This window comes from Cavia porcellus, unplaced genomic scaffold (assembly GCF_034190915.1).
Source record: "Cavia porcellus strain 051 isolate PalLab524CR breed Dunkin Hartley unplaced genomic scaffold, mCavPor4.1 scaffold_29, whole genome shotgun sequence".
Lineage (NCBI taxonomy): Eukaryota > Metazoa > Chordata > Mammalia > Rodentia > Caviidae > Cavia > Cavia porcellus.
In genome coordinates, this window is record NW_026947512.1 from 24369210 (window position 1) to 24513388 (window position 144179).

The following is a 144179-nucleotide window of genomic DNA, read 5'->3' on the forward strand; positions in this document are numbered from 1 at the left end:
CACACACATATATCACATTGTATATACTAATGAGGAGTGAAAGAAAATGGTTAGGAGATAAAATTGTGTTGAATATTGCTTAAATATTCTATCACTCTAAAGTCCTTAGAGATACTTTATAGAATAACATGCAGTTGTTATATGAAAAAGTTCAATAAGGCAATAGCTTCCTAACTGGTTCCCTTAACACATCTCTTCCCTCATTATTATCCTGAAACACTGATACTACTGTGTGGCTTACTTGCTCAGAGTCCTCTGAGGGCTCTCTGGTGCCCAGAGGAGGAAGGCTATGTCCCGAGCTCGGCCCCTGCCTGCTCCTCCAGCTGCATTTCTGGGAAAAACCCTCACACACCTTCACCTCTGCCCCCTGACTGCAGAAAAGGGTATGGTGGGGCGACGAGGACAGAGCTGCAGATGATCGTGGACACTACATAGACAGTGCCCTACCCTTGAGGAGACTCCCTTCTTTTATACCCAGGAAGATGTGTAGCTGCATTGACCACTGGTTTTATCTTCATGTTTTCATTTTGCCCATTCTCTATGCTCCAGCAGAGATATTACAAAGCAATAACTGTCAAGCATTCTCACAATGTGACACAAAATGTAAAGGAGAAGTACATTTGCTCATCCCTTTGTCATTACTTCAATATAAGTAATAAGTTCACAGAGGAAGGATATCTTGCTACAAAGAAGAAGGTCAGAGGCCCCCTTGATCTTCTGAGCATCTCCAGGCTCTTATTTCTAGCTCCTTGAGGTGAGTTTGGCACATCAGTGCTCAATGTATGCTTGTTAGAAAAAGGAATTAGATTGATTGATAAATCATAGTAAGTTGAAGGAAGCAGAATTATTTAAATGATGCTATATATACACACACATTTGTTATGAATAGTAGTTTTTCCTTTTTAACCAATTTGTAAGGAGTTATATATTTGACTTACAATAAAAACAATATAGATCTTTAAGATATACTTGTAACAGTTAAAAATGATTAAGAGCTTAAATGTCTGTTTGGTTTATTAACTTTTCTCTTTAAACCTTCAGTCTTGCAGTTGGTATTATGAACCTCGTCTTGGAAACTAATGGATAAAATAACACCCTTGAAGCACACAGATATTCTATGTGGTGGAGTGGGGATTCGAGCTCCTGTTTATCTGAATCAAAGGAAATGTTCCTATTATGCCACAGGCTATTTACCATAGACAAAAAGCTTTACAAATTTTTTCTCTTAAGCTCCGAAAATCATTGATCTGAGGCCTCAAACCAAGACTGATTTTTCTCAGTTACTTGAAATTGAACATTAGGGACCAGTATTTGTGCTGTTATGAAGTGGGTAAAAGGAAAGATAAGATGATTTCTTAAGTAATGGGAGCTATTTCTCTGAAAATTTATGATTTCCACTACAAATTCAAAAGCTGGAATCATATTCTTAATACTGTAAAGTACTTAAATTTCTTGCATTAGGAAGAAATATTGTGAAAATGTATTTGATATTGAATGGTATATAGAGAGATACTAGTAGGAATCAATTTCCCATGTAACTGTCATTGTTTATGTAAGGAATATCATTTCACAAAGTGTTAAACCAAAACTATGGCAGAGCATAAAAGAACTCATACATCAAGCACTTAGCAGAAAGTTATTTTATGCTAACAAGCTGAAGAGCTTGTCAACATCTTCAGGGTGAAGTGTGCCTCCCCTTTGATCATTCAGGAAGGTTTCCAACACTGTAGGTGGTCCTAATTAACAGGGAACTGTGATCTTCCTTTACTACTAGATTTCACAAGTCAGGCAATAGACCACACTCTGTTAATGCTTACTAATATTGTGCTATTCAAATCCCAATGTCTCCCCAGATACACAACTGATTATAAATGTGTGTCTTGTTTTAATAATGTCTTTCAAGACAAAGTTTGATGCTTCTTATCTAAATATCCTCAAGGTTCCTGTAGTCAATTATATTTTCTCAGCGTGAATGAAGAGTGCCCCTTATACATGGTGCTCCTTATCTGAATAATCTACATCTGAATTCTACCATTGATTGAATTTACATGACCTGTGGGGTATTGGAGGAGTATATGTGAGCATGTGAATGTGTGTGTGTGTGTGTGTGTGTGTGTGTGTGTGTGTGTAGATAGCAGGATTTTATCTGCATATATAAATCTCTTTCAATAGTCATACCAACCCCATAAGATAGCTCAATGTTTCATTTTAAAGGCTAAGAGACCAAAACTCCTTCTGTGGAAATATAGCAAATTGAATATATGCACTTAATTTAATTTATTTTGAAATTTCAGTGAAAATACATGAAAGGACTTAAAAACATACATATATATATATGTATGTATATGTATATATATAATGTGTATATAACTACCAAGATAGAGAGAACAGAGTTGATATAACCTATGAGAGCTGGAAGGCAGATAGCTGAGTGAAAACTGTCTTAACTGGCTCAAGAAAGCCTGGCTGTACTCAAATCATGCAGTGGTCAGGCCCAACCAGAGATAGGATCCTCTGAGAAATTACCAAAATCAAGAAGGTCTATCAATGAAAGAAAAACCGTACTGAACCTAAGTAAGACTCTATGGCACACTGCTGTAATGGTTAATACACAGTGTCACTTGAGAAGTTTAGAAGTTTAACTAAGTGACTCAGCAGGAAGCCAGGGTCTTTACTTAGTACACATCCTGAGCCTGTATAAGAGGAGGGTGCAGAGATGATGTCATTGCCCCCTGGGAAGGGGCAGTGGTAGCCTACATACAATGTAAGGGATGAAAAGAGGTTTGCTTACCCCTCCTTTGACCTTGCTGCTTTTGCTATCCTCTGTCACTTTGCAGTGTTGTCCCTGTGCCATGCCACCCTGCCTTGGAGCCAGCTGATTACAGCTGATTACCTTTTCAAACTGTGAGCTATATAAACTTTTCCTTCCTTAATTTTGGGTGTTGCATACTTTGTTTCAGTAATGAGAGAAAAGTACCTAGACAGACTTTGGTACCAGGAGTGAGGTCATTGTTGTGACTACCTGATCATGTGGCATAAGAGTCTTTGGAAATGATTTGTGGGAAGAGTTTGGAAAGGTTTGGAGATGTCACCTAAAAGAGCAACACTAGGACACTTGTGTAGGCTATTGTGTATGGGAGATTCTAGTCAGAGCTCAGAAGACAAGAAGGCTGATAGAAATCCTGTTGGTAAAGACCAGGCTTGGCAGGTTTCTGCTAGGAAGAAGGACTGCATTGGTTGTTGGAGTCCAGATGATGTGTGATATGGCTTGGTAGAAAGTTTGTCTGCATTTTTCTTATGTCCAGAGACTTTGCATGATATTGAATTTAAGGATGGCAGACTCATTAACCTGGCAGAAGAAATTTCAAGGAAGTCAAATGTTGAGGTGGTGGCATGGATATTGTTGGCGGATTTTGGCCAGATTTTGTTTCAAATCAAGAGCAAAGAGCCCAGCAGAATGATTTAAAGGAGTTGAAAATGGACAAACAGCGAACAACAAAGTAAAAAACACATTGGAAGGTCCATCTTCTAAGCAATTGTCTGAGGGTGTTGAGTACTTTGTCTCAGCCATGAGAGAAAAGTAAACCAAGACAATCCCATTTTCAACTCCCTCAAATGTTTTGTGTTTATCCTGTGGTCAGTTATCACGCCTCATCACAGACCAAGTATACCTGACCTTTGGAATTAACTCCATGTGTGAGAGGGTACCCATCCAAATCCTGCCTTTGATGAAATTTACATGTTCGTCCTGGAGGAAACAGGGAAGGTTCTGAACCATGGGTGAGACTAGTGTCGGCACAGGAAGATGCTAGGCACAGTGGAGAAAGTGGCTATTCCAACATCACCTGAGGTCCAGCAAATCCCTGTGCTCTGAATGCTGTCCGCTTTAGTTCTCCTTGGGTGGCTTGAGATTCCAGAACTTTTGGCAGCTCAGATGTTCCTCCAAGAGAAGAGGTTGGAAGAATCTTGTTGGGGAGCCAGAGGAAATCAAGAGGAGACCTCAGTATGTCAGGGAATGCATGCAAGATGGACCAGAAAATCATTCAGGGCAAAGCTCACAGATGATGAGGGATATTTCCTGAACATGACACACCTGTTACCTTAGTTTTAAAAATCTGAGTTTACTGTAGAAGTCAACATACATTCAGTACAGTGTGTAAAACACATAAACATCTGAGATAGGTACAAGACAAGCACCTCATAAAACAATTCTAGAACTCTAAAGCTCCATCTTTGTCCTTTGCTCCCCATCTCCAACGTTTATGGCACTTTATTTGCTTTTCTCTACTAAATAAATAAATATACGTAAGCACTAAGTTTTAGTGTTCCCTGTTTTTAAACTTCATACAAATGGAATCATGAAATGTATCTCACCTTTATATAAATGGACTCATAGAGTACTTTATTCTTGGGTTAATTGTGTGATTTATGCATATTGGTAATAACTGAATATTGATCACTACTGCTGAATAGTATTCCAATGTATGTATATAGAACACAGTTTACTTCTTCTTCATATTGTTGATGGATGCTGGGGTTGTTTCTCACTTGGACTATTGTGAGTAATATTTCTATGGTACTCAAAGATAATCTTCTGCTGCCGAGGGACAGGTATTTCTTTAAGACAGTATTGGAAACTTTTTTAAACTGAAGTGTTCAATAGTAAATATTTTAGGCTTTGCAGCTCATCTTGTCTTTGTGCAATTTCCCAAATATGTGAGGAAAACACTCATATGTGAGGAAACACTCATAGACGATACTTAAGATAATATGTATGGCTATCTTTCAATAAAACTTTATTTGCAACAACAGGCTATAGGCTGGATATGGCTGCTGGTTGGGATGACACTTATTCTGAGTATATATAATGGGTCATAAGATAAGTTTATCTTCATCTTTCATAAAACCAAACTGATCAAAATACTTTTGCCAGTTTATATCTCACAAAAATTATTAAAATGATCATTAGTTGACATCTTCTACTTAACTCTGGTGTTGTCAGTTATTTTCATTTAAGTCAACCTGGTGAGCTTATATTGACATCATATTGTGATTTCAAATCCTAGGTCCTAGGTCTGTTAGGAAATTTTCATGTCAATTGCTCAATTTAATTTTTTTCTTTTGAGATGTACCAGACCTGGGATTTTGTTGTTATTCATATTTCTCTCAGGATTTCTGTTATTTTCTTACTGACTTGTAAAATTTATTTAAATATTCTGGATAGGATTTTATTTTTCCTTGAGACAATATTTCACTACATAGTCCACACTGGCCTTAAACTTACTTTTTATCCCAGGCTGGCCTTCAAATCCCAATGATTCTTCTGCCTCAGCCTCCTGAATGCTAAAATTATATGTATGCACTACCCAATGATCCTTCTGCCTCAGCCTCCTGAATGCTAAAATTATACGTATGCACTACCTTGCCAAGTTACGAATATTTTAAAGTTATCTGTATTATAAATTTTTTCCAACTTCATGATATGGTTTTAGCAGTTTCTAAAAATGAATACATGCTTTTTAACTTGTATCATCTATCAAATTTCTTTTCATCTTTTATTTCTTCAATTCTTTTTTTTTTTTTTTTTGTACTGGGGATTGAACTCACGACCGCCTGCTTGCAAGGCAGGTGCTTATGCTACTGAGCTAAATCTCCAGCCCCAAATTCTTTGTTTTGAGACAAGGTCTCTTCAAGACTGGCCTTGAAGTCATTATGTACCCTAGGCTGGCTTAACACTTGCTGTGGTTCCTGTTGACCCCTTTTTTCATCTATTCTTGCCCCACTACCACGCTGCTCTCATACCGTATCTTTTTAAAAAATAATATATATTTTTAAATTGGCACATAGACGTTGTCAACTTGATATAAAATACTGTGCAATTATTTTTGCAATTTTTAAAATTTTATTTTAAAGAGGATAAAACCAAAGAAAATAAAACAAAATAAAACCAATCAAGATAAACTAGTATAAGTGATACAAGACTTCAAAATCTTACAAAACCAGCAATAGTTATCACCGTAATGTCTTTTGTTGTCTTCAAAATAGCTGCAGATATCTTCAGACATAGTAAAAATTGAACAGAACAGAATAGAGCCGAAACAATAAAAACAAAACAATGAATGCAATAAAGGACTTCAAAATAACCTAAAAGTAAAGCCAAAATGACTACCATACTATGTTTTGCTATCTTAAATCGCAGCTCATGTCATCAGATTTAACATAATCAAACAAACAAAAGAGAATAAAACCCAAGCCAAGAAAACAATGAAAATGGTATGGTTTCCAGGTGGGTTCTCCTTCTCGACTAGCCTGGTTCTCTCCTCCGAAAGTCCACGAATTGGCGCTGACTCACAGAGAGAGGTTTGGGTGTGGTTTGTGCAATATAGTTTGAAATGTGTGTACGTTGTGGGCCAGTATTTCTAACCAACATATGTATTACCTCACATACACCTCTGTGGTAATAACATGCAAAATTTACTATTTTAGCAATTTTCCATAGTATGTCTATTGTTAGTATGGACAAAAATCATGCTGTCTTGATACCTGGTCAATAGCTCCTGTTCTGTGTTTCTTCTCTACTTGCTGTATCTTTTATGGACATTCATTCCCTTGCCCATTTTGTTATACCTGTCCTTGTCCTGAGATGCAAAGTTGGGCCACAGTGAATTTAGAAGCAAATCATCCATAGCACTGTCTCCTACACGTAATCTTGTTGGTTGGCTGGGCTTTGCCTGTCAATATTGCATCCTTGCTGGATACCCTGAGGGCAATGAGTTCTTTTTCCAGAGGACTTCCTTTCCTCTACTGCCTCTCAGGTCCACGTCTGTGTATTTTCAGGAGAACTAAGACAGGCCATGAGCTAAAACCTTCCAAGTTAAGCTCTCCTGAGAACCCTTGATGGTGTCAATAGTGCTCTTTTATTGTGTAGCAGGGCTTATGCTTGCTATTCAATTCTGATTATAATCCCTTCTCAATTTAATTAATATAGAAATATTAATCATCACAAAAATAAAATACATTATTAATAATTAATAGCAATCCCCTGCTCCTTCTAGCTGACTTGTCGATGAGCAGAGACTGAGGGCAGTGCCCTCAGGCATGGCGATATGACAGGTCCTAGCCTGGGAGTCAGTTGGGGCTCTCTGAAAGGCTCACGGGGTGGGGGATATATGGGGAGACAGGATCTGCTTCACTGTACCTGCTTTACAAACCATGCAGTACAGTTATTTTTGTTACTGAAATAATTCTGGGTCCTCAATAATAATTTTTTTTTCTGAGCATCAGAATGTCTTGAGTTTTTTTCCTTGTCTTTGTATTTGCCTTATTCTTTATTGATGCCACCAGTTATGTTTAAATTATATCTTCTAGCTTTTATATCTATTATTTCTGTCTTCATTTTGTCTACTCTCATTTTCTTTTACTGGCTTTTTTTCCTGTGCTGGAGATGGGACCTAGAACCTCAACAATGCTAACATGTGCTCCCCTCCTGAGCTGTAAGCTAAGCTCTTATTTTACTCTCTTTAAACACAGCCTGACCTCTGTGCACCCTGCCATGTCTTACGCACAGAATATTCTGTGTTTTGTGTCTATCGTGACTTTCATTTATCTGATGTGCTTTCCCTTTCCAGTTTTTCCTGGACTCTAATTGCTCATCTTTCATCTTCTTGCTGTGTCTGTCTGAATTCTGTTTTAGTTATTATTTTAAAGAATTTTTGCTTAATTTTGGTTTTAGTTTATAGAAATAGATTGTGTCTCAATTTTCATCTGTGACATGGCAGTATTTTTCTGGTGAATTATCTTTCTCCACCATTTATTTTTCTTGTCTCCTTTTTCTTCCTTTTTATTCTTCTAGTGTATTTTCTGTGCACATATTCCATATCTGTCCCATTCTTACCATTACTCATTTTGAAATGATATGAGCACCTTCTGGACCAGCTCTTTCCTGCCCTTTGGTGGGCAGTCAGGGTAGCACCACTCACTTGGTTGTTAGGAAACTTCCTCATGGCTGAAAGGTAGGAGGACCTGGGGGAGCTCTGTTTCTCTTCTGTGAAGGAAGGTTGCAGTCATGTGATCTCTAGCTAGACCTCTCTCCTAGTCCCCTGCTACAATACTGTTAGCAAAGACTGACCATCTGAGTGTTCCTGTTCTCCGCATTGTCAAATGTGATTACAGGAAGTTGCCTCTATGAGTTCCTCCATGTTCTCATCCAGAGACAGCTGTTGTTGGAGTCACTCTTCAGCTTTGATCACCTACTTTGAAAACTAGGCTTTGTGAACCTCCTTCAAAATCAGCAGCCACGGGGACTGAGAGAACATGGCGGACAGACAACAGCAACTACTGAACGCTCTCTAAAGACTCGGCTCAGAGGCCAGGAATGATGCGGACTAAGGAGATACGAACCAGTAGAGATATGCTCTGCTGACTCAGGAACAAACTGGGCTGAGAGAATCCAACTTGGAATACAGTCCTGGCGCTAAAATAGGAACAGAAAAATCTCGGTGTGGAGGCTCGACTTCGCGCCATTGGAAACCGCGGTTTGGATCTCCCGCCGCCCGGCGGCCGGCGCCTCCACAGCGGCTCAGCAAGGAGAGACGCGACCGCCGAGCTCTGGGAACGGGAGTAGTTCCCGCGCCATCGGAAACCGCGGTCTGGATTTCCCGCCGCCCGGCGGCCAGCGGCTCGGCAAGGAGAGACGCGACCGCCGAGCTCTGGGAACGGGAGTCTCCGAACGGAGTCGGAAACGCGACGGACAGGGAGGAAGGCTGACTGGTGGCGAGGTGAGCGAGGAACTGACTCCCTACCGCAGTTTGACTCCAGCGGAGGTTTTTCTGGGCGCGGGCAGTCCTGTAAGAGCAGGGCGCGGTGGCAACTGCAGCCGCACACTTCCCTCTCGGACGGGATTGGTGAAAGGTGCCTGGCCGGAGGGACGCTGCTCGCGGACTCCCTAGGCTGGCCTAACCCAGATCCCAGAGCCTGACGGTGGCCCGGAGGAGCGACCGACTCCTGCGTAGGCTGCCTCCTCCGCAACTCCCTGGGGCGCAGCGGTGAGCGGGAACAACTAACCAGCGCAATTTGATCAAGCTGTGGCTGACAGGCAGGGAAGCCGGGCCTCCTGTGTAAGATTACATTTTATAAGGAACAGAAAATATGGGGAAGGGAAGCAACAAAAAAGGTTCCTCGACCCCCAATCCTGAGAATCAGGCAATTGTGGACACTGCACCAATATACATTAAGCGCCATTTAGAGAGCCTCATAGACCAATTCAGGAATGAAGTTATCAATGACCTGAAGCTAGAAGTATGCAGAATAGTTAGAGAAATGCTAAGCACCACCCAGGAAAAAGCAGATGGTGGAATGGAAGAACAGAAAAAGAGGGGAGAATTGCTTGATGGAGGAAACAGAGAAAGCATTGAGTATGTGAAGCAGGTGCAAAGAGACTATCAAGAAATTAAGAAGTCTATCCAAGACTGGCATAACAGCTTGAAAGAAACTAAGGACAGACTATCTGAATTGGAGGGCAGACTTGAAACATGGGAGAATGAAATGAAAAACTTCTTAAAAATAACAAAGAAACACACAGCAATAATACAAAGACAAGAAGATGATAAGAGGAGCCATAACTTAAGGATCAAGAACATAAAAGAAGAAGTAGGGACACAAACAAGTGAACTACAAAAGCTACTCACAGAAATAATACAGGAGAATTTTCCTAATTTAGCAAAAGGTAAAGATACTCAAATGTATGAGGCATACAGGACCCCAGCTACCTACAACCCTAACAGAGAAACACCCAGGCATATAATAATAAAAATTCCAGAAATTCAATACAAGAACAGAATATTAAAAGCTGTAAGAGACAAGAAACAGATCACTTACAAGGGAAGACCCATCAGAATTACAGCAGATTTCTCTTCACAAACCATCAAATCACGAAGAGCATGGGGAGAAATAATTCAAGCTTTGAAAGATAATAATCTACAGCCAAGATTGAGATATCCTGCACAACTGTCCCTGGAAATTGATGGAAAAACGAGGTGCTTCCAGGATAAAGAGGAACTGGGGGAATTTGCAACCACCAATTCAACCCTACAGAAAGTATTGCAGGATATTCTAAAAAAAGAAAAATACAAAGAACCCAGAAATAGGGGCGGGGAGGCCACAACGAATGGAGCAGAGAACAAAATGAAGAAGACAAACTGACAGCTACTGACAGAAAAAGAGCTCAACAGAAATGAGACAGAAGATTGGATGATAGGAACAGCTTTTTTTGGAGAAAATGACATCTTAATAGGTAATGCTGATTTAGTACCATCTTGTTTTGAAGTCTCATCTAGCTTTTGTTCTTCTGTCTCCAAGGGTCTAAACAGGTTGTATCTTATTGGATTTTGTTATGTACGATAGTATAAGAAAAAACCTTTTAAAGACAAGGAGATTATACAGAGACCATTGTTCATTTTCTGTTAGTCGATTCTAAATACTCTATAATGCTGTCATTCTCTTAAATGGATTTACATTGTTTTGATATACTTAATGCTACAGTATATGAAGTTGTACTCAAGGACTTCAGGGAGGGAGTCAATATGGTAACTATTTTTGGGTCAGGATTAGCTGGTGGTGAAACACTATTCTGCTTAAATGGTTATGTTTTGATCTGCCCTGTTTCGCTGTTATGCCCTCCTTTTTCTCAATCTCCACTCCATTATTTACTTTTTTATTTTTATCCATTTAATTAAAGGGAAAAATATAGCAGGATATAATATAGTAACCCACTTTGACTTTCTATTATCTCGATTTGAAGCCCTGCATTACTCTCACCATCTTGTTTTTGACTGAGGTTCCTATATTCTGTTTTGCTGGATAGTATCAGGTTCGAAAGTTTAGGCATCAGCTGAGAAGATAATGAGATTCATTATAACGCCCATTCTCGTTGACTTTTATCTACTTTTGAAGACCTACAATATCTCCAATGTTTTGGTTTTTGTCGGTTTTATTCTTTACGGTTTTGTTCAATTGTATTACAACTAATGATATAGGCAATTCTATTAGAAATAGTGGGAGGCATTATGGTAACCATTGTTGATCACTTTGTATTATGTTTTTATATTATCTATTATGTCCACCCTTTTGACTTGACCGATTCTGTTCTGTTATGTCACATTTGATTTTACTCTCTTCCCAAAAAAAGCAACAAGAACCGTGGGAGCAATGAAACCCAAAATGTGTAATAGTCACTGTACAAAAGAGAGGAAAAGAAAGTGCTCTAAACTAAATAACTGCATGTATATTTAAATGTATAAGATAGAAAATGATAGCACAGAGTTTTATTGGATCATTGAACAGAACTGTTTGCAGTATCATTGTTGGAATGTCCACTCTACAAGCTTTAATTTTGTGACTTAAACAATTATTTCTAAGATGGCAATATGTAATTCATTAACTAGTGATTTCCTACTGCACATTTTATTATTCTGTAAATCTGTATAACTTGTACCCCTTCACTGTTTTTTTTTCTTTCTTTTCTTTTCTCCTTAAATAAAAATTAAAAAAAAAAAATCAGCAGCTACAGAAGATTCTACGTGGTATATTTTAGATTCTTGCTGACTTTTCTCATTTATTGTGGTTTGGGGTTACTATGTCTCATACTTCATCAGTAATGGAATTTGCCTATCAATTTCTCATTTTTGCTGCTATTTTAAGGAGATTTCTGAGGGAAAAAGAGAACATATATTTCTTTTTTCTCCTGTCTCAAAGAGAGAAGTTGATCATGTTCTTGTCTCTCCGCTTTGCCTGTACTCAGCCTAAGGCCATCCAGTATAGCTTATGTGACTATGAACGTGCTCTGTACACATGCTGTCCAATACAAATAGCTGGAAGCTATGTGTGACCACCAAACATTTGGTATGACACTAGTGTGGCTGAGGCACTGACTTTCAATTTTATTTTTTATATAAATGATTCAATTTTCTAAACTGTTCTTTCAATCTTCTTAGAGATACATGTATTTAGAAGCTGGAGCCTTAGATTTTGTTTGTTTTTCTCCTGCCTATCACATCTCTTCCCTGAGGCAAAGAACATTGCCCCAGCTGCTTGGAGGAAAAAGGGAAAGTATGAGGGAGAATAGAGAACAGGAGCTAACACCTTGAAATCTTATCTCCCACTGCTTCCTGTTCAATTTTCTTCCTTAGATGGGCTGGAGGACAAGGCTCAATGGGAAGCCTCGGACAGCCTCTGTGGGTACCAATGTCCAACCCCCTGAGCCTCAGCCAACACCTTTGATGCTAAAGGCAAATACTAGTGCCAGTCTTTAGAATGTCTAATCATTGAGAAAGGCACCAGCTCAAAGCTGAGATGCTAAGTGTAAAGGGGCACCATCACAAGAGGGAGACAAGATGGGAAGTCAAGTATGACTTTATTCCCAGGCATTATTCCCACGTCCTTTCTTGCTTTTCACTTTGACTGCTGCTTATTCCTCTGGTCATGAAAATCACTCTTTCAGGGAAGCCTTCGTTGGTGACTCTTTTTTGATTTAGGTCAGTTGCATTTAGAAAGTGGGTTACATATTCACCCCAAGAAGTTCCTAATATTTTAGAGTTAGAGCCCAGATGGAAGCACTTCTGGGTCTCCTCTAGGAACTCAGGATAGGCCTGAAAGTGGTGCCCCCACTCCTTATCCTTAAAACATGTGTGTGGATGTTGTGTGTCATTTTAGGGGCCTTAAGTGAGAGATTCTGGTTTCAAAGTGATCGTCTAAAAGCGTAACATGAAACTTCCTATTTCTGCCCCATGCTATACGCTATTTCTTACCTTTAAATATGAAAATCTTGCTGTCATGTATCAGTAAAACACTAAGCATTCTAGGTGATTGGAAACTGGACTCTCTAGTCCTAATTTGGCAAATAGATAAATATTTTTAGCAAAATATTTGATTAGTAGAGAACAAGGAACATTTCTTTATGGACCACCAAACTGAAAAATAACCCTATTCATTTGTTAAGACACTACCTTTTCTCCTTTGGTAAAAAATGTGGGTGGTTCTTTATTATGCCATCTTGTATTTCTAGAAAACACCTACATGTTTAAAAGGCATCCTATCTCTGTGAGTTCTATGAATAAAAATAGTTATCTATTTGCTAAATTAGGACTAGAGAGTCTGAGTCCAGTTTTCCAATCACCTATTTTGCTATTACGTGGAGCTAGGGCTGAGTAAGGATAGACAGAACCAGAAGCAAGGTAGGGGAGAAAGGAGCAAATGAGAGAGTAAGGTAGATTTAGAGCAGAGTGAAAGAAAGTCACTAAGGCCAATTTTCTCAGTGCAAGAGAGTTTATAAAAGCAATTTGTCCTTTTAAAAAATTGCTTGGTTATGCTACATCAGATAAGTAGTAGGGTAATGTCTAAGGCATTCCGTCTTGTTGCTTACAATGATCATAGAATTGTTCATTGACAAAAATGACTCACTGAACAGATAATATGACTTCTTGGAGTTTCTTCACATATCTGAAATAGTTATTCATTAGCAACTATGTGAAAGGTCAAACGTTACACCCTAGTTGGAGTTAACGCAGGGTTTATCAGGAGGAAAAACACTGTTAGAAAAGATAGCAGGGATAATAGGCCATTTTCAAATGACCTGTGTCAAAATAAGCTTATTTTTTCTCCCTAGACTCAATTTAATTTTGAATATATATATGCACCAAAATGTCTTAGACTTTGGTATGAATGATTCATATTAACTTACTCGTAACAGATCCATAATATTATCCCAAAGGTCAATATGATCAACCTAAAATGGCAACATTTTCAGCTACTTCCAGTGGACCGTGACACAGAGGAAAGCACGACCAGCAGGGGCACCTGTTTACCGATGGATCTTGGTCTGAGATGTCTCGCAGATGACTAATGTGAATTAGTCATGTAATTCTTCTGAAGTAGTCTGAGCAAAATGAAATTTAGGTGAAGTTATTATGCAGGCTTAAAACCTTCTGAGGATTTAGGCCTGAGGCTAAGAAAAAAAAGTGGACCTTATTTGTATTTAACCAACAAACGAAATTAATTAATTCCTTAAAAAGCTTCAAAACTGTCATGCTCAACTATTCTTGCTCAGAAGTGTGGAGGCTATTTTATTCGTGAATCACAGTATTCGGTGAACATGGAACTCTCTAAGCATGTACTTGTATATTTCTTGAATCCTAAATTGTGGACAATGCTGTCTTACTGACATGTTAATGATATTATGTCCACAACAATGGTAAGTTTCTATTTTTGTTCCCAGAAAGGATTTAGGGAGACTCATAAAGTGGGATTGAAAAATATGGTGAATGTTTAGGTTTTTTGTCTTTTATTATTACTAATAAAAGACATGTTACCATTAATCTCCTTCAAAATACTGCACCTCCTTTTGAACACACTTTCTTTTCTTCAAAGTCACTTTCTTGTCACTTTCTGAAACACTTCTTGAAATCCTCTTTAATGTCATTAGTTGTGTTGTTGTGGCTGCTTCATTGTCCTGAACTGATTTAAAATGTTTACTTACATGTTCATTTTGGTTTTGGTAAGAGCTAGAAATCATTAAGTGTTCGATCTAGTGTACTACACACCACAATGTTTTTATGTGCCTGATTTTTCATCGAATGGCATTCAGCAGCAGCATTCACCATAATTTTGATCACACCTTGTAAAGACACAAAAGACTTGCAGAAGTGCTTCAGAAAGTGCCAAGACGGATGGAAGAAATGTGTCAGCAGGGGAGATTTTTAAAGAGAATTTATAGCAATGTGCCTTTTACTGTAATACATATAAAAATTCCAATATTTTGATCATCCTGTGTATCTTTTGCATTTTGAATTCAGAAAGAGTGTCTTATTTCCCAGCAGACTGTTTTCTGTTTGCTTGTTTGTTTTTCTCTCTAAATATCAGATTTCTTTCAAAAGAAAATAAAGCTTTTTGTTTGGCAGAGGTAATTCTTCACACTGGAGAGCTCACACCGTGCTACAAAGGGACCTGGGCAGGATAGCAAAGGTGGGTATTTAGGTCAGGCCTAGATCCTCAAGATAAGGTCATCCCTGGATTTGGGAGAGGCAGAGCTCTCTGAAGACAAAATAGCATATGACTGAATGCAGGGCAGAAGATGCCTTTGTGGCAAAACTGCGGCAGAAAGGATAAGACAGGGGGACAACGCCTTCCTTGTTTAATGATTTACTTGGGGGTGTCCTACTTACCCTCATCTAAAGTCAGACAAATAAAGCCATGTGCAAAGAGCTTCTCGTTGACTTTTATCTACTTTTGAAGACCTACAATGTCTCCAATGTTTTGGTTTTGTCGGTTTTGTTCTTTACTGTTTTGTTCAATTTTATTATAACTGATGATATAGGCAATTCTATTAGAGATAGCAGGAGGCATTATAGTAACCATTGTTGATCACCTTGTATTATGTTTTTACATTATCTATTATGTCCACCCTTTTGATTTGACCAGCTCTGTTCTGTTATGTCACATTTGGTTTTACTCTCTTCCAAAAAAGTAATAAGAACCGTGGGAGCAATAAAACCCAAAATGTGTAATAGTCATTGTACAAAAGAGAGGAAAAGAAAGTGCTCTAAACTATATAACTGCATGTATATTTAAGTGTATAAGATAGAAAATGATATCACTGAGTTTTATTGGATCATTGAACAGAACTGCTTGCAGTATCATTGTCGGAATGTCCACTTTACAAGCTTTAATTTTGTGACTTGAACAATTATTTCTAAGATGACAATATGTAATCCATTAACTAGTGATTTCCTACTGTTTACTTTTTTCTGTAAATCTGTATAACTTGTACCCTTTCTCTGCTTTTTTTTTCTCCTTAAATAAAATTTAAAAAAAAAGCTTACAGCTCTTTTCTTTGCCAAATATCCACACCTAGGGGAGAATCATGAAGCATTTTGTAACATTTTGCTGTTTTTTTCAAAAGCAGCTTTGCACTTTTTAACTTTCCTATCTCAAAATATAATCTTCTCCAGTTCTCACTGCAAGTTTAAGGATGGCACCGGTGACTAGAAGGATTGTTCACCTTTGCTGAGGTTTCATTTAGAAAACTTCCTTCATGCTTTGTTTTCCTAGAGTGACTATTAGCCAGCTTAATCCGTCACAAGACAGAAATCTGCAGCATCACTTGTGTTAAAGTAGCAAAGTTATGGACGCATAGTTCAAGAGGAATTTCTCTTTTTCCCCAATTTTTATTCTGTATAAGTACCTGGTTACAGTACATAAGATTGCATTCTTCATTAGGACTTGGCATGTGTATTTATTTCTCTAGTTAACAGATTATCTCTTACTGTTCTACATAAATTTCAGCATTAGCAGAGTTGCTAGCTATTAGGATCAGACACTGATCTGTCAGGTTTAGATGGGTGTAATGTAAGCTATGCGGAGCTATAAACCAACTCTCCTGCCTTGGAAAGCAGAGTTGAGGGGAAAAGATAGGTTCACAGGTTTCTCACATGCCACACCACTGACTTACTTTCTTTTAGAGTATGCAAAACACACACACACACACACACACACACACACACACACGTTTTATGTGACAAAAGGATGTTCAAAATTCTAGCTGTTGAGTGTTTAATTGTCAGAATGGCATGATAGTTAGGTAATTTGACTATATTTCTTAAGCCAAGAGAAGAACGATGTCCTGGTTCTTTGAATGAATTTTCTAGACAGAAATGGCAGGATGGAAAGCACAGAAGCAGAGGACAGAAGCAGAGCAAGATATTACTTACATTTTTTGGATGGACTCCTTGTATTTTCTATCTTCCTGAAAATGGCATTTTGAATCTCTCAAGGGTTTTCACACCCATGAGGTATTTTATGTGCAGATGTGCAGGGCGTGCAAATCTCAACATGGCTCCTCATTGCATGCTCAGCCACTCAGAGGTGGCAGCTTCCCCGCTTGCAACACGAGTATCTTCCCTTTCCTGTGACTTCTGATCACTGTACCTAAACCTAGTACAATAATCAGTATCAGGAATTCATATTGACTTAATTCAATTACTCTTCTTTAGATCTCATTTAAATTTGCTCTAGGTCTCAGTAGTATCTTCTTTTAGGATGGAGTCCAGCATGACACTTTACAAGTAGTTTTTGAATGTGACTTTTGAAAAGAACCACCTACCTTTTTAAAGCCAAAATGGAACTTAAGAGTTTAATGATGTCATGGTTACAATATGAACTCAACAAAAGTCTTCAGTCCTGCTGACTGACAATTCAAATAACTATTTTGATGTACTTATTTTGGCCAGAATAGAAAGCAAAAGGTCAGAATTTCTCCAGGCACATTTGCTTCTCACTCATTTTGAATGAGAAGTATTGTTATAGGCACAGAAGCATTTTATGAGGCTAGCACTTCCTTGGTCTGCAGGGTGAAGTTCACCATTCCATCTTGCTCAAATCTAAGAAAATCACTGCTGCTAGGTGACTGATGGAGCACAGGAAGAGAATAAAAGGCAGGAGCCCCACATCCTAATTAGAACCATGTGTTTATCAATTAGCATATACCAGAGGAAGTGCAAAAACTTTAGCCCGAATTAGTCAGCACAATAATCTTGTCAAACATCCCAAATCTCTGCAGAGTAAAATCTAAACTCTTTTGCACGGCATACTGCTGTTTTTGTGTAGACTTTGTTAAAGTTCCTCTCTGTCCAATAGAACAACCAACAGAAGCCTTTACTTTTGCATTTATTTGTCATCCCATGCACAGGCTGACTGTGCCTATAATTCTATTTCTTTGCTAGCGTGCAACCTCCTAATTTCTTTCCTTGAAAGTTATTCACCTTTCAAAATTCAGACTAGACAGCACTTTTTCTGGGATAACTTTTCTCTATCCTTCGAGTTATGCTGTTTGCAAATGAGGTCTCTTGCCTCATTTGCTGGGTTGGTGGATGACCAGAAAAGTGGGCTAAGCTTTTCAAGTATTCAGATCCTAGTGTTAGGTAAAGTCGATTTGGTCTGCATTAGTATTCTACTGAGTAAATAATTTTGGTTAGTATTATCTCACTACTTTTCAGTTAAGTGCTTTAGTAAGTTGAATGTTTAAGCCATTTTGTCCCCAAAATTTTTTTCTGATGTCTAGAAATCATCTTTCTTTTTGCTATAAATCTTCTCTTTTTAGCATCATTCCAAGTGTTATCTGAAATAACCAAATTACCAACAAAATAGCTCCCATACTGCCACCTCCTTTTCAACCTGGATACATTCTTCTGTCCTACTTCTTCTACCCTTTGGTGAGTGTTGAGAATGAGAGTTCATTACTATTTCAATTCTTTTATCCAAGGAAGAGCTTATATTAAAACCTCTAAATTACTTCTTATTAAGAGGTGATAATTTTGCAAATATGACATCAAAACAAAATTGTGCAAACCTTTCCATAGCAATAATTGTCATCAATGAAGTTCTTAGTGTGGACTGAGTGATTTCCTTTACATTTCTTTTTCAAGTACATATTAAGCATATTCTAGATGCTAAGCAATGTTTTAAGTGCTAGAGACTTTAAATGTCACACATTAACTCATACAATTAGTATCATATGATTCTTACAATAGTCCTTCACGACAGATCTATTTTTATTATTTTATAAGACACAGAAGCATAGAGATGAATTCTCTCATTTATGGTCTTATGGTTGATATGTTTTAAACTGAGCAGACTGTCCAAGACTGTCTTACTCTATAGTTACTGTGCTGTTTTCTAGTCTATGTGCCTCCTTAGCATGACTTTGTGGAGAAACTCTGGATTCATGATCAGAAAACCTTGGGGGAAAATCCTTGCTCCATAACTGGCTACAGGGATGACTTGATGTATTACTGTACTGCACCAGACCTTGGCTTCCTTTCTGGGTAATAACAAGAATGATTGATAGTGTTACTGGGAAGATAAAATAGAATATTATAGAGAAAAAACCTTAGCACAGTTCCTGATAAAAAATAAGTGTCCAGTACCTACTGACTTCATCTGAATGACAAGTCCAGAAAACTACCATTGTTTTGTTCTATGCTTAAAAATCCTTTTAAGAATTTAATAAAGACAATAGTTCCCAGTATTTGTGTGAAGAATCAAATTTCTCAGGTTGACCTCTCCTCTGATAATTTATTTCCTGAGTAAGCCTGGATGTTCTACAGGAAGAATGAGTAAGGGAATTCAGAAGAAGAGCAGAAGGAGGCAAAATGATTAGCAGAGACCAGTACAATGTCCGGGTGTCTTCTAAATACGAACTACATATCTTTAAAATGGTTTAAGGGTGACCTAGAGTTGCTGGGAGCCAAGTGGATGCCCACCCTACTTCCCCGCTGAGAAGCCTTCCTCCATTATGAGATGGTGATTGGGGCTCCAATGTGGTGGTCTCCATGCCACAGAGTCTGTGCCTTGGACCACCCACCACAGATGTGTGTGTGTTATTTCGTTGCCACTATTGCTGCCCTCACTGTTGCTGGCAACCCCAGAAGCCTTGTACAAGAGTGAAACATTGTTCTGAGGGTCAGGGTGGTAATGTGAGTAACAGGTTGTTACTACGTGGATCCAGGTTCTTATTTTCTGAGAAATGAAAGGATTAGAGGAGAGGAACTCACAGATGTCTTCTGGTTCTCCAGTTCCGGGCACCTTCTCTCATCTCATCTTCCTGCCTCTTTTGCATCCATTCTCCAAAAGCATTGGTAGTTTGGCATTCCACTGAAAGCAGTATTTTCCTAAGAACTGATACTGAATGTTGGAGGCAGCTCATTCTGCTACCCTTGGATCAAGGGGACCGAACAGCTTGTCAGAGACAGATGCCCTCACCTCTGGGTCACAGAGGGTACTTTTAAAAATGTTATCTACTTTTCAATTTATTTTTTCAGTATAGGAGATTAACTCCAGAATTTTGTATACGGTGAGTAAGTGCTCTACCATCTTGCTAAGTTACCTGTAGTTTGTTAGCTTCTGCCTCAGCTTCCTGTGTAGCTCAGGATAGGTAATTTTTTTCTTCCAAAAGATGTTTATCTGTTGGTGGATTTTCAGGATTTAATTAGTCACAAAGAGTTCTTTTTTAGGGGAAAATTCTAAAGTATCATTGGACACTGGGTGTCTATTAAGCTCTAAATAGATAAATGATTATTTAACTTAATGACAATGGGCTATTTTTCTATAACATTTAATTATTCCATTTCATTTTTAAAAATGAAGAGTCATTTGCAGGGAAAAAAAGAAGGATGAACATGGTAGGCTTTAGATAAAGCTATAAACAGTATTTCTCTCAAACTTTTCTAAAGGAACTTAAATCTGGTAGTGTGATATTACTTCCTGAAGTTATTTGCTCAGTCCATAAACTGGACTCAGTTGGATCAATACAAATTTTAAAAAATTTACTACATATAACATTTTAAGGTATGACCTGATTTATAGCTTACTATTATACTATTACTATATATTATTATGTTATTTCTCTGTATAGCTATATAGTATAGAAATTTATTACCATATTACTCTATATTACTATATTATAGAATATTATTACTATATACTAAGGTACTGTTATAGCATTTATAGATTACTATTATACTTACTATTTATAGTTTACTGTTTTTATTAGAGCACTATTAATTTTTCTTAAAAATTAGCTCATTAAATACATTTTAAAAAATACATAGGCTTAATTAATAAAAATTGGTGTGTCTGTCTTCTGTAGTAAGCACGCAGAAGGAAACAAAAGGATCTTGATTGTCTAGGATCATTTAAAAACAATGAATTAAAAATCAGGAGGTCTGGGAGAGCCATAGAGAGACGATAAGGCTCTCTGTATTTGTCTTAACAAAGGAAATATTAAACTAGAGTGATTTTCTCCTCCATTCCTTTCCCCCACCAGGGAGAAATGTGAAACTCAATTTTACCCTTGCTTGAGAAGGTACTAATTTGCCTGACAAGTTGGAAGCAGAGGATACTCAAGGCATCCTTGATGTCTCAAACCTTCATGCGGAGTGAAACATGCCTGGACTGCACCAGTGTTGAGGGGATATTCTGTCTCATTAGGTAAAAACAGTGTAAACTACATGAATGCAAACAGGACAGCAACCTGGTTCCTCTCAAAGACAAAATCTTCAATGTGTTACAACAAAGGTAATTTAGAATCACCCTCATTTTATTCAATTTTTATTAGAAATTAATTTTATTCATTTATGTCCTGGGGAAATTAACATGAACTTTCCCCCTATTTGCTATTTCGTGGGAGGTGTGATCTTCAAATCCTTCCTTTTATTGATTGTGGTATCAATGAGTATTTATCAAGAAGGCTCCTAAGAGAGATGGCAACGTAAATATGAAAACTCTAATTCTTTTTCTTTTTAATTGCATATTTATTGATTTTTTTTCATATCCTTTCTAAAGCCAAGAATTAACTGTGTGAATGACCTTTGCATGTTAACTAAACCCTTGCTGGTAAACTGATGCATCACCAAGAGAAAAGTCTTGGAAAAAAAACCTTTTGCTGTACATAGTTCTTCCAAGTCACATGCTTCATAACAGTGGCTAGTAAATGTACTACTGAGAACAATACTGAGGGTACTGTTCTAAGTGCCTTCATTCACACTAGATTAGGAAATCCTCTCGATAACTCTGCGAAGAGGATATTAGCACATTTGCTTAAAGGAGGCAGAAAAATGACGACAAAAATTACATGACTATAAGCTGAAATTCCAATTCGAACTCAGATTCTCTGACTTCAGAGTATAGCTCTGACCTCCGATGCAGTCTTCTTTTTTCTAATGAGTGGAAGAAACTCACCTAGTAGCACTGCACTGTACAGTGCAGAGCAAAGACTATTATAGTCAACAACATCTTCTGCAGGACTTGCTTACAGCTGTGTTTTTTCTAAGAAAAAACTTACAAAATAAATTGAAATGTTTTCAGTAGCTTTTCTCATTATTTTTGGAGAAGCATTACACACACATACATATATATGTGTGAAATATTTCTTTCTTGTCAATATTAAGATAAGGTATAGACTGTTGTAAAATACTTGGTTCCAGTGATATCATCATGAAGTGAATCTAATGGTTATCGCGCTGTTTGAGTAGTCGTTTCAGTTTATTCAATGGCTCTGATGGGTAATGAATGGTAGACAAATGTTGGCTTTTCTATGCAGCCAATTTTTTTGGTTTTGGAATAGGACCAGTGTTATGATGAGCTGACAGAAACAATAAGAGCATATTGTAGAAGCCCAATAAAAGAGAGCGCACATCTAAGTCATCATTATAGAGTGAGCCATTTGCTTGTCTCCACAGCACATTAGTCTGTGGAGGATTGTCCAGACCTTCTGTTGCCCAGGCTGGGATTCAGACCAGATAAAGCAGTCTCTCTGGGGGTCGGCTTTAGACGCTAATACTTTTCAAAGCTTTCCACTTGGTTTCGATGTGCAGCCAAGGTTACAAACCACTGACAGAAATGGATCTTTTTATGTAAAACACTATACCTATTTCAAAACTCTTTGAACCATTAAAATAAATATCAAATGACTTTTCTTGTGTGTGAATCAGGGTTATACCTTATTTGAATATCCTGGTACCTGCTATTTATATTTACTTTATGAGTAAAAGAAGTCATTTACTAAGGTATCTATTAAATTCAAATGATCCTAAGTAACAATCTATGAATTTCAATATAAACTGGGGCCAATTTTGATGATTATTTTAGCCTTTTATTACTGGTAGTTTATATATATGCGTCATATATTTACGCATAGACACTAGCTACCTTCTTTTCTTGCTTCCAGGAGTGCTCATTAACTCACATGGACAACAAGCATAAGCCTCACGTCCTCTGGCTTCTGGTTAGTTTAGACCACTGGGAAGTGTAGCCCCCACACCTAGATGTAAAGGAGAGGGGTAGGTTTTTCTCTTATTCTCTTGGCTCTTTTCAAGGGGCTGTTTCCCTCCACTGGAGATCACTGCAGCCTTCAAGGTTATCTTGTGACTTTCTCATATTTTAGAGTCTCTGCCTGTCCCTGTCCTCTTGTCTTTATGCCCAGGGAGGAGGACAAACTTTATTACAGCTAGTGCCAGATTCACACACAACCCCTAAGGGGTGCCCACATACAGCCTACAACTTTATCACAGTTTTATGAAAACAAATTCTCCTCATCATCACACTTTGCATGACTTGTTTCCTGACTGATACAGTGTATGATAAAAATTGAGGTCAGGAAAAAAATCTGTCCTGATAACCCACTAGTGATGCAGACAATGACTAGAACATACTGCTTTTCAATACATCTTCTCAGACTTTTTTTCAACTGAAGTGACACATTTTCCTCTATGAAATTCAGTTTGTTATCTGTATTTCTTGTAGAACTCTGTACTTTAGTTTGTATCCCAGATATATCTCTTCATGGCTATGCTTTTGATCAAGCAATTATAATTTCCTATGTTTTGCTTTTATTACTTAAAACTAGGAATGATAATAGTATCTACATTGGTGAGCTGTAAGATTTATATTAGATAAGGTAAAGCATTTTAAATAGATTTTGGTCCATAATGAACGTTAAATGTTACTATTTCATTACAGTTATATCATTGTAATAAAACAGTTGAGGCATATGTTATTATTCCGTGGTTTGCTTACGGATTGGGACAATAAAAGATTCACATTTGAATTCTTGGTACCAAGAAGACACAGGCATAAAGTTGTTGGGTGCTTAATTGTTAGTTTGCCATTTGTTCATTTTTAATGGAAAGGATACTGTCAGGTACAGTGATAGAACACAGGACTAGAAGCATTATTTCCTGGGTTCCCATCTAGCTTCTACCATCTAAATTTGTGGACTGACAAGAAATCATTGAAGCCTACTTTTTCTCAGCCTTCTCTTCTCTGAAGTGGAGACAATAAATTAGTCTGTCTCATACTATTGTGGAGGCTTAAATGAAATTATTATGTAAATCACTTATCACAGTGCTAAAAGGAATCAATATATGATAGTATTATTACTCAAGAAACCACGTTTAGGAAGAAAGTAGTCCAGAAGAGAAAAAAAATGATGCGAAAGTACCTTAGCTTAATGATTATTGTACTAAAGCCTTAAAAATTACAGCAAAAAATTATAGTGTTCCTGATAGATAAGGAAAGCTCTTGAGGTTGAGAATTATGTCAGGACAGGGTATCCTTGTATAAAACGGTTTTAGTGATGTGAAAAAGATTCATTAAGTCTATCTCTAGCGAAAGGGTATGTCAGATATGAGATTTACACTTCCTAGGAGTTGTGGATTGTGATACACGCCATTTATTTGCGTGTCAGTGACTCTCTAATCATTCCTGTGGAAGGCCCATTCACTTCCTGCTGACCTCCCCTTTCCACTCTGTTCATTCCTCATTACATACCAGATGTGTGCCCTGATGAATGGCCAAAAATCTAGGTGAATCAAGAGTGGCGGTCTAGAATAGACAGGAGCTGTGTCTGGTAGTGATTCATTCTAATTACACCAAGATCTAACTAATGGAGAAATCAGTCCAGTTGGGAAAGGGAGAAGAATATGGGTTTACTTTGCGCCTTTTTTTCCTCCAGAGACTGATCCCAGTGAACTGTTGGAACTTGATAGCCATAATCAATAGCTTGGAAAACAATAAGGTCAGCATTGGAAAGATTCAGATTTTCTGCCTCCAAATGTAATGGAAACAAGATTGCAGTGCTGAGCCATTGAGGTGAGTCTGACCTTAGCTGACTGACTGATAAAAGACCCAGAGCAGAGAAAGAGATAAAAGAAGAGCACAGAGAAGATGCAGTTGTAAATATACGATCGGCATGATCCTTCTTTCTACTCTGGAAATGTGCTGAATTGTTACTTTGCTTTTGTATTAAAAGTAGAAAAATTCTTGCTCTTTACACATATTGGTTTAATTAAGAAGGCTGAAAAAGTTCCTACATATTATATGCATGCCTTCCATGGAAGGGTCTCGCTCTGATGTTCAATGGTCTTTATATATTTGGGTTAATATTATTAGTTCACTCATATTTCGTAAATACTAAATTCATCTGAAATTATTTTTTAAAGACTAAGGATTGATATTGTTTACCTCAAAGTTCCACCTAGAATTGGTGATTCAAAAGTCAGATTTTTTCTATATTTGAAATGCATACCAAAGGAATATTGCAGGTCTGCACATTACTACATTGGGCTGCTCTCAAAATAGTAGATTTTCCCATGTATTTCTGCAAACTATTTTAGGATTTGATTAGAAAATATGGAAGACAAGAAGTTGACTTGTGAGCTAAATAGATTTTATTTAACCTCTCCACAGTTAGAGCTTATTTCAGTCATAGGGTTGATGTGTCTGAGCTACGACTTGAAAGTCCATGTTAGCTACAGTATGGAAGAAAAAAAGCAATTTCTTGGATTAAAAATATCTTTGAAAATTTTCTAAAATGCATACATGATTTGAAAATCACTGATGAGCAACTAACAATTTCTTTCTTTTAGGTGGTTTAACGGTAAACATTAGGCACATATTAAATTTCTCCTTCAAAAGAAGATAGATTTACATATTAAATGGAAAAAGTCTCAGAGTGTATTGTATATTTGTTGATGACAGATTTGAAGAGATTTGATGAGACTGCAATGATCAGAAAGAAGCAGCCAGTTTAAAACATAAGATTGCTGAGGATCTAACACCCTAGGGAACAGAAGTTCTGATTTAGGTGAAAATCAGACAAACATGGAAAGGGAAACAAAATTGAACCTTTCACGGAATAAAACTAGAATTGAATTAATAATAAGGTCCAATGTCAGTATTACGTGATTGGAGATTATTTCTTAGAGCAAAATAGATGTCAGTCCTGATCTCTCTGTACAAAGCTGAACTTGTTCTCCCTTTGGCTGGGCACTGCTTGGCTTTTACTTTTAAGTAAATATTCAAGGAGACCTGACATGACATATGTCATGTAATTTGTCTTGACAAATAGCTAACAAGTATTGCCTTCTGTAGCACTCTGTGGTCTCCAGAATTATTATTAGACGAGCTGGAAACAATGGTGCAGTTTCTCTGAGTTGCTGTGGTTGTAGTCTTGAAGTGTTAAAGGTACGATCAGCCTTGACATGTTTTTCATCTCAAAACGTGCTGTGAAATATTTGCTCTTTAGATTCTACTTTTTTTCTATCTCAGTAGATATTTTGGTATCAAACATGGGATCCTGATTAAAAATAAAGTTCATGAAAGCAGAAAATACAAATTTCTTAATATAATTTTAACAATTAAATAAGACCTGCAAATGGAACATTTTAGTGCATTGTGCTTAAAATAATTTAGTCTGTGTGCAGCTGAAGTGCTTGAGGTATACCCTGCTTGCTAAGTTCATATGCAGCTGTCCCTTCTATGCAACTCAGACAGTCACTGAAGTCAAGTATTTCATGGTACTCACTGATGTGGGTCTCTAAACCTAAGGTGTTAGAACATGTGGTATGATTGGAATGATGCATAACACCAGCACTACCTGTCATTGCTCATATCTCATAATTGCTTTTAAGAGTCTTTTGAGTGTGCTACTTAGTATGGTTTGGACTTTGAATGTTCTCCAAAGACCCATACATTGAACGTAAAGTCCCCAACTGGTGGCAATGCTAAGGAGCAGTGGATCTTTGTGAGGCAGCATCTCCTGAAAGGAACGTAGTTCATTGGGGGGGGGGTGCACCCTGAAAGTGAGCATTAGAGCCCCAACTACTGTTCTCTTGTTCCTTCTAGCAGTCGTGAAGTTTTGCTTTTGCTTCACTGTACATTTTCCATCGTGGTGTTTTTGCCTCAGCAGAAGCCCCAAAACAGTGCAGGTAAGTGGTCGTGGATTGAAACTGAGTCAAAATAAATCTTTCCTCCTTTTAAGTTGATTATTTTGGGCATTTTTTCACAAAGATGGAAAGCTGACTAACATACTGCTATTCATAAGAAATGGATATTTCTTCTTTTTAACATTTTCTTTTTTTTTTAAATTTTATTTAAGGAGAAAAAAGAAAAAAAAACAGAAAAGGGTACAAATCATACAGAATTTCAGAAAAAATAAACAGTAGGAAATCACTAGTTAATTACATATTGTCATCTTAGAAATAGTTGTTCAAGTTACAAAATTAAAGCATATAGAGGGGACTTTCAAACAGTGAGACTGCAAACAGTTTTGTTCAATGATCTAAAAAAACTCAGTAATACAGTTATCTATTTTATACACTTATATATATATATATATGCAGTTATATCTTTTAGAGCACTTTCTTTTCTTTCTTTTGTACAATGACAATTACACATTTTGGGTTTTATTGCTCCCACAGTTCTTATTACTTTTTTTTTGAAGAAAGTAAAACCAAATGTGACATACCAGGACAGAGTCAGTCAAATCAAAAGGATGGACATAATACATAATGTAAAAACAAAATACAAGGTGATCAACAATGGTTACCATAATGCCTCTTGTTATCTTAAAAAGAATTGCTTATATCATCCGTTATCATAAAATTGAACAAAACAGTAAAGAATAAGACCAATAAAACCAAAACATTGGAGACATTAGAGGACTTCAAAAGAAGACAATAGTCAACCAGAATGGGCATCATAATGAATGCTATTGTCTTCATAGTTGTTGCCTATACTTTCAAATTTGGTACTATCAAGTATAACAGAATGGGGAAAATCAGTCAAACCAAGATGGTGAGAGCAATACAGTTTCAAATCAAGTTAGTAGGAAATCAAAGTGGGTTACTATCATATATCCTGCTATTTTTATTTATTTTTCCCTTAATTAAAAGTATAAAAATGAAAAAGTAGATAATAAAAAGATTGAGATAAAAAAGAGGGCATAACAACAAAACAGTGCAGGTCAAAACATAGCCATTTAAGCAAAATAGTGTTTCACCACAAGATATACCGACATAAAAGTAGTTACCACAGTGTGTTTTTCCTTGAAATCTTTGAGTATAACTTCGTATACTGTAGCATCAAACATATCAAGACAGTGTAAAACCATTCAAGAGATGACCGTATTACAGGGTATTTAGAACCAACTAACAGAAAATGAACAATAGTTTCTGTATTACCTCATTGTCTATAAAAGTTTTTGTTTATATTATCACATATAATAAAATCCAATAAGATACAACATGTTAAGACCGATGGAGACAGAAGAACAAAAGCTTGATGGGACTTCAAAACAAGATGATATTAAATCAGCACTAGCTATTATGATATCTTGTTTTCTCGAAAATAGCTGTTCCTACCATCCGACCTTCTCTGCCTCATTTCTATTGAGCTCTTTTTCTGTCATTAGTTGTCAGTTTGTCTTTTTCATTTCACTTTCTGCTCCATTCATTGTGGCCTCTCTGCCACTGTTTCTGGAATCTTGGTATTTTTCATTTTTAGAATATCCTGCAGTAATCTCTGTAGAGTTGAATTGGTGGTTGCAAATTCCCTTAGTTTTTCTTTATTTTGGAAGCACTTTGTTTCTCCATAAATTTCTAGGGACAGTTGTGCAGGATATATCAATCTTGGCTGGAGGTTATTATCTTTCAAAGCTTGAATTATTTGCCCCCACGCTCTTTGTGATTTGATGGTTTGTGCCGAGAAGTCTGCTGTAATTCTGATGGGTGTTCCCTTGTAAGTGATCTGTTTCTTGTCTCTGATAGCTTTTAATATTCTGTTGTTATATTGGATTTCTGGAATTTTGATTATTATATGCCTGGGTGCAGCTCTATTTGGGTTGTAGGAGGCTGGGGTCCTGTATGCCTCATACATCTGAGTATCTTTACCTTTTGCTAAATTAGGGAAATTCTCCTGGATTATTTCTGTGAATAGCCTTTGTAGTTCATTTGTTTGAGTCCCTACTTCTTTTATGTTCTTAATTCTTAACTTATAGATCCTCTTATCATCTTCTAGCCTTTGTATTATTGCTGTTTGTTTTCTTGTTATTTTTTTTGTCTTTTTCGTTTTTATCGACACCAGAGATCGAACTCACGACTGCCTGCTTGCAAGGCAGGCACTTATGCCACTGAGCTAAATCCCCAGCCCCTTTCTTGTTATTTTTAAGAAGTTTTTCATTTCATGCTCCCACCTTGCAAATTTGTCCTCCAGTTCTGATAACCTATCCTTGGTTTCTTTCAAGCTGTTATGGCAGCTTTCAATAGAGTTTTTAGTTTCCTGGTAATCTCTTTGAACTTGCTTCACATATTCTATGTTTTCTCTATTTTCTCCATCAAACAATTCTTTCCTTTTTTTCTGTTCTTCCATTCCACCATCTGTTTTTTCTTGGGTGGTACTTAGCATTTCTCTAACTATTCTACTTATTTCTTGCTTTATTTCATTAAATACTTCATTTTTTAACTCGTCTATGAGGCTCCGGAGCTATCGCTTAATGTCTATTGGTGCTATGTCTGATACTGCATGTTTTCTGCCTTCATTCTCTTTTGCATTTACCTTTCCTATATCAGTGTTCTCAGGATTGGGGACTGAGGACCCTTTCTTGTTGCTCCCTTTTCCCATACTTTTTGTTCCTTCCATACAAGCATAGGTAGGAGGCCCAGTTTTTTTTTTTTTTTCTCTTTGTCTGTTACAGTTTCTTTGAATCCATCGGCTGGGTGTTCCCGTCCACTGCAATGTACTAGGGAGACACAGACCTGGGCAGCCTCTGCTGGGCCTGTCTCTCCAGATCAACCTAGTGAAGGCTTTGCTGCTACAGTGCACCGCCAGGCACAAGGACCTGATTTGGGTTAGCCTACTGGATCTTAGCCCCGGGGCGTCACCAGGCCAAGTGCTCCCGACCAATTCTGCTTGAGAGGGGAGTATGCAACTACAGTCACTGCAGGGCCCTGTTCTGGCTAGTCTGCCCGTTCTCAGAATGTCCTCTGTTGGAGCCTCCTAGTCTATGAAAGGGTCCCCATTTCTCTCACTCACCATAGGTTGATGCAGAGCTCCCTGCCAGTCCCGCTCTCAATGCCGTTTGTTTCGCCAATTTCCATTCTCAGAGCTTTTGCGTGTCTCTTTCCCTGCCATGCTGATTGGGATGCACTAGCGGCAGCAGGAAATTCAAATCGTGGCTTCCAATGGTACGGGATCCAGGTTCTGCACTGTGATTTTATCTGTTCCAGTTATAGCATCAGAATTGCATTTCCAGTTGGTTTCTCTCAGCTTAGTTCATTCCTGGGTCAGCAGGGTTCATCTCCCCTCACTTAGGACTCCTCACACAGAGTCCTGGATTCTAAGCTGGTAATCTCAGAGAGCCTCCATGGCTGCTGTTATTTGTCCGCCATGTTCTCCTGGAAGTCCTTAAAATTTTATTTATAATACTACAAAACTTGAGAAGTTAAAAGTTGAAAGAAAAGTTAAAAAAAATGAGCTAAAGTTTCTATAAAAACAGTAAAAGGGTACAAGTAATACAGAATTTCCAAAAAAAAAAAAAAAATAGTGAGAAATCACTAGTTAATAGATTACATTAATAGATTACACTACTTAATAGATTACATTAAAATGGTTGTTCAAGTTACAAAATTAAAGCATACAAAGTGGACATTCAGTGAGACTGCAAACAGTTGTGTTCAATGATCCAACAAAAACTTAGTAATTTGGTCATCTATCTTACACACCTAAATACATTTGCTGTTGTATCCTTTAGAGCACATTCTTTTCCTCTCTTAAGAAATGGATATTTCTAATTTTGATGATTTTAAAAAAATACTATTTTACCTGATCATTATAACACAAAATAGAAATTGGTGCTTTTTAGCAATATCTCTCCATGGAATCAAAAACAACTTTTTAAAGACCTGGAACAGAACTGACTAGGAGGGTATACCTAGAGAGAGATAATACTAAAAGAGTAATACCTAGGAAAGTAATGATGGAAGTAACTATTAATAGAAATAGTGGTCATCTCATGTATATTATAATATAACAGGTCAACCCAGGAAGGGAAAGCATGCTCCAGGATATCTGAACATCAGCTCAGGTGCCAATTCCTGAGCAGGTTTTATAGAGTTATAAAACTACAAAACTTGAGAAGTTAAAAGTTGAAAGAAAAATTAAAGAAAATGAGCTAAAGTTTCTATAAAAAGAAAGACCACTTAGAGAGACTATATACTATAGATCCATTAGTATAATTTTTGTTAGCTATCATAGCAGTTCACACCAGTGAACATTTACAGGAATAATCTTGAACATTTACAGGAAACTGAAGCCTGGGAATTATATGATTTCTGCAGAGTGAACTGAAGATACTCAGGACCAGACATTTTCAGTAGTACTCATCCACCTCTATAAGTTTGAGGTAGACTGAGCACAATATATTAATGATTTCATTATATTGTCTGAAAGGACCTTTCCACATGCATTGGGACTTCTATTCACTTCTCAAGATTATAAAATCCAAGCATTGATGTTGAAAGCTATGCTGTAAACATGAAGTGTGACTTCACATGTAATAAGCAAAATTATTTGAAAAAGAGCATTAAAAATGTAAATCCTAAACATTATGCCATTAGAATTGCCTGATTTTTGGAAACTCTTGAAATATTTCCCAAGATTTCTATTTACTCTTCTAAAAAAGTGCAGATTCTAGGGGAAAAAATCGATTTTCATTCTCTCTGAATTTGATCATTGTACTAATTCATTTGAAATGGAAATATTTCCTTTATTTTTTTTAGGCAAAAATACAGAAAACCATCAAATCGAATAAGCTATTCTCAGAACAATTATATGTATCAATATGATAATTGCGCTGGTGGTGAAATCTTGTGCACATTAAAGTCAAAGTAAGTTCAGATAATAAATTTGTATTTTTGATTTTTAAATTTAACAACATTTTAGTTTTATACAAAGCTGGCAAAAGATAGAACACTTGTATATCTTTATCTTTCCTCTAGATTCCTCTAATATTGACATTTTACACTTAGTAAAAATATAAAAGCCAAGAAATTACTAATAGCATAAACTATTAACTTTATTCAGATTTCATCAGCTTTTCCAGCATCGTCCTTTGTGTTCCCAGATCCAATCCCTGATCTACCTTGCAGTATTTATTATGGAGTAATAATTATTCTCACTAGTCTCCTATGACCTCTGATCATCTTTCTTAGTGTTTCATGACTCTGTTAACCAGCTTTCCATTCCTGTTAGAAATACCTGAGATAACTTAGAAAGACAAGAGGTTCATTTTGCCTTAGAGTCTTGGGGATTTTAGTCTGTGATTAACTGATCCATTTCTTTTTGACTTGTGGCAAGGCAGCATATCATAAAAGAAATGTGTGAAATTCACTCACCTCATGGCTAAAATGAAATGTGAGAGGAGCAGTTTGGGGTTCTGTGGTTCATTTCAAGGGAACACTCCCACTGACTTACTAGGCTCCACCTCTTAAACTTTCCAGTAGCAGCGAGTTTGTGATTAAGCCCCTAATCTCTGGGCCTTTGGGGACATTGGAAATTCACACTACATCAACAAGCTTGATATTTTTTAAAAAACTAGTTAGATACTGTGGAAAATGCACTTTAATTTGGGGTTATCTGATTTTGCTCCATAATTAGATTGAAATTATGCATTTTTGGTAAGAACATCACAGATACCATGTGACTTTCTCTTTGAATACATAAATACAGAAAGTGCAGTGGTACATCGTGTGAAGTGATAGTCATTTGTTTTGGTTATTCCATTTGGATTCAACTCATTTCTGGTTGAATTTTCCAACATATGATAAAAAGGTCATTATTTGTGGTATATGATTATATGGGTTTTTTGCTTTGTTTTTTGTTTTTGGAGACAGAGTCTTGCTCTGATGTGTAAGGTGACCTTGAACTCACTATATAGTGCAGGCTGGCCTAGAACTCATGGAAATTCCCCTGCCTCAGCTTTTGCCTCAGGTATGTGCTACCAAGCCTGGCAGTTAAATAGTTTTTTGGGGTAGTAGTTGAAATCATGTCCTTGTGCATGTGACATAAGCATTCTACCACTGAACTGTATTTTCCTTGCCTATTGTTACTTCTTTTGCATTTTGAGATGGAGTCTTATTAAATTGTTCAAGCTGGGCTTGAACTTGCAGTCCTTTTGCTTTGGCCTCCTGAAAGAAACTGGAGTGTCCTATGGTTTTTGATAAATATGTAGAGTTGTGTTTTCATCAAAATAGTTATAATTCACATTTTCATCATAGCTTTTATTCATTTTGCTGCTTTCTGATCAACCCCTCTCAGCATTGCATGCTGCCCAGTACCAGACTGCTTTCAATCCCTATAGTTTCGATCTAGTAAAATGCATTTGGTTTTATCCACATTTTTGTGTGAATCTAGTTTGTTCCACTTAAATTCTTAATAGTACTCTATTGTACAGTTGTAACATAGTTGAGTCTCTCACCAATTGAAGAAAATCTATGTTTTGAAATTGTGAGTAAAAATTTGCTTGCTTACACAGGTCCAGGATTATACCATTTGAATAATGATGGCAGTTTTTCATAATCATGGAATTGCCTTGTGTCTCTCCAAAATTCAGCTTATTGCATCGGTGTGGGTCTTTTTCTGGGCTTCTATGGATAACTATGTCTATTTTTTCATCAGTACCACATTATCTTTGTTACTTTATTAATAAGTCTTGAAACTGTAGTGTGAGTGCTTAATTTTGTGCTTCTTTTTCAGAATTATTGTAGTGATTGTAGTTTTTCTGTCTTTTCATAGACATACTGAAATTATCTTGCTACCATGTATCTTCTATCCCAAAACATATTTTCAAACAAACAAAAAAACAGTCCACTTAGTTGGAATTTTCACTGGGATTACAATGAACCTATAGATAAATTTTTAGTCTTCAAAACATTTTCTTTATAATATTGTTTAATATTAAAATATTATGTAGTTATTATAAAATTATAACACAATATAATCCAATGTACATGTAAGATAATTATACTGTTATATATATTACAAAGTATTATGTGATATTTCAATAAGATATAAAATTTAGCCTTCCAGTTTATTAACAACTATATAAGTCTATTTATTTAGACTTGCATTGATTTATTTTATGAACATTTTGTAGCATTCAGTATAGTTTTTGCTTGTATTTTGTTGACTTTATAGTTCAGTATTTCTTTTCCTTATTGGGAGTGCTATTGTGAATGTGACACTAAAATAACTTGAATTATTCATTGCTATTTTATAGAAATATATTTATTTTATATACTGATTTTATATTTTGTGGCTTAGATAATTTCTCAGTTCTGGTAAATCTTGTGGATTATTTGGGATTTTCTTTATAAACAGCCATGCTTTGTGAATATGAATAGTTTTATTTCTTCCTTTCCCATCTGGAGGCCTTTTATTTCCTTTCTTTGAGTTACTGCACTGGTCAGCAATCCCGGTACAAGGTTCTATAGAAGTGGTGAGACAGAAAATTCTTGCCTTGTTTTCTGTTTTGTGAGGGGATCAGAGCTTTTATTCTGTTGTCATTTTGTATAGTGCAAACTGTGAATTTTAGTAGGTTTCCTTTTTCAAGTTTGGGAAATCCTCTTCTATTCTTCATTTACTAAGACTTTTTAATAATGGATAAACAATGATTTTAGGAAATTTTTGTCTGTGGAGATGATCATATATCTTTTCTTCTTTATTCTGCTAGAATATTGAATTACACAGTATAAATTTTTGAATGTTGAAAAAGTTTTGTGTTCCTGGGATAAACCTTCTTTCTTTATATTTATTATTCTTTATAGATTGCTGATTTAATTTATTTATGTCCATTGACTATTATACATGTGTATTCTTAAGGGAACTTTATTGTAGAGTTTTGGTCTAGATTTGGTATGAAACTAAGTTAGTCTTTACGACTCTATTAGTAGTCTTGAAATTTATAGTGGCCTCAGCAAATGAGGTGGAAAGTCTCTTTGGACAATGTTGTGTAGAATGAGTATGATTTCTTAAATGTTTGATATAATTCATCAGTGAAACTATCTGGCCTTCGAAATTTCTTTTTGAGGAAGTTTTATATTATAATTTATCAATAAATATAGACATACTCAGGTTACACATAACTTTTTGAGTAGTTTGGGATTTTCAGGGAATTAGTTGTTTTTATCTAAGCTGTTGAATGTTATGAGCATTAAGACTTTTGAAGTCTTCTCATAGTGGCCTTGAATGTCTGAAAGCTCCATTGCTATCTTCTCCTTTCATTCATGACATTGAGTATTTGGAGGGTCTGTTTCATTGTCAGTTTGCCAAGAATTTTCTAAACTTTATTAATCTTTCCAAATAACCAACTTTTGGTTTCATTGATTTTCTGTACTATGTTTCCTGTTTTTGACTTTATAAATTTCTATCCTTTTTTCCTTGGATTAACTTTTCCTGCTTTCTTAAGAGAAATTAGTTACTGATTTTTTGGATATAAATATTTGTATTGGAAAATATATAAAATTCTCTCTATAGTGGTAGAATTTCTTATTACATATGTTATATTTTAATTTTCATTCAGTATAAAATAATTATTTTTTTCTTAAATGAATGAATTGTTGCGAAGTATACTGTTTATATTTTCAAACTTCTGGGGATTTTCCCCATGTACTTTTCTATTATTGATTGTTGGTTTAATTCCATTGTGTTCTGAAAAAATAACTTGTAGACCTTCTAATTTAGCTTTGTTAAAGTTGGTTTTATACTCCAGATTATGTTCTGTATTGGTGAACGTTCCATATGCACTTGAAAAGAATGTGTATTATCTTATTGTTAGGTAGAATGTTTTACAAATGTTGGTTAAGGCGAGTTGAATCAATATTATACAGGTATTCCAAATGGTTACAGATTTCCCTTCTACTTGTTTTATCAATACTACAAAGTGCACTTCTGCACTTTCTGACTCTATTTGTAAATTTTTTCTTACCTTAATTTCTATCAATTTTTATTTCATGAGTTTTTTTGTTTGTTTTTGGTACCAAGGATTGAAATGAGGACTTGCCAGGCAGGCACTTATGCCACTGAGCTATATCCTTGGCATATTTCATAAATTTTAAAACTGTTGGTGACATACACATTAAAGGAATGTTGTCTTCTAGGGAATGATCTTTTTGTTGCTATATAATATATCCCTTCATTTCTGATAGCATTCTTTGTTCTAAATTATACTTTGATGTTACTATAGCTACTTGTAGTTTTCTTTTGTTAACATTTACATGTTATTTGTTTCAAAAATTTTTCAACTAAGTTAGATATTTATATTTGTAGTACATTTTTAATAAATAGCACAGCAGTTTTGTCTTGTTTATCTACACTGAAGTCTCTGCCTTTTAATTAGAGAATTCACACCTTTTTTGTTGTTGAGATACCATGTTATCGGTTCTCCTGTCCTCTTGGGTTAAGCCATCCTCCTTCCTCAGCATCCAACAGCTAGGACTACAAGTGTGCGCCACGTCATCTACCTTGGAGAAGTTATATTCAATATGATTTCACGGTTGTATTAAAAACTACTGTTTCGTCACTTGGTTTTAATTCGTCCTTTATGTTTGGTTTTCCTCTTTGTGCCTCTGTTTGAGTTACTTGAGCATTTAAATAATAGTTTATCTATCCATTTGACTTATTATTTATATCTTTTAAAAATTATTTTAGTAATTACCATGGTGTTTACCATATATGAATGTTAAGTAATTAGAGACCACTCTCAAATACTAAGACATTGCTTTATATGTAATATAAGGACGCGGCAATGTATTTGACCAGTTCTTCTCTCCCAACCTTTGTGTTATACACATGTTATATTTACACATTCTTTAAAGACATAGTACATAACTGCTCTTTTTGTTTTATATGGACAACTTTCTTTTAAGAAATTAAAAATAAAAGTGTTTTATCTTACCTTTATTCGATGTCCAGCATTCTATTTAGATTCAGTGTCCAACTAGTGTCATATTCCTTATGCCTGAAGTATTTTCTGAACCATTTCTATAGTGCAGGACTTTTGACAAAAAACTATCTCAATTTTTGAGAAAGTTTTCATTTATATTTCCCCTCTCCTTTTTGTTTTTTTAGATTTGTCTTTATCTTTGCCCTTGCCTTTGTCTCTGTCTCGTCTGTGTCTGTGTGTCTGTCTCTGTCTGTCTTTCTCCTCTCTCTCTCTCTCTCTCTCTCTCTCTCTCTCTCTCTCTCTGTCACCTGGAATTGAGCCCCGGAACTTTATATAAAGGTATATCACCAGCTTTTTTCATTTATTTAGTTTAAAGCTTTGAGACAGGAATTCATTAATTTGCCCAAGCTACAGATCAACTTGCAATCTTCTCAACTTAGTTTCCTACAATGCTGGGATGACTGGCCTGTGCCACCACTATATTTCTGAAAAATACTTTGGCTAGGTATAAAATTTCAAATTTTCAGGTGTTTTTCTTGAACTTTTTAAAAGATGTTATTTAGTTCCACACTGTATTATTTCTGACAAGTTTTCTAGAATTCTTGTCTTTGTTTTTCAGTGGGTAATGTACATTTTTCCAACTTTGACAACCTTCAAGACATTCTCTTTCATTTTCAGCAATTGAATATAGCATTGAAATGGTTTTTTTTTATGTTTGTTAATATTTGGCTTAGTCTATTATGAGTTTCTCTGATCTGTGTTTTAATGCTTGTCAGAAAAGTTACAATTGTATCAGCTTTTTTTTTTTTTTGAAATATATTTTCTGCCTTATTGTGTCTCTTCTGTCTCAGGGATTCCAATTGCAAATATAATAACACACGCACACATGTTTTTTAAAAATCTCACATTAAGTACCTGTAATCAATTTCTGATATTTTTATTTATTGATTTTATCTAATATTTAAAAACATTGCAATTTTATATTAAACTACTTTAAAATATAACTAAAACTTACAAGTTTTTTAGATTTTTTTCTCTCTTAGAAAAGAATAACTCCTAAGAGTTTTGCATGTATCCTTTCACTCTTTTTCTATTCAGACAAAAATATATTCCTTGTTCAGACACATTCTCATATCATTTTAATACAAAGAATGAATAATAATATAGTTTTCTCATTATTTATTTTATAAAGGCCATTTTGTTATGTATATATATATATATATATATATATATATATAAAACTTTATATCAGTATTTTAAATTATATTGTATTTCATTTTATGGATGAAATCTTACTTAATGAATCAACTATTGATGGACAATGAACACGTTTCAGTTTATAACTATCAAAAACAATATTGCAACAAACATGAATTATAATTTCTTTTTTCATAAGGAAGTTTTTCTGAGATAAGTCCTTAAACTTGCTAAAGCATATGTTATACATACTTCAAATGTTGATGAATAATTTCTAATTTATCCCTAAAAGGATTATACCAGTGTCCATTACTGCCAGAAATACATGGGAGTGGCTGTCCCTTTTCCACATTGCTCCCAACTAAGCTCTTTGGGGCTTATTCTCAGGCAGTGGAGGTGATTGAAATCTTATGTTGCTATGGATATGAAAAATGCAATGTTCTGGACATGTTCATTTGGCATTATATTTGGAGCACGGATTGGGATGAATGACTTTGATGTGTGGAGATAAATGTAGATAATTTGAGAGTTGAGAATAGTTTGAATAGGAAGAAGGATCAAATTCATAGAAAATGAAATAGGGCAGATTAATGCTTGAATTTGACAACTGGATCCAAAATTATGAGATTGAGATTTGAGTATTGAATATGTCATTGTTACTAATGTCATGACCTTTGACAGTTTTTCTAATCTTCATTTTTCTTATCTCTAGTAGTCTTACTGTAAAAATTAAAGGAAGCAATTTATATGACTGCATCTTTTGAAGTCTGATGCATCAGTAACATAAAAAGTGAGATGCAAAGAAGAGAATTGAAGATATCTCAACATTGGAGTCAAGTGGTCTAAGGAGTTAGGTATTACTGGCAGGAAAAGGAAAATAATTAAATGAGCCAATGAGAGGTGTGGAGTTTTGACTACTGTGTTTGAAGTAACTATGGGACTTTCACATTGAAATACCCAACAGTTAATGGATGCAACTTAATTACAATAAGGGGGATAAAAATGTGAAATTAATTTTTTCTGAGAATGCCTAGAGATTGACTCCCTGACCAGACAAAGTCCCTCATCCAGTCTTTGGAGTGTGACTAGCTGGCAGCTAGAACATTTTCCATTTTACTCTCATTTTTTCAAGAATGCCTAGAGTGGCTCATGGTCACATCAGCAGCAATCTGACATATTAGCAGCATTTTCCAAACATACTGAGGTTGTCATTGGAAGTTAAAATTCAGTTTGTAGATTTGGGAAGATGACATCATCTGTATTAGCTTGAATTTTCCATTGCTTAGAGAATTATTTTAAAAACTATTTAATGCTGTTAGAATTAAAATCTTATGTAACTTCACAACTCGACCCTTAGGTACTGGATCTTGGTATAACCATGACAAGGTACCGTCTTCATCCTTAAGGAACTTCAAGTCTGGTAGGAGGAGAATCAATATTTAAATTTAAAAACAATATAAATGGTATTCTGTTAAGAATATGTGGTTGGTATGGTGGTAAAAAAGAGATAAAAGATGGAGTGATTAATTCTATATTTCGGGAATGAGAGGTTAATGCTTCAGAAAGTTCTAGAGAGGCTTCTGTTGCATCTTAAAAAGTAGTGTTTCTAAGTATACAACAAGGTAGGACACTGAAGAAAAAAAGGAGGTCAAACACAAGAATTTGGAAAATATTTTGAAATACCAGTGTGAGGATTGCAAGTAGATCATTCTGTCCTAGCTTCGGGGGGCAGGTAAGTTGGGGCAGGCTGGATTGAAAGTAGCCATGTTGGAGTCTGGACTTTGCTGAGACTGTGGTCTCTTCTCAAAATTTGCTATCTTCAATTTCCCCACCTTGTTTTTTAATTCACTGTAAGAATGTGTTTTTCCTTTCTTTGCTGCAACTCACCTTGGGAACTCAATCCTAAATCAGAGATGATTTGAAGCTGAGTCATAATTTGAAGGATTATGTCATTGGTTCATATTGACCTTGCTATGATACAATGGTAGCTGTATTCAAGACTATTTTAATACACTGGAAAAAGTAAAGTCTTCTGAGCTTTTGTATTTAAACATTTAAAAGAAGCAGAAAAAATGAAACATATTACAAACCCAACAAAGAAACAAATATGTGACATGTCTCGCAAGCACAGTGGAAAATGACTTTTGTGACAGCATAACCCAATGATGCCTGAAACAATTCAAAGTCTCTAGCATGTTGCATACTAACTTAGACATAGTACTTGTTTGTGGAAGTGCCTGAGATCATCAGGATCCTAGGGGAAAGAACTCTCTGTCTTTAGAGTCACCAGGTCAATTGGATGCCAGCCTTCTGCCAGCTGTTCTGCTGACTTAATTTTAGGTTCTTCTCTATCTCCTCACTCTTTAAGTGATTCATTTTTATTTTATTTCTTTTGGCTCGTGTGTGCCTTCCTTTTTTCTGCTTTCAGTTATCTCACCATGAGGGTGATTTGCTTATTTGTTTGGAAAGACTCCAGTGTGTCGTGTCTTCTTTTACCCAATGAAAATGTCACTAGCTGCTGATGAAGATTGTGACATCATAAATCATATTTGGAATTGCACTATAGTCTGACTTCCTATATATGCAGACAAACTTTCTTTAAATGTACTTTAAGAAAATGTAACAAGTATAATGCATGAAACAGGTTCAGGTACCTGTTCACATAGGTAGGGCTTTCAAACAGGATCTCCTTCTGACTTAGATTCTACACTATCATTTCCATTAGCTGAATCTTGACATTTTCCCAGTTACCTCTTTTCTGGGTGTAATATCAGACTGAACTGGCAGTAGTATCTTTCCTCATGTTTTGGATAGCTCTGGGATGGGGCATGGAGGTTGCTGTATGCATTCTGTATGATCCTAGTGGGAGGCTGTACCCCACTCTATGGCACTGCACACTCAGCGGCCTTCCTTCTTCTGCATGGTACCCTTGTTATTGCTCACATCTGAGCTCACTACTCTAGATCCATTTTATTGGTCTTTGTTCTGACACCACCCAATATACATGTGATGAATGTTTGATGGCTGCTCACCCAAGACAAGAGAAGTTGGTGTTCCATCTAGAGGATGTAGTAAATGTACTTTATATTGTAGATTGGGTAGTTGGTTATTTTAATTGTTTGAGTTCAAGGTACTTCCAAAGCACTGAAACATCTCCCCTCAAGGTGTCCACTCCAATGTGGTCTGTATATGAAATGTCCCCTAAAGGCTCACATGTTGAAGATTTGGTTCCTTGCTGGTGGTACTATTGGCAGGTCATGGAAGCTTTATTTATTTATTTATTTTGGTGCCAGAGATCAAACTCATGACCTCGTGTTTGCCAAACAGGCACTTACACCGCTGAGCTAAACCCCCAGCCCCCGGACATGGAAACTTTAGAAGTGAGGCCTAGTAGGAAAAAAGCAGGTCCCTGGGCATGTGCCTCTGAAGGGTAAATTTTTGTCATTGATCCCTGGCTCATGCTCTCTCTTCTTTAATTTCTGGCTGTCATGAGGTGAACAGCTTCCTCTACCACATGCGTTCAATGCCTTGATAATCTGCTTCACCTCAGGCCCAACACACTGAGCCAGCTGACCATGGACTGAATCTTCTGAAGCTGAAATAAACCTGTCCTCCTCCAAGTTTATTTTCATTGTCACAGCAGTGGAAAGCTGACCGATACAACCTCCCTCAGAAATGAAACTTCTCTGAAAAGTTTCATTCTCAGTGAGGCCTTCCTGACCACATTCTATTTGAAACTGTGCTACATTTCTATTGCATTTTTTAATTTTCTTAGTGTTTGTATGACATATATTATTTTTTCTATTTAATTATTTTATTTATTGTTAGTTTTGGACAAAGACTTTTGTTCCTTTGCTCTTCCCTTCCTGAACTCTATAACTATTTGACATTTACTGTAAAATGAAAAATGCATGAGTACATGAATGATTGAGTGAAGAGAAAAAGCTGCTGTCTCTTCTTTCACTGTCTATTTTCCTTTCTTCTTGGGCTGCATTTTTCCATGTTTCCAGACCTCATGTAGAACAAATTCTTGGACAGCTCTCCAATTTACAACCATATTCAAGAGGCTGAGTTCTAATTTAGTCTCAACCCCAAATTCCCAGATGACAAGATAAAATCCACCCTGTTTGCATCTGCTCTGTGTCCTGGCTCACGATGCCATGGCCCTGGGATCAAGGGCACAGAGAACCCGCTCAGCTTGTCACCAGATGGCATTCTTGTGCAGTGAGTAGGCATCAGGTATCCACGGTAGTTCAAGAGGACTCACTGGTGTTTCCAAATCCATTTTAAATTCCCCAGACTTCCAACCTTGGTTCACAAAGGGATATTTTTATTCTCTTTTTATCTTTAGCAGCTAGTAAGATTCTGAAGAGCAGTCCTCATGGTTTGAATTTTTTATATGTTTCAGCTGATCATTTCTGGTGTTTTTGCTTTTTGTTTTATTGAAGATAATGAAGTAAAATGCTCATAATTGGAAACTGATTAGGTGGCAATGATGTGGTGAAAGAAAAAAGATAAATCAGAGTATTTATGGCTAAATAATTTGAAGAGGTGATAATAGCAGGGAGATTTAGGATTATTTCAGGAAGAGCAATCCTTCCTTGAAATGTCCAAAGATTCTTGGTGAGCTAATGTTTTTGACGCAAGGGTTTGACTGCAGGATAATAGCTTACGAGTTGTCCCTTGCTGTTTGGTGATGTTAATGGACAGGAAGCGAGTAATGATTTATAAAGTGATGTTGGAGCTGTAGTTCACAAGTCTCCCTGATCAGGAGCAGCAAGAGAAGGAAGCAGCATTTGCAGCTCATGGAGGAGGGAAGGGGTTTTCCTTTATTGTCTGTTCCTGCCTCACACACTGCTCAGGTGCTATGCTTCTGTCTCTTCTTCCCAACAGTACAGAACCTGAGAATGACCTCTGACAGCCTTTATAGCAAGTTGCCAAGTAAAATACAAGATGTCCAGATAAATCTGAAACATAGATAGAGAATATATATATATATATATATATATATATATATATATAGTGTGTGTGTGTGTGTGTGTGTGTGTGTGTGTTTTCCAAGCTTTTACAGGTTAATGTATATTAAAAGATTATTCAATATTAGCCTGGCATGGTAGCACTTGCCTACAATCCTAGCACTCTGGGAAGCTGAGGCAGGAAGATGACGAGTGTGAGCCTGGTCTGGTCACTTAGCAACTGTGCAAGACTGTCTTAAAAAAAAATGGGAGTCTGTATTTTTCTTTAACTCTGCTAACTCTACTTACAATCCTCATGATTTCTTAAAAAAGTTATCAACTAATCTAGATACATAGGTTCATTCCTAGCACCCTTGAATGATCTACCAAAGAATATAACTTTAAAACTGAGCTAGGTGGAAAATTGTGTTGCTATTTAGTACTCAGACCTGATATTTGATAGGTTACATCCAACTGATGCTATTGTAGGTGATAGGCTGTGCTAGGAAGGTGTGGACCTTTTGGTTTTATTCCATTCTACATTTCTAAGAGGAAACTTGGTGCATCACAGACTGAACTAGGCAGCGAGAACTAAAGATTCAGAGTTCAGTCTCTCTTTTTACACAAAAGGGACATGAAATAATGGAAAGGAAATAAGGTTTTTGGGTCAGATCTGAAAAATCCAAGCTTAGATCTGGTCCCTTCTTTGTTGGAGGAAATGGGTAAAAGACATCTCTGTCTGAGCTCTGAAGTAGAGATGGTAACATTTCCCTTACAGCTTCCTGGTGGGGATTAAATGAGGTGCCACAATGCCCCGGAGCTTCTGAGGCATCTTGTTGGCTGCTCTCTCCCAGCAGCTGGGCAGCTGGTAGGTCCCAAGGCTGGGTGGACTCTGCTCCTACCACCCTGCCACCTTCAGTGGTGAATCTGATGGTCAGCAGATGCTGACTTTGAGTGGTCACTGGCACTGCTTCTCAGCAAAGCAGGGCACAGAGTCATTCCCTTCTGCAGGGCAAACTGTTAGCTTTGACACTGGCTCAATACGCAAACAAAGGAACAGAAAAACAAAACAAATTGAGAAGAAATAAACAATGCTCAGATACAAAAGAAATCTAGACACAAAATAAAAATTTCAGCAAAAGCACCCTGAGACTGGGAGAGTGTATTTTATTTAGGAGCTCTGCTCCAAGAATCAAGGCACTTTTACTGAAGCAGGCATCTGCATTATGATGTTTTCCCCAAACTCCAAAACTTTGCTTCTGTTCAACCTGGGTATTTGTTTACCCTCTCTTGTCAGTTGCTTGCTTCCGCTGCTCATTTTCACATCCTCTAATGCTGCAGTTATCAAACAATCATCCTTTAGGTGGTAGCAGAAGCATCTGGGAACTTACTACAAATGCAAGTTCTTGAAGGCCTCCTGGTCTGACCCTCTAGGTGTGTTTCGGTGTGTGTGTATGTGTGTGCATGCACGCATGTGCTTATGCCTGCAGTGCTGGCCCCTCCAGCTTTACCCCTGCCTGTCCTCAGGTCTGTCTGTGCTTTGTTTGACAGTCCTGCCATTCCTCCTGCCTGCCTCTTGATCCCTGTGGACACTCAGTAACTGTTAAATGATGATAGGAGAAGAAGGGGCATTTGCATTCATTAAATACTAAATTTAGACCTGGATTTAATTTATTGAGGTGTGCTTGAGTGACAACACCGAGAGCTCAATGTCATCAAAAGAAAAACATTATGTCACTCCTCAGAGTTCCCTGGGCCTGGGAGGGCTGGCGCGCTCCCTGGGGGCACAGTGGAAGCCTAGTGAAGGTCAGGAGGCGGAAGCAAGAGCAAGAGAAACACTGTGGCATGGAAAGGCCAGGGCCCTTATTGGGGTTGGTGTGGAAAAGGAAGGTAGAGCAGAAGAAACAGCGTGCATGGGCTGAGATCATAGAGGGACAGCGCAGGCTGTACTTGCCTGGATTTGTCCTCGGTGTGTGAATTAGACAAGGAATGAGGATGCGTTGAGTGCAGTTAGGGTTGATTGGACCTGAGAGGTACTATGTTTCCTTGGCCAGCAAGATTTTCAAGATGTTAAAACATCACTGCAACTGTAGTTAATATTAGTGTGTACCAGAGACTGTGCTAGATACCACGGCAGCCCTGGTATTATCCTCACACTTTATAAATAATGAAACGGAAGTGCAGAAAGGTCAAGTCATTTGTCTAAGTTCACACAGCAGTATATGCTAGAGCAGGGTTTTAAGACTGGGTTGATTTTGACAGTCCTTTTAAAGCTTTAACGCTATGTAAAAGAGGCTAGATTTTCTCCTAGGAATTATATAACATTGAAAGGACCACAGACTAGCAATGGCGGAGGAGAATTAAGCTGAGAAGTTTTTCAGGAGCGAGGGAACTGTGGTTTGGGAGGGAGCAGCAGTGGCAGAGTCACAGCTGCCAGCAGTTCTGCTTCACCCTGCCGTGGGGGTGGGAAAGGATAGACGCCCCGCGTTTCTCACAGCCAAGTTTAAAACAATTTAAATGAAGCAAAGGATTCAATTAGGAATGCTTGAGGAAACCAGGCACGTCTCATCTGTGTGGGCAGAAAGGAGCAGAAAATACTCAGCCTTTGCAAGCTGTGACCACTTGAGCTCTGTAGCATGGTGTTGCCTCACGGAAGAGCAAAAGAATACATCGAATACCTTAGAGAGATTAATTTCCCTAGGAGAAAAAAAAAATAAAACAAAGGAAGATCCTCTGATTACATTTAAATATTTCCTTGCCAATGCTTGAGGGAATTCTAGCATTCCTCACTGGCAGGGGAAGAGCTTTTGTGCCTGGGAAAAAGGTGATTAGGACTGAGATCCCAAGAGGAAGAAGGCAAAGGAGGCCGCGAGGGAGGAAGGGGTGTTTCAATAGCAGCACAGGTGCAACAGTTTGGAGTGAGTGATGGCCTTACAAATGACCCTGGCACAGAGCAGAGGAAACCCAAGGAGAAGATGAATTGAATTACAGCGCCGGCATGTGTGCATTTGATTTCTGCTGTAGAGTCTAATGGATTGTGGGGCTGGCTGACCAGCTGGGGTAAGGTCAGAATATTGAGGAAGTGGGAGGGGCGAGAGACGAACAATTTTCCGGATAAGGAACAATCCTTGGGTTGTTTGCTTTTGGATAGAGCATTTTGGGGGCTGAAAGGGTTCATCTTACAATCTCCTTTAACAATGAGCACTCTAATTATTTTCCATGCCAGCATATGTCCGATCCTTCAGGAGTTTAAGGCAATGGAAAGCAAATTGGGAAAAGCAGAAAATATTCCCTTTATGTCTTATTTTCCAATAAAACTGAAGCAGCATTCTTTTTCTTTAGACTGCTAAAGATATAATTTGTGTTATGAAAAATTCATATCCATATACCTTTTCTTTTTGAGACAGGGTTTCATTATGCAGTTCAGACTAGTGTTCAACTCACTTTTGTAGCCCAGGCTGGTCTCCAATTTGCAGCAATTCTCCTGCCTCAGCCTCCCAAGTGCTGGGGTTACAGGCCTGTGCCACCATCCCTGACCATGTACTTTTTCTATAACAATACATATTGCTAAAATATTTTCCTTGTGAATACTTTATCGCATACAAAATACCTCCTAAAATTAAAAATACGGTTTCATATTTCCTTGGAAAATTAATAAAATTAACAGACATGACCAAATTAATAACTAAATGTTTAATTAACCTTTCAAAAGTATAAATTCATTTAGAGATAATTAAAAGTTTGGATTATCCAGTTGGTCAGTGTTTAGTGTTTATTCAATTTTCTATTGACTTTTATTCATGTTATATCTTGCATCTCTGTTGGCTTTGTTTTTTATTTTTAATTTTAAAGGGAATAAAACCAAACAAAATAAACAGAATAAAGCCAATCAAAACAGAATAGTGAAAGTGATATGGGACTTCAGAAAAAATAGGAAATCAACAATGGCTACCATAATACCTCTTGTTATCTTTAAAATTGCTGCCTATACCGTGAAATAATAAAATCAAATAAAACAAAACAGAATGAAACCAATCAAAACAGAACATTGAATAAAACAAAACAGTAAAACAGAACAAAACAACACAGTGAGAACATTAGATTTCAAAAATAAGACAGAAGGAAATCCCCCCATTTGCTATATTGCATATTGCTATCCTCTTAACAGATGTTTAGACTACCAGCTTTAGGCCTGCAAAGTCAATCAAACAATACAAACATTAGATTGTTTTTGTACCTCAGGTGCTGTCCTCAGCCTGTCCTCTGCACCGGCCAGTTGCTTCTGGGTGTGGGGTTGGGGGAGCGTGGTTCTTGTCTCTCAGCCTGCATGCCAGTTGTCTCATGAGAAGGGTGAATTTGCATCTTGTTTCTCCTCCCAGCCCCAGTATGGTTTCCACTGACTCACAGGAAGGGTAAATTGGCTTGTTTTCTTCTCCAGGCGCCCCCCCATGGCTTGTATTGGCTCACTGAAAGGGCAGATTTACTGCCTCTGCTTTTTAAATTAAGTATTTTAACATTTTCTCTAAATCCCTTTGGATAACTTGGCAGGAAGTGACATTATATACCTCAACGTCTAACAAACACAATTCTATTTCAGAAAATGTGTATTAGGCCTCAAAAAAACCCAAGAATGGAATAACCTTCTTGTATGCTTATGTAACAAACACAAGAAATAAACATATTATGGGCAGAAAAATAATCATCATAAAAGAAGCATAATCAGGTGAATAAGACAGATCTAAATTCAAGTCTTGGCACTTGGTAACCCTGGGTGAGTTAACTTAAATCTTGAGTTTCAGTTTCTTAGACTCTAGCAATAGGATTGTTGTGAGAATTAAATCAGGTAATGTCTTCTCAGCATCTAGAAATTTTCCTGTATAACTAGGCCCGCAGCATAGGGAGACCAACACACCCCTTTCCCTGCTTTAACAACTCTAAAAAAAACTGTGGTACGTTGGAGGACTCCTATGTTGAGTCTCTGAGCGCTGGAAGTAACCTAGCTGTGGGATCTTGGACATGTTAGTGCACCCCTGTGAGTCTTGACTCACTCTTGTCAGTCCTTCATCTCCCTCTGGAAGTCACATTGGTGCCGAAGTTGTGCTCATTCGCACTGACCTCATTCCTAGTCACCAGTGCAATGGGATGGTATCACCTCGTGGTCCAGTTTCAACAGCATCCTACTCTTTACCACTGAGTGTTTCTATGCATTTGTACAATCTGTCTCTCATTGTGACTTCGATACAGAGATTGCAGAAAGACCAGAACCTGCCCTGCATGCTTTATAAAATAAGTAAAAGCCACAAAAATTTAAAGTGCTAGGCAAGCGTGCATTAAATTTTTGAGCTTATTCCTTTGAACCAGAAAACTCTGTCTTTACTTTGCAAAAGCTCAAATTACCTTGTGTATTTTGTGTCATTTAGTCTCACCACATCCCTTTAAAGAGCTAATTGCTAGGTTTAATAAACTTCTCCCTTCTAACAGTCTATTAGTCATTTTGTCTATGTTGTGCAAAGTGACAGCAGGATTGGCTTTGAGCTCTTCCAGGATTTGTTACTTGAAGTCTTTCCTAGAGAGCTCAGTATCGACAGTACGAAGGGAGGAGGGGATGGCTTTTAATTTCAGATCTTTCTTTTCTGTGTTGCAAGTGGCAACACACTTTGATAAGGTTTTTGAGGAAGCAAAACTGAAAATAGTAACAGTGGGCTAGAATCTGTTTTCTGAGTGATATTTTCCTTAGGTTCCTCCAGGTTCCCTGAATCCAAAATAGCATCTGAACAAAGAGATCCACTAACAAGACTAAGACCCCCTGCAGGTGAGGCATCTTATTTGGAAGAATATCCAGTCTGCCCTGCACAGCATTGTGTTTTATTTATATTAGTGACCACACTACTTGCTGCTTTGTACTGTAATTACTCATCCCTCTCAGTGATTTTAAAAAATTTCTCTTTAGAACCCATGTGCTTTAATTCATCAGTATTCAGCATCAGACTTCTGATTCTTAGAGAACAGACTGCATCTTCCTACTTTACAGCTTTACTTCTACTATGTAGAAGATGCTGACAGATGTTTTTTGCGATGAATGAATACAGGATTTTATAAATAGTGTGCAAACAACCTAGATGGTACTGAAATTAGCAATACCTGTTGGTACGCTTCTCATTCCTCTCAGCATGCAGACATGCAGACTATTTACTTCTTTGATGCTCGGCTCTGGTGTCATGTTGTGGACCTCATCACTGGTGGTATTCACAGTACTAAAAGTATCATACGCTGCTGATAATCATTGGAAATACACTATAGTGGTGAGCCTTCTCCTGACTGTGAATTATCTGCAGCAGAATTTAGAGCGGGTTGATCTTGCTAGATCTCCAAACTATTATTTCTTCAGAGAGAGGATGCTATAAGATGTGGGAGTGTAGGGATGAAGAAATGATGAGTTGGGGTTGAGAAATGAGGAATGGCAGGAGAGACAATGTAAAGGGAATTCTGGGTAACAAAAAACAAACAAAACAAAAACCACCACCACCAACATCAACTGCGACAACAAAAAACTATTATGGCCTTACATTTCCAATCACAGAAATAGTACTCAAAAGATACATACTAAGTAAATGGATAAATAAATGAAAAAATGGTAGAAAGACATTAAAAAAAGAGACTTCTGGGAAGGAAATCTTTGACTTGCATCAGGGATGAGAGGGAAAAAATTATAAACCATTACGCTGGGAAAGTCATGGATCTGAGTTATGGTTGAATAATATAATTGATAATGCATATTTACATTTTTCTATCTTTAAGAACAACTTATGCATTATGATTACTCATTGTAAAAACTTTTCAGTGAGAGGAAGAAATGCTGCATCATACAATTGCAAAATTATAGAACTGAGACAGTCTAATTTGGTTTCTTAATTTAAATTTTGATCAAGTCAAGACTTTCTAAAATATCTTTATATGCCTCATTTCTTTTTTTCCTATCACATTTATTTAGGAATTGTGTAGAATGCTTGATATCATTCATGTGAGATTGGTCTTACTACAAAGGGTTCAAACACAGGCTATGGTGACAGTGAACACAATGAACTATACAATCTGATAACTAGATAAACAGTCATTTTATTTCCATAAGTACCTTGCATGACATTTTCCTATAAAAACTTCCTTACAAATCTTACAAATCTCACATTCTATTTTACTGAGAAGAGTTTTTCAGGTGTCTAAAAGAACAGAATGAATTCATGGATTTTGGTAGCAACAAACCAAGATGTCTTGTTTTAAGTCAATTTTTCCAGGACTATTTGATTCTCAATATAATCACCTTTTTTGAGGGGAGGGGTCCTATGTATGTGTTCTTTGAAATTTTCTGTTATGTGTGTAAGAAATATTCTGCTTCCTTCTTCTCTGCTGTCTTCTAGAATATTACTCTCTGAAACAATGACATAGTCTTTCTCGTGAACTGATTACAGTCACCTCAAATGCCTCCACACAGTTGTCCTCAACTAACCATGCTTCTTGGAAAAAGCCTGTATTACATTGATGGCCACAGTCCCTCTTGAGTAAGACAGTGGTCCGAGTCACAAGGTTTTCCTCACGTTGTGGAAAATTCTTGGCATCTTTGTGGTATAGTATGTTCATTCTGAATCACGGATAGATTTTTCTGAACTTCCTGTTTGTGTCACCAGGATTAAGAATGTAAACTGATGTTAACTGCTTGACTGACATCTAGTGGATAATGCCAGTGGTGCTGTTAGAACTGTTTATCTTCCTCCTCCTCCCCTCTTTGATATAGATGTGATGCGTTGTGGTTGTTCAGAGCTATCTATATGGGGGGAAAAATCACTTGAGGGAAAACCATTACTGTAGTTATATCATTATGCAATACAATGGCAGAAACAGAAATCTATAAATGAAGATACTTTTTATAATTGTGAAAGCATATGTAGTAGCTTGGAATAGAAAAAAAAACAATTACTGAATTAGGTAATTGGTTTGTTGGAAAGGCTTGTGATACATTTTGATAGTAAAAGATTATAAAACATACAAATATCCATACAAAATTGGAATGCTTATTTCATATGATTTTTAAAAAAAGGTTTGATTTTGTTCTGATGTGAAATACTTCTTGTGAATTTAAGTACATGTGTTAAAACTGTACTACTTTTCTAAGACTCAAATACTGTTAACACAAAACTACAATGACTTTTTATTTGTATTTCTTTATGCCTGATGGAAAATATTATTATTATTAAAAACATAGAAAGGTTGATCATACCAGTAAGAAATTTTAAACATAAAATGTTTTAGGAAAAGTGTATTTTGTTATAATTAAGGCAGTAGAACCTGGATGATTATTGAAATATAGTTCAGATGTAAATTTAAAACTTATTTTACAGGAAATGTTCTAGCCACCTTTTATTCAAGGAGTTGTCAGATACAGAGAAGCCAAAGATTAGATCAGGGGTAATATAACAACTTATTCTGCATTTCTCTGTCGCTCTGTCTCTGTCTCTCCTCTCTCTCTTTATCTCTCTTTCTGTCTTTCTTTGTCTCAGTCTTGCTATGTAATTCAGCCTGGCCTTGAGTTCACTGTGCAGCCCAGGCTGGCCTCAAATTTATGGCAATCCTCCTGCCTCTGCCTCCCAAGTTCTGGGATTAAGGAGCTAAACCACCACACCCAGCCAGATTTCTATTCTTGAATAAAGTAAATTTTAATTGCTAATAATAAAATATATTTCTGACATGCAACGTTACAGATTTTTAAAAATGCGTTATTTCTTGGTAGAAGTCTTTTTCAGAAGACATTTACTTTCCTTTCTATTCCATTCCCTCTCTTATGATGTACAAAACTTCAAGTAAAACCAGCACATTGTCTTAAAGGACACCTTGTACTATGTCATTACACTGTATGGGGTGGAACAGTCTCCTGTGATAGAACAGACTCTCAGAAAAGAAATATCATGCTGCTTCTGAGTCAGGATCAAGGGCTTAGGTTTCTTTTTGTGGTGACCAGCGCACCAGACAGACCTTACACTTGATCCTGCAGATCACTGTCTCTCTCACAATGCTAAGAGGACAGTTGCCACGGTGGCCGTTCTAGCAGGTGAAAAGAAATGGCCAAAGTCAGAAGTATTTCCACAAGCAGTTGCACACTGGTGGGACAGGAAGAGACCCCAAGTTTGCTAACTGTGTCTTCTACACATGTGCATGCATTGATACTGATCCCTTGGTGGTGATGTGACCAAGCTAATTACTATTACACTCCACTTAGAAGACCCAGTATCTTGTTTTTCTTTTAATTTTTTAACTGAAGTGTAATATGCACATAGTTGGAATGTGGTATTGTACTGCAGTGAATTTTAACAAATGTAGAACTTGTGTAAGATTAAAAATATTTTCATCTCCATAGAAAGTTCACTGGACCCTCGTCCAAGGCAATGCTGCCCGCCTACCTCATCCCTTACTCCCCTCAGGGACCACTGCTCTTGCTTTTTTCATCATTTTTCCTGGTCTACAATTTAATATAAATGGAAATGTAGTGTGTGCACTCTTACATAAGGTATGTATTCTGCATGTCCTCTGTTTCTGATGTAATCCATTCCTTGCATGATGTAGTACAGGAGCCAGTCTTTTTACTTCTAATCCTCTGTTGTGTACGTACACCCCAGGCTTTCTTCCCTAGGAAAAGGACCAGTCCCCGGAACACCACACTGTTATTAATATTCAGTCATTCAATACTATGAGGTGTGAAGTCATTTTTAAAAAAAAAAAAAAACTGTCTTTGTTTTTTTGAAGCTGGGTTTTACCATGTAGCCCATGCTGGCCTCAAACTCATGGTGCTCCTTCTGTCTCAGCCTCATCAGTGCTGGATTTACAGGCATGTACCTCATCTACCTGAAACAGTTTTATAATTACCATTAGGTCATTATCATTAGTAGTTTTAGAATGTAGCCACTATGTGCGCGCTTGCACACACACATATGCCCTTACCTATTAAATTTAAAATATGTTTGCGGGTACATACCTTCACTTTACACTGTGTTCAAATTATTTGAATTATTTTTTTTCCTAAGTGCAGTTATGTCATTAAATTGAAATGCAGTTCAGTTAAATTCAATGATCTCTTTTAAAATTTAATTTAAATTTTTATTTCAACAGTTTTTGAGACTATAGGACCTTAATAGACTGCATCCAAGACATAAAATACATCTCTCTCTCTGTCTCTGTGTCCTGAATACAGCACTGAACTGGATTATGATTTATGAGCCAATCTAAAGATATTCTTATTAAATTAATAATTTTATATTTATCACCTTAAATGAGAAATTTGTTTACAACTTTGGTTGTGATATAATAACCGGATGTATTATGTTATATCAGTCTGTTATTATCTTTTTGTTATCTTCTTTAAAATTTTTTCTTTTGTGCTTAGAACTGAATTTTTTCTGCTTTAAAGATATATTTTGGCACATCTAATAACTTTAAAAGTCAAAAGCTAATATTTTTAGTTGATTATTTCTATTTTGTTAGAACAAAACATATGCATTGTCTTGACTACTTTTCTCATTGCTAAGGCAAAATACCCAACCCCCGAAGTTAAAGGAGGAAAGGTTTATTTAACTCAAGTGTATCTGAAGTAATCAGCTGGTTCCAAGGCAGCATGGCTTCGCAGAAGGGGCAGTCACTCACTGCAGAGAAAGACACAAACAGCGGAGCAAAAGGAGGAGCAAGCCTCATCCCTTCCCTTGTGCAGGCCACGCCCCCTGAGGTGGTGCGGCGCTCACAGCTCTGCTCCTAACTGTAGACACTGAGCCAATCACAAAGCTGCCTCCGAAAAGGCCACAACATCACTGAATTAGGCTTTGGGGGGACATCCAGACAGAAATCATAAAATGTATATATTATATTCTCTTCTGAGCCTCATCCCTGTTTTGGTCTTATCTACAAAAATGAAATATCTGATATGTTTACCGTTAGTCTTTTTGTCCAAAATTTTGATTGAATATAACTTATTTTTTTAAATCCTCTGTAGAAAAACATGTGTATAATCCTTGCAGAAGTCTTGCATTTTCAAATTGTTTTTCTGTACCCTGACACTTGAAGAATATTTTGATTCACATAAAATCTTTAGCTTGCAGTTTCCTTAAACTTCTTTAAAATGAAGAATTGCTTTTGATTTGCTTTTCATATTGCTGAGGAAAACTACATAGGTTTTGTAAATTTTTTGCCAGTTCATTTACTTTTTCTTTATTTTTTCTCTTCAGGTTCTAAAGAAATTTTTCTTTACTCTAAAGCTTTTGAAAGTACGTTCCAGAGGGGTAACTGGTGCAACTTTCCAGAGTATGGATTCAGTTATTCTTTTATTCCTGAAAAGTTTTCTTTATATTTTAAAATATTAGTTTTATTTTTCTTTCCCTTGTTCCTTCCTTTCTTCCTTCTTTAATTTATTCTTCCCTTTTTTCTTTCCTTCTTTAGGAACTCTGAAAATGTATAAATTGGATCTTAATTACCAGACTTACATTTAAGCCACTTCATCTCTGAACATTCTTACTTCCCTCTTTAAAAAAAGAAATGGAATTTTTATTCTTTTGGAGCTTTTCCTTTTTTCTTCTTCAATAATGTTGATTAATGTTTTGACCTGAACCTCTTATTTCCTTGAATGGCATATAATTTAAAAATATTTTTTCTGATATTATTTTGTTTCATTTTTTTCTCTTCTTGAGTTTGATCTGTGCAATTTTGTCTTATAGTCTCCTCTGTCCTTTCTTTGTTTTAGTTGTAGAATGTGTGATTAAAAACTATTTTTCATATCCTCGGATAATTTCTTAAAAACACATAATTCGTATTATATGGATTACTGTGCTACCATTGCTCTGTATCATGGATTTATTTAAGGTAAGATTTTTATCAACTAAATTGTTTTGGGTCATATTTTCTACTTTTTATTTGTAGTAATTATGATGACATTGAAAATTTTTTTCCTATTTCTTATGCATTTTGCGGACTAGATCCTAGGACAAGAGCACTTTCTCTGCTAGTTTAATGAAATATAGTACATTTAATGTATGATATTGGTGCTGGGAGGCTCTACCCTACCTGTGTGGATTACACATGGATTACTCTGATTCTACCCTTCTTTCACTACCTGGTTTCTGAGGAACACTACGCTTCCACCATCAATTTGATTTCTCTGGAAATAACTGTCCTTTGAGACTGCCACTTCTAATATTTATCACTTTGTAGCTCCTCTTTCAAAGTCAGTGTCATGAATGACCAATTCTAAGACCCATGTTCCATTTTTGGTATTTCCATGTTAGAATTTGCCTTTCTTGGAGAATATTTATTTCAGTTTCTTTCTTTTTTTTTTTTTTGTTAGTTTTCACATGCAAATTATTACTGTAGTAATGGAATCTCATTTATGCTGTTCTTTGATGCTAGCTTTCTGTACTTTTATTTGTACTACTTTGTGACGGATATTTTTTGAGTGTAGATAATGTATGTGGAGATTTGGAATCAAATGACTGACATTAAACTAAATGTTTGGAAATTCCCAGGTATCTTTTTTGCTCTTGACTTGTAATTAAATTTCTTTTTTAACTAGGAAACATATAGTGCTTAATTATAATCTTTTCAAAACTTTGAAATGTTTTGTAGCTTAAGATGATTTTGTGCATGCATGTGTGCATGCATGTGTGTTTAGTGCTAAGGGATTGAACACAGCATCACATGTGCCAGTAAGCACTCTACCACTGAGCTATATCCCCAGCTCATCAGTATAATTTAAACAGGTGAATGTTCCACGTATTCTTGAAAAGAGTATAAATTTGCCACTGTATTGACATTTGTTGATCAGGTTTTATTATTTATTTGATACTCTTTATGTTAGTATTAATTTTCCTCTACTTTTTCTGTATTACAGAGAAATGAGAGATATTATTACATTTCCAAGTGGATTTCTATTTTTTCCTTTACCCTTTCCTTTACCCTTTTTTACTTTATCTAGTTTGAGGTTTTATTAGGTCCATGTTGTCATTAGGTCCTTTCACATTTAGGATGGTTAATTATGCTTGATCAACTGACCTTATATTATAATGAGTAGTTCTTTTAGAAAAATCAATGCTAATACTTATCGTCTTGAAGTCTACTTTGATATTAATAGAACTAATTCAAATTTCTTATTACTAATGAGTTTTAAGATATAATGTCACCTTTCCTTTTCACTTTTATTTTGTATTTAGCCATTTTGTATTGTGTACTTCAGTCAGTTGTGTATTTTGTTCTTTTAAAGTTTTGTATTTAAAGTTGTAACAAATATATGGTTGGGTTTTGTTATTTTAACTGGTATGATACTAGTTGCCTTTTAATTGCTGTGTTTAAAACCATTGACATTTATTTAATTACAAGTATGGTTAAATCTATTGTCTGTTACTCTGGTGTTTCATTTTTTTTTGTGTGTAGCTAAGTTATTTTCTTTATTCTTTTTTCCTTTTGGATTTTTTTTAATGTGTTCTTGAGTACACTACATTTTATGTTTTCTGGCTTTCTATTTACTTCTGTGTTTAATGTTTTTTCTAGGGTTTAAAATATACTTCTTTAACTTATTACAATGTTTTCAAATGATATGTACCACACTAGGTGTAATTTAAGAAATTCACAATAGAATATTTCTACCCTCTCAGCCTTTGTGCTTCTATCATCATATATTTTACTTCTGCATATGTTATATACTATTCTTATTTTTCCTTAAACTGTCATATTTTTTACATGAAACAAGACGAATAATTTCTTATATTTACCCACATGTTTTCCATTTCTGGTGTTCTTTATTCTGTTTACATATCCAGGCTCCAGGTTTTTACCAGATTTTATTTTCTTTCAGCCAAAAGAACTTTCTGTATTTCTCTCTCTCTCTTTTTCTTTCTTTCTTTCTTTCTTTCTTTCTTTCTCTCTCTCTCTCTCTCTCTCTCTCTCTCTCTCTCTCTCTCTCTCTCTCTCTTTCTTTCTTTCTACCTATCTTTTTGAGACAGGATCTCACAATGCAGTGCAGGCTGACCTTGAGTTCATTTTGTAGCTCAGGCTGGTCTCAAACTTGCATTGATCCTACTGCCTCAGCCTCCTGAGTGTTGGGATTACAGGCATGTGCCACCATGCCCAGTTTTTTTTTTTTATCATTTTTTGTAATTTAAATCTATTTGTTCCAATTTCTTTCAGATATTGCTTACTTGAAAATTTTCCTTTTTCAACATTATTTTGAATGACATTTTTACTGATTATAGAATTCTGTATTGATTTTTTAAAACAAAGTTCATTTAATACTTTTTTCTCACCTCTTCTGGCATGCATTATTTATGATGTAAAGTTAGTGATAGTTGAATATTATTTTATTCTATTTTTCCCTTTGTGGGCTTGGTGATTTTTTTTTCTGTTTTCAGAAGTTTGATACTGCTTGAATATTATTATTTTTGGATTCTTGGTTCTCTGTGTTAATATTTTAGGACATTAAGGAAAATGTGTACTCATTTTATCAAATATTTTTCTACTTCAATTTTTCTTTACTTCCATAACTCTAATTAAATGTGCATTAGACTAACATTTTCTCACTAGCTACTGAAGCTTTCTTTAGTCTTAGCTTCTTACCTTCGGTATGCTCTACTGTGAATAGTTTCCACTATTTTCCTTCAAGTTCCTTCTAGTTTCATGATCATTTCTTTTATAGTTTGCAGCCTGCTGTTGAGTAGATCTAGTGACTATTTTCATGTTGATTGTTTCCTTGAACTCTAGAATTCTAATTTGTGTCTTTCAAAGACAATTTTCATTTTTCCACTGAGAAATCACTTGTTTGTTTTTCCTTTAAAACTTTAATAATATTTATAGTTATTCTTTTAAATGAATTATCTACTAATTCTCATACATGTCACCAACAGTTCTATTTATGTAGAAACTTTCATCTCTTTCTGCTTTTATGTGTCCACACATTTTTTTATGGTGTTAGAAAGCATGGCATGGATACATCATTGCTGAGAGTGAACTTTATAGTTTGGTTTATAGTTTGTCCTTAGAGTATTTGGGTCTGCTCTGGTAGGTAACTAATTAATTGGTAGGTGGGCATAATTCTGGTAATTCTAATTTTTGATTTTGAGTTCTAATTTTTGATAGTGTGAATCCAGAGTAGTCATTACGCCAGTGCTGGAGTAATTCTATCCCTAACCCTGATTTCTTTTTCTTTTGACGTTTTTATCTGAATGTGTGGGCTGTTCAGTACTATCAGTCTGATCAGATATTCTGTGTGGCCCAATTCAGTGCAACCTTCAGAAATACAGTTCAGTTCACAACTCCCATCACTTTTTTTCTCCCTGACCTTGCAGATTTCTGGAGTTTTTTCTTTGTCCAGAGCACTCCTCTTTCCTACCATTCTTGCAAGTTCTACCTGCTTTGGTGGCCTTGACTTTGCTTTCTATCTCTTTACCTTAGCACGACTCGAGTATGTTTCTTCTGGCACAAAGTAAGGGAAAACATGGACTTTGGGGTGTGTACACTGTTTCCTTCCCTCTGGTGTTGCATTCCTGTGTGGCTTCGTATCCCATCCCTGAAATGTGCTATTTAATGTATTTTATCCAGTTTTACAGTTATGTATGGAGAGAAGGCTAGTTGTTAAGGCTAAAGCAGAAATCACCAACTACTGTTTTTAATCAAGACATTTCCACGTGACTAAGAATTTTAGTAATAATATATTTGAGTTGTCTTCTATAACTAGTCTATTTGATGGTAGAAGTAAACACTGAGAGTAAAGAATTTCCCACATATCCAAACAACTAATTACATGACATAGTATATTTATAACTCTAGCAAATGACACAAATGGAACTTAAAATTCCCACAGGAAAATGATGCAAAGATAGTTCATGATGAAATATTGTTAAATTTATGCAATTCTCATACATTTCTTGACATATAGACAATTCTCAATACAATTTCTCATACATTTCATACATATAGACATTGTATATAAGAAGTCTTTAAAGTACTCACAATTTAAAGGTAAAGAAAATAGAGGTAAAGATGGTGGACTAAGACACAGACATTGTAAGTGGAATTCTCATTTGATGTTTCCCATGCATGTGCTTGTTTCAACAGAGATTATAGTGTTATGAGTGCTTTCTTTCTCCTTAAAAATGTGTGTCTAATTAAAAACTTCTGATTCTGATTAGAGTGTCTTTCATAAAAACAAAAAGAGGACTATTTTGTTGGAAATAACATTTAAACAAATGAGGAATATTTTTTCTTTTGTCGTGTGTGTGTGTGTGTGTGTGTGTGTGTGTGTGTGTGGCTATGTGTGTATGAAAAATTTTTGGCCTTGATTGGTTATGTCTAGGACTTTGTGCTGCCCAGAATTTGAACTGGTACACAGATTATAGGTAGAGATGAAGTTGAGGGTCAGAGGTAAGGGGAGGTGATGGTCCAGGTGAACATATCAGCATGAGCAGAAGGATTGAACAAATGTAGAAAGCATAGGATTTGGTAGGGACAACAGTATGACAGCACATGAGCCTGAACAATCCACAGTTTGGGGCAACAGAATATTACTCCTATGAACTTAAAGTATCAGTTATACTCAACAGTGTGCAGGTTTCTGGTATCCTTCTGGTCTCCAAGGAATTTTCTATCCACTGGAAAGACAGACATAGTGAATGATGATGTAAAATGCAAAGAAATTTTGTTATGTCCGAGGTTAGCTTTTGTGTGTAGAGTTTTATAGTTATTTAAGCTTAAATTTTTTAAAAAATTAAATTAGTTTTCCTTGAGAGTTTAAACTTACAAAGTTGATAGTCTATTATGCAATCTTGTTTACCTTTTCTTTAACTAATTATTTTAAATTAAACAAATTACTTTCCCTTAAAAATGATCTCTTTTAGGAATTTTGTTAATGAAGTTTCCTTAAATATTTGAAGTAACTTGTAAAGTTAATAGATGATCTAAAAATATATCTAATATGTAATTGGAAAAATAAATAAAAGCTTTCAAGTACTTTAAACAATTCTGAAAAGTCTTATAAATTAAACGTAGAAAAAAAAACAAAGTAAAAAGGAAAGATTTGACAATGTTTGCAAGTAAACAAGTTTTTATATACCATTTAATTTAAACACTATTGCTTTAAACTAGACTACCTATTTATTTATTTACAGTACTGGGCATCAAACTCAGAATGTTGCATTTGCCAGGTAGCCATTGTGCCACTGAGCTATATCCTCCGCCCTTGCTTATTTGTTTTTAAACTAGATATTTCAATTAGAGTCAAACAATTAATCTGTCAATTTGTCTAATACATTATAATGTTTTAAAATATTTAAATATCATTAAAATATTAAATATTCTTTAATTATTTAAATAATTTAAATATTATTAAATATTTTTGTGTTATGTCCTTAAGGATGCAGCACACACCTGGCATATAATAGGATCTTAACAATATGTTCTAGAAAGTTCTAGAACTCATAAGCCTAGGCTAAAAGTAATATTCAATCCATGAATGATAGTTAAAATAATTGAGATTATCGAGGGGGAACATGTAGAATGAGAAGAATTTTCATTCTACAGAAAGCCAGTTTCTGGCTTGATAGTAGTAGGACAGGAAAACCAACAGATTAAGGAGAAAGATGGGCAGAGCAGGAAGTAAAGTAACAAGTAATTATAATGGCAGTCAAGAAGCAGGGATTGATAAACAGTACCAGATACTTCAGATAGTAACCCTAAGAGGAGTAGGGAAGGCTAAAGACCGAATGAACTAAGATCAGCACTGACATGCTGGTGAGTTGAAGTCTGATGAGTCTTCATTAACTGGCGTGGGACTCAGACCCTGCAATTTAGTATTCTACTTCACCACATCTGAGGATTTTATTTTAGGTAACTCCCCAAGTTTACTAATTTGCAGTTTTCTCAGGTGTTATTGAGCAGATGGAAGAAAGTAAACACTGCCTCCTAGATAAGGTGAATGACACTGAGATGTGTGTTTTAACAGAGAGGTAGAGTGAATGATTTTGGATATTAAGAAGGAAGATACAAATCTCTTTGCTTGCTTGTCTGGGTTACTCTGTTCCTGTTGCCACTGCATTCACCATCCTGTCGATATGTGTATAACAAATAAGGAATAGCTCTTCATTGTGATTTTGGTGACTGGCCTGAAATTACAATCACTGCTCATAATTATTTTTATTTATTTGTTTTTATTTTAAAGACAGTAAATACCAACACAACAAAACAGAACAAAGCCAATCAAAACAAAGCAACAAAGTTGGTACAAAACTTCAAAGCAGGATACTAGGAAAACAACAATAGGTGCCATAGTATATCTTGTTACCTTTGCAATAGTTGTCCATTCCATCAGGTATATTAAAATCAAACCAAAAACAAAAAGAGAATAAAACCAATCAAAACAGAATATTGAATAATGCAAAAACAATCAGAACAAAACAAAATGGTGAGAACAATGTTGGATTTAAAGACAAGATGGAAGGAAATTGCATATATTTTCTATATTGGATGCTGTCATCTTCTCAAGAGATGCTTAGACAGCTGGCCCTAGGCCTGCAAAATCAACCAGACAATGCAAGCATTTAGTTACTTTATGCCCCTTAGTTGCTATCAACTCACCCTGTCCTGCAAACCAGTGGGTTGCTTACCAGGGTGGTGCAGGGGTTTGATTTTCAGTGCACAGGCTGGTAGGCTAGGGAGGTGCTGAATTTACTCTTCCTGGAAGCTGCGCAGGTTGCATGGCTTACCGGAAAGGCTGGCTAGTTGGCTTCTTGTTGGATCTTCCCAGTCCCAGCATGGCCAGTTCTTGAGAGCTGCTGACTTTTCTCTTCCAGAGAGCCATGTGGCTTGCACAGCTTACCAGAAAGGCTGATTAGTTGGCTTCTTCCACAATTATTTTTAGACGAAAGTGTTTTTTCATGTTATAATCACGCCACACATAGACTTCGCAGCATAATTAGTTTATACATCAAGGATTGCTCACACTGGCTTGTGAGATTTTTACAAGTGTGTAGAAGTCATTACCGTCTCATTAAATTGTGTGTGTGTGTGTGTGTGTGTGTGTGTGTGTGTGTGTGTATGGAAATAAAATACTTTGAAGGATAAAACATCTCAGTAAGAAAAAGATGTTTCAGAATCATAACACATATATAGTATAGGGAAGAAGCATATGAAATCTAGGGGTCAGAAATATTTCCCTAAGTTTTTCTGAAGATAAAAAAATGAATTACATGCAAAGAAACATAGTGTGGGAGCCCTTGCGATCATTAATGATTAAATATGAGCTTTTCTAGAAGAATTCTTCCAAAACATATTTGCCAAAACATTCAAGCAGCATTTTGTATTAACAAAGTACATTTTGTAGGTACCAAAGTAAAAGAAATGGTTTTTCTTTCCTTTCTTTTTTTTGTTTTGCAAGTCTTCCTCCTTACATCGCTGTCTACTTTGACTTTTAGTTGTGTAGAAAAGCAGTGAGGAGTTCTGAACTAAATTATGACTACATCAATTCTGTCCCTAGAAGACAGAATTCTAATTTCTTCAGCTTTACAGATATGAATTTCTTTTCCATATAACTTGGACTTTTTCTGAAGTTGAATATAGCATCAGAATCAGGAATCAACAATCTGGACAAAACTAGTATACATATGCACTTTCCAAAGTGATGGTGCAAGGAGAGTTCAGTGTAAACAAGTCAGTTAAAAACCCAGTTCTAAAAATCAACTTCAGCAGAGTTTCAAAATTTTCTTATTAAATTAACTTTATGATATTTATTAAAGTAGCACCTTCCAGAGTGAAAAAATGGTAAAAAGAACTCACTCAAAAAATCACCTATTTTAGTTTCATCACTCATACTCTCCTACAGTTAAGCGAACCGTGAAACTGAACTTAGTGATCTTCTTTCTCTCCCATTTTCTCAAGCTTTGGTTCTTAAAAGGGAGAAAAGACTGCTGGCTATTGTGCTGCTCCTCATTAGCAGCTTTCCCTTTACCAATTATTGGTTGTTACTATTAATGGATGGTCTTGTTAGCATCAGTTATGAGAAGTATCTGTAGATGATAATAGGTCAGTAATATCCTCAGGTCTTTTGAAATATGTTATATAAAAAAATTCAGTTCACTCTGTATCTGAAACCACGGAGTTGCCTCACTTGTGTCAGAGTAGCTCTACTGCATGACGTTCATGCTCCGTAAAGCAGAAGGGCTTTGTGACTGCTGTCTTTTACATCAGCTGATGCTATCATGGGACAGGATAGTTATGGGTGCACCTGTAACCTTTCTGGATTTGTATGTTGAATTTCTAACTTCCAGTACCTCAGAATGTGACTGTGTTGGAGACATTGTCATAAAGAGGAAAGTAAGTTACAGTGAAGATATTGTCATGGGACCTAAACCAACATAGCTGGTATCCTTATGAGAAGAGGAAATTAGGAAGCAGATTTATGCAGGCCGAGGAACATCTATGAGCCAAGGACAGTGGTCTCAGAAGAAACCAACAATGTGACTCATTCACCTTAGATTCCAGCCTCTAAAAGTAAGAGACAAAAAAATATCTGGTCCATAGTATTTGTCATGGTAGATCTAGCAAACTAATACAAGGATAAAAGTGAGTGTAGCAATAAAGAAGAGAAGAAGAGGATAAAGGAAAGGGAGATACAAAAAAGAAAATAAATGTTTTCGGAAGCATCCTGTGAAAAAGTCTGTACATGAAATTTGTAGGTGCCAGACTTGTCATGGTTTGTGAACAGATTCTCTGGGAAGTTCTGTGTTCCTCAGGCAATTTTATTGAGAGCAGAGAGCCCATAATCTGTGTGAAGATGAGATGAGTGAATGTTCTCCATCGATTTGCTTGACTGATATACAAACACTGCATACACACATAACCCAGTGGTTTATGATAGCTGACAGGCTATTCTTTTAACTTATCATAAATGTTTCATATGAAATTACAGTTTTGTCAACTCCTCAGGGAAGTAAACCATATTCCATTCTTTTTATTCTACATTATTTTTTTATTTTAAAGAGAGTAAAATTAAACACAACAAAACAGAACATAAGAAAGCAATGTAAGAGACATAAATTTCAAAGCAAGGCAATCAGAGATCTTCATTATCTATCATATTGTCTCTTGTTTTCTTCTGAATAATTGTCCATATCCTCACATACAGAGAATTCACAAGAAACAAAATAGTACAAAACTGATCAGAACAGGATGATGAAGGTCTTTTTTAGGCCTTTTTAGGTCTTCAAGACCAGACAATAAGGACGTCAACAACAGCTGTCATAGTGTCTCTCATTCTCTTCAAAATAGCTGTCCATATCTTCATTTGTGTTGAAATTATACAAAACAAAACAGGCTAAAATCACTCTGAACAAAGAATAATAGTATTGCTGGATTTCACAGCATGTCACTATGGTGGGATCATCATTGGGAACCTTAGGGTCTCTTTTTCTTCAAAATAGTTGTTCATTTCATCATGAGTTATATAATCAGTTCTTATAAACTGTTTCTAGGTTCTACACATGCATGAGTATTTTTCTACTTTCTGTATTAGAGGGAAAGACAAAGCATAGCAAGATAAAACAAAGCAAATTCTTATAAAAACATCAAACAAAAAGTCACATAAAACCACAGTACCAGGTGATCTATGATGGTTACTGTATTGTCTCTTGTTATCCTCAATAGAATTTTCCATATTACCAGGCATAATATAATTGAATATAGCAGTACATAAAAATATTAATAAAAACAAAACATTGTAGACCGTGTAAAACTTCAAAAACAGGTAGTAATCAAACCAAAATGGGTATCATAGTGAATCTTGTCATCTTCCATGTAGTTGCCTATACTCTGACTTGATACTGTCAATTATAACAATTTTGAATAAAATCTGTTGATTCCAAACAGCAATCAAACAAACCAGATTTAACTAAGATCAGTCATGATAAGACAGTGTAAGTCATACAGGGCTTCAGATTAAGTTAATAGGAAATTAAGGATGATTACTGTACTATATCCTGCTATTTTCAGAATAGCTGTCTGTGCCCTCAGTTCTAGTGCAAGTAGACAAACTGGGACAGAATAAAATCCATCTAAGCATATAGTGATGTGAGTAATATGGGTTTTAAATCCTACACTATTAACAGTATCCTCTGCCTTCTTTTTTAAAGACAATTCCTCCCCTTTCACGCCTACAGGGTGCTGCACATTTTGGGTCCTACCAACTCCCTCAATTTTTAGATTGGGGGCAACCTGCTATTATTTAAGTGGTTCCAAACCTTTTCACTCCCGGACTTGATCTCAAGTTGTATTCCTTTACCTACAAGGTCCTCAAAGTTTTCCTTCATTATAGCTGAGTAGTTCTCTATTTCACGTAAGTATCCTGTCTTTCCAACCTATCTGTAGGTGCTGGTCAAGTTGCACCTATTTATCTCTGGTTCCCTGTCACTTAGAGCATTATTTTCTCATATTTGATGTTCAGTCCATAAACTCTTTTTCAGGTTAATTATACTTCCTATATAGAGCATTTTGGTGGGCCTTACCTACTGATCTACTTTGCCTGTATCTTTCATTTTCTGTTTTAGTATATCAAGGCCATCTATGTTAGAGATTATAGCCAGCCTTCTCTGACTCATTTCTGCTATGTTATTTTTCTGCCATTCGTTGTCTACTTTTCTCCTTCATTGCACTGTCTGCCCTATTCATTGAGGCATCTCTGCCACTGTTCCTGAAATCCTGGCATTTTTTTTCTCTCTCTCTAGAATCTCCTTCAGTATTTCCTGTAGGGTTGGATTGGTGGTCACAAATTCTCCTAGTTCTTCTTGTCATGGAAGCATCTTGTTTCTCCATTAATTTCTTGAGACAGTTTTTCAGGGTACATCAATCTGGGCTGGAGGTTATTTTCTTTCAGGGCTTTGAATAATTTGCTCCAAGTTCTTCTTGATTTGATGGTCTGTGTCTAGAAGTCTGCCATGAGTTTGATGGGTTTTCCTTTATAAGTGATCTGTTTCTTTTCTCTAATGGCTTTTAATATTCTGTTCTTATATTGAATTTCTGGGATCTTTATTATATGTCTGGGTGTAGCTCTGATTTGGTTGTAGGCGGCTGGAGTTCTGTATGCCTCATATATCTGAATATCATTTCCTTTTCCTATGCTTGGGAAGTTTTCCTTAATTGTTTCTGTGAATAGCCTTTGTTTTTACTCCTGCTTCTTCACTCATGTTTGTTATTTTTAAGTGATAGATCCTCTTGTCATCTTCTAGCCTTTGTATTGTTACTTCCTGTTTCCTTATTTTTAAGAGATCTTTCCTTTCATGATCACAGATTGCAAACCAGTCTTCAAGTTTTGATAGTCTATCCTTAGTTTCTTTCAAGCAGTTTTGCCAGCTTTCAATGGAGTTTTTAATTTCCTGGTAATCTCTTTGAATCTGCTTCACGTATTCTAGGTTTTCTTTATATTCTTCATCTAACATTTCTCTCCTTTTTTTGTGTTCCTCCATTCTTCTGTCTGTGTCTTTTAGGAGGTGCTTGTCATTTCTTTTATTAATCTACCTATATTTTGCTTTACTTGAATTAATATTTCAGTTTTGAGCTCATCTATGAGGTCCTGAAGATATCTCTTTATGTCCACTGATGCCGTGTCTGACATTGCATATTTGCTGTCCTCAATCTCTTTTGTATTTACCTATCCTGGATCAATATTCTCAGAGTTGTGGGCTGGAGGCTTTTAAAAATGTCTTTCTCTTGTCATATTTTTGATTTCTTCCATACAGGTGTATAGTGGAAGTCCCAGCCCCTTTCCTTGTTGGTTATGGTTCTTCTGAAGTGCACTATCTAAGGATTTCTGCCCTCTCCAGTTTGCTGTTGGTCATTGAGGTGCAAATATGGGTGGCATATGCTGGACCCTCCTCTCTGGGCCAGTGAACCTTCAGGGACCTTCATCACATTAGTGTGTGCTACGTGTATGGGGTCAGTTTGGAATGACTTATTGGGTCCCAGTCAGGGCTGTGACCCAGGCCAAGCAGATCCCACCAATCTGCTCTGGGAAGGAAGTAACTATTCCTAGTTCAGGTCCATCCTGCTCAATTCTAACACGTTGTCCAGTTGGTTGCCCCTTCCCTGTGGGAGAGTCTTATTCCCAGAACTCACCACAGGTTAATGCAGGTCCCTCACCAGCTCTCTTCTCCACTGGGCTCCTTACCTCCGACTTCAGCACAACCATGGATCTGGTGAATGAGAATGGCACAAGTTTGGGCAGCTCTGGCAAGTTGTGGCAGCACAGGTTCGGGCGGCTCCAGCAAGTTGAGGCAGTGTGAGTTTGGGCTGCTCTGGTGAGAGTGCTGAGGGCGCTAATCTTAGGTGCTCCAATGGAGGCTCTGGGACTGAATGTTTGGCCAGCTCTTTTCCCTTTAGTTTCTTCGGGTCAAGAGGATCCATTTCCCTCTGTCTGGACTTCTCCACGAAGTTTCATTCCAGCATCCGCATTGTCTCTCTCAGGAAGGCTCTGTATCCTGCTGCTTATCGATCTGCCATCTTTAGCTCCTCCTCTCCCATATTCCATTCCTTTTTTGTGACTTTATATTGAAGCTAGTATATAGTATGAACCCCAAAATATCTGTTGAATACAAGAATACATTAGTTTGTGAGTAAATAGCTTACTGTGTTAAGTAAGTTACTTTAATTGGTTTTTGAAATTATTTAACCTCTTAAAATATGTCTTTTTTTATACTTAGTTTGTTATAACTGAACAGTTCTCTCTAAGCTGCTTATCTATTTCTCTTATTATGTACTTGTTTAATGTACTGCACTCCTGAATTACCTTTCATTATACAGAATTTTTAGTCAAAGTTCATTTCTCATATCTGCCTGACTGTATATCTCAGGTCACAGTCTGTACTTACAAGTTTTTTGTTGAATCTCTACTTATTCCAGTCTGTACGTTAGACTCTAGGTTTTGTTACTGAATCTGCTTCTGAAGTTTTGAAGCCTTAGCAATTATGTGCCATTAGAATTCACTCAGATTGCTTAGGAAAAGAGGGGTGTTAGGTGTGTAAAACACCCCTCATATGGAACAAAAGAGCTACAAGAAAGAAATCTCAGGTTATGTTGTCTCTGAACTGGTCTCTGTGTGACATCATTAACCCAGGCACATAATTTATTTGAGACTAATCCTTCTATGTCCTGTTTACAGTGCTTTTTAATATGCATTTTCTTCTTTGAGTCTCACAATACTCCTCTGAAAAAAATAATAAGTAGTATTTTTCCCTTGATGGGGATTAAGAGAAACAAATTTCAGTAAGATTAGGTTATTTGAACAAGCTGGTTCAGAGAATACCTTGCAGATCTGGGGTTCATATTCAGGCTCTTTGACTCCATGATCTCAGCATTTTTCCTTCCGTGTTTTTTTTTTTTTAATCAAGCATATGCATTGCTTCAACAGATGAGGGAATATGTGACTGACCACTTAAAAGTGCAGAAATTCCACATACTTGAAATTTAGGAACTAATACATCCTTGTTGTGTCTCCTAAGAATTCTAAACAGATATATTAGGAACCAACAGGAAATGGACAGTTGAAACCTACCTTACATATTCTTTAGTTGAAAATATTTTGGTGAGGGCCTCATGTTAATGTTCTTTGGAGTCACAGAAGCAAAGAGATGACTGGAGTACATTTTCGAGGTGTGTTAAGCATTAAGACCAAAAGTTCTTGAGTCAGAATTGGGTTTAAATCCTGCCTCAATTGTACTGGTTTGATGTTACAGTTTTTCTATGGATCCTTACCCCAAAGCCTCAAATGGCCATGGAGGTGGCCTTTTCAGAGTTGGCTGAGTCTAGAGTTGTGATTGGTTCACTGTCAGTGCTGGGATTGGTGGTGTGAGAGACATACCAGTGCCGGGGCGGGGTACCCTGCATACAGTAGGAGAGGAAAAGAGTTTTGCTCCTCCCATTTGCCACTTTTGCTCTTGTTATTTTGGTATTTTATGCCATCATGAATAGTTGCCCTTCAGCCATGCCAACCTGCCGTGGAACCAGATGATTATGGACTGAAATGTCCACGAACTTTGAGTTAAAAAAAACTTTCCTTCCTTAATTATGGGCATCAGGAGTTTTGTTTCAGCAATGAGAAAAGTAATTAAGACAGTAAGTTACTTAAACTTTCTTTGCCTCAGGTTCTTTGACCTACAAAATGAAATTTAAAAAAATAGATCTCTCTCTAGGGTTGTTATGAAGATTCAAGAGGTCAGTCCAAGGAAAGAGCTTAGAACAGTAAGTACTCAACAAATAATTAATAAAAGCAGCAATTATTTCGCACTCTAAACCTTTGAAAATAAAATGATACTTCTCCTATTCCCCAATGATATTTTTTTGTTTTTATCTTTTTATGGTGCTGAGGTTCAAACTCGGGGCCTTATGTTCTAGGCAGGTTCTTTACAATTCCACTACCACATCTCCACCCTGTCCCAGCAATCTTGTTCTAATATCAATTTATATTACTAAATGCTAACTGTCACATCACCTCTAATCCTATAAAAGCATTCTACCCCAATGAGCTTTGGGATGCTTTCTTGGTTTGACAGAGATGTTATAATAATTTTACAAAAATTTTAAATTTTACTTTCAAAGGAAAGTCCCAAGTTAATATACTTTTTAAAATGTAAAGTTTATGAATTATGTGTAGAGTAACAATACTTAGAATATTTGCTGTATGAAATATTAAGGAACAAAAATAGAAAATGTTTTAAGTAGGAAGCATCGTTGTGAAAGTGTATGTTAAGGTTGAACTTTTGGAGATAAATATTATGTTAGTAGTTTTAAATATACACTGATTCTATTTGTATATGATAAATTGAATTTATTGATTGGAGCAGTAATTTTCTTTTTAAAAATGTTATGCCTTTAAAAATTGATACCAAGAACAAATGTTTTGTTAGGACCACAATCATTACTTGTAATTATGCCAGTCTTAACACATCTGAAAGACATAGTCATTTATATAGTTTTCAAAGATACAAGTGATTTAGTTAGGTGCCCAGAGACCTGCACATGAATTGTTAATTTCGTATTTCCCACACAGCCTCATGACTGTTGTCAGAGTTTATAGGAGATGAGTTCCAGATGTGATTATATCAGCCATTTCTCAGACCTGACACCAGTTTCAAATTAAAAACTGACAGGCCTCACCTGCTCCTGGGTTCACCTACAGGTCACTTTCTTGTCACTTCAGCTTTCCCCCATTAAAGTGACATCTGTGTTCATAAAGGCACTGAGGGGCTGTGGGTTGCTAGAATTGTTGGGGAGTGAGAATAAGGCATCATCTGCCCAGATAGTGTTCAACTTTGGCCTTTAAGGTGGCAGGTGGCCAGTCACATGCAACTATGTTTCCAAATACAAGAACAGAGGCCCAGAGAGGTCACTCAGAGCTTCTGTTGTAACCGATGGAGTAGAACAAACATGCCATTGTAAAGAAGGTGTTTCCACTGGTGACAGAGGCAAATGGAAACAAGTCTCTCAAATACTCTTTCTAGATATTAAAATACTCTCTAGATGTTTTATTAATTTCATCTAAGGGGACATAATTTTTTCTCTTAAGATGTAAGAGGTATCAACCCCCCTCAAAAATCCCTAACAAAAACAAAACAGAAGGAAATCCCTGACTTTGCTATACTGCATATTGTTATCCCCTTAATAGATGCTCAGACTACCAGCTTTAGGCCTGCAAAATCAATCAAAGAGTATAAGTATTAAGTTGTTTTTGTACCTCAATTGCTATCAACTCAGTCTGTGTTCCTCTGAATCAGTCAGTTGCTTATGGTGGGGTGAATCTCAGCTCTTCTTGTCTACCAGCCCATGCATTGGCTGGCTCACAGGAAGAGTCCTTCCTGTTTCTCCTCCTAGCCATAGTTACCACTGGCTCATGGGAAGAGCGCCCGTTCTTTAATTTTTGAAGACAAAGTTACTTGCTCAAGACTTTTTAAGATGTATAAGTGTTATTTTTAGCTGCATCTCTCCTGGAGCATGAGGAGCCCAAGGCAATTCTGCAGGAGCCTGTGACAAACTCTTTGTAGAAGCCATGCTCCCTGGTCTACCATGTTCTACTGGAGAGCCTTTGGGATGAAAAGTTAGAGGCAGAAGAGAAAAATCTTTTTCTGTATCTCCTCATCAAATGCTCAAAACATTTACTTTTTGCCTACTGAATTATATACTGAAGTTTTACTGAAAAGTTTTTTGAGTCCATTTCTTTACCTCTTAACGGTCCCTTCAACATGGTGGCTTGGTGGTTATTGTTAGTTGTATTGTTAGTGGAGCTGACCTGCTTTCAGAGAGCACCCCAGGTTTGTGATTTACTACCTGGGTAACCTTATACCATTTACTCAACTGCCTTATGTTTTAATCTACTTAAATGCAAAATGAGGGCAATAAGAACACCCAGAAGGGTTAAATAGCTTGCTATTATACAAAGCTCTCAGAATACTGCTGTGATACATCACATGATATGTAAGTGCTTGTTGAATTAACTAGTTATAAACTGAGAATAATTTTATTACTTAAAAGTTCAAAGGACTGATATAATGAAATAAAAGGTAAACTATAAATTCATGTATCCATATTGGATTGTATGATTATTATTTTTATTATACCACTGTTATTACTATGTAATAACTTGAAGCCAAACTACTAATTTCAATAAGCTGTGTCACAAAATGCATAAAGCTCTAAGTAACATTTTGGAATGAATGATTACCCTGAGCAGAAAAAGATGATATTGATGAACAGATTTCTGTATTACTCAAGTGGAGCAGTAATTGATATACAATACCCTTGTATATTGTAGAGGAGGAAGGAGGTAGAGATTAGGAGAACTAAAGTGGAGGTCCCCTTGGAATGTGGGAGGTGCTATATTTCTTTATCCAGTGAAGTTACTTTGGCACATTCAGTGGATTAAATGCTATACTTAGGTCCAAACTCCTTACTGAAGATTTTTTTTTTCAGTGAAAATGTTCATAAGCAAATCTGTGTTTGACACACTCAGATCTACTAATGATGTTCCCTAACATGAGTTAAGGAATAGAATAAATAATGAGTTAAGGAACAGAATAAATAACAAAAATTTCCACAAGTATACATACACAGTTTGTGGCAATGGATGTATCTCCAGTTTCCTGTCTGTTCTCCTCACTCCTGTCCCAGCTATGGAAACAACAAACATCCTGGGATGAAATGAGACATAATAGAAAAAGATGCACATAGTCCAGGGTATAAGGATAAGTCAGAAGTGAAAAGTAACCATGTCCATATTATGTAAATACAGGATTAAATAGTTCACAGAATTATATCAGACATGCAGATAGACTTTCACTGGTTAATTGGTCTCCTCTTTAGGCAGATGCATGACATGTCATAGAATGCTGATTTGAAAAAATCCAGGTAGAAGAAAATGACTTAATTTTCTGAATATCATTGTTGGAGAGCAAAATACCATCATGGAAATATTGTGCTTGTTAAGTAATTATTAGGCTCTCTAATGGAAGTGAAGAAAAGGCAAGTATGTAGAATTCAGTAGAATTAAATTATTGTGTCTAACTTTTGCTATGTTAAATGTTCATATTTCTCTTCCTCTAATCTTTCTAGAGGAATCCAATGACACTGATTACAGAGGAGCTATGAAACATCTGGAAACAACTTTATTGCTAGCCACAATGTTCTTATTGTAAATTTTAATATCACCATGTATTATACAGTTAGTAATTAGGAGACTGAGGAGACTTAATCTTTCTTTTGAAAACTATTTATTTTTTAAAATATGAAAAAAATCAAAAGAATAAAATACTTGAGATCCTATAATATCAAGAAATTTCTCTTGATGGGTATGTTTATTGGTTTAATGGCTAAATTCTGTGTCTTAATTTCTCTCCCACATCAATGAAAAGTAGATGTTATGCCTTTATAATTTACTTAGTTTTTAATAATTTTGGTTGTTCAAGTTCCACATCTTCATGTGCCAATTCCTGCAGAGATCAACTATGCTAGAAACCTTATTGGTTATTGCCCTTCTGATATTCCTGGATTGGGGATAACTTTGGCAGTATCCTAGAGGAGAGGTTCTAATGTCTTGAAGTTAATTTAGTTTTTTTCACTTTAAAGAGAATAATAGAAAACAAAACAAAACAATGCAGCAACAAAGGATTTCAAAACAAGACAACAGGAAATTAATAGTGGCTACTCCAATGCTTCTCCCCAAAATAGTTGTCCATATCTTCACATACAATTCAAACAAAACAAAATAAAACAAAATAATATAAAACAGATCAAAACAAAATAATGAAAAAATTACCTGCTTTCAAAAACAGACAATAGAATAATCAACAATGGCTACTGTAATGTCTCTTGTTCTCATCAAAATAGTTATCCACACCTTCACATATATTGAAATCAAATAATAGAAAACAGACTAAAACCAACCAAAACAAAGAATGAAATCATTATTAGAGTTCAAAACAAGAGGACAGATAATCACCAATGGCTGCCATAATGTCTAATTTTCTTAAAAGTAGCTGTTTATACCATCACGTGTAATAAAACCAATTCTTGTAAATTCTTTAGGAGAAGTTCTAGGAATGTATAAGCCTATACATGTGCGTTTATCCTTTCTGTATGAGGGAAAAACAAAACAAAACAGAACAAAATACAAGAAAACAAAAATAAAAGAGACAGAGAAAATAGCAATAACATATAGCCCCAAACAATAACAATATAGGCTTTCAAAACTAGGTGATAAGAACATAATTAAGGTTGTTATTTTGCATAGTTGTCTTCAAAAGAGTTACTCAGAATACTAGATATATCCATGAAAAATTGGTCTAATGTTAATTGTTTTATTCCAAGAACTAATAGAATCAGTAATACAATCATCTTAGCTATCTTAAGTGTATATATAAAAATCTGTATCCTTTTCTTCTTTTCCCTTAAAGCAGTTTATTACCATTTTACAATATTTACTGAAGATTTTATATTTTATTTAGTTTTCAGTTTCTTACAGTAGGGAGACAAAGTGGTATTTACACAGGTGAGTTTGATTTACTTCACGTCTAAGTATGGTCTCGAGTCTTGTCTATTTGCCTACAAAAGCCTTAATGTGATCCTTCTTTCAGCTGAGTAGTACTCCATTGTATAAAAATACTACATATTCTTTATCCATTCCTCAATTAATGAGCACTTGGGTTGTTTCCAAGATTAAGCTATTACAAATTGTGCTTCTATAAACATGAATGCACATATATCACTATGATATGATGTTTTTAGTTCTTCTGGGAATATGCCCAGAAGTGGGATAACTGGTTCAAATGGAACTTCCAATCCTGGCTTTTTGAGGAACCTCCAGACTGACCTCCACAGTGGTTGCACCAGTCTGCACTCTGACCAACAGTGTAGAAGAGTTCTTTTTCCCCCAGAGCCTCTCCAGCACTTGTTATTGATGGTTTTCTTGATCTTGGTCTTGATCTTTTGGGGCTACAGTGGGATCTCAGGGTTGTTTTAATTTGCATTTCTCTAATGACCAGTGATGCTGAATATTTTTTCATGTATTTATTTGCCATTTGTATTTCTTCATGTGAGAACTGTGTATTCATCTCAGATGCCCATTTTTGAATTGTGTCTTTGAATTTTGGGGATCTCATTTTTTAACTCTTTATATGTTCTAGATAAAAGTCCTTTGTCTAAGGGAGAGTTTACTAAGATTTTCCCCCAATTCATGGTATTTCTTTTCACTCTGTTGTAGATTTTTTTTGACATGCAAAAACTTTTTAATAAGATGAGATTCCAGTTGTTGGTTCCTGGAAGTCTTTCCCATGCAGTTTGATTGTTGTTCATGAGTTCTCTGCCTACCCCTATATCTTCAAGATTTCTACCTACTTTGTCTTCCAGAATATTTATATACATTTTTATATTTAAGTTTTTCATCCATTCTGACCTTAGTGCATGGTGATAGGCATGAGTCTGTTTTAGTTTTCAGCATATGGAAATCCAGTTTTTCCAGCAACACTTATTAAAGAGGCTGTCTTTCTTCCAGTAAAGAAAGCCCCTATGTCAAAGACAAGGTAGCTGAGTGTGTTTGTAGTTGTAACTACTAATCTAGTTCATTGATTTCATGCCTGTTTTTATTCCAGTACCATGCTAATTTTATCATAGTAGCTTTGTAGTATAACTTCAAGTCAGGAATTGTGATGCCTCCTGCCTTGCCTTTGTTGCCCAGGATTGCCTTTGCTATTCTAAATCTCTTCTGTTTCCAAATGAATTTTAGGAATGATTTATCTAGATCTCTGAGGTGTGCTAGTGGTATTTTGATTGGAATTGCATTAAATCTGTGTAACAATTTTTGGAAAATGGCCATTTTCACAATGTTTGTTCTTCCTATCCATGAAAAAGCAATGTCTTTCCGTTTTCTGAGATCCTTTTTGATTTCTTTTTTCAGAGAGTTATATTTTCACTGAATAGATCTTTCGTTTCGTTTGTTAGATTGATTCCTAAGTATTTCTGTTTGGGGCGGTGATGCTTTTGTAAAGAGTGTAATTTCTCTTATTTCTCTCTCAGTGAGTTTGGTTGTTTGTGTACAGGAATGCTATTGATTTTGAATGTTGGCTTTATATCCAGCTACATTACTGAATTTGGTTATTACATCTAAAAGTATTTTAATGGAGTTTTGGGGATCTTCTATGTAGAGTATCATATCATCTGCATACAATGATAATTCAACTTCCTCCTTTCCTACCTTATTCCTTTTATTTCTCTCTCTTTTCTAATTGCTCTGGTTAATGTTTCCAGCACTATATTGAGTAGGAGTGATGATTACGGACATCTTTGTCTTGTTCCTGAATTTAGAGTAAAAGCTTTCAATTTTTGACTATTTAATTTGATGCTAGCTGGTGGTTTGTTGCAAATGCCTTTTATAAGGTTGGGGTAAAGATAATCCATTTTGATTTTCTGTAGAGATCTTGTCATGAATGAGTGTTGGAATTTATCAAAAGCTTTTTCTGCATATATTGAATTGATCATGTGATTCTTATCTTTGGTTCTTTTGATATGATGTATTATGTTTGTTGATTTGCATATACTGAACCATCCCTGCAATTCTGGGACGAATCCCACTTGGTTGTGGTGTATAATCTTCTTGGTGACTTGCTGCATTCTGTTTGCCAGTATTTTATTGAGGGTTTGTGCACTGATGTTCATTAGTGAGATTGGCCTGCAGTTCTGTTCTCTTTTTTGGTTGGGTCTTTTCATGCTTTTGTTATTGGAGTAATACTTGCTTCCAGGAATGAGTTAGGGAGAATTGCTTCTTTTTCAATTTCATTGCAGAGTTTGAGGAGTGCTGGAATTGTCTTTCTTGAACTTTTTGTAGAATTCCTCAGTGAATCCATCAGGACTTGGAATTTTATTTGTTGATAAGATTCTAATTACATTTTCAAATTCATTAATTGAAATTGGGTTATTCAGCAGTTTTACATCTTCTTGGTCCAGCTTTGGTAATTCATGTGTGTTTAGGAATCTGTCCCATTTCTTCTGTAATCAAACTTAGAAGAGTTAAGTTTTTCAAAGAAGGTATTAATGATCGTATTTCTACAAAGTTTGTAGTGGTTTCACCTTTTTCATTCCTTATTGCATGAATTTGTGTTTTTTCTTTCCTTTTTAAAATAAGGTTGGCTAGAGGGTTATCTATTCTGTTATTTATTCTTTCAAAGAACCAACTCTTTGATTCACTGATTCTTTGTATTATTTTCTTAGTCTCTATTGGAATTGATTTCTGCTCTGATCTTTATATTTTCCTCCCTTCTTTGGGTGTTGAACTTGACTTGCTCTTCTTTTTCTAGATGTCTGAGGTATAACATCAGGTTGTCTATTTGTGTTAGTTCTGTTTTCTTGATGTAGGAGTACACTGCAATAAATTTCCCTCTGAGGACTGCTTTCATTGCATCCCACAGTTCTGGTAAGTTGTATTTGTATTTCTGTATGCTTGTAGATATTGCTTAATTTATTCTTTAATTTCCTATGTGACTCATTGTTTGGGAGTATATTATTTAATTTCCATGTGTTTATGGAGTTTTTGCAGTTTCTGTTGTCATTAATTTTGAGTTACATGGCACTATGATCAGAAAATACACATGGGAAAATCTTGATTCTTTTGCATTTATTTAATCATGTTCTATGGGTTAGTATAGGGTCTATTTTAGAGAATGTCCCATGTGAAGTTGAGAAGAATGTATATCCTGATGTTGTTGGGTGGAATACTCTGTATGCATCTACTAAGTCCATTTGTTCAAAAGTTTGATTCAGTTCAGTTATTTCTTTGCTGATTTTCTGTCTACTTGATCTGTTTCTCTATATCAGTGGGGTGTTAAGGTCTCCCATTATAATTATGATATTGCTTATTTGATTTTTCATTTCTATTAATATTTATTTTATATAATTGGTGCTACTATATTTGGTGCATATATATTGAGCATTGTTATTTCTTCCCCTTGAAGCTTTCCACTAACTACTATGTAGTGACCTTCTTTATCCATTCTTATCATTCTTAGTTTGAAATTCACTTTGTCTGAAAACAAAGTAGCTGTCCCTGCTTTTTTTGGGTTCCTGTTGCATGAAGTATTTGTTTTCTGTCCTTTGATTTTCAGTCTATGAATTTCCTTTTGGGTTAGATGGGTTTTTTTGTATACAGCATATGATTGGATATTGTTTCTTGATCCATTATGCCAGTCTGTTTCTTTTAATTGGTGAACTGAGGCCATTTACATTAATGGTTATAACTGATATATGTTGGCTTATTTTTATCATTTTATCTTTCTGCTATTGGTTCTTTACCTTTCTCCCTTGTTTAATTGTTTGCCTTGGTTAGTGTTTCTTTTTCCTTTTGGTATTCTTGAAGTCATGTTATTTTTACATCTGCCTAGCATATCTTTCAGTATTGGTTTGGCAGGGTTGGTTTGGCAGTCATGAAGTTCTTCAGCTGTTATTTGTCATGGAAGTATCTTATTTATCCATCCATTTTGAAGGACAGTTTTGCAAGATAAATCAATCTGTGTTGGAAGATATTTTCCTTTAGCATTTAAACTATTTCACTCCATGTTCTTCTTAACTTCATTGGTTGCTGGGAAATTTGCTGTGATTCTGATGGGCTTTCCTTTATAGGTAATCTATCACTTTTCTAACAGTTTTTGATATTCTGTCCTTATGTTGAGTTTCTGGGATATTATTTTATGTCTGGATGTAGATTTATTTTAGTTATGGCTCCTTGGAGTTCTATATGCTTTACTTATATGTACGTCAGTGTCCTTTACCATGTTTGGGAAATTTTTGGCTATTACTTTTGTAAATAGTCATTTGATATCATTTGTGTTGTCACCTTTTTTATTTAAACCTATCAATCTTATATTATTTTTCTTTGCATCATCTTGCAATTTTGAAATGTTGCTTTCTGCTTTCTTGTTTTTTAAAAAAGGTTTTTCCTTTCTTGTTCACTAGCTGCAATATTGTTTTTGAGGTCTGAAAATCTATCTTCACATTGATTCAGCTGATTTTTCCAGCTTTCATTGAACTTTTGATTTCCTGGATATCTCCTTGAATATGTTTCATGTATTTATTACTCTCTTATATTGTTCATTCAAGATTTTTTTCTTTTTCAGTACTCCTCACTATTTTTTAACTATGTCTTCTTTAGATGTGTTTAGTATTTCTTTTATTACGTTTATCATTTCTTCTTTTACCTGGTTTCTGATCTGAGTTCTTTTATAGCTTTATAGAGTTTCTTTACTTCAGTTGCTATCATTTCAGAAGTTTCAGGTGTATTGCTTACATTTTATTCTATGTCCATGTTTCCTAGGCTTGTTTAGGATGGGCTAGAGTGTTCAGATTGCATTTTGCTCTTTCATTTTGTCATTTTCCTGTATTTCCCTAGGGAAGCCAAATGTGGAAGTCTCAGTTTCTTCCTGGGTTTGGGATGTCTGTCCATACAGCAGGAAGTTTCTCCAGGTGAGTGGGGGTCATTAGGCAGGTCTTATCTGGTCCCTAGTGGTGATCAAGGCTCCTCTAATGGGGAGTGTTCACTGAGTGGATTGTCAGCACACGCCATGGCTCTTAAAAGCTCCCTCGCTGCCTGAGGTTGCTTGCCGAACTCTACCAGGGATACCAAGGTTGGATAGCTAGATGGAGTATGCTGTGCAGGCCTTCAGCTCATGCCACACAGCAAACCAAAGCTCTCCAGCTGCTCGGGGTTGCTGGGTTGGGCCCTAAGTGGTTTGAACAAGGTGCTGAGGTTGCACAGCTAGGTGGAGTTCCCTGTTCAGGTCGTTTGCACATGCCTCTTGGCAAAAGAGATTCCTCTGTCATTTAGGGTCACTGAGCCAGGATGCAACCATGATCTGGTATGACCTACCAATGCTCCCCAGTTGTTTGGGGATGCTGGACAGAGCCCTACCAGGGTTCTGAGCAAGGTGGCAAGGTTGTACAACTAGATGGAGTTCACTGTGCAGGCCTTCTGCCTGTCCCACTCAACACAGGAGGTGCGCCTGCCACTTGGAGTAGCTGAGTGGAGCCCAACCAGGACCTACGGTGACCTACTGATGTTCCCTGGCTAATTGGGGAAACTGAGTGGGGCTCTATCAGGTTCCAAGATTGGTGGTGAGGTTGCATGGCTAAGTGGAGTTTGCTTTGCAGCTTATTTTAGCTTTTAATTTATACTTATATGTAAAAACATTACATATTTTTAAATTGCTGTTCAGATAGATGATTTACTTGGTAAGAAAGTATCAAAACCATTGATTCTTCTTTCTTTAGGCAGGATTATTTGGTAAACAATTGGAATTGGGACATAGACATATTCCTATTTCTTGAGGTTGGTAGATGACGTTTAGTCTATCTTTCTGTTGTTTGAAACCACATATTTAGTAAGCCAAATATCTGTTCAGTAGTGATTGGCTATTGACTATAACAAAAATGGATTTGCTTTTATTTATTTCTTTTGCCTGCTTGGTTAATTTCTTAATACAATCCAGTGGTGCCTCATGAATGTAATTTGTTCTATGATTTTGGAAAAGATGGCTACTTTTGTGTTTGTGTGAGAAAAATGGCCCCAGTCATGTTTGTCACCTGTTTCAAGATTTGGAAGCAAAAACAAATTACCATAAACAAAAACAAATTACTGTATGTCATGTATATCCTTACTGATTTATTCAAAGCAGATAAGAAAAGCATGGAAATTAATCAGAAATTTATGTATAAACATGTACTGTGAGAAGAAGTGGTTTGAGATGAGCAAAATATTACAGAAAAATTTTGTACAGTAACACCTCAGTTTATGAACACTTCTGCTCACAAAATATTTGGTTCATGACTGAAGTGTTGCCAAAGTTTGCTTTCATTCATAAACTCTGCACAATGTGACAGAAATGACCATGACCATCTTCTCCAGAATCACAGAAAGAATTAAGTTCAGGACCTGAGGTACCACTGTATGTGCCGAGGCTGAGACACTGATGCTCTAATACATAATAGAGCTTTTTTATCTATTACTCACAAGCTAAATCCAGCTAGCTATTGTTTTATTTTGTTTTTTTCAGCCTAGAGGTCAGAATGATTTTAAAAATTAAGTTTGTTGGTACAATTTAGATATGCAGAACGATTCCATTCATCATGAGGAATTTGTATCTGTGTGTGATATATCTTAGTCCCTCTCTTTCCCACTCTCCTTCCTTCTCTCCAACCTCTCTTCCCTCATTTATGAAGCTTTTTTCACTTTATCTTTTTTAAATCATTTTTTCTTTTCCCTCCCCCTACCAATTCCCTTTTATCTTTTAACAATTACTTCCTATTTCACTGTATCTATTATACATTTTGGTTCTCATTTACCCTTTCAGTGTCCCACATCAGAGAGACAATGTGATATTTATACATATGTGCTCAATTTAATTCTCTTAAGAGTATGGTCTCAAGGGCCATTCTTTTTACTGTAACTGTCTCAAGCTTCTTTATGGTGGCAGGTCAAGGGGAAAAAAGAACACTTCTTCACTGTTGGTGGGAGTGTAGATTGGTAAAACCACTGTGGGAATCAGTGTGGAGATCCCTCAAAAACTAATACTACAGGTTCCATTTCACCCAGATACTCCCCTTCTTGGTATCTTCCTGAAAGAATTAAAAGTGTCATAGTACAGGAATATATGTGCATCTATGTTTATAGCAACACAGTTTGTAATAGCCAAATCGTGGAAATAGCGCAAATATCCATCAACCAATGAATGGATAAAAAAAAAAAAGATTTTTAATGCAGTACTACTCAGCCATAATGGAAATCAGACTGATTTTTAACATTATTATGGTTGAAAAAATATTTTGTTTCAAGAAAATTATACGCAATTCAAATTTTAGCATCCACAAGTAAAGTGTTATTGGGACATAGAAGTACTCATTTGTCTGTTGCACAGTGGTGCTCATTGACACGTTGTCTAGGATAGAGTGAAGGCATTGTAGCAGAGAACATCATGGCTTAAAGTACCTACTATGTGGCACTGTGCAGAGAAAGTTTGCTAGCTCAATGTTGGGTCATAGAAGGCAGAATATTCACTCATATAGCATACTTATTAAAATCATCTTATATAGATAATCTGGAGTTGTAAAATTGTTTTAGCTAAATACTGCCTTTCTGTCCTGCTTCAATACCACACCTTCACTAAACTTTCTTGGCTCTGCCCAGGCTGTATTTCTCTGCATGATAAAGTCCTTTGTACTTCTAATGTGTTTATTACATTTATCTTGGGTTAACGTTGTACCTAATGTTTATCTTATTTTCTGAGATTGTTTGTCTTTCATTTCACATTTCTAGCTTATAATCTAACATATTGTTTTGTCTAGAGCAGATTACTCAGTATTCCTTCAATGAACATCAAAGACTTGATTATGTATTTTTAAAGAAAATTGATTCCTAGAACGTTATACATAAAGTCTACCTTGTAGATTGTTGTTTTCAAGAGTACCAAATTGGTAATAACCTTAAGGAAGAAACTCTATGTCAGATGAGATCTAAAATTAAAACATTATCCAGATATTGGTTTTTCTGTTTATTTAAGTATTAACTCATTAAAATATTTTCCTTTACTCACTGAAAAACTTCCTGTCAACTTCTTTTTCTCATTACTTCACTCTCTTGGAGTTTGTGTTGTTGCTTCTAATGTCTGTTGGCAAAAGGAGCTTTGGGATTCTGCTTTAGTCTTTACTTCATGTACTATTAATTTAGTGTTTTTATTTCCTACTCATTTTTATGCTTTTTCTTATGGATTTTTAATAGAAAAATTCAAGTCAACTTGAAGGAAGTTTATAAAAATAATTTTTAAATCTGTTTTGGTATTTTATCTGGGTACCCTTTTCTTTGTTATTTTCTTTTTCATTTACCTGAACTGTTTCCTACTATGGATTCTTTTTCTTTGATAACCTCCTTTCTTATTGCAAGTAGGCACTTCAGTTTAAACAAATAATGGAAAATTCCCTATTTAAATCCAAAGAAATTTTGCGTAGCCCAAGTAATCGACAGACTGACTAGATGAGAATAAATTAAATTGAAATAAACTGAAGATAGAGCTGTGTATGCAATTCTGTGTTTAAAGAAAAGGATCTTTTCAAGGTTGGTAAAATCATGCTTGGCAGAGAAAAAAATAACAAAAATAGATTTACTGAGGGAAATACTTTAAAAATGATTTGGGTATTGATTATTTTTAATCTGTTGCCCTGAACAACTGGGAGATGTATTACAGCTAGAGCCTGCAATGAAAAGCAGGTCTGTTCTTTAACCAGCCTCAATTCACTTCAACATATTTTATATCTCAGGGGACTTGGCCACAAAGTCCATTAGAGCTTTGGAGGCAGTCAGGTCAAATCAATTGTCCACACTGCAGACAGGGTGCCCATCATTTACAGTAATTCACCCCCGTCATGGTAGAGGAGAGGAAAGGTTAAAAGCTGTGTTCCCGGGAGCACATCTCATCTGTCTTTCAGTATATTGGTCATACTTGAACATTGCTTAAGGAACAAGATGTAGAACTTTAGTTAGATGTAGGGATCTTAAACTCAATTTATGCACAAAGAACTATTAATTTAGTTTAGCAAAAATGGGGAAATGTGCTCCTAAACAAATATGAATAATTACTTAAGCTTGATAAAATCTATGCAAGTGTACATAATGCTTAGTAAAGAAGCCTAGAGAGACTCAGAATGGCTTGAGTATCTGACCCCCTGAGAGTCCCCTTCCTACCCCACCATCATACTAGATTCCACTTCACATTTGTTATGTGGATGGAGGAGGCACATATATCTATTAGAAGGACAAAGATAAGCCCTAAACAGAGGAGGGATCAAATAAAAGAGTTACTAAGAAATTTGGTGATTTTCATACCTTTGGGGAGAAACAAACTTTTAAATATTGTACTTAGAATTGTCTAATATTTTATGGTAGGAACTGATCTAGTATAAATACATCCCTCATTCTTTGTTAGGAGAATGAATTGATATCAACTTATAGATCCAACTGTATTTTCCCAAGGCATCAGTTGTCCTTACTTACTTGGTGACAAACTCATGGCTTCCCTGGAATCTTCAGTGGGTTGCAAATCTATCTGCTGCTTTTCAGAACTGGAGTAAAGTGTATGTGCAAAAATTAGTCTTTTATTCTTACCTTACTGCTTTCTTTGCTTAGTTTTCTCTCTAGAATGGTATTTTCCATTATATACTTCTTCATAAAAAGCAAATCATTTTAAATATGTCTTCATCTTTACTGGTGAGAATAGTTAACTGTGAGTGAGATTTATTTTTGTTTGGGAGTTTATATGTGACTAAAAATGTTGGAAGTCAACAAAACCCACACAGCAAATGTTTTCTGATCTTTTCTGCATGCTTGTTTCTGTTTAGAGAAAGAAGCAAAAATACCAGCAACAACAACAAAACCAACAGAAAACAAAAAGCAAAAAAACCTGGACCTATGTAAACACTTTAAACTTATGTGCGGTAAATTTCTCTGTTGATGGTTAGGATATAAATGGTCTGATTTAACTGGAAATAAGAAAAAAACATACTTATAGCTATTTATGTAATTCCTTGCAATTTCTCTTGTCTATTACATTGCTGCAGATTAGGAATTCTTTTTGCTCTTCTCTGTAACTTCAAGTTCCTTCCATTTTCAGAGTGAGTGGGAGAGAGATGGTGAACAGTGAGAGGCATTTAAAAAGAAAATAGCATGATATCATGTTGGTCTACGTAATGCCATATCTTAAAATAACTAATAACTAGAGCCAGACTCCTAGATGCAGGACAAAGATAATTATAAGTCACGGATAAATTTTTATTTGCTCCAGAAAATAATAATGAATATCTTTAAAGATATCTTCTCTGATCATCCCAGTTATAAATATGCTTTAAAAACCCCCATCAAATTGGAAGAACTTCAAAACTACTGCTTGAGGCAATTGTTCTGGCATTAAATTTGGAGAATGGGAAATACAAAAATTTATCTGGATTCTCAACTCAGAGATGAGTTAATGTATCTTCCAAAAAATAATCCTTTGGAACTTGTGTCTGGTCTAAAATTTTGAAAGCCAAATTTCTGCCAAATGCAATTTTCAGTGGATTGAGCAGTGCCAGCAATAATTGAGCCCTTAATAAAAATGGTGTCTTTACTTCTTAGACTAAAGCGTGGTTGTTGAATAGAGCTTTTTTGCAAATAATTGGTCTTTCAAAGAGTATATATAAAATGTGTGTTTTAAAAACTCACAGTACAGTGGTAACTCAGTCGATGAACTTAATTTGTTCCACAGTTCTGAAAAAGATAATCATGCTTATGTTTATTCAGGAAAGATGGCCATCATTTCTTACATCACCCTTTGCAGAGTTTGCAAACAAAAACAAAATTGTGTCAAACAACTTATCTGTGAATCAATTGTTCACAACAAAAGTATTTGTGAACCAAAGTATCACTATAACTATTTCAGTTGTTCAAACTGTTTGTTCAAAGTCTATGTCCTTATTTATGACCAAGCCAAAAAGTAAGTAGAAGGGTGGAATCTCTTCCAATAACCCTAAATAAAGGATTAGATAATGGAATGGACTGACTTCTTTCTCATGATCGAAAGCAGTATGGAAGTGAGCTCTACATTTTCTTTTTGGGACTTTTATCACAAGTCTTTTAGGAAAATATAATGAGAAGAAACTGGCCACAAACACAATTTTGACCCTGCTTGAATTTTTCTACTTCTCTGTACTTGATGTAAAACTTCCAGATTATTGTAGTTTGGGGATTATTGGCGTTTAAGTGGTGGAAAGGTCTGAAAATCTGTTTAGCCTCCTTATTGGATATGAAAGTATTTTAAATAATCAGACCTTAGGTATTAGGAGAGGGATGCAATAGAGATACCTTCTTGATAGTGACATTGGTACCTGGAGAACTGAGAAGGGGCTGCAGTATACTGAGTACTTACGTAGGCAAAAAGCACCATATTCTTTCTTCTCTGAAACTGCATGTATTGCTGCATCAGAAAAAGCTTTGTTCATTCATTTTACATAAAGTAGATCCCATTCTTCTACTTTCTGTCCCCTTCTTTCATTTTTTTCTTCAACCTAATATTTTATTGTCTGCTTCCTCATTTTGAGTGTAAGCTCTGTGAGAACAGAAGCTTTGTTCTAGCTTCAGCTATTTCCTGATGTCATGGTTCCTGCTCTCATTCCTGAGACAAAATACCAGGTGCTCAAAGTTAAATGAGGAAAGGTTCATTGAAGCTCCTAATTTGTAGTGTTTCAGTTTGTAGGTGGCTGGCTGCAAGCCAAGGTGCCACAGCAGAGCAACACTGTAGAGGACACACTGTTCGTGGTGGGCAGAAGACAGCAGAGCAGCAAATCCATGAAGCAGTAAGGAGCAAGCAGCCGCAGCAGCCCTCTTTCTGGTCCTTGTATTCTATCCAGGCTACTGATGGTTGGGGCGGACAGCACACACACCCGGGTGGAGCACCTTTGATCCTAGCACAGCACCGTGGGTCAACCCTAGAATCACATTATTAAACCCAGCCTCACATCCTCCAGATCTGCCTTCCTCAGAAAGGTCCACTATGACTTTAAAAGGATTTGGGAAAACATCTAGGTAAAAACCATAACAGATGAGTAACAAACCTTTAACACGTGAGGCTGCTATTCTATACAATGATCTCTTTTTGTTTTCCCCAGATAAATTCTGTCTAGTGAAGTATAAAGATGATGGTCAGGGAATCCACAAAAAAGAGGACACAACCCTCAATTTCAAGTTTTATTCAAAGGATTAAAGGAAAGTCACACAAGAGCCTTTTTTTTTTCATTAGTTCTTACCTCATGTGTCTTATCTCTGTTTTCTGTATCTGGATTTACAAAAATTATCTGCCCCATCCCATCAAAAGTCCACTGTGCATCTTTCAACCCCATTTACCATGACTTATTGTGTGTTCCATTTTAAACCAAAATGAATCAAAATGAGGAGTCTGTAAATTGTCCTTCCCTTCTAACAATTATATTTTTTATCATATTTTCTGTTTCTCAATTCAATAAAAGAGTCGTTTATGGAAATCCATGTTTTGTATTGTTATATATAGAATTTGGATTCCTGTTGAAGCATTTGATGACAAATTGATGATTTCATAAAGAGGAAATTTAAGTTGATGATATTCAAAGTAACATATCTAGAAAATATGACATATGAATCAAAAGTAGAGTCTGTTTAGAGATAAAATGAGATTATAAGAAAAAGTAGAGAGCTTATACCCATTTTCCAAAAACTCTAACTAAAACAAAGCATGAGTTAAAAGAGTAAAAGTCCTTGAAGAAAACCTTGTGATAAATCTTCATGACTTTGGATTTAACAAATGATTTTCAGTTATGATACCAAAATCATGAATAGCAAGAGAAAAAGAGAAAGATGTACTGGACCACACCAAAATTAAAAGCATGTGTGATTCAAAATCCACCATAAACAAAATGAAGACAATGTACAGAAAACAAGAAGTAATTTTAAAATCATATACACCATAAGTGTCTTTTGTAAAATTTTATTTTAAAGAGAAAAATAAAACAATTTCAAAACGAGATAATAGGAGGGTAACAATGATTAATACATTGAATATTATTATCTTTAAATTTATTCAGAAAAACTGTCAACATTTAATTGTCCAAGCAATATTAATATAAATCTTTCTTTTCAACAAATTAAGAGAAATTAGTAGTATAACTACCCTATGTATATGAATATATATATATATATCTTTTCCCTTCCTTCTTTTTTCCACTTCCCCAACTCAATTTCTCTTTCATCTTGAAGTTTCTCCCCATTTTACAATATTTATTGTCTATTTCAGGTCTTACTCTTTCAGCTTCTCACACTAGGGACACAATACAATATTTATACATGTGTGTCTAGTGTAGTTCACTTATGAGTGTGATCTTGAGTTGCAACCATTTACCTATAAAAGTCTCCAGTTTATCATTCTTTATGGCTGAGTAGTAATCCGTTGTATAAAAGTACCACATCTTTTAATCCATTCATTAGTAGTTGGTGGACATTTGGTTTGTTTTGAAGATCCAGGTACTACAAATCGTGCTGCTATAAACATGGGTGCATGTATCACTGTGGGACAATGTTTTTAATTCTTCTGGGAGGATACCCAGAAGGGGTATAGTAATGTCAAATGGGACTGCGTATCCTAGTTTTTGGGGAATCTCTGCAGTGATTTCCAAAGTGATGACATCCGTCTACCCTCCCACCAACAGTGGGAGCGTCCCTTTTCCACACAACCCCTTGGTGTTTGTCCCTGATTGATTTCTTGGTAGCAGACATTCTTTCTGGATGAGATGAAATCTCAGTATTGTTTTAATTTGCATCTCTTAAATTACCAGTGATGTTGAACATTTTTTCATATATTTATTTGCTATTTGTATTTCATCTTCTGAGAAGTGTGGATTCATCTCAGATGCCTATTTTTGAATTATGTCTTTAAACTTGGGAGTCTTTAGTTTTTGAGTTCTTTATGTGTTTTCAATAGTAGCCTTTGTCTGGGGAATAGGTGGTAAACATTTTCTCTCACATTGTGGTTTGTCTCTTCACTTTGTTGGTGATTTCTCTTGCTGTGCAAAAACTTCTTAAGATGAGATCCCAGTTGTTGAGTCTTGTGATAGTTTCTGTGCAATCAACGTTGTATTTATAAAGTCTTTGCCTACACCAATGTCTTCAAGAGTTTCACTTATTCTGTCTTTCAGTAGATTTAATGCTTCTGTTTTAATATTTAGATCTTTGATTCACTTTGAATTTACTTTAGTGCATGGCAAAAGACATGGGTCCCATTTTAGTCTCTGGCATGTGTAGAGTCAGTTTTATCAGAACCATTTAAAAGTCTGTCTTTCTTCCAGTGAATGTGTTTGACCCTTTTGTCAAAGATACGGTGGCTTAGTATGTCTGGAGTTGTATCTGCATCTTCTAATCTGTTCCACTGATCTTTGGGTCAGGTATTTTGTTGTTGTTTGTTTGTTTGTTTTTGGCCTGTGCCATGCTATTTTTATTACAGTAGCTTTATAGTATAATTTCATGTCAGGGACTGTGATACACTCCTGCCTTGCCTTTGTTGTCCAGAATTACCTTTGCTATTTTAGGTCTTTTCTGGTTCCAAGTGAATTTTAGGGTTGTTTTCACTGAGTTTGTGAGATATGCTACTGAAATTTTAATTGGAGTTGCATTAAATCTTTATAATGGTTTTGAAAATGTGTGGCCATTTTTACTATATTGGTCCATCCTACTCAAGAGTAAGAGATATCTTTTCATTTTTCTGATATTGTCTTCAATCTCCTTTTTCAAATTACTATAGTTTTCAATATAGAGATCTTTTACATCCTTAATTAGGTTGATTCTTAGTTATTTCAGTTTTTGGGTGCTTTTGTGAAAGGTACTGTTTCCTTAATTTCTCACTCAGCAAGTTTGTTATTTGTGGCTATTATTTAGATCCCTTAGGAAATGACTACATCTCTGAGGTATCTTCCAGGTTTAGTTGGTTTTTGGGTTTTGAGTCTGTTGTAAGATCCTACCTCTTCAATCTGTTGGGGATGAGAAGTTATTACCTGTTTGGCCCAGCTCCTGGTTCTTTGACACTGTGCCACAATATTTTTCTGTGGCCCTTACTCAATATCAGTCTTTGAATTGTTTAGAACAACTGTCACAAAACAGCCTAGAAACAAAGTGAGCTAAGCATTAACAAATTCTAAAACTAACCAGAAAATTGAGTCCTTAATATGTCAATATTTTCATTAGGGGTTAAAATTTAAAACTGAAAATAGAGACCTGGAAGAAGAGGAATAGATTAGAAATAAGACTGGAGAACTGAGGGAGATCATGCTAACTTTGGGAAACTGGCACAGAAAACTGGGGGGAAAGAGGGAAAGAAGTGATAAAAGAAGAACAGAACAAAACCACGACTACAATTCACACTCATGTAAAAGCAAGATCAAGCAACGAAATAGAAAAAAACAAAAACAAAACAATTCACAATAATAAGACCAATGAGAGAGAGAGAGAGAGAGAGACTTCATTTCCTTGTCTCTGTTGACGCTAGTAGACAATGCATGGAGTCCAGATTCGTAAGCCTGCACTTTCCAGTCGAGATGAGACTTGTTCAGCCTGCAGCTGTCCACATACCTTCTGTGGACCTGAGCCCAGCTACATGGATCCAGCAGCCACTCTGAATTTTGAGTTCACTCAGCCCCTCTCTTAGATGCCTCCTAGTGAGTTGCTGTCTCACATGAGAGGACCAAGCCCTCAGCAGTCACCACCAGCCTATGCAGTACTTCATCACTGTTCCCTTCTGCTGCTGAATGTCTCTATGGAGGCCTCAGGTCACAGCTGTCACTGTATATCCACCGGTTTGAACCACTCCTCTTGCACAATGAGTCTCATCTCAAAGAGAACGCACCACTCGCTACCTCCTTATGTTCACTGAAGTTTCCCGCTTCACTATCTCCATGTGCTTCACTTCATGCTTTAGATGCTTCCTGGGCCCAGGGGACCTCCTTCCCTGCTTCTTGTGTTTCTCTCCTTGCTATATTCTAGCATCTGGACAGTGACTCTTAGAGAGGTTCTTCCTCTGTTCTTTACCACTCCACCCTCTTCTGATCTCTTCTACCGTAAGGATCTTACATCTACACTAAATAGAACACCTGCAGTTCAATAATGAAAGGACGAGCCAATTAAAAAGTAATAAGATCTTAATAGATATTTCTTTTTTGGGAGAGGTGGTTTTGAGATAGTATCTCACTGTAGTTCAGACTGACTTTGAACTCACTGTGTAGCCAAGCTTTTCCTCAAACCTGTAGAGATCCTCTTGTCTCAACCTTCTGAGTGCTGGGATTACAGATGTGCACCACTATGTGGGTCTGACATTTCTTTGAAGAAGAGATGTAAATGGCCAACAAATATATGAAAAGATGTTTGCCATCGTTAGACGTCAGGAAAATACAAAGCATCATGAACTACCATGTCACATACAGTAAGATGGCTAGATTGAAAAATCCAGGTAATCAAAAGTGTACGCAGATAGGGATATAGAGAGACTGGGATCTTCCTACACTGCTAGTGAAAATTTAAAATGTCACAGCTTTTTTTGGAAATAGTTTATTAGTTCCTCAAACAAAGCTAATATAATAGATAATATAAACAACAAACAATAAGATGACCTAGCATATAGTGTACAACCAAGTATATACCCACCCCTGGTACATGCTCAATAGAAATGAAAATATATGTGCACAAAGCAATGTGTATATTAACTGTTTATAGCAATGATTTTCATAGTAGCACATAGGTTGAAACTTCATGTCTATCAATAGATGAATACATAAGTGAAATATGTTACATACAAATCATAGAATACTACTGAGCCATAGAAAGGAACAAAGTAAGGATGCAGGTTAGAATTTATATGAAGTTTGAAAACACTATGCTAAATGAAAAATACCCTTCACAAATTCTGCATATAATATGTTTCCATTCATCTGTAAGTGTGGAAAAGTTAAATCCATAGAGATTCTTGGAGGTCAGATGAATGTGTGAAAGGTGAACTAGAGGTTGAAAATATAGGTTTTTTTTTGAAGCAACATAAATAGTCTAAAATTAATTGCTGTGGTGTTTGCCCATATATTTGATTATATTAGTATCCATTGATTGTATATTTCAATGCATGAATTGAAGGCTATGTGAATTACATTCTAATATAGCTATTATTTAAAAAATCATTTTTCCTTGAATACTCATTAGTGTTTGTACTGGATTCAATTATTACGTAAGATCACTGTAAGCAATACTTTGCTTTATACATTTTTTTCTGGGTAATTTAAACATGAGTGAGAATTCACTGTCTTTCTAAGTTTATAAATACACTTCTCTTGGCAGTAACCTTTCTAAACCATGAATTCTGTTTCTTGTCTTTAAGATAATTTTAGATGACATATTGTTTTTCAGAAATTTTAATAGGATTTGCTCAGATATCACTTAAATTTTGGTAAATGATTAAGTATTATCCTGATAAAGATTATCAATCATAAAAAGGATCGTTAGTTACATACCACTAGGAGAATCATTCCAAGCTTTATGTATAATCTGAGATATTAATACTAAAGCATGGACTCCCACTACAAATGAAACTACCTACTATCGATAGTCAGTTTGATGGTAGTAAGCAAAGACTCCTGACAGTGTGACAGTTTTAACAAAGTATTCCTTCCTTGTCATAGCACTTTCTCAATATTATGAAAATAAAAAGTAATGAAAGTTTTTATAGTTGGAGGGCAGACATATTTAGTCATTGTGACATAACAGGTATAATAGAACCACATCAAACAATGCAAATTAGTAGTCTGCGTAAGCATTGCAGACTAAGGGATATAGAAAGAGGAGGAAGGAAAGATTTCTTGGAGGCCAGAGTTTTGAAAAGAAGGCCACAATTTATCAACCAAAGACTCTTATTTATTTATATTGATGTAGTGGAAATTTTGTTTTTTGTTAATGCTACAACTCAGTTACCTAGAAAACTTACATTAGTAACACAGGGACAAAGGTAGGGCTTATGTATCAACAAGCCATGAAAGATCATGTGGGTGTCAATCCAGAGTGTGCCACCATGGAGAGAGAGGCGATTGCAAAACCCATGGTGAAGTCTGCCGCCACCAGAACCTTTTTGGAGTCTACACTGTATTGATTATATTGATAGGCTTGTGTCTTTTATTTCTGCTCCTAATTTGCTACTGGGGATACCAACCTGGCAAAGCTAGACCTATCCAACCTAAGTTACAATGTTTCAACTGCTCCAACTACAAAAACAGAAAGGAACTGGGGTGTATGGGTTAAGCTGCTGACCATGGAGGTACCCGTGGCAGTGTTGACAAAACTCATACGCACAGTGTCTGTGGACAAGATAATGCACTGCTGACACTCCTATTCCAGAGCGATGGATCTGCCAATATTAGAGATCAAACACTTCTCTTAATAGGCAGGATTTACTACCTTTGTTTCTCTAGGCCCATGTCATTTTTGCAGGCTTTTGTCTCCAATGTAATCTCCTCTTCCTGCACCCCTTCAAATCTGTGCAAACCCAGTAAATACTGTAGGTGATCCAGAAAATCTTGTGTTAGTTCCCAGAGAGTTCTGACCTTCCTGGACCCTACACACTATAATTGCATTTTTATTTTTTTCCATATACTTGTCCATAATTTTGAGAGCTTTGTTCAGCTCCTGATAGCAGAGTTTACAAACAAAAACAAAATTTTGCCAAATGTTTCTGATTGTGAACTAAACTGTTCACACCTAAGCCATTCAGGAACAAAAGTAGCAGTATACTTACTTATCTCTGACTGCATAAGGAAATACTTATTATCTGATTTTATATTACTGTCAGACTATACAAGCTGAAAATTGACATTAATCTGTAATGGGCATTGCTAAGAAAGATATGACTATGTATGTTCCTTAGACATTTATCAGGTATTCTGTTTCTTGCAAGAAAGGTGTCATGGTTAAGATCCATCTTAACCAACCTGATTGGTTTAGGAACTGCCCAAGGATTAGTAAAGCACACTTCTGGGGTTGGTCAGGATGACCTTGGGGTTTGTATTAGTCCTTTGCTCCTTATCTGGCATTGTTCCCCTACTCTTCCCTGATTTTGTAACCTTTTTTTTACTTTTACTTTTACTAGTATTCACAACAAAGAATTTTCCTTGAGTGTCAGAGGAAACTTTGATGTGGACTTTTTAGTAATGCTAGAACTGTTGAGATTTTGGAAAGAGATTATTGTACTTAAATTATACTCTGGATAGTTGTATCTTCATAGGTTGAATTGTGACCTTGGGTTTATTTGAACATTGAATTATGTTTTAAGAAGATGTGTTTGGGTAACAAACTGACAAGGGGTGGGATGTGACAGAAAGTGGATTGTCAAATTGATTGGCTTGAGAATTGCCTGTGGGATTACTAAAGCACACTTCTGGGTATGTATGTGGGGTCATGGAAGTGGAACTTCTGGAGTTATGTCTGGTTCTTCTCTGTCTTTCCCTGATTTCTTTCCTGGTTGCCATGGGATATACACGACTTAAAGGAGAATTTTAATTTGGCTCACGGTTTCATGGGAGTCCGTCCATGCTCAGCTAACTCCAAGGTGAGAACATCGTAGTACAAGGGCACAACAGTACACAGTAGTGTGTATCAGGTAGTGGTCCCAGGAATGGAAAGCTGACTAATGTGAAAGTTAGCTATTATATAACATACTTACAATCAGAATGTCCTTGGCTCAGATTTAGAGGGCTACTATTGTTCTATAGGAAAATTTATGAAGCTAATTATACAAACTAGTATTTTGTAAAACTTGTAAGATCAACATTAATTCTCACACCATAATTTTATTCAGTGAGTCACTGGGTCTTTATGGAAGTAGTGATGGATAGAGGTAGACAATAAAAATTCTTGATGTATAGAGGTAGACAGTAAAAATCAGATTCTTATTTGTTGTCTACTTTTAGTAATATTATGTATGCATATGATTGAATATGGATCAGTTAGAGAATCTTAGAATTTGCATAGAATTTTGCTATAGTAAAAGTTAAGGTATTTGGCATCTGAAAGACTATGCTTATTTAGAACTCTGCTACTTATTATGTTAAACAGTTATTTAAATTTTCTGAATCTCTGTAAAAAGAAGATCATGTGAGGTTAAATAAACTCAATGTATTAATTCCACTATATGCCTGGAAAATAGCAATTGCTTGTAATCAGGTGGTTTTTTTATAGTAAAGTTTAAATGAGATATCAGTATTTAAGGAGTCTGTGAGCTACTAGTGACAGATTTTAAGTTTACATCTTCTTATTTAAAAGATAACTTACAGGAGTTAGAAGGACACAGTCTAGATAATCTAGTATTATCATTCTTGTGTGATACTTATGTTAACAACCGTGTTTACAATTGCTGCTAAATGATAGTCAAATCATATTCATTGCATAGTGTAATATTGAAAAATTCACAGTAATTCAAATAGTACATGCTGAAGGGATGGGTCAAGGATAGAACTCAGTGCCATAGTACCTGCCTGGCAAATGCAAAGTCACAAGTTTGATCCCTGACATGTTGATAGTAAAGTGGAAAGAATTATAAGAAAACTTAATTTATATTCAAGTACTTAAAAATGCTGATCACAGAAGCAGAAATGCTTTGCATCAATCTTTTATTTTTGTATTTATATTTATTTTTTATTTTAAAGAGAACCAACCAAACAAAATAAAGCAGAATAAAGCCAAACAAAATAAAACAGAAAAGCCAATCAAAGCAAAATAGTGAAAGTGATATAGGACTTCAAACAGGATAACAGGAAATCAACAATGCCAAATATCTTTTGTTATTTTCAAAATTACTGCCCATACCATAAAATCAAACAAAACAGAATAAAACCAATCAAAACAAAACATTGAATAAAACAAATCAATCAAATGGATCAAAACAAAACAGTGAGAACACTGAATTTTAAAGTTGCTATATTGCATATTAATATCCTCTAAATAGATGCTTAGATATCCAGCTTTAGGCCTGCAAAGTAAATCAAATAATACAAAGCATTAGGTTGTTTTTGTTCCTCAGTTGCTATCAACTATGAATCGGCTGGTTGCTTATGGGGGTGTAGGGCGCTCAGCTCTTGTCTCCCAGCCAGTGCATTGGCTGGCTCATGAGAAGAGAAGTTCCTGTTTCTCCTCCTGGCCTGAAGTTCCTGCTGGCTCATGGGAAAGACATTTCCTGTTTCTCTTCCTGGATCACAGCTCATCAATCTTTTTAAACTTGAGAACTAGCGTCAGTTGCTTTTTCTCATTCTCAAAATCTATTATACATTTTAATAAAACAAATTGCACTGAAATAAGACATATTTATACTGATACCAAATTATACTTCATTGAAAATTCATTTATACAATCTACATAATAGATATTTAGCTTTAATTCATACAAAATTCAGTTGACACCAAGGTTTGGCACACAGTTGCATAAGCTCTGTCCACATGCCCATTTTTGGTCTGGGCCTCTGTTAGTTTATAGCTCATTCTTTTCTAATGCCTCTTGATCTTCTTCGTTGGACCAATAAGAGGGACAGAAGGATTTTATGACCTGGGTTATGAAGCAGGATATAGTTCTTCTACTCCATGTGCACTTCATTGCTGAGGAGTGGGAAAGCTTCACCCAGCTCCAGGCGTTTATATCACATATGGTATGGTTGTGTGCCCAGGTCTGCAGTGTCGTTCCCACTGGGAGCCTCAGGTAATGTTTATTCCATCACATTTTGCAGTGCTAAGAGCCCAGTCCCCTCCCCACTGTTTCTGGAACAGTCTTTTATTTAATTTGATCTTTCATGTTCTCCAAACTATGTGATTCCTAATCAGTAACCCTACAAAGTGTGCATGTTCAAAGAACCTGGATCTCTGCCTCAGTTTCCTGATTGTGGGCAGTTTTACTGGTAGCCCCACTTTTTCCTGAACTTTACTCAATTTGTTTAAACAACTGTTATTAACAGAGCTTTCTTTTTCATTTCCCAGATCCGTCAGCTGCCTGGGGCCAGTTGAAACTAGGTGAAGATCTTTCTTCACCCAGTTAGAATTATTATGATACCTTTCACTGGTCCACTGACTGGTATTCCTCTCACTATAGCATATGTTTCAGAATACACACTTACAACAGCAATGGTGCCTGAATACAGTGACATGAACCTATCTCATGGACTTAGTAATGTGAATCTCAGGTCGACTAAGCTAAAAGGGTGATTGGTTCTCTTGTCTTTTTTTATTTTATGGAAAAAATAATTTCATAACAAAATAAGAAGAGAATAACAGTAGTTAAGGGATTAAATATTGTTATCTTCACAGTAGTTATTCAGAGTAAAAGATATGAGTATATAAAACTCTCCAAATGATATTAGCACAAACCTTTCTTTACCGTGAGCCGAGAGAAATTAGCAGTATAACTATCTTGTATGTTTTTTCCTTTCCCCACTCTCCTCCCCTAGTTCCTTTTTCCTTTTGAACAATTTCTTCCCATTTCATAATATCTATTACACATTTGGGTCCTTATTTACTCTTTCAGTTTCTCATACCAGGGACACAATATGGGGTTTACTCATGTAAGTCTGATTTATTTCACTTATTAATATGGTCTCAAGTTATATTTATTTACCTATAAATGTCTCAAGGTTATCCTTCTTTATGACCGAGTAGTACTCCATTTTATAAAAAGACTGCAATGTTTTATCCACCTATCAATATATGGACATTTGGGTTGTTTCCAAGATTTAACTCTCACAAATTGTGCTGCTATAAACATAGGTAATATATATTACTATGGTATGATGTTTTTAATTCTTGTGGGAAATACTCAGAAGAAGAATAGTTGGGTTGAATGAAACTTCTAATCTTAATTTTTTGACGAAGCTCCATACTGATTTCCATGGTCGTTGTACTGGTCTACACTCCCACCAGCAATGAAGAAGGGTTCCTTTTTACCCATATTCCTATCAGCATTCATTATTGGTGGATTTTTGATGATAGTCATTCTTTCTGGAATGAGATGAAATCTTATCATTTTAATTTGCATCTCTGGAATGAGTAATGATATTGAATATTTTCTCATATAGTTATTTGTCATTTTTATTTCTTCATCTGAGAAGTGCATATTTATCTCAGATGCCCAGTTTTTGATCTGGTGTTTGAATTGAGATCTATTTTCTTCCACTTTGGATCTCTTTTCTCCTCATGCTCCATAATTTTTTTCCTGACTGAACTTTGAGCTTCATATATTCCCAAGAGTTTTTGGATCATCTATTAACTGGTCTGATCATTTCTGAGTCCTTTGAGAGGGAAAAGTCTTTTATTAGCATATATCTTAAATAATTTCATTCAAAATGATGATATTGGGATTTTAAACTATGATTAAAAATTTCCTATTGTATATTTTTTAAACTAGAAATAATTTTAAAATGTAGTACTGTATAGCTTACATTCTTCCTATCATGGTGCCATAAATAAACTATGTGATATATATATATATAACTATATATATATATATAGTATATATATATATATCTCATGGTACTTTTACTGATATATATATATATATATATATATATATCTCATGGTACTTGTACTGACATATATATATATATATCAGTATATGTATTATATATATCAGTATATATATGAAATATATATATATATATATATATATATATATATATATATAGTGCTGGGAATCAACCCAGGGCCTCGTATAAACTAGAGAACTACTCTAACACTGAGTTACATTAGTAAATTATTTTTTAAATTTTTAACAATTCTTTTTACTTTTTAAATTTGAAGTGAATTAGAGATTTGAATTTGGCTTTGTGTAATTCTGATGATCAGCCTATATATAAATGATAATGCATTATTTATCATCTTGTAAAACATAGTTGATTCTGTTTTAGGGCAAGTTTTAGTCATATTTTCTAAAGATGTTTATTGGTCTAAAGGGATTTGAATTGAGTTCAGTTTACTTTCCCCTCTGGTCATGTACCACTGTTTAGCCTCTAGCTCATTGCTGGTCTATATTATGTTAGGGCTGTTGTTTACTTCTGCTCTCTCTGGGAGTTCTGTGTATACTTGACAATGTTTGGCTTTTTCAGGCAGATTTTAGATCAGTTCAAACTGACCTTTGTTAATATGATGAAAAAGAAAGAAAATATTTTTCTGACATGTGTTTCCTACCAAATTGGGCATCTCTGGGCATGTGGGAAGAAAAAATCACAAGAAGCCTGTAAATCATGTGTTAGTGGTCATCTTCATCATGTAAGTCAGAGTAGAGGTTAACTCATCTGACTTTCACTTTGTACTGATTGTTCCTCTCCTGGGAAGAACTGTATTGTTGACTTTTAGTTGTGGTATTCTTGGAGTGGAGACCCTGTGAAAAGAATGATAGGGTTAGTGAAAATAGGACTATAAGGACTGAATAAACTGCAGGATTCTCAAATATTTATTTTCAATCAAAGTGTTTCATTTATAATGGAAATTATGCTACCAACAAATTGAAGTTGTCTAAAGGAACATAACATCTCAGGAGCCTTTATACTGGTTTGGCCACAGGTTAATAATGTAGCCAACACTTAATAGCAAACAGCAGGACTACATTACCTTAACAGATGCCATTCAAGTGTACTGGAAACAGGTCAGTTACTAGCAAATATCTCATGGTCTCAGTATAGAATGAAAGAGCCAAAAAAAAAAAAAAAACAAAAAAATTCCAGATGCAAAGACACATGGAACTGTAACAGGTTATTAAAGCCACTTACAGAAATGGAACCAAACCCTTAGGGAAATGGAGCCAGCCTATTACATATTCATTTCTTGTTAATTATTTATGTAGAATGAGAGTTTTTGACTTGATGTAAAGTTTTACAAAGAATAAAGGCATGTATTTTTAGTTTGCTTTTCACAGGAAATTTTTACACAGGTATATTTTTAAAGAGAAAAAGAGAAGAAAATTACAAATAGTGGAGAAGTTCTCTTTTTTAAAATATTCTTGTTGGCAAATGTAGTTAGGCGTAGAACTACAGGTTTTTAAACAAGCAAAAGAATTCTGTGGTAAACACAATAAGAGTCTATTTATCTCTCATAAATTTATATGTTTAGCTCATAAATATTGATGGAGTTGCATACAAACATTAAGGTGATAATCAAGCCCTATTAAAATCCATTTGTATTCATGAGCTTTTTGTAAAGGTTGCTCTTTAATAGTTTCTTCTGAAAATGTGGGATAATGATCTTCATAACTTTGAAAGCTATTTCAAATATATCTTGTTAAACAAAGAACCTAAAGTTTTTTTATAGTAAATTTCCATGAAAGTTTCACTGTAGATTGACCCATATTTTTCCTAAAATCATCTTCATTGGCTCTATTAATTTGTATATAATGCATTAACTAGAAAGGATGAGATGATTCGAGTCCTGTGCTTCTGTCCATCTTTGTAATCTGAATTTACCAGATTGTCAACTGTCAGTCTGCCACACCTAACCTCATCAACCAAATTTCTGGTAAACTCAACCCAAGCGTTTACCCAACATTGCCATTTGTAGTACACGTTTCAGTACTCTTAGAAGCACACAGGAGCATTAGAGTATTGAGGGCTTGAAATTTTTTTTTTTTTGTTCCAAGTATGAAACTTAGGGCCTTGTGCTTGCCAGGAAGGTACTGTGCCGCTGAGCTATATCCCCAGCCTGGTAAATTTTAAATTCAAAAAATAAGCTTTCTAATTGGTTAAAGAGTTTAGCTTCACACTTTTAATTATGAATTCCATCAAAATATTAATAATGAAGAGAGTTATAGGAAGGCAAAATCAGCATAGTAGAGTCTATATTTCATGCAACCATTGTGCTTTTAAGAAGAAGCAGGACAACAGGACGGGGAAGGGAGGTGGGGTGATGTTCAGTCCTGCTAATAAATCTCTCCTGGATTTTCTAATTAAAGTCATACTTGGTGTTTTAGGAGGAAAAACTCAATCTGCGATGAGAAAAACAAGTGGGACATCATCAAATATTTTTATACTAGATAGAAGAGAACATGATTACTCAAACTGCCAGGAGTATTCCTTGCAACTACAATGTATGGCTTGAGACAGGTTATTTTGACAAGGCTAAATAAGCTAGGGGAATAATAGCAGAATAAAGTATGTATCATACATAAAGTATCTGTATTCCTTCTGGATCGAGCAGTAAGGAAAAAGTGAACACAGTTGTAGGAAGTAAATACACAGTGCATAATAATACAAATTTTACCCCCAATACTTGCCATGATATGTATTTGGGAGACACACACACACATGTATGTATCACTCTAAATATGTTTTTCATTGCATTCAGTAGCACACGTTTAAACAAGTACATGAAAATTCACTGCAGTACACAGAATACTTAGCGACTAATTTGAGTACTAAAAATAAAAGGCATTGAACATATTAGAGTTTGTGGGACACATGAGAAGAAGCAAACTCTTTAATATAAGCTTAGTCTTTTTTTTTGAAGAGGTGACTTGCATTACTTTTATGAGGTCTTCTGACAGGATACATGATAGGGATAATAAGCAGCAAGATCAGACATTGCCGCTTATCTGCACATCTACTCATACAGATCGAATGATTATTGTATGTAAAATGCTGGATTAAGTGATAAGATAAAGGAGCAAAAGACATCTACTTATTCTTCTAGATCATTTTGCAGATGAGTGAGTGGACAGCAGGTGAATATAGTAGGCAAATGTTCTAATACTGTTGTAGCAATATCCATAGTTTGGGAAGGAGATGATGATCTCAAGGATAGATTCCTGCAGATACAGCATCTGAGCAGGATCTGAAGATTAGGGAGGAGGTAGAAGGCTTAACTCATTCTAGGAAGGATCCCTTAGTCAGTTCTACGCATGGGCAAAGTGTGAGTGAGGAAATGTCAATAAGAAAATGAGAAGACAGCAGAGCCACTTCCTCCCCACTTGCATCTAGAAGTTTCCTATCTCCCGTGCAGTTGATGTTGAATGACTGATGAACTTTAAGGACTTAGTGGGAGGGTTAGAGTTAGGATTTGAAACCAGGGACTGATGGAAACATCAGTATGATGACAATGTGGAGAATGAAAAGGGATGTTACTGAATTGCAGAGTCCATTTAGGAAGCTTTTGAACAAATCTATTTGGAAAATTAGGAAAGTCTGAACTAAAGCTCTCAATAAATTGCCAAAGAAAAGACACATTTGGAAACTCTTTAGGTGTTGAACCTATGGTTCGTTGGATAAATGGTGGGTGATAGAAGAGTGGTCTAGAATGATTCTGTTTCTGCATTGCAGTAGACAGAAATAACAATAGACATGAGTGGCACTGAGGAAGGAAGAAGTCTGGAAGAAAAGATATTAAATTTGAATTGAGACACTTGGAATTTGAGGCTTACATGAGAAACTTGATGATGTCTCTTGGCCACTGATTTATGATACTGAAATTCAGAACAAGTATCTGAGCTAGAAATATTAATTTGTGAATCTACAATGGCTGTGGATGATTACTAGTTACATAGAGAAAAATAAAATTCAGAATCTACATTTTGGTACATTGTTTTGGACATTAATTGTTTTTGACCTAAACAGGACCAGTTTGTCCTTCTTTGGTGCTTGGTATTTGAGTAGGGTGATTCTTGACTCATTTGGCTAAAGTTGGTGAACAACACCCCTGCCTCTTAGTGACTCCATACTCAAGTTTGCTCAGTCAGGGTCCTCCTTCCTTTTCTATGGCTGCATTGGTTCAGCCTGTGAAACAAAATTGTGGATGTTGTAGCTTTTGGGATAAATTGCCTTTTTTGCCTGTATTACAGAGAATAGGTTTTCTGTCTGTAGGATCTGACAACTCTTACTACAGGTGGGAACACTTAAGAATGGAGACAATCCAGGGAAAAAGTCTTGAGAGGCTGAGAGAGAATGGAAAACCAGTAGGGGAATAATAGGAAATTAAGTTCTTGAGTCCTGTGGGACTGAATACAAAGTGATCCCTGGACTTCATGTAGAGGTATCAGAACATTTTGTTTGTTGTCTAAGCTAATTTGACTTGATTTATTATTTAATCACATTCAAAATAGTCTCATTAAAGGCAGAGAATACATGTATTATCATTTTTGATTATGTTAATTATAAAACATCTGTAAATGAATTATTGTATGGTAATATAAAAGAATTATTTGACTGAATATAAATGTTGATACAGTCTTAGAATAGAGTTAGTTTCTTTAAAACTTTGAATATTTCTATTATAAATATGGTATCTATTTCAGTTTATTTAACTGTTTTCAATTTTTCAATAACTTTTTGTCACTTTTAAAAAGCTCGTGATTTTTCATTTATTAAAATTAGAATGTTTTTCAATAGTATCCATCTAAATGTACACTCTAATATGATTTTAGCAGTTTCTATGAATTAAATTTGCTTTCTGTTTTGATCTTATAACCTCAAACATAGTAAAAGCTAAGCTTTAATAGTGAACTACATTCCCAGCCCTAAACTCATTAATTTTGATTGTATATTATTTAGGTTTTCTATGTAGAAATTATATCACCTGCAGATAATTTTTTTGGGTTCTTTTCCAGTCATTAGATATCATGCTTGTCACATGTGGTTTTTTCTTGATGGATGGCATGTGCCTTTCATCTGTTAAAATTTTTCTTGCAAGTTTTAGTTTCCCATGACAATTCCTTTTTTTTTGTTGCAGTTTTTGCTTTTTAAAAAACCATGTTTTGATGTATAGTGCTATTTGTGTTCTTATTTAAATGATCATAAACTTTTTCCTATGTTCTGCTGAGATGGTGAATTGCCTTTATCAATTTTCAATTTTTGTCTTATTTAACCTTTACAAGTACATAGAAGCTTATAGACTTTCAAATTTTTCTTGAATCCATTTTAGCTATTTTTAAACTATGAAATATGCAAAAGAAGAAGATAGGTGACATAATTCAGAGCTTTCTCTTAGTAACAGGATATGATTAAAAGAACATGATTGAAAGCCTTAATGAGGTTTTATAATGAGAATTGGGGTTCTTTTAGTAAAACATTTAGTTTGGAAAAATGGCGACTGAAGAGCTTCGCAAGGTGAACTAGGTTATAGTAACAGGGAAATAAGGATTAGTAAAAAACAAAAGCAAATGCAATTTTGTCAGGGATTATTTGAGTAATTTTTCAATAGTTAGTATGCTTCATCTTCACTTAGAAATAGAAAGCAAGGAGTATATTCATGTGATTATTAGTTAATAACACTCGCTGACTTCAGTTGCTTATTGGATTGATTTAATCAGTCACTTTTTTTCTGTTCAATAAGTATTTTGAATTGATCTTCATAGATTATGTAAGAATACTGCTACCAATAGCAATGTAACCCAGTGCTTGTTGCTGAGCTATGCAGTTCACACCGATAATTTAGTATATATACATACAAGACTAAGTGTTTTATATAGTTTATTTGAAAATTTCAACCGTTTTTACATACACTTGGGAGGGTGGCAATTGGGAGGATTGCTGGTTCAAGGCCAGCCTGGACTATAAAGAGATCTTGGAGAGACCAAAACAAACCAAACAAAATAGCAGGACAGTAAAAAGGAATACAAACTATACCCTGTATTTGACATTAGATGTTTTTTCCTTATTGAAATCATTGGCTATTATGCTGTTTTGAAGTTATAACCACTTTCACTGCTTTGTTTTGATTGACTTTATTCTGCTATGTTTTGTTGGGTTTTATTTTCTTTAAAATAAAACAAGAGAAATCATTGGCTAATTATCTGACAGTGAGTAATCTATTGGCTGGATAGTACTGAAGACACAATCACGTGACTTGACAAAGCCCCCCTCTCCCTCATCACTTCCTTTTTGAAAGTTTCATCATTTTCACTTTCAGGCACTTGTCACCGCTCTGGGTAGTAGACTGATAAAATTTCTATCTAGTCTTTTTTCCTTAAAGGATTTTCATCCAAAGAGTAATTGAAAATTTTAATGGGAATAATCACAGTGAAGAAGCCTCAAGTCCAAGTTTCCAAACTATTACAAGATTATATAAAAATATATTTCTACAACATAGTTTTCAGTTTTCAAACATATTTTCATAGATGTGTATTATTTGTCTGATCCTTACAATACATCCTGCTATAGAGCAATTTGTAGACAAGAAACCCAAGACTTACTGATTAAATATACTTAAGGTTAAAGTTCTGGATTGAAACTGAAAGTCAGGCTTTCTTTTCCTGCAAAATAATGTTATCGGGATGAAGGCCCAAGTTTGATTTCACTGTTGTCTTTATCATTTCTTCCCCTTCTTCCTCTTCCTTCTCTCCCTTCTCCTCATTTTCTTGGTCTTTCTCTTCCCTTCTCCTCCTCATTATCATTTAGTGATGACTTAAATGAATAAAGCAATGTTCTAATTGTTTGGGTTGTGATTTTATCAAGTTAATCTGCAAAAACCATTAGGAAAATATAATAATAATTATAAGTTATTATAATTAACTGCATTTTATAGATGGAAAAATGAATAAAAGGTTTGAATAATTTTCCAAGGACAGGGATCTTCCTGGTAGTGCCATGGTTAAAGCCTTAGCTATTTTATCCTAGGCTTTCTGTTTGTTTGTTTTCTGTTTTTTTGAGACAAGGTCACTATGCAGTTCAGGCTGGCCTTGAGCTCACTTTGTGGCCCAGACTAGTCTGAAACATGCACTGATCCTCTTGCTTCAGCCTCCCAAATACTGAGTTTACAGGCAGGCACCACCACACCTGCCTGGCTAGGGTTTCTGTTCCTGACCAGTACTGCATCCTTCTGTTGTTAACTGAGAGATAGATATAAAGCCACAAACAATGGATGACACTCAAAGTCTTCCTCATATTTTCATTAAGAAGTAAAAAATAAAAATTAAAATCTGAAAAAAGATACACAATACATGGATAGGAATATGATGTCCCAAATTCTGTTTTATGCTTTAACCAGTGATGGATTAACCAAAAAGAAGTTTCAGGGTAGCTGAGAGGAGTGGGAGTAATTTTGGACAATTCATATGCTAAAATATTGGTAGCTGGCAATTTAAAGGCATTTAGAATGCTTGTTATGATACTGCTAAAAGGCAAGAATAATTAATGTTTGCAAAAGATAAGACAATTAAAATCAATGTATTCTCTTTCTATTTAGGCTTTGATTTTATAACTAATTATGTTTTTGCATTAAAAAGTCTTGCCTTGCTTATACCTCATTACTGCTTGAGCTGTGCATTATTTAAAATCATATCAGCCTAAAAATTATACCTTAATGAGATGACTGCTTTAATTAGTCTTTATTTACTATTTTAATAAAAGTACTGTAAAGCCTTTATTATTTTACAATTTATTATTTTTTGAATTTTTTTTAATTTTAGCCATCAGTTGGTGTTTGCATTCAATTTTGGCTTGAACAGATTTAGAAGATAATCTATTTGTGGGAACCAAAAAAATATGAAAGTAAGATGCTCTAATATACAACATGCATGAAAACTGGGAATAGAGCACATTTAAATATTTGTTTATTTACGCACATTTACATTAGTTTACCACATTTTCTAACATTATTCTTTCTGACACTTGAGATTTGGGGAATTTTTTTAAAGGCATATAAAATTTGTTGAAGGACAGATGTAAACGTCACAGAAACTCTATAAATTAAATAGTTACTTAAGTAAAAACAAAACAAAATAAAAATTCAAGTATGTTTGTAAAATAAATTTAACATGCAGGGTTTGTAGTATATTGTATGCTTCACCATAATACATAATCAAAATATTTGCCAGAAAATGTATAGGGTTTTTTTTTTTATTACACTGAACACTTTTAACTATTTCTGAAAACTGGAATGGAAGAAATTTTATCATTAATGCATAATTTTTCTAAGTTTTAAATTCATTACAAATATAAAAATTGATCAAAAGAATATATTTGATATTGTATATTCATAAGTAATATTTTAATTTATATAATATAAAGAAAACAGGAAATGAAAGGAACACTGGATTGTTTGGTCTTGTTCAACTCCACCACTAATTAGTTTGCTATAAGAAATCTTTTCACTTATATGAAGCTTGTCTGTCTCATCTATAAAATCTAGAGTAGTGGCCTTGCAACCCCACATATGTTTTGGGGACCAACTGTAATAGCATCGTATATAAACTGCATAGGAATTCATTCTCTTTGGTTGCATCCAGGGCCTACTGAATCAGAATCTGTATAAAATCTCCAGGAAATTCATAAAATAGTTTGAGAGATATTAGGGTGGATGAACTTTTAAAATCACAACGTTTGAAAAATATATGGGTTAGGAATGTGACATTTTACATAGAAAATATCTACATATTTTAAAATAACAGAAAGTGCACTAAAAGATACAATATAAACTTGACACTATATAAATTTAGGTTAATCTCAGGACTATCAGTTACTCTCTGGGTGATCTTTGCTAAGTTACCTAATTCTTATGCTTTTAAATATGACACAGAGACAGTAATAACTATCTCTTAGGTATTAAATATTAAAAGAAATGAAAATTTTGTAATGTAGTCAATGAATGTTAATTTTTCTTTCCTTTTTCTTTCTGAGCCTCCTCCATTCTAATTTGTACTGACACAAGGAAGCTGAGATGAATAAATGAAGTTCTATTGAAAGATACAGATAACATGTTTTTATTTCCAAGTGGTTATGATTTATGTCTAGATGTTCTCACACCTCATGTAATCACAGGCAAGGCTTTCCAGAGGTGGTTGCTCTAGAGTGTGTAATGCTGGGATCAAAATGTGACACTGCGGTTGATTCACAGTGTGATGCTAGGACAAAGGGTGTGAGTGATACCTGTCCTAAGGGCGAGTAGCCCGGATCAAATGTAAGAGACAAGAAGGCTGGTAGTGTTACTTGTTGCTTGCTGCCTGCCTGTCCTGCCATGCTCCTGTCCCATGTTAAGCCTTGGAGCCAGCTAACTATGAACTAAAACCTCTACAAATTGTGAGCTACAATAAACTGTTCTTCCTTCAACTCTGGATGGTAAGTAGTTTATCGCAGCCATGAGAAAAGGAACTAAGACATAATCTAAGCTCAGCTATTCTCCTCAGTTAACTTCCTACTACATTCTCTAAAGATGTTGTTCTACATCTTTCCCACTCTTCACATGAAGACGATCTTTCCCTGTCATATTTCAGATTTCTGCTAGTCCAAGTCAGTGACGTATAGCAGGTTGGGAGGTGAAGAGGTATCAGGTAATCAATTTTAATTGAAATTAAAATTACAGGCAGGAAAACATGGATAGCAGCCTCAAATATGTGTCATATTTAAATGAATAAACTAGGTTCTAGCATGGCATGAGAAACAGGGTTGTTGATAAAGGATGATTACAAGTAGAGGGGAAATAATTGGAAATCCATGGTCCTATCACAGATCAGGGTTCATGCCTCTGTTTTGTTGATAGATATTCAATGCCCAGTAATTACGCCTAGGTTGGGTCAGGGAGAAGGCTCCTGAGATTTATGGGTCCTGGTGTGATGTAGAGATTGTCCATACAGGCAGCACCCTAAAAAGGCAGTTAGATATGAGGGATGAGTGATCAGTGGCTCCCACTCTTAGGGAAGGTCCGTTGAGAATCTTGGGGACAGACACAGTAGCTGTCTTGATGGTACTCAGAGAAAAGATGCTTCTTTGGAGTTGATGCAGCAGATATTGTCATGAACTTTCTCCAAACAGGGAGCTCCAATTGTAATTAAGACCAAACACTTGGCAGCCTATTGGGTGGCAATTCAAAGTTCAAAATTATGAAAATTCTGAAAACATTAAATTTAATGGGCTGCAACTGTTTCAAACTGACAGTCATTTAAACTACAGATAGAATTTTTTCCATTTGTGGAAATGGAACTGTGTAAGAGGGACAGATGTTTGAGTATTAATTACCTGGTATCCATTCCTCCATAAATTTGGACAATACAAGTGGTGGAGATTCCTTTCAGAAAGTTGTTTTGGCTCACACACAGAGACACATTGTCCTAAACAACTGGTTTCCCAGAAATAGTAAGCACTCTGTCCTTTTCTGTTAGTTTGAAAAATTGTCCCTAACAGATATTAAGTTCTTATGTGTTATACATCAAATATAGATCAAACTGTTATATTCAGGCCACTGACTGGTTCTCCAGCTTGTGACTGTAAGTGTTCTTGCACTTCACTTATTTCTTTTCTTATCATCTCAAAGAACTTTGGTTTAGATGAGATATAGATACTGATATTTATTTTACTAGAAGCTGTTATTTTAAATATTTATCAATTCATTAACAATGGCAAGTCTATTATATGTTAACACAACAGATTTCCATGAAAAAAATTTTCCTAAAAAAAAGAATGAGAAAAGTGAGATTGTTTTTGTAAATCTCTTAGGATCTGACCTCAAAGAAGACAGGCCTTTTCAGGCACTCTGTTGTGATTGTAATATTCACTGGAGAAAAATCAAATCTCACATAGAAGATGTACAGATGAGAAAGGCACGACCATGCAGACCTCTGGGAAGGTCTCAGGAACTCTCAGCGTTCCTTGGAGCATGTTTTGAGAAATTTTGTTTCAGTTTACCAATTTTTCTGTTCACTTCTATTTATCTATATACCTTCTCAACTATCATTTATTATTTTAATTAGTACATGTTTATAACACATTTAACTATATATACTAAATTTCTTTATTTTCCCAGAAGTTTTATAACTATTTTCACACATTTTGTTTTCACTTCAAATTTAGAATAGTTTTTTAAGTTTAAATGACATCTTGTTAGAATTTTAATGAGAATTGTGTTATTTAAAAGGAAATTTGGAGAGAATTAACATGTTTATAATTAAGATACATTTCACTTTTGAAATCATCCCAATATCTTAAAAGAAGAGCAGAAAAATTTGGTTTACTGGGTCTTTAATGGAGTAGGGTTAATGTTCAATGTGAGATAGCTAAATTCCAAATTAAAATCCTGTGAGGAGAATAAGAATAACTAATCCTAGCCACAATTTTTCAGTATGACATTGAATAAAAAAGTGACTAACTTACTAAATTCAAACTCCTGAATTTGGTAGTTTGTTGGTTTTAGCTTCAGTAAAGTGTTTCCTTCATTCTTATGATCAAAATTTGAGAGGCTTATTTGAACCTTGCCAAAAATGGTCAAGGCCTGCTATCCTCATGTACCAACTCCCCAGAATGGATGTAAGTGTGATGTACTGTAAATCTGACTAATAAGAAAATCAAAAGCATCAAAACCTATGGCAGTGTGTATATAGGAAAAGCTGTTAAGTGAAAAACAAGTGTTAGTATTTTATGGCTTTTACTTTATGTTTTAGCCTTACTGACTGTTGATATAATCACTTTAATACCTCTGTGATTGGGGCTGGGAATATAGCTCAGAGGCCAGCACCTCTTGGCAAGCACAATGCAGAAATGAGTTCAATCCTCGGTACCAAATAAATACATAAATAAATTTTAAAAAAGAATAAAAACAAAAAACCTTAGTATCTCTGTGGTTTAGCTGTCTGAGCTCCAAAATAGGAGTAATGATGCCACTCTATTTCTTAAGATTCAGAGAAATGTAACATGTGGCAATGTGCTTTGTAAAATGTTTAACAAAATGCAGGGCATCATGGGACGTTAGAATTGTGCAGTTGTGGAACTGGGCCAGCACCCAGAAACCAGCTTGTTCATTAGTTATTGGAACCATAGGTATTTCTTAGGTAATTCTCAATGCCACGTTTGTAATTGGGGCCCAAATAAGAAAAGTTAATGTACAGGGTATACTGTCCATTGCACTATATGAACTAAGGTTATATCTTAATGTTGTTTTGCCTAAATAGAGATATGGCTTTCAAACTTTTGAACACTTCTTATTTAGCCGAGATTCTCAATGTTTCAGGTAAAGAAAATGATAGGTAAGAAATTATTTTTCTATTTGCATATCTGGACAATACTAGTGTTGACTGTTGCTAGTAATGTAATATTTATGCACTCAATTTTCTTATATTTTAAATTAAAATCTGTAAAAATTGAATTATCTCAGGCTTTTAGTCTGAAAACCTAACTGTTGATCTGTTACCAGAAAGTGACTATATTCTTTATAAATAAAGTCAAACAAAGATATACCATATAGATGCTGTTTAGTCAAACCAGTAAATCTTTATTTTAGAACTAGCAGATATTTATACACAGGTGCTCATGAGGTTTGGTAATATGCAGATATTAAGAAACTATCTGCTTAGAGAAAGGACAAATATGTTTAGCTGAGACGTATCTTATTTTGAACCATAAAAGAAAATTCAATTGAAAGGAGAAAATAGGTCTGACCCATCTCCTGAGTAACTTTCTTTCAGTCTTTTGTGTGTTATATCTAAATGATATTAGACACTCAGGTATCTCCATATATGATGATATTGGTGTGCAGAGAAGAAGTTGAGGTTAATAATTTTTATTAGCCTTGATTTTTATTCAGATAATTTCCTACACAGTTCAGATTAATTACTGCCTTGTCATCTAATACTTTTGAAACGAAAGAACAATTCAATAGATTTCTTCTCAAATCAGAATATTCAAATACCTTGATTTGCAGGAAGACAATGCTGACCATTTCTTGGGAAGAGCTTCATGTGACCACTGCCATGTTTGTTCCTTCTGGGATTATGTTGAGCACAAAAGAGCAAGTAACCAGACAGCACATCTTTCTGCCCTTCAGAAGCAGCTCTTACTGGGAACAAATTGCAGAGCCATAAAGTCAGGTATATATGCCTCTCATTCTCCATCAAACTATGGGTAGGGCCCGGCTCTCTGCCAGGATCAGAAGTTAGATTAAAGGAAAAGAGACCTAACTCAAAAAGGGTTAAGATCTTTCCAGTTTCTTGATTACAGAGCACTATACTTTCTCCCTCATAACCATGGACTAGGACACCATAGCACACAAAGGAAAAATGGTAAAGTACATGATTTAAGTAAAATATTCCAAGCATTTCTTATCATTTCTAAGAGTTCTTTAGCATTCTATGAGGTAATAGATAACAATGTTTAAATTTCCTGTTGCATTTTGGCATGGATTTAAATTCATACTTCTGAATTATGCAGAATGGAAAAGCCAGTACCTTATGTAGCAATGCTCACACCTCAGGTTTGCAAATTAACTTTACAGAGTTCAATAAGACTGCAGATCAGAAGGTGTTGCATATGTGTGCAGACAATGTGCTTTCTTACTAATAGGTCTTTGTTATAGAAAATGATTTGTATTGGACGCTGAGCCCTTTTGAAAGCAGGAAAATGTAGGTCTCGTTTTACAAAGACTCTGTTTTTAATTATAATTTGACAAAAGAAATAACCGTATTACCTCTTTGATTTGCCAGAGCCTTATCTAGCACCACCTGTTGAGCCCAAGGCACTCAAATACTGACATATTGCAGAGAACGAAATTATAGAACTGGCATACTAGCTAGCATTGATGCCAACAAAAGCATAATGTAGCCTTTGTACTCGAAATAAAACAGAAATACATTAAGCTACCAACTGTAAAGGTTTAAGAAAGCCACATTTAATTATACAGAAACAGATCCTTCTAACAATGAAATATAATGAAAAATAGTCTTGGAGTTAAAAGGCCGAAGTTTGCATAGCCCACACTGGTAACTATCATAATCTTAAACAAAACAGAATTTCATGGTACAGATGATTTTTATTAAATGTGACAAGGGGATGCTAAACTTCTTTTCCTGAATGGATGGGTTCAGTAGAGGAAGGAACACTGGCCACATGAGGAAACCGCAAGCTGCACCTTCAGAAGAGGCAACATGAAGAGCTGCAATTAATTTAGCTTGTGAGTATGTAGTTTACCAGGTTCAAATTGGTGAAGAGTATCTTGCCATTGGAAGTTCACCTGCCTTTGCCTTTGTGCATGTGTTGGCTTATAGAAAGTTAATTCTGGAAAGTACAGGGCTGTAGAGGGCCCTCCTCTGTTTGGAGACAAAGGAATGCCAAAGGCCACGTTGGGAGACTGATATTCACAGAAAAGTGTTATAAAATGTTTGAAGGTATTGATGCCTGTATGTGTTACTGCTGAGTCCTTAATTTGGGCCAAAACATTGAAGTTTATAACTATCATCCAGACCATGTAGTCTTTTAATGAATCCCAGCAGTAGGTATTGTTCCTATTTTAAAGATGAAGGTTTTGAAGTGACGAGAAGTTAGTTAACTTGCTTACAGATGCTTGTGAGTTAAGTCAAATCTGTCAGATCCCAACACATGTTCTGTGTATGTTAGCGTCAATGAAGCGCTGCTTCTTAAAAAGATAATTTATAAATTGGGAGTTAGTATGTGTGGTGAACTAATGTGACTAGGGTACAGCTAATTGCCTGAGATGTAGCTAAAGAGAAGACTTACTACGTGAAAATGTACCTGCCGCTGGGCATGGTGCTTCATGCTGTAACCCCAGCCCTCTGGGAGGCTGAGGCAAGGGGGTTGCAAGTTGGAGCCTTGTATGGGCAGTTTAGAGACTTAATAAGAAAGACCCTGTGTCAAAATTAAAAAGACTGGGGATGCAGCCTGGTGCAGAGGCCCTGACTACAATTCTCAGTACAAACAAAAACAAAAACAAAACACAGTGATGATGAAAGGGTTATTAATTGAAGGACAATAATCTATCTGGAGGCTAGAAGAGAAGAAATGATATATAAAATAATAAATGGTATTCAAATTATTATATGACAGATGTCTTTTTGGTTTGAAAAGCACAATTTACTGCAATAAAATATTTCCTCATGAAAAGAGGCAGCTGGGATAGCTCCCTTTACTGACAGCAGTTTAACTTCTGGATTGTTTCTAAGCTTTCTTTCTTCTTTTTCTTTTCTTTTCTTTTTTTCTTTTCTGTTTTGTTAGTTTTGGAACAGAGTCTCAGAGACAGACTTTTAACTTGCCCTGTAATCTAGGCTTGTCTCAACCCACAACCTTTTCGCTTCACCTCCAGAGTGCTGTAACCACAGAAACACCAGCAAGCCAGTCTTAGAGGTAGACACCTGTAATCAGTACCCTGGGAGGCTGATGCAGGAGGATGGCAAGCCATGATCCAGAGCTCTTTATCCAAACTTCTGACCTGTATGTTAGCCTCTGAAGTGAGCTGGCCCACCACAGGAACACTCTGAGAAAATAACCAAGAGCTGTTCATCTGATTTTATTTTTTTATTGTAATTTAATAATTGTCATTCAGAATTATAAAACAGACATCCACAGTTCAGCTTGCTTGAATGAGTTTTTTTATGTTTATGTGTTTACAGATACTAACAAAAGAGAGATTCTGAATCTGAGAAGTTGGGACCAGAGCCTGGAGCACAGTCACTGCACTGAGGTCAGACCTACCTAGGATCCGGGGAGTCCTCTGTCTGTTCACTGCAGCTCCTCAACTGTAAGCAAAGAGGTTCAGTTTTCTTCCTTCTATACATGAAGAAAATAAGGCAGAAGAAGGAGTACAGTATCTTGCTTCATTAAATAATATGGAGTCCTGAATGTGCTTTTCTATTTATGCCTTTATTAATTATTATTTGCTCCCCCAAAATACTTGATAGATGTAGTTCAATAATCTTTTACTCTAATGAACCACTTATACAAGAGATGATCACCAAATACAATTTTGCTTAAAAAATTCACTACAGTAAAGGAGAGATTATCATAAATTCTCTTCAAAATACCCCCGCCCTTCTTCAGACTCATCTGTCCCATTGTTCTGCTACTTTCTGAGAGATGAATGTCTCTGTGAAGTGGGAAGGTGAGTGCTGCTGCGGAGCGCTGTCCAGTGGAGACACAGCCCATAAAGCACTGCAGTGCGCCCTCATCCACAGACCTGACAGCGTGCGACTTGGGCTCTTTCTTAAAATGAAAATCACTATGAAGACTAACTGTTTTGAATTCCTTCAGGACATTGAAGCCACGACAACAGCACAACTAAAAACACAAAAGAGGATCTCCAGACCTATGTCAAAAAGTGACAAAAATGATAGAATAAATCTGTTTGAATTGAAACATATTTTGAGGGAAAGCAACAGTTTTATTGTCATAAGTCTTTTTTAAAAATGTAAATGCACATTACATTTTTCGATCACACATCATAGATTTCCAAATAAAAGGACTTGATCTTTTCAAATCTGCTAAAAAATCAAAGTATCATTCATCATTGTTTTGTTATTATTTGCACTCAATAGATCCTAAGAGTAAAATATCAAAAGTGGTAATAAGCTGTAACAATATGACTATATAACTACGGTAATAGGTGATTTTTTTTTTTTTTTTTTTTGGTATTTTTGAGACAGGGTCTGACTATTGCAGTTCAGGCTGGTCTTGGGCTCACTTTGTAGCCCAGAGTGGTCTTGAACGATTCTCCTGCCTCTGCCTTCTGAGTGCTGGGATTACAGGTGTGAGCCAACCATGCCTAGCTTGTGATAGGTGATTTTGAAAAATGTGTCTGGTTCTTTCAAAAGCTTTATGTTACAAACTTTCACAACTTTTACACATGTCAAAACTGTCACATAGTTCCAATTATTTTTTCTGTGTTCAAGTGGGCTGTATGCTTGGTTTGATGTTCTGCCATCACTGTCTGAAATTCTTAATAACCATTTAACAAATGATGTGCAAATTAAATATGATTGCCAGTTAGTTAATAATTAGCAATATCTCAGACTACCTTCAAAGCTTGTATTTTTTTCTTGGCATACATACCACTTTTTGTGTTTAAAAAATAACAAGGATAAATTTTAAAGGTCCTGATTAGCGTTGAGAAATCATACACAGAAAGAAAAACAGAACCAGATAGGAGGAACAGACTCCAAACTTCTAGCCTGCTATGTTTTGGCAAAAATATTAGTAGACATCAGAAAACAAAAGCATTTGGTTATCAAATATTTACTGAACATCTGTTATGGGACAGTGTCATTTCAGGTGCCAAAGACTCCTTACTGACCAGCTAAGGTGATATGCACTGCCTTTGTAGAAACTGTATCTAGTAGAGGAACAGAGACGATACCTAATAAGCACACTATCCAAGTCTCCACAATTAGCCTGTGTCTAAGGAGGGTAAGTACCAGGAAGAGAAAAAAAGATAATTAGGTAAATTAGATAAGGGTTGATGAAAGGTTCCTTACTGGTTGCAGTTTTCATTAGAGTAGTTAAGCTAAGGACCACCTAAGAAAGTGACATTTGGGTAAGACTTAAAAAACATTGCAGGAAATGGAAACAACCAATCCAAAGGCCCAACCGCAGGAACCTGCCTGGCCTTTGAGGAATAAGAAGGAGGCCAGTGTAACTGAAGCAGACTGAACAAAGGGTCAGGTAGCATAGGAGGGACATGATCTGACTTACCTTTGTAGGGACACTGGGATTCTTAGGTGGGATTAGATTAGGGACTGGGTCACTTTAAGAGGTCTCTGCATCTCAGCAAGTAGCAGGCAGTGGAGATGACATTTTGTGGTTTTCACACTTGCCTCTTTGTAGCTGGGCTGGCAGACTGTGGTTTTGACACCTCCTTTGTCTAGCTACACCATGCCCCTCTTTAGTTGGGTTGCTTTTTAAAAAACAAAACAAAACAACAATAGAAAAACAAATTTCTCTTCTAAATTCCAGTCAGCCCACTTACTGTGGCCTCTAGCAACAAGTTTATTAACCAATCAAGTGTTGACCCTCACGGGATGGAGATGGGACCCCCCCTGTCCCACAGAACAGAACCCCAGCCCCAGATTCTAGGAGGTGTCTCAGCTCTAAGCGCCCCACTCCTTGCCTGGGTAGCTTTATGCTGCTTCCTCCAGTACTTATAATAAAATAACTTTTGCTTTGCCTTGGTCTCTAATTCCTCTTATTTTCACTTTGGAGAGAAAAGCAGGGCTAGAGAGGGTGAATCTGGTGACCCTGACACCTCAGACCCACTGCATGTAACACCTTTTAATGTGATTGTTCTGGCCCTTTCCTGAGACTATTCTGGGGCAAGAGAGAAGGGTGACATTGCAGGGAGACAGCAGGAACTGTCAGATCTACCTCAATAATTTAGGAAAGAATTGCAGGAATGCGGGCTGGGGAGAGTATCAGACATGGCAAGAAGGATTGGTACTTGGGGATGTAGTTTGATGGTAAACAAAAAAATTTCTTGAGAATTAGAGCACAAGAGAAACATGGATAATACTAAGATTATTGATGCAAGAAACTGCAAAAAAATGGAATTGCCACTAATAGAAATGAGGAAATTATGGATGGTGGGGATTTGGTGGTAGAGTTGAGAGGTTTATTGAATGCATAAGTGGAGATTTTAGATAATCAGATACCTAAGTCTGGTGTTCATGTGAAATTCAGACTGGGCATATGATGTTGGGAACAATGATGTTTCAAATGATAACTGAGTAGACTCATTATAGAAAAAGATGATGTGTAAATTCCTGTGGTATTCCAACATATCAGGGGAAGACAGGAAGAAATAGCAGCGGAGAGTGTGACAGATCAAGCAGTGAGGCAGGAAGTTCAGGGGACTGTGATGCACCTGAAACCAGGTGTAGGGAGGAGAGATGGATTGCAGTGACAAATGCTGTTGCTAAATCTAGTAAATAGGGGATGGAAATTTGGTCACTGAGTTTTGAAATGTAAAGGCGATAGGTAATTTTGATAAGAGTAATAGCTTTACAGTGTTCAGTGGAGTGAGTTTAAGAGAAAGAAAAGGAGGAGGAGGAAAATTAAAGTCAGCAAACATACAGATGGTACTCATAGGAGTTTTGCTATGAATAGAAAGATTTGTGATGAGGCAGCTACGATGTTTGACAAGGTTGTTTTGTTTTGTTTGTATCTTGTTTTGTCTAAATGCTACAAACAAAAAGAATGTTTACTTAATGATGAGAAAGATACAGCACAGATCAAGAATTGATGGTATAGAACAAAATATGGAGAATCGTATCGGTCATGCTTTTGCTAAATGGGAGGAACGGGGTTTGGCACCAGTTAGAGAGAGATTCCTTGTAAAAGAACTATCATGAATATTTGACTGATAAAAAACTGACATTTGTCTGGAATGATTGACCTCTGAGACAGAGGAGTTGTCTTTGTATTGTTCCTCAAGTAGAAAATATAGTTTCCAATACTATTTTATTACAGGAAGAAGATATTTCTATGTACTATGCTCTACATTAAGGAGATTGATTCCTTTATTCTCAAATGCATTTCTTTAGGCAATTATAGAAGCTTACTTGTATTTGGCTAGGAAAATATTACAATGAAATATGCAATGCTATAATGACTAAAGTTATCCAATTTTACAAATTCACCTTTGTGTTAATTAAATTCTTACTTCTTTTTCTGAGGGGTTCTATAGTTGAAATGTCTTTTGAGAATTAAATAATACTTTTTTAAAAGTTAATACTTTATGGCTTTGGTTTGGAGAATAATGAAAAGGAATAAAATGTGTTTTCCCTCAGTTTGTTATAACCTGAAATTATAAGTACATTCAAATATGTTCATTTTTCTTTTATGGTACAGTACTGTACTGTTTTATTTGCCAATTTGGGAACTTTATAGTAGACTGTTTTTAAAATTTTCAAAGTAGTAGAATCCTTTTTTTCAGAGAAAAATTTAACTGAAAGTCTACTAATTATAGAACAGATAACAAAGCTATTTCTACTGGATGTATTTTTGAACTTGAAAATTGGTAAGATTTGTTAACAACTGATAAATTTTTTATGACCACACAAACTGAGTTCATGAGCTGGGGAAGGCAGCTGTAACCTAGTGTCAGAATCACCATTCTATTGATCTGTTTTGTTTTGATTGAATAAAAAATCATAAATCATGTAGAAAATATCTGCACAGTCTTTATAATCAATTTATAATCTCAAACGACTGAAAGGGATATTATACTACTAAAAGTGAACTAAAATTGTCAGAAATAATTATAGTCATATTTAACAATGAAATGAATTCCTTTTAATAAAAAAGTCACCTCTATTTTTGTAATATCATATGATTAACACAAGACTTGCTGTATATTTGACTCTAGCTTCACAATACACTACATATTATGACAGGTTAATGCATCTAGCAGATTTTTTTGTGCTGTTTGACATTTAGTTAAATATAATGCATGATTTTTTTGTAGAATTTATGAAAGCATTAACATGTATGAATATAACAAAGGAATGGTACACAAACTATTTCTAATTATCAGAACATTTATAAAAAGCTTAAATGTTTATACAGAGTTGATATGACAAATTTTATTTTAAGTAAAGCACAAAAATTCATGCACCTAGCTGCATAAGTCAATGGAAGATAGGCCTTAGTGTGTTAAAATATGGTTTATAACAGTTAAACATGAGACTTGTACCTCAGATTTGCAGGTTTCCCAAAATATGTTCTTGCAGTGTTAAGGTTCCACAGAACATCATTTGAAAACTACTCATTTTGTTTTCCTCCTCATTAAGTAATCAGTGAGGAAAACCTCTCATTTTGTGGAAAGAGTTAGAGGTCTAACATCGTAAGAACAAGCTGGGAAACCCTTCTGAAATGTTTGAGCAGGGTCTGTAACCTCATTAAGCCTTCTTTTTCTCAACTGTAAAACATAGGGCATAGCCTTCACCACACCTAGTTTTCACTAAGACTGGATCCTTTGTATGTATCAGAGTGGTGCCCAGTATCCAATACAGTATCTGGGACAGAGAAACCCTATGTGCATCTAAACTTGAGTTCCTGAAAAATAAAACAGGAGTTGCTAACTTCTTAGAACACTAGAAGGAAAAGAAAAGCAATTGTAGGGTAGCGCAGGAAAGATGATTATGGTCTGGTTTGAGAAGGAAAACATGCTTTCATCACAAAGAGGACACTTTCCTATAGAATATGTGGAGTAAAATGCTTATCTTTGGAACACAATGGAAATGTTTACAATACTAGATGGAATGCACTATGACATTAGATATTGTGTTCCTTATCTTACAAATCAGCTGTCCCATCATTAGAGTAATTTTTAAAAATTTGATGTTCTCTTCAGTTTTCCAGGAAATCATCACAAATGATCAACAAAAGCCAGAACTGCAGCAAAGATGCAGCACCTGAATGTAGCTTTTTTTGATTAACAATCAAACCCTGTGCTCTGTGGTTGGAGTCTCAGCAACGCTATTGTCTGATGAGAAGGGAAGTCTGAGTCACTCTTTGTTGCTAAGCTGGGACTGAATGCCATAAACCTTACTCACTGTTAATACAGGAAAACTGCTCTTGTTTGCAGGTCCAAATGAACTCGTATCCCCTGAACGAACTTTTCTTCACATGTAAGAAAGAGCCAGGAATATCCATGGTTTAGTGACTTTCAATTATGTAAGTCTATGGGCCAACTCAGTGATACAAAAGATTACAAATTAAGGTTTCCAAAACTTGGCCACATACCTTCATATTCAAGGAAGCTTATTTATGGAACAAATTCCAAGGGTTTACCCCCAGAAGTGCTGACTCAGGTGCAGCCATTTGACTTTGCTTTTACACAAAAGTAAAGCCCACTGTAAGCATGCTTACTATGAGAATGATATAACACAAAAAGTACTTTGCATCAGCTGTGCGACAGATGTATTCCTTCTCAAGTTCACAGGAGTGTGTGCTTTAATTACTCCACATCTCACTCTCCTCTTTGGCTCTTTGATTTGACTCCTGAGGGAAATCCTCATATGCTCACTCATTGAGTAATCAGTGAGTAGAAAACATTGTTTTTTGGACTTTTAAAAAAGTCTTTTCATACACTCTTCCAGCAAAGGCCCCTCCGTTTTTCTACTGTTCTTAGAGTTCCTTTTGTTTTTCTCTAAAATCTTCCACATAATAGGCTTGTGGGAAAGATGAGATGCTAATGGATCTTGTGGAGTGTCTGCAAGATGATCTGATTGTATTCTTTGGTCTGAATTCACAAATTTCACCTGTATCCTGAATCTTTTTTATGTCAAAGGATCCTGAGCCTTGTTTATCAGTATCTCTTCTCTAACATTTATGTACATCCTGCCTCATCCTGCTGAGGAGGATAAGACAACCATGCCTCATTTTGTTAAACAATGTATCAATTAGTTTTCATATTGTTAGGTTGAAGGAGCAGATCAGGTATTCATTGATACCAGAAAGACAAGATGATATCATGGCATCTGAATCCAACAGCCAGATGACCAAAAAATTTAAAAAAAACAAAAATAAAACCCAGATCTATAGGGATAATGGAAAACTCAGAGTATTACTCAAAAGATATAAAAATGTTGTTTACCAAAATCATAGCAGAAATAAATTTTTGAATATAAGAAAATAATTTAATAATCAAGTACAAAGACATGTAGAACCCTTGATAACCACTGCCAGAAAAGAATGTCTCCAGAATACAACATAATCAAAATTCCAGAAATCCAGCAAAAAAGAGAATACTAAAAGGTGTTAGAGGAAAAAAAAATGTCACTTATACGGCAAACCTACCAGAATAACAATAGATTTCTTAGCACAGGTCTTAAAAGCCAGAAAACCTTGGAGTAAAGTTTTCAATCCCTAATTGAAAAATGTTTGCAAACTCAGTCTTCTATATCCTGCAAAATCATCCATCAAAATCAACAGGGAAATACTTTCCATGATGAATACTAAAAAATACACAACCTCTGTGACACCTTTGAAGAAAATACCTTAAAGGAACCTTGAACAGTGAGACCACCAACACCAAAGAGCCTAAAAGAAGTATACCTTTAACTGGAAGAGTAGTTAAATAAAGGGAAAAATAAAAGAACTTTATTCCTGGAATATATATATATATTCCAGGAATAAATATATATATATTTATATATATATAAAATATATATAGATACCTCAGTTCATGAATTTAATTTGTAAATTTAATTTATAAAACTAGTGCATATATATATATATATATACATATATGTACTAGTTTTATTAAAAAGTAATGGATATAAAATGTCATAAAAACACCAATACAATCATAGCAGAAAACTTCAATATCTCACTCTCACAAATAAACAAGTCAACTAGACCAAAAAGAAAAACAACAAGGAAATGTAAGCTGAATCACACTACTAAACAGATTCAATAGATATTTACAAAATGTTTTATGCAACAGCAATAGAATACGCATATTTTCAGGAATATATAGAACTTTTTGAAAATGACTATCTATCTATCTATCTATCTATCTATCTATATATATATATATACCAGGGATCAAACTCGTGACCGCCTGCTTGCAAGGCAGGTGCTTATGCCACTGAGTTAAATCCCCAGCCCAAAATGACTATATTTTAAGCCATAATGCATGCTTAAATAAATAAGAAAGGGTTCAAGTAATCTTTATACTATTGGATTATAGCTGAGTAAAACTAGAAATCAACAGGAAAAGAAACCACAGAAACTGCACAAATACATGGAGATTAAAAAATACATTAATGAACAATCAGTGATTCACAAAAGTAATCATGGGAGAAATTTAAAAGTTCTCAGAATCAAATAACAATGTAAACACATCATACCAAAACCTATAGTGACCAATGAAAGTGACCAATGAAACTTCTAAGAGAGAAGTTTATAACAGTGAATATATACATTAAAAGATTGGTATGATTCCCTAGTAAATAACGTAATTATACATCTCAAACTCGTAGAAAACAAGAACAATACAAATTAAAAACTAGTAGAAGGAAAGAAATTATAAACATTGGAACAAAAATTCATAAATGAGACAAAAACAGTACATAAGGTCAATGAGTCAAAAAATTGGATCTTTGAAAGGGTAAACAATAAATAAATTGTTTGATTTTGTTTTTAACTTTTTATCGGTACTAGGGATCGAACTCACCACTGCCTGCTTGCAAGGCAGGTGCTTATGCCGCTGAGCTAAATCCCCAGCCCCTAAAATAAATTGTTTAAATAAATAAAATTTAACCAAATGTACCAAAAGAAGGAAAGTAAAAATCACTATCAATACAACTACAAATGAAAAAGCTATCATTAAAATTGGTACTACTGAAATCCAGAGGATTGTAAGAAACTATTATGAAAACTTCTATTTGAGTAATTTGGAGAACTTACAAGAAATGGAAAATTTCCGAAACACATAAAATTGAACCAAGAAGACTTAAAGCAGATCAATAACAGGCAATGAAATAGAGAGAGAAATAAAAACCCTGCCAACTAAGAAAACCTCAGGTCCTGATGGATTCATCACAGAATTCTTCCCTAACTTCATGGAAGAACTAATGCCAGTATGCCCAAACTCTTCCATGAAATTAAAAAAGGAAAGGAGCACTACTAAGCTCATTCATAGAAGCTAATTTTACCCTGATGCTAAAACCAGACAAGGAATTATCAAAAAAGAAAGCTACAGGCCAATCTTTTTAATGAATGTAAATACAAAAGATCCTCAAAAAGATACTAATAAACATAATGCAACAAATCATTAAAAAATCATCGATCATGATTAACTTGGCTTCATCCAAAAGATGCAAGGAGGCTTCATTATAGAGAAATCAATAAAGCATAGTACATCACATAAACACAAGCAAAGGCAAAAATCACATGACCATGTCAATAAGTGGAGAAGTCTTTGACAAAATCCAACATCCACTCATGATAAAAAGTCTGATGAAAATATAGAAGGACCTTCTCTCAAAATGATAAAAGCCATTTACGAAAAGCTGACTTCCAATATCTTCCTAAATGGAGTAAAGCTAAAAATATTTCCTCTAAAATTAGGAGGAAGACAAGAGTGTCCCCTCTCACCATTCCTTCAAAGTAGTAATCAAATCTTTAGCCGGGGCAAGCAGACAAGAGAAAGAAGAAAAAAGAATACATTTAGGGGAGAAATGAGTTCAAACCTTTTATTCACAGATAGGACAATTGTTTACTTAAAAACAAAATCCATCAAAGACACTTAGAACTAATGAACAAATTCATCAACATAACAGGATACAGAATCAATAAACAAAATAGTGTAGTTTTCTACTAACCATTGAACTTATTGAGAAAGACTAGAAAAATATACTAACTTTTAGAACTAAAAATGTGGTGTGTCAATATTAATGTCTGAAGAAATGGACTTCAAGACAAAGTAACATAAAAGGCAAAGAAAGATATGATTGACAATTAAATAGTTTCTGAAGCATGAAGATAAAACCATGATGAATGTCCACTTAACCTAGTGACAGAGCCTCGAAACATGTAACGTGATAGCTGACAAGACAGCTCCGATAAATAGCTCAAGATTTTAACCACTCTTGGAACAGACCAGGAAAGAAAAATACCAGGATATAGATGACCTTAGTAATAAAAATATACACATAAAATAAATATAATCTCTATACCAATAAGATTCAACATAGCTGAATAAAGGAGGAGCCACATTGAGCTACTCAGAGAAAAATCAACTAAAACACAGGTGATTAGAAGACAGGAAGGAACAGGAAGGAACATCCTGATGCCAAAATCAATCTGAAATAAGATACTTGTAGATCTAACAAAACATAGACAGAAGACTTTATAAATTGGATGCTGGTGGAACTGCCACCTGTGTGTGGAGCAGGAACCACACCTGTGATGTTTCCAAAACACTGACGAACTGCAGTAGTGTGGCTAAATCAAGCCACACAGGAGAGATTTGGGCTATAAGGAAACCTCGTTCCTTTTACCTTCCTCTACATAGAGGATGCCGCAGCCTGGCAGCAAGTTTTGCCAGCACACATAGGATGAGTGACTGGGAAACTGCTCCCTCCCTGATGGCCTTCCAGCTGTTTTTGTATAGCTTTGTATTTTTGTTGTTGTTCTTGGTGGTGGTGTGCACAGTAACAGCTAAGTGGAATCCCTAGCTACAACAAGATTAGGTAGAGAGTGGAGTCAGTGAAAGTAATGGAACAGAATCACCATTGCAACCAGTGATTTGAAAAAAGGGACGTGGACCCATGGGATTTAGGCTGCTGAGGAGCAATGAATGGGATAGCAGCACTCCTTCAGTTGGAGAGGAGACTGAAGGGGCCTGAGCAGCCCTGGGCTGTCTCTGTGGTAGAGATGGTACCACCACTGTTACCCCCATATCCTTACCACCCTGCAACAAGCAGCATGAGAGGACAGACGTGAATGGAGCAGGCTGTGCAAGGATTGGGAAAAGCCACTTTACACAGGACCAGAAGGAGCCCTAGTCTGTCTCTGAGGGAGCCATAGAAACTGGGAGAGTGACACAGAGACAGACAGGGTAAGGAAATGTGGGTAGGCCACGGGGCTGAAGACTGGTGCCAACCCCTACATTCAGGAGCCAAGATCAGCCCTGTACCCACAACTAACCTCATGCAGACTTGAGATCACCCAGAACAGTTCTGGGCTCTGACTGGGACGCTACTACAGAACTGTGCACCCCAGAGGAATTTTATTGTATTTTATTTCTTCATGTATGTGAACATTTTTTCTAGCCTTTCTGATTCACTTCAGTATTCTCTTGCTTTTTCTTTCATTCTTTCTCTCCTGTCCTCTTCCCCATTTTCCCAAAACTTGGGTGATCATTTTTTGCCCTTGCTTCTACTACATTTGTCTTTATCTATTTCTTTGTTTTTCTTCTTACCCTCTTAAAACTACCCTCCACACACACCTAGGGTAAAATTACTTTATTAAGGGAAACTTATTGCATGCAAGTTCCTGAGATATGTTGGAATTTGTTATATAACTGAAGATCTTGATTCTATGGTTAAAGGTCCCAAATTAATAATTAATGGTTTGTTAGTCCAGACTGTTCTTGATGCTGTTGTTATTGCTAATTATACTACATTATCCAGGGTGTCATACCTGTTGTAATCAATTGTCCTCTATTTTATGACAACACTGTGATTGTCTAGGATCACAATCATAGTCCACTACCAAAGGACTGGGTCCTTAGTCAAACAGCAAATTCTCCTCCTTAATAAATTGCAAAGGTAGGATCTTAGGACAGAGACAAAGACCAAGAACAACATACACCTAGAAGACATTTCCTATGGGAGCCTGAATAACAATGATAAAGCTGTTTACATGAGAAACTTCTAAGCATGAACACAGAAAACAAAATAAAATTAAAAATAGAAAATTACAAGACACAGGAGCAAAAATGCAACCCCAGACCTCTGGATCATTCCGAAGAAATCAAGGAGGAAAGGAGATAGAGGAAATCAGAGACCACTCACCTAAATTTTCTGAATGATAGCAGTAGAAGAAACAGAAAACCAGACAAATAAGAGAAAATCTACTTAGAAATAATCTCTCAGGCAAAAAGAGAAATGGTCAAAATGAAAGTCTTGCTCAGTTAATCTAGAGTAGACACAGATAAAATAATAGAGAAGCCTAAAAAAACAATGGAAACCATAAATGCCCAACATAGAAAAGACATTGGAATCCGTGACTCAGATTAAAACAGATATCAAGGAGATTAAAAATTCAGTTAAAAGCATAGGCAACTGGTTGAACCAAGGAAACAACAATATCAGAAATAGAAGACAGGATTGCAGTTAGTGACCACAAAAACAAAGAAAATTTAAAAAGACAGATAAAATGGAAATATAATGAAGAGAGGAGAGGGGAAAAGAGAGGAATCAAGATTTATCATGTACAGGTATGAACTTCTGATGATAAATGTGATCATTATATGTATCTAAATTGCACCAATAAATATAATTAAAAAGAAATGTCTGTTTGTGCCTACTTTTTGGATGTGCTTGAATTGAAATACATAAAATTCAATTTTTTGATATTTTTATTTTCAAGATGATATGAGAATCTCGTAAGATTGTTTACTCCAATTTCTGTATGATATCTTTATATTAGTTGTTTCCTGAGTTTGCATAGCTTAAGTTTGCTATCACTATTATTTCTAGCAAGATACTGCTTTAGAACATATATTTATTTGCTAACTTTTTCCTTACATGATACTATTTTTCCTTCTAATATACAGTCTTGAATAGCCATTTATTACAGCAATTTATGCTTGGGAGTCCATCTTATTCTGAAAATATCTTTATTTTTTCTCTTGAATTCTTATTTAGAAGGGTATAAAAATCTAATATTATGTAAATTTTTTCTTTGTAGTTGGTCTTTTTCCTGTGATTTGTTTAAGACTTTCTTTAAACTTTGGTTTCTTCCATTTCATTTCAGTATTTCCGTTACAGTTGAAAAATGTGTATTTGACCACTGACTATTTTATTCTACATATTCCATATCTCCTTTTATCCTACCTGCCAATATTTCTACTTCATTCTGGGTAATTTCTCCAACTTTGGCACCTAAATTAATAATTTTCTTTTCCTTTGTATCTAATTATCTGTTCCATTTACAGAATTTTCAACTTCATTGATGATAGTTTTATATTCAGAAATATATTTATATCCAGAAAATTTATATTCATAAATTTTCAAAAATATATATTCATAAATTCAAAAATATATTTATATTCAGAAATATATTTATATCCAGTTATTTTCTACAATGCTAGTTTTTTTCCAATAGTGTCTTATTTCATTTCCTTTATAGCCATTTCATCTTTACTATGGGCTGATTGTCCCTTCCCTCCATGCCCATTTATAAATTGAAATTATATTAACCTCCACTATTTCTAAAGTGACTATTTGGAGACAGCATCTCTAAGGAGATAAGAAAGTTAAATGACATTCTTAACTGATATTACAGAAATGAAATTCAAGATACAGATAGTATAACTGGGAAAGAGAGGCATGAGAGATAGTTACATAGTTCATGGATCAAGATGATACAACTATTATGAATGTTCTACAAAAACTGGTGTCAGATTAGAATATGAAGCACACACAAAGAGACCGTGTGAAGACTAGGAAAACAGTCATCTTTAAACCAGAAAGCAATCCTACAGACACCTTGATTTTGGACTCTAGCTTCAGGAGCTATGAGACAATAAATTTTGTTATTTAACTCCCTCAGTCTATAGTACTTTGTTACATCACTTCTGAAAAAATAATAAAACCATTAAAAGTTCCTTTTTAAAATTTCTTACTTGATGTGCATGGTGACTTTTACTTATGAAGAACTGCTTCTTTTTGTTTCAGTTCAGTGGTATTTTTAATATTGCATCGTAAGGTCATCTTTGATCAGCTTATTTTTCCAATAGGAACCTTGGGCAGCACGCAAAACTGTCTCTTCTACAGTAAATTTTAACTGACTTTTCACAGGTGTTTCAAGGGTCTCAGTGGGATGTGACTTCACAAAAAGTACCAATTTTTCTACTCAGAGTTTTAAGGCTGTAGGCTTAAATATTTGATTTCTAAATCGTGTGATTCCTCACTGCTTTGAGAATTCTTCCCCTTTCCTCAAACCCTGATGGAGACAAGATTCTTTATCTCCTTTGCTAGTGGTCAAGCTTGTTCTAACCTCAACGTTCCTGAAAGTGTGGACAATTAAGAGTCTTTATTTTGTTTTGGAGCTATAATTCTAACTCTGCTTAAGCCAATCCCGATAAAGAATCTCTGTTCCTAAAGGACTGGTACCAGGTGTTCTCTCTCCCCTCCCGCCCTGCCACCAACAGCACTGACAGTCTTGTTTCTCACTCTTATTCCAAGTTCCCTCTTCGATTCAAGCAGCTGGGCTTTCTTTTTCTTTTCTAGAGTTCTTAAACTAAAAAGTTAAATCTTTTTGTAATTTAGGAATATCATAGCAGGAGTATTTAAAAATTCTATTTTTCTATCCTCTTTCTGAAACTGGAAGCCCCAGTGATAGACAAATTTTACCCAGAAGTCTTTCTTTGTTGAAATTTTATGATGCTTAGGAATAATAAAAGATTACTTTCAATGCAATTCCTTCAGTATTTGCTCTGCCCAACATAGTGCCTGCAATCTATGCCCAGCTTCATATTAATAAACACATAAGTGTAAATACTTTGAAGTTTACTAAAGTTTTCCCCTTTTTTCGCCAAAATTGACATTATTCAAAGAGTAATTTTGATCACATTATCTTTGAATGGGTTAAATAAAAAGCTACCAATCCCCATTATTTGTCCCGTTAATAACTCAGAGCAATATTTTAACTTCTATGGATTTTAATGAGTCCTAGAATTATTACTTTCAAAATATATTTTAAAATACTTTCAAAACTTAATTTATTCAGTTTGCATCTACTTTTTTCTTTCACTTTCTAATATTCCTAAATGTTCCAAGCCCTGGTGCATTTTATTTTCTCTCATTAATCATTTTTGTAGCACCATCAAAGTTAGTGGCATATCAGAATATAATCCATGTTTACTCCTCCTTCCAAACAATTAATTAAGGTGCTGCATAAAACCAGACTTATCCCTGACTTCTTTGCGATCCCATTAAATATTCTCTCAGTTCAGGGTGTTAACATTTTTCATTACTTACTATTTCAATTTCAGTGACAGGTTACTTAACCAAATCAATTTTAGAAGGTTTTCTTGGAAGGCTTTATAATGCAGTGTTTTAAATGTCCTAGTAAAACCCAGAACATTATTTCTTCTGAGTTTATTATTTAATGATATTACTTTTTCTTAAATTAAAGTCTATGTGTGTCTGGTAAGTTTGATATACACTTAAAAATCGCTGTATCCTTTCTAGTTTCTCATCCATCTTTGTTCACCGCTTGACTATATTTGTCATAATGAATTAATTTCTTTTAGATACTCTTAAAGTAATAAGGACAGAAAATATGTATCTATGAACATTAACTATACCTCCATAAAAACACTAAAGGAAATACTGCGTAAGGTTTTATGCCCAATATAAAACTAAAGTACATAGATAAATTGCTCTTCTACAAATCGTCTATGACCATTTAGACATTGCATTAGCATATGCACAGGAATCAATCAGATATTACACACTGACTGCAGAAAGTCTACATTAGTCAGCTTTCCCACTAATGAAATGAAATACCTGACATGCAGTTTGGAGGACATGTAAATTTTGACTCATGCTTCCTGCCCATCATTGGCTGGCCCCAAGGCAGAAACAGTCTATAGAATACAGTAGTGGAAAGCTATTCAACTCATGGAATCCAGGAGTGGAGAAGAGCCAGAGAGGAAAGAGCTGGGGGGCCAGTATAGACTCCAAGGTTAAGATCTTGTGGCTCGTTTTCTCTGACTAGGACCCATATTGTAATAGACTACCTGGCTATGAACTCATCAACACGTTAACCCATTGATGAAGTTAGTGCCCTTACCATTCAGTCACCTTTCTTAAGGAAGTCATTTTGACAATAAAGAGATTCTTACCAGGTAGTGTATGTCATTTATTATACACTTGTTTGGGCTGCCATAATAAAAGCACATAAAAGGTAACTGTGAAATAACAGAAGTTTATTTCTCATAGTTCTGGAGACTGAAAGTCTAAGAGCAAGGTGCCCTCAGGCTGAGTGTTTGATGAGTCTCATTCTTTGTGCCATAGGTGACAATAGCTTTTTGCTGCATCCTCACATAAGTGGAAGAGGCAGGGCACTTTGGGTAATTCTCTTTCAAGGGCAAAAGTGATGAAGCAAAAGATTTATCTCCTTCTTTCCTGTCATCTATCTTTTATTTTAATCTAATTTGTTTATATTTGAGTTTCTCACATAAAAGTTACAATGTAATATTTAAAATTGTATGTCTGATTTATTTAACACGAATGTATTTAACATTATGGCCTCAGGTGTATCCGTTTCCCTACAAATAAATCAGATTTATCTTTTTTTATAGTAGAGCAATACTCCGCTATGTATAAGCACCACATTTTGATAGATCTTTTGCAAATGATAGAAGGATCAAGAAATAGGAGGGAAAGAGAAGGAAACATAAAAAGAATTTAGATGTATAATATAGCATACAAACTCCCCACCATGAATACAATCATTATATTCTATACACATGTACCAATACAAAGTAAAGTTAAAAAAAAACAGGCCTTAGATTGCTATTACAGTAGTTCAGGAAAAATATGATTTGGCTTACTGTAGGGTTATGCCCAGCTGGTAGAAACACGGGGCGGACCATCAGACTTTGGGACAGTAGATTGTTTGCAGTATGATGCTATGTGCTTGTCAGTTTCCCTACGATGCTCTGAGGGAGAGGATGTAAAGGTGGAAGTGAAGAATAGATCTAACTTTACAGGTCAAAGCAGAGGTTAAAGTTTGTATCTCAAGCTTATCTAGGTACTCTTTCTTTCAAAAATGTTTAATTGATTATTTGTAAATGGTAGGCACTATCACAGATGCCAAAGCTTCCTTTGAATAGTAGCTAAACTTGGCTGCTTTTTTTTCTTAAAATGCTGACATCTGTAGGTAACAGGAAAGTACATGAAAAACTGAAAATCGCACTATGATGGTAATAGAATTTTAACGAACACAAAGGCAACAATTTGATGCACAGACAGGGAAAAAGGCTGGGAGTGAGATTTAAATTGGTGTATCAAGGATATTAAAAAGAAAAGAGAAAATTTAAGAGCAGAGATGGTGCTAGCTGCCAGATGATAGAGAGTACTTCAGCGGAAAAGAAGATGAAGAGGCAAAGACGTGGGATGGCTTCAGTCTTATAATCCACAGAAATGCAGCAGCAGCCATTTCCACCACCAAAGAAGCCTGAAAGACAAGCCAGGCGGATGTTAAAAGCTGAGGCATCTCTGCCACAGAGAACTGGCCTCCCCATCAGAGAGCTGTACAGTCAGAATATTCAAAGTCATCCTGTCTGCAATCAGAAACACAAACTTTCAGCCAGGTGTGCTTACAGGGAGGGCAGACAAATTGATTTCTTGTTAGACTTCCATCCAATTTCCAACATGATGGATATTGGGGAAAGCTGACTGGTTCTACTGCTGACTTGGGTAAGAGATGCTTTCCAGGAGAGCAGGCAAGTTGCTTTATTGTTCAGCCACCTAAGTTCCACCATGGCCAGATCTCAGGAGATACTGACTCATTCTCCTGCTGGCTTGGGGGAGGGTATTTACCAGGAGGGCAGGTGAATTGCTTCCTTGTTCAGATGCCTACATTTCACCATGGCCAGTGTCTAGGAGATACTGAGTGATTTTCTTCCTGGCATGCCTCAGGGGTGCTGAACATGAGGGCAGGAGATTTGGTTTGTTGTTCAGCTGCATAAATTCCACCATAGCTGGATCTCAGGATTTGCTGATCATGTGGAAGATATCTGAGAGATTTACATACAAAGTATGAGTTTAACTATGAATAATACTAGAGTTGATTTGACAAGGAAACTGAAGGAAAGTGAATGACATTTAAAAGGAAGAAGGAAGTATCGAGACTTTACTGGACCAATAATGTAATTTGACGTTGATTGACAGTGTTCCTGTGCTCTGGATTTATTCCTTGCTTTGCTCATTATCAAGACCCCTCTGCCTTATGTCCTGAGCCTTTTATTTTAGACATGACAAGACCATCTAACATGTGATCCATCTTCTTAACACATTTGAAAGGTGTACAGTATACAGTTGTTAACTGTAGGTACTAGGTTGTAAAACAGACCTCTAGAACTTAATCATTTTGTGTAACTTAAATTTTATGCTCATTAAATAGCAACTTTGAAAGGAACTCTTTCACCCATCCTCCTGTTTCTCCCATTTGATAACATACCCAGGACACCTGGTCCTCCCAGATGCAGATGTAGTTCTGTTTTTATCGATTCCTCTGCTGAAACCCAGCCTCCTGGAGCTGCCAAGCCTCTCAAAAGTCAACTGTGTTCATTTTACTGCACTGCGCTCTAAATATTTCCTTCCTTTCATTTTCTTTTCAAGAATCTGAATTTGCAGTTTTCCCCAATGCTGGCCAACTCCCGGCTTTCTTGTCTGTATTGTCTCCGTTGCCCGATGCAGGCCACCATCCTCTGTTTGTGTGAGCTGGTTTCCTTTCCTAGCTGCGCCCCTGCTCTCTCAGAGCCTCCTCCATTTGGTGGTAATATGGACTTTCAGATTCTGCCTCATTCAGTCTGTTACTGCTCAGAAGAGCCACGTAAATCCTATACTTGCTTTCAGGAAAGAAAAATCCTTCCCAATTATTTCCACAGTAAGAACTAAAACTGAGAAATAAATAAGAGAAACTTAAGGAGCAATGGAGTAAAGATCCCATGTCTAGCAAAAACACCAAGATTTTGCCAAGGGGCAAAGCATTCCCAAAGTTACTCTTTCTATCTTTATTACCTCTATTGTATTGTTGCTCCTCCAAATATCACTTCGTTAGATCTTACTACATTTTCCCCTAACTTTATTTTTTAAAATTTATTTATTTTATTTTAAAGAGGATAAAACAGAATAAAATCAATCAAAACAAACCAGTGTAAGAGATACAGGACTTCAAAACATTACAAAATCAACAATACTTACCATAATGCCTCTTGATATCTTCAAAATAGCTGCTGATAACTTCAGACATAGTAAAAATCGAACAGAACAGAATAGAATAGAAACAATAAAAACAAAACATTTAATGCAATAAAGGACTTCAAAACAAGACAATAGTAAATCCAAGATTGCTACTATAATATTTCTTGCTATCTTTGAAATAGCTGCTTCTGCTATCTGATTTAGCATAATTAAACCAAATAAAAGAAAATAAAACTCAACCCAACAAAACAATGGAAATGATATAGGGATTCCAAAAAAGACCACAGGGAATCACCAATGGCTGCAATCCTCAGGAGATCCCCCCTAGATGCCAGGCTGTGTACTGCTGACCTCTGAACTTACGGTCTGACCACTGGCCCTAGACCAGCAACGTTAGTGAAACAATCAAGCCCCACAGGCATCCAACTGCATTTCACCTCCATAGCTATCATCACAGCCTGTGTTTCTCTAGATAACCCTGCTGCTTATGGTGGGAGTGGGGTGGGCTTGGGGGTTGGCACTGCTTGTTTGCCAGCCCATTCCCTGGAAGGGGCTGAGGTCTGGCTGTTCCCATCTGGCGGTGGCCTGTGCAGGGCGCTGGTTCCCAGACTGGGCTTGCTTTCTGGTGTGGCCTCCTTCTCTCTACCCGCAGTCTATGAATGGCCTCTCCTAACTTTAGACAGGATATAAGTTCATGTGAGTAAAAAGTAAATTAATAAAATAAAATCTGATTTCTTTTTTTCTGCATTAATTTTCATGGTACTTTTTTTTTAATCAAATTTGCTCTTTCAATGTTTCAAGACATAGATGGTTTATGAGTAGTGGTAAATCTATGGTGTGTGTGCCATGGGTGGCTGTTTTTTATCACTGAAAGCTTCAAGAAGGTTCCCATCCCTGCTTCACATTATCTAGAAGTTTCACATAATGGAAAAAAAAACTTCATTTTTTATGACAAAATATCTTCTGAGCATAACACTAAGATAGACTTTAAGGCACAAAATCACTTTTCTATTCTGCTTTATATTAACTCTACATTTTTTGGTGAATTTTAAACTGTTTTTCTACAGATAAAAAAAGAAGAAAAAATGGCCAGTTTAGACAGTGAACATTATTTGGTAATGTCTAAAACATTATACAGTTTGCCACCTAATGCTAGTATAATACTTACTTTCTGATAAAGAGAAATGGACATTTTTGCCACATGTAATCTTAAATAACCTTATTTTTAAAAAATCATTTCCATTTCTGTGAGTTCACTGAGGAGAAGTTGTGACAAAATTTTGTGTAAAGTATGAACATGTTTTTAATTTGGGGCTGGCCTGGAAAATGGTAGAAGTGACATTTCCAGTGGCCTAAAATATTTTGTCAAGTTCAGTTAGAACTAAGTTTTACAAAATGTTCTGAGCCTGCCAAGAAACACATGGAAGAGCAATTAATAGAATTGCGAATCCAAGATAATTTGTTAATTTTAGTGTCTAACTAAATTTCTCAACTTTCTTAATACAAAAAAAACTTTAAAAAAGAAACTGAAATAAGCTCATGTGAAGATTTTGTAAAGTATATGGAAAAGTAGTTTATGGGTCAGTGTTTGCCTAGTGAGCTACCTGTTTTGGTGTACTATGAAATTTTATCAATGTAAAGTTTATGCCATATTAGGGATCACAGAGAAGTTTTATTTTCTTAGTGTGTTTATTATAATTCGAGTCTTGATAAAAGCGGCTAAACACAATCTTATTAACAATGCTGTATATATATTTTATGAATAGGTATCTTGAGTTCTTGAGGAGCATTCTGATATTACTAAGAGTAAATTGCCTGTTTCAGGATAAACTTCATAGAGCGGCTATTTCCTTTTGAAATGTATCAGTGGTCAGAATGGAAGTCATCTGGGGAGGGTGGTTTGTTAACATCCAGTGTTGTAGTCTCAGAAACTTTATTTTATTTATTCATCTGGAGAGCATCAGTCTCTGAGGGATTGAGTTCCTCTATACCAACAGAGAAAAATTGCTAGAAATGCTAAAGTATTAATATTCTCTCTTCTTATAAAATTATATGATAATTTGGAAGTTAAGGTAAGGAAAAACATCGGTGATGAGATTTGCTAAATGTTGCTATGTAGACCTGAGAGAGCTCCTATGAGTGTCCTCCCTGGGTGTCTTTAAACAACAGGAGCAAGATTAATTGTCTAGGACAGTGGTGACAAACTTGTATTTGCATGCCACAGCAGGCTGTTTACATCACTGAAAATTCTAAAAGTTTTGCTGACACTGGTCTAGGTTGATTGAACATTGGCCCACTATAAACAGGCAGGTAGATGTTAATGGCTTTCACGAGGATGTGCGTTGGACACTGCTATTGCTGGTACCAACTGATACCTGTCACTGTGTTTTGTTCTGCCATTGGTTGTCACTCTTATTAGGTCTAAACACTTTTTTCCTTATTTTTAGGTAGAGAATATTTGAAAGGCAAATTCATAAAGCGAATTATGATTTTTCTTTTCTGTCTTAATTTTTACACAATATTTAATTTTATTTACCAACTGTGTCATTTCAGTGGTTCAAGACACAAATGCAGCAGGGAAGAAAGACTTGTAGATATTATGGATCAACAAATTTTCAGTATCATGTTTCTGTTAATACAATACCCTCCCTCAAATCAGATTAGTAGGTCACCTACTGTCAATAAAATTTTACTGAACTGAGGTTAATTAATAATTTGTTTTTAAAAAGTCAGAGTGAGAAATTTCAAATATTTTTGCAGTAATTACTTTCTTACCAAAATGTGAACTCCACAATCTTAATTAATTGAATTTTTCATCCTTTCAAGAGCCATAAGAGTTATGCATTACTATGTTTACACTCAGATTCATCAGTTCTCTTACATTTATGACTTGATTTATAGTGAGGTTACAAATTCTCCAGATGCCATCATAAATACTTCTTCTTCTAACACAAGTTAGAATTGTTAACTATTAAGTGATTTAGAATATTACAATGTGCATTTCAAAAGCTACATAGGTGAAATAAATTTTGGTTTGAATGGTTAATTTGCTATATTATACTGCACTACATATGTTGACAAAGACATCATAAGGTTTTTTTAAATAAGAATATTTAATTTTAGATTTACAAAAAGTTGCAAAGGTGGTACATAGGGTTATCGCATATCCTTTATTCAGTATTACTGGATGATATCTAATATTACTTTGGTACATTTGGGAAAACCAAGAAACCAATATTTGTACATTACTATTAATCAAACTCCAGACTTTATTCAAAATTATATAGTTTTCTATTAATATTCATTTTTAATTTAGTGAATTAAATCAGGCCACTATATGGCATTTAAAACAATTTTTAACTGAAATAAAATTCTGAAATTAGGAACAAGTATTTCCTTCTCATGAAAAATACATTGTATGCATGTAATGTCAAAACAAGAATCTTAAGTCTGAGTGAAAGCGAGGAAAGCATTCTTGCTTCTGAGAAGGAGCCTTGAAAGAAATAATTTCTGCTACTGTCTTCCAGGTAATTTTAAATCCTTTCTCTGGTTTTCCTCATTTGTTCAGTTAAGTAAGAGTGAGAAAGAAATTGCACACTTGACTGATTTCCAGCCCTAAATCCTGCCCACTTCTCCCAAGCCTGATAACCCAGTAAATGTTCAAACATCTTAAATTCTTTTTCAATCTCACATCCTCAGTGATCTGTGCTGTTCGAGAAGTGGTGGAGTTTTAGCAGGCTTCTCTAAAAAGGTGTTAAACATCCTCTGTGAACAAAGTGCATGAAACACACACTTGCTCTTTTGTATAGGAATGCTTTTATTGGAGAAGGAAGTTTGATAATGGCTTCTGGAAATTTCTCTTCAAAAATCCCATTCTGGAAAATTTCTGAATTACTCACTGTCATTGCTACCCCATGAGACACTGATAGAGAGATAATTTCTTTTCCTAAAATCCTGTTGGGAAAGACCTTGACTCCTGGGAGTCCCAGGAAAGCTACCATGTGACAGTTATTGACAGTGGAAGAACCTAAATTAGCAATGTGAAAAGTTTTCAAGCATCTTTTGAAGCTGCTAATTTATTTTTGATATTCTGATAAATAAATCTGAAGATCTGAATTTATAGGTTTCAGGGCATGTCTTTTTAACATGCAATATGATACATTTACAAACTTTAAGTCAATATTTTCTATGAATATGAAGTTTCCTCCTAGGTGAGTGAAAATTATATTTGCTAGAAACATGAACAGATTTCAACAGATTTTAATAGATGTGTAGTGAGCTTTGTGCTTCCACAGATTCCATGTCTGTTGATTTATTCAATTTTGGATTGAATGTATTCTAAAAAACAAAGTGTATTATAACAAAAACATAAACTGCTTCTGACTTGAACATTTTTCTTGTTATTATTTCCTAAACAACTCAGTCTAATAGCTATTTACATACTGTTTGTATTAGGCATGATCAGTAACCTAGAGATTGTAAAAGTATATGAAAGGTAGAGTTCAGATTATATGCAAATGCTATGTCATATAATATAAAGAAGCCAATCCCCCTAATACCAATGGGTGACTATACTATTTCTGCATTAGTTAACATTTTTGTTCTGGATGTCTTCTTATTTATGTATTTTGAAATGATAGAAATTTTATATAATTATTGTATATCACATGTTGCTTTGAAGTACATATGCATGTGGGATGGCTAAAGCCAGTCAATTAACATATACATTACTTCATATACTTAGCAGTGTTTTTATAGAGAGCCCTTAAAATACTTTGTAGACCTTGAATACAATTGTTTTGGAATTATAACATAACTTCCACACATGAGACTATGCACTGAAACAAAACTGGGAGATTTTACAAGGATATACTGTGCTTAGACTGTATTTCTAAGAAAGCTTCAATCTTAGGCATTTTGGATGGAGATACTAAGATTTAGTTTTGTCTCAGTGAATTCATGTTGAGCTCCACAAAGTTATTTGAAAACTGCTTTGTTCTTGGTCTCTTTGCTGTCCCTTCAATAACTTGTTTTGACAGCTGCCAACTTGAATCTTGAGTCAGTCTATCTTTTAAGATCAGCCTCTGTACTTGGCCTGAAGTTCAGAGAGAGCCCTGGCTCAGAGGTATTGGCTTTGTATTCAGTTCTGAGTTGGTATTGGGACCTTTTATTGTCCAGTACCCTGCCTAAGTCATTGACACTTTGTCGCACAGGCTCATTACCTAAAAACAGCTGTTTCCTTTCTGCTTAAAATCTATATTCACAAATCATTTTCTAGATTCTAAAATGAGAGACCACCTTAACCTTTTACTCTGCCCTCACCTAACTGAGCTATGGTCCTTTTCCTATCTGAACCTATGGAATTACTCTACCTTTGAAGTCTTAAGATATCTGAAAACATCAGTTGGGTTCCTGATTTGCCTTTCTTAGTTCTCTTATATTTGCTTTGTCTGGATATCCAGGCCTTTGGATCCTTCTGGCGGATGGGTAACATGACAAAAACATGGAAGTGCGGACCAACATGGTATACAGGCATTTGAAAAGTACTGTTATTATTAAAGTCTAAAAGCTTCTATTTTTTTTTTTTAATTTAAGAGGAAAAAGAGAAAAACACAAAACAAACCAAAGCGGCGTAAGGGTACACGCAATACAGAACTACAAACAAAACAAAACAAAACAAAACAAAACAAAACAAAACAAAACAACATAATAGTAAGAAATCACCTGCTAGTAGATTACACACTATCTTCTTGAAAATAGTTCCTCAAATCACAGTATCAAAGAATACAAGGTGGACATTCAAACAGGGAGAAAAGCTTCTATTTTTGAGACAGTCCTGTTGTCTAGTTCAGTCTGGCCTTAAACTCAGATTGTAACCCAGGTTGGCCTCAAACTCAAGATGCACTTCCTGCCTCAGTTTTGTGAGTACTGGGATTTCAGGATTATATCACCACACTTGGCTTCCGAATCTAGAAGTGGATTATCTTCCATGCTATTAAGGGACATACTAGCTGCAAAGAAAACATGGCAAGATTGCTATGAACTTAATGTTAGGTCAAAGGATTTAGCAAGTACAAAGTACTAATTTCAATTTTGAGCCATAGTCTAATTAATATGGTAAGAGCTATAGCAAATCAAGAATCATTTTAGAGAAACAATTCTTTTCACCATTGTGCTAATTCACAAATCTAAAGAGTTGTTTACTAATAAAAAGATCAGTTATGAATCCAGTTTGACCAATAGGATACATATACAGAAGGAGGTAGTGGGTCTTTCCAGCTATTGACTCTGTAACCTTGGCTATAGTGGAATAAGATAATCAATATTTTAGAATTAATTAGATTCTGTTCATTGTTTAAATTTTTGTTAAGCTGGACACAGTGAGAAAGGTAAATAAAATATTTCTACTATCCTCAAAATTACCCCTTAAAATAATATACAGTTATACATTTATACAGTACAAATTAGTGTGAAATTGTGTAGTTCAAGTATATGGTGGAATATTGCTAGCATTAAGTAGCTTTCTCCCTGTGGCATTTGTCATTTTGGTGGGCTTCAGTTATCCCCAAGGGTTTAATTGTCACTTAAGGTCTTTTCAAGCTAGAAAATACAATGAGTTTAGTCTGTAAAAGAAATTTGGGCTTCTATCAGCGCATTACATTGTATGTAGGAAGCACTGTATCTGCAAGAATATGCATCAAATTAAGAACATGGAACACAGTATCTGTCTAATATCTGCAGTCAGTATATGATTTTATATCCCACCACAGAAGATTGTTGATGAAGAAAGGAAGGAGTGAGAAAAATATCTGTGAGTCAAACTACATTGATGACTACTGATTGGATTTGTACACAAATGATTGCATCAGCATATTTCCTAGTTCATGCCAAAATATCAGAATTATATATAAAGACCCACCTCCCTTATTTTCCTCATTCCTTCTGTTCTTTTACACCTTTTATGACCTTTATTGTTTTCCTATCCCCTCTTGGTAGCTCTTTATTAAGTTTAATGTAGATCCTTTTATTTGCAATCTTTGTTCCATATTTTGGATTTAGATACATGTATTTTTAAGTTATGCATATGGCATTGCATTATTCATTTCTTACTGTTTTTTTTCTCCCATAGTACTAGATATATGCATCATTATGTTACTGTGTGTACCCCTAATCAATCTGGTGCTTAAATAATGAGTATATCTCCAATATGTTTCCTATCTACTCTAGTAGTGATGTGAAATTAAACTGCCATCAGTTTATTGTCTCCCAGTGTTCAAGAAGATAAACATTCTCATACAGTTCCTTTAAAAGATGTATGTGAGAGTGTTTTGTTTGGTGTGTAAATGCATGTGTGTATCACTTACCTGTGCATATGTGTGAAACTGATGGATCTTGAGGAATGTGTGTGTATGTGTGTGTGTGTGTGCATGTTTGTGCCTGTGTGTATAACTTGATTAAGTGTTCTAAGACTGTCCTCTAGAATGGTCATACCATTTCACACTTTTTCCAGCACTGCATGAGGATCCTCAGGTCTCCATATCTTTGCCTTTACTTGACATTAGCAGCTCTCTTTGTGCCAGTCTAACAGGTATGAAGTACTGTCTCAATGTTTTACCATCCAAGGACAGTGAGGGCCTCAATAAATGACTAACAGCAGCTAATCTAGCTGCACGTTGCTATAACTTCCACAAGAACCTTAATTTCATATTCTATTGTGACTACTAGAGAGAAATATGATAGAGAAAAGACTATCTGCATTTGAAAGTGTACTTTATGCTATTATGATTTGGAAGACATGGTCGGAGATTGCCTGGGACCTGTGGGTCAGCAATCACAGGTCGCTGTTTGCCATGTGTCACTTAGTAACTAAAGCTCCATGAAAGCCTGATGGCCAGCTGACTTTTTTCTGGGTGTTTGGGCAACATCCAAACCAGGTATTTTGAGACCGCTTGATCCCTGAGCTTGGGCTTCTCTGAATTTCCCTAGTCACCATTTACCTGCTTCCAGGGGCCCTGCTCCCAGAGTATATTCTGTTTTTGAGTATCCCACATAGAAAGTGTTGACCCAGTAGGGATGCCCAAAGGTAACATTCTGGTTATTTTCTTTCTGAAATCAGTTCCAACATCTGTTTTTCTTCTACTTCATCAGGAAAAAAATTTTAACAGTAGGAGCACATAGAATCAAAGGTGGAGTAGTAATTAGGGGAATAGGGAAGCTGAGATAGATATAATTTGATGCTCAGAATTACGTTGGCAACTCAAGTATCTGGAGCATGACTGTACTACGCTCCCAGAAAAGTGTGAGAGAGAACTATTCAGCTTCCTTTCTATGAATGAGAATGTGTTTCTTTATTTGAGATTGGACTTTCTTTATGCTTATTGATTGTCACAACTATTTGGGAGTGGAGAATTTGTCCGTGACTACTCCAAAAACCATTCTTGTGCTAAACTTTCGGAAAAGAGAGCACTTTACAATCAGTCTCTGATTATTGCTGAAATGATGAATGGATAAACAGAAAAATTTGCATAGAATTTATCAGCACTAAATGGGAAGTCAAGGGTGAGTTCAGAATCACTGTGCTTCCCAGATCATGGAGTAAACTGGCCCTTATTAATTGTGTTAATTCTAGCTGGTATTTGAAAGTTGCTCTGTATTACCTTTTTCTGCCTGAGTTGGAATGGAATTTGTCTCAGCTGAAACCCTAGTGTCTTCGGAGCATGCTGAGGGTTAACTGCTATGTAACCTTTTTCTTGATAAGAGTCATTTCTTCTGTTACTTCCCTGCCATTTCAGGGTGGGAAGGGCTTTCTCTAAAATATCTTCCTATACTTTTGTTCAGAAGTGAAGGACTGATGTTATGATTAAGAGAGGGGAAAAATTGCTTTTTGTTTTTATTAAATTAGCTTTTGCTGCCTGACACAATTTTATATATTTATACAGCTACTTCCTTTACCTTCTAGCCTCCAAAGCTCCTTGCCCTTGTTTGCCTTGTCAGAGAAAAACTATACCATCTGTTTTGTACTTTACAGTTGATACAAACAGTTTCATGTGCAATATCTCATTTAATTCCAATCACTCTTGACATGTCTATGAACATATCTAAGCAATTAAAATGTTTCAGGATTAACTAGGGAGGGTGCAATCACCCTCAGTTTTATCGACTAGATGACAAACATCTGGCACCAGGACTAAGCCATGGAAAAATGATAAAGTGAATAAACTTTACCTTTTGTGTTCTTTCACCTGGCTTAGTGTTCATTTTTCTGTTGGAGCCAAACTGCCCTTTTCCAGATTTAGTGTGCATTTAGTCTCCGATTCCCCAGATTCTCTGTGGCGAGTCCCACCCACACAGCCCCATTTCACATTCCATCTCCTACCTTTGTCATCATCAACATTTACACACCTTGTATTTTTCCTCCCTACTTTGTTCACGGCTTATTACAGTGAATTTTCTTTTTTTTTTTTTTTTTTTTTTTTTTTATTTAAGAGGAAAAAGAGAAAAACACAAAACAAACCAAAGCGGTGTAAGGGTACACGTAATACAGAACTACATAAACAAAACAAAACAAAGCAAAACAAAAACAAAGCAAACAAACAAACAAAAAAAAACCATAACAGTAAGAAATCACCTGTTAGTATATTACATATTATCATCTTGAAAATAGTTCCTCAAATCACAGTATCAAAGAATACAAGGTGGACATTCAAACAGGTAGACTGCAAACATCTGTGTTCAATGATCCACAAACATTGATACAGTCAGCTATTTAACACCCCTAAACACACTTGCTGTTATATCCGTTAGAGCTCTCTTTTTTTTTTCTTCCCCTCTCTTTTTTACTACAAAATTCACACCCTTTGGATTTCATTACTCCTTAGTGCTTATTACTTTTGGGGAAGGGGGGGAGAATACAGTCAAATATGGCAAAACAAAGCTGTCAGTCAATACCAAGGATAGACATAGCACATGGTGTAGAACACAGTACAAGTTTATCAACTATGGTTATCAACGTTGTCCCTTGTTTCCTTAAAAAGAATTGTCTATCTCATTAGATATTATAAAGTTGGACAAAACAGTAGAGAACAAGACCAATACAACTTAGGCATTGTAAACATTACAGGACTTCCAAAGAAGACAATAGTCAAACCAGAATGGGTATCTTAGTGAATCTTATTGTCTTCAAAGTAGTTGCCTATGTCTTCAAACTTGATACTACCATATAGAATGGAACAGAGTCTAATCGTCTAATCAGTCAAAACAAGATCGTGGGAGCACTACAGGACTTCAAAACAAGTTAATAGGAAATCAAAAAGAGTTATTATTTATATATCCTAATTATTTGAATTTTTTCTTTAATTAAGACAAACATAAGAAATGACTAATTTTTTTAAAACAATAAGGGGGAGATTGAGATAAAACAGGACATAACAATATAACAATAGAGGTCACAGCATGACTGTTTCAACAACCTAGTACTTCACCACCATATAACCTGACTTAATAGTAGTTACCATAGTGTCTTTTTCCTTGAAATATTTGGATAAAACTTCATATACTCTAGCTTCAAATATTTTCAAATCAAGAAGCCCAGAATAAAGCCTTTCTAATTAATGAGTGAAAACTTTATAAGGCTCCAAGGCCACCTAATGGGGAATCATGATTACCACATATTTTTATATATTTGAATCATTACTTACATTAGGGAAACTATTCGGTATTCACACATGCGAGATTGATTTATTTCACTTATGAGTATGGTCTCAAGCTGCGCCCATTTATTGATAAATATCTCAATGTGATCCTTCTTTATAGCTGAATAATACTCCATTGTATAGAAATACCACAACTTTTTTATCCATTCCTCAGTTGATGGACACTTGGGTTGTTTCCATGATCTGGCGATTACAAATTGTGCTGCTATAAACATAGGTGCACATATATCACTGTGGTATGATGCTTTCAGTTCTTCTGGGAATATGCCTAGAAGTGGAATAGCTGGAATAAATGGGACTTCCAGTCCCAACTTTTTGAGAAATCTCCAGACAGATCTCCACAAAGGCTGTACCAGTCTACACTCCCACCAGCAGTGCAGGAGAGTTCCCTTTTCCCCACAGCCTCTCCAGCATTTGTTGTCGGTTTTCTTGATCCTGGCCATTCTTTCAGGAGTGAGATGGTATCTCAGTGTGGTTTTAATTTGCATTTCTCTAATGACCAATGATGATGAGCATTTTTTCATGTATTTATTTGCCATTTGCATTTCTTCATCTGAGAATTGCGTATTCATCTCAGATGCCCATTTTTGGATTGGATCTTTGAATTTTGGAGGTCTGAGTTTCTTTAATTCTTTATATGTTTTAGACAAGAGGCCCTTGTCTGAGAGAGAGTTCACTAAAATCTTTTCCCAGTTTGTGGGTTTTCTTTTCACTATGCTGGAGATTTCTTTTGACATGCAGAAACTTTTTAATAAGAAGTGGTCCCAGTTATTGATTCTGGGAAGTATTTCCCGTGCGGTTTGAGTCCTGTTCATGAATTCTTTACCTACTCCTATGTCTCCAAGGTTTCTACCTAATTTGTCTTCCAATAGATTTAGTGTTTCTGTTTTAATATTCAGATCTTTGACCCATTTAGATTTTAATTTAGTACATGGTGATAGACATGGGTCTAG

At 35.6% G+C, this 144179-nt stretch overlaps 1 long non-coding RNA gene across 2 annotated transcripts; it reads left to right on the forward strand.

Annotated features, from left to right (window-relative positions):
• Positions 1–45911: 45911 nt before the first annotated feature.
• Positions 45912–114449, forward strand: LOC134473931 (uncharacterized). Of its 2 annotated transcripts, XR_010044434.1 has the most exons (4): positions 45912–46035; positions 110764–110929; positions 113462–113589; positions 113889–114449. It is a non-coding gene; the product is annotated as an uncharacterized LOC134473931 (long non-coding RNA). The 2 variants fall into 2 exon arrangements; XR_010044433.1 differs by having other exon boundaries at positions 113462–114449.
• Positions 114450–144179: the final 29730 nt, after the last annotated feature.